Below are 110,012 nucleotides of genomic sequence, written 5' to 3'. Positions count from 1 at the left end.
AAATATGAATGAGAAATGACCGTAAAAATCCCCAAAATATGACCATAAACATTACTTTATTTTTCAAATTTTTGGCTTAATTTTTTGATATATTTTCTTGTAATGCCCATTTTTTATAAAGTCAACAAGTTCTGGAGTGATATAATGCATTCCCAATGAATTAAATCACCTGAGGCGAAAGTGAACGTAAATTTCTGAAAGTTTCTCACAGTGAATCATTGTGAGAAAACTGAATTTTTTGTCATTTTCTGTCGATTTGGTTGCCAAATCTTAGAATTTGGCTAAAAATGATAAAATGAACAAAAAAACCCCGAAATATGATCGGGAATATGAATATGTCCCAAAACCCGAAAATATGACCAATATGAGAAAATATGCTTTGACCTACGTGACCTACTAGTGACCATAAACATTCTCAGAAAGTTTGGCGACTGTAGGTCAATAAATGGAAAAAGTCATTTTTCATTCATATCCGACGTATGGTTATTTCACTGCGAAGTGAAGTGGAAATTAGTTAGATTCAGAGTTTCGTCCCTTCTGTGGAAGTGAAGTGGAAGTGAGTTCATGGATCCAGAATTTTGTCACTTCTGTGGAAGTGAAGTGGAAGTGAAGTGGAAGTGAGTTCATGGATCCAGAGTTTTGTCACTTCTGCGGAAGTGAAGTGGAAGTGAGTTCATGGATCCAGAATTTTGTCACTTCTGTGGAAGTGAAGTGGAAGTAAGTTCATGGATCCAGAATTTTGTCGCTTTTGTGGAAGTGGAGTGGAAGTGAGTTCATCTCTGCGACGCAGGGTTTTGTCACTTCTGTGGAAGTGAAGTGGAAGTGAGTTCATGGATCCAGAGTTTCGTCACTTCTGTGGAAGTGAAGTGGAAGTGAAGTGGAAGTGAGTTCATGGATCCAGAGTTTTGTCACTTCTGCGGAAGTGAAGTGGAAGTGAGTTCATGGATCCAGAATTTTGTCACTTCTGTGGAAGTGAAGTGGAATTGAAGTAGAAGTGAGTTCATGGATCCAGAATTTTGTCACTTCTGTGGAAGTGAAGTGGAAGTAAGTTCATGGATCCAGAATTTTGTCGCTTTTGTGGAAGTGGAGTGGAAGTGAGTTCATCTCTGCGACGCAGGGTTTTGTCACTTCTGTGGAAGTGAAGTGGAAGTGAAGTGGAAGTGAGTTCATGGATCCAGAGTTTCGTCACTTCTACAATCAGCAATTATGTACGAGTTTGTCACTCCACTGCGGAGTGGAGTGGGAGTCAGACAGGAGTACTCGGAATTTGTCACTCCACTTCGGAGTGGAGTGGAAATGGAGTGGGAGTCAGACATGAGTACACAAAAATTGTCACTGCACTGCGGAGTGGAGTGGAAGCGGAGTGGGAGTCAGACACGAGCACACAGAAATGTCACTCCACCACTTATCTTTTACTTCCGTTGCCGACAGATAAAGGGTGTTAATAAAGTCCGATCCCATTTTTCCTATAAAAAAGTGAAGGCTAGTATAAAAAAAACTACCCGTGATACTTACAAAAAATGTTCGACATATTTACCTTAGTATTTGGTCTTGTTACCATTTACTTTAACCATGCCCTCAACTCTTTGTTTAAGGCTCTGCTAATTTTTCCAATGTGTCTGTGGGAATCGAATTCCATACATCTTGAACTTTTTTTACTAGCTCTTCCCTCGTCCGGGGTTGTGGTTCTTTGTATACATTTTCCTTAAGTATGGACCACAGGTTCTCCAGGGGATTCAAATCTGGGCTGTTTCCGGGCCACACCCCCTTGCTCCAGACCGTTGAAACTTGCGTCTTGATGAGACTCAAACTCGCTTTTGCTGTATGGGCTGTAGCACCATCCTGCATGAAAACTATTTTTCTTTCATTCGGAAATATTTCCTTGTTCCCCATGCTATCGAAATAGATAGGTAATATTTTTTCCATATAATACTTTGCATTGACTGTTTGGCCTTTTGGTATGATATGTAGAGGAGTCACGCCACGTGCACAAAATCCACCCGCTACCATAACTTTAAGCCCGAATTTTGGGACTGCTCTTGATGGTACATCCGATTTGTTTTCTGTCCTGTAACGAACATTTTGTTGGTTCAATTTTGGATATAGCTCAATAATAGATTCGTCAGTCCAAAGGATGTGACTGCGCAATTCTTCACCAAGTCTTTTTTCACTCAAATGGCCACTTTTCTGAAGGAGTTCTCCAAATTTCAGACGGTCATCGATATTTTTTTGTGACATGAGAGGTTTTTTGGTTAGTTTGTAAGCTGTGTGACCCCACCTCGTAGATTTCACAAATTTTTGCACGGTCACATAGTTAATTTGCTTCTTCTTCTCTTTATAGCGTTTTGAGTCATTTAACTCCCTTGCACAATTACGTAATGAACTACCGGTTTTCTTGTAAAGTCTGTTTTTAATCATTCTCTTTGTGGTAGGTGACACCTTTCTGGGTCGCCCGGGTCGCTTTTTGTCGTGGACAAAATTTTTGTTCTTCCATTTCCAAACAGTTCTGCGGCTGCAGCCCAATTTTTGCACAATTTCTGCAGGTTTAAACCCCTGCTGATGCAATGTTTGTATCTTAACTCTAAGATGCTCATGACTTACACGTTTAGTTGTTCCTCCCATGGTAAAAATTTGAAATAAATAACTTCACTGGTTCAAAAGTTCCAGCTGAATTTGTAACAACCGCGCTCCAAAAAATTCATGGGATCGGACTTTATTAACACCCTTTATTTCCAGCTCTTATTTTCGCTCGCCCGGCGGGAGACGGGCTTATACGCTAGTAATAAATATTTAGCCAAAATTGTTGTCAACAATGCCTACTTATTTATTCATCTGAGGTCTTTATTTTTGCACAAAATTATGCATGCATGCGTGTAACTCGTCCCAAAATTATGTCAACCGCTGGGATTTCCTGTAATAAAGATATCACAAGTAATGTTAGATAATTGAAGCATGTGTTGATTTTAAAATTTTAAAATACCCCGAATCTTCGAAAAATCTCGTCCGCCACTAGACCCTGCATCCTACTGGCCAGTTCACCATTGTTATACAATGATTTGATTATTTGCTGCCCGATTAGTTCTGAAGTCGCTTTTCGAACGGATTCTGAAACTCCGGTGGAATCAAGAAGACCTGGAAAGGATGCGTCAAAACCGAATTGCTGCATTCTAAATCCGCTCATTAAGGTGGATCTCTGGACAAGGTAGCCATCTGCTAGTTCCATTCTTGGGTCGAAAAGGTATTGGAACACTGTAATATTTTGGATGGACCAAGGTCCCTCAGCTGCGAAGGGGGTTTCTCCGGCGAGTAAGCCTTCCAGGTTGTATCTCCCGGTTAATTCGGCGTCATAAATTTGCATGGAAACGTGGACGCTTGCGTAAGGTTCGGCAACTGGGGAGGATGAAACGTTCAGACGGAGGTCTCGAGCCAGGCCGGAGAATCCGATTGAACTGAAAGTTGGGAAATTTAAATTTTGCGAAGAAAAGTCAAAATTTTGAACATCGACTACACTCTTAAAAATAATGTAACATTTTTGGAAAGATAATGCATTGTTAATTCTATATTAATGAAACCTACGTACAAAATCTAGAATAAGCTTTTCTATTTATTTATCAAGACAATGCTACTCTGAATTTAGTATACATAGTTTACTTAATAGAGTGCATTTACTTTTCAAAAGGGTAACTTTATTTTTTAGAGTGTAATGTCGTTTAATTGACTAACGATAAGGTTCCATTCATTCGAAGCATCGGTGTAGCAATTGATAGCGAATGAGAGTACGGGTACATGTATGGATCTGGCGTTGTGCTTGCAAAATTGAGAATTACGTCTCTCGCAAATTGGTCCATTCGTGCCTGCATCTGTGTGATCGATGGTTGAATTGAAATTTGATCAGATAATTTAGAATTACTCCCGGTTTCTACACGTTTTCTTGGTGCCGCCCCCATCTGGTCGACAATATCGACAAGCTTGATTTTCTAATTTAATAGAACAAAGTACTTCAGTTCAATAGGTACAAACAAATTGAATCAGCTAATTGAACGTGCGTGATCAGCTGATTTACCAGCTGTTCATTACAATTGGTCAGCTGATACATAATTTAGTACGGAACATACATTAAATTCGTCCTGCAAGTAGGCAACGGCACTTTTAAGTACTGCCGCCACAACGGAGTAACCTATCCCGTTGCTATTTGCCCGATTTGCCAGGGTTCGGTAAATATCTTCTTCGAGGAAGGTATCGACCCTGGTGTCGTTCACGACACCGGAGAAATCTGCCACTGCTCCAGACAAACTCATGTATCCGGAACTCTCCGTACAGTTCCCAAGGGAGAGATATCCACCTTGCGTTGTCAACTTGAGTGGACAACCGACCCTTAAGGGGTACAAAGCGGACGGAACGATCGTCCAGTTTCCGGTCCCGCTTAACACAATACTATTCCCGATGTGACCGTTGAGACTGTAAACGCCTTGAATTACGGGACTCACGACGTCAATGTTTATCTTCATATTCGGCTCGGTAGGAGATCCGGGTGCGCGAAAGTCCGCAGTGACCGAAATATTTTGCACACTCGTCAGTCCGGAGACTTGCATTTGGCTGTTAAATAATCGATACTAATTTCATCATTTTTTTCGTAAGAAATTTTTCTTGATAAAAAAGAAAGTTAGACAAATTTAGCATAGTGGCAAATTTCAAGGGATTTGTTCAAAATTTAGGTAATCGATGAAGCCAAAATTTTGCAAAGCGCTCCATTTCACAAACTTAAAGATTTAAATAGCTTTTTTCAAATTTTCGAAAGTGTAACCCCGACTATTCGCTTGATTGAAGATACATAAATAGATCTAGTTGACACCTGCACCGTTGGTTTGTGTTACCTTAGACTTCCGGTCAGCGGCATTAAACCTCTGCCCGAATAGTACGAGATTGAACCGGGAAGTGGTTGTGGAGGAAATGGATCCGCAACTCCGACCAAGCTTTGTAACGCATTATGCGCAAATTCTGCCACCGCTGTGTTCAGCTGGTCCAACTCTGACATTGATAATGCATTTTGTTAAATATGTGCATATTTTGAATTAAAATTAAAATTAAATTTTTTAAATGTTTGACAACTTACCAGCAGAATTTACACAGGAGATTAATAATACTGCTGTCAAACAACGATACACAATTCTCGACATGATTATGTATTTGTAATGCAAAATAATATTTTAAAATGATGTTTTTAGTGTTACTGCACATAAGAATGTATGTATGTACAATTATCTGGCGTACTTAGTTTTCATCTGTGGAAAAGCTTCACTTTGCTTATGCATTTATTAAGGATGATTGGCACACGTCACATCCACGTCCAAGTGTTACGATAACGTAACGTTGCAAAATTGTTGATAAGGTTGAGTGACGGGATCCTGTTTGTGTGAAGGATGGTGTGATGGGTATTCCATTACTTAATTAGATACATAAATCTGTAAGTGTTAACACTTCCAATTATTAATATCCACATTATCAGTTGTTACATGGAATTGATTTTAACCAATTTGAACCATTATGGAAATATTACGGTAGCCACGTAAGGTTGGGCAGGCCACCCGACAAATTTACGGTGCATGGTTTTTATTTCCGTAAGATGAGACATGGTGAAGTGTTGTGAGGCCTTCGCGCTCACCTCACGTCACCCCACCATGTCTCATCTCACGGAAATACAAACCATGCACCCTAAATTTGTCGGGTGGCCTGCCCAACCTTACGTGGCTACCGTAATACTGTAAATCATGTAAACAACAAATTTCCTGTTCTATGACAGTTGTCAAAAATGTTCCATGAAAAATGCGTGAGAAATCCATGCAGTGGAATTAATAGTCACTTAAATAATTTACATATTTTGCCGCATTAACGAGAGATAGAAATTCTTCAACATGGAAGGTGGGCATAGTGTGATTTATGCAAATGAGGTGACACGCACAAACAATACTACTGTATGTATACATATGTGAGAATTCTTCCAGTTCTGTGGAAATCCATTCACCTACATATTATTTATTTTAAACTAAACTCATTTTCCAAATAGCCTCCTTACGATTTTTTAAATCGTAAAATTAGTCCAATATGTAAATTAGAACAAAGTCGAAATTTACAATTGACAATGTAATATTAGTCGTTTATTCGTTTTGTATCGGTGTGAGAAAAGCGTACCTCGCCCTACGATACTGTGTCGAATAATTGGCTCCGTAATATTTTGCCCCGATTTTCATAAGGTCATTAATAGCTTTCATGTTTGTCTGTGTTCTGAATGTTGCACTTTTCAAAAGATTTGGTAAAACGTTGTTTCTCAGATTGTTGTCATGAAATTTATCCTGGTCGGTGAACAGTGAGGCAAGAGAGGGTGCAGGGACATTGGCTAGCATGGTGGCGACGCGATACAGGTAAAGCTGAAGGGTCCAGGCTGGCGTGTTTATTCTGGTGCCCTTAAAGCGAGTCAATAAAATTTTATAATAAATATGTATATAAATATTTGTGTAAAGGGTGGTCAAAAAATTTAGTAGCAATAAGGGAACCCATTTTTACCCAAAATTCATTAAACTGCGAGCCAACAAATTACCATTTTTTTCCTAAATAAGTACAATTCTTTCAACAAATCGTCCAAAGAATAGGTTTTAAAAATGCAAATAATTAATAAACTATTATCTTGGTATCCTTAGTATCGTAAAATCGTGCACGAAGAAAGAGAAAGTGTCAAGCTTTGTAAAAATCGTAACATAAGTATCACTGTTTTTGGTGACAAAAATATACTACGCTAAGAATATTAAGGTTTTCGAAGGAATCATGAATACCCTCGATTTCATGATTTGTAAGCTAATCTTTGACTTATTTTTTTAATTTCTTCCCTTATTTTTTGACCACCTTGTACATACGGTAATAAGTTTGCAATGCAATGAGATTCATACCTCGAGAATATTTTCAATCGTAACCTTCGTCCGTTTATTAATCTTGAACAAACTTGGTAGGATCGTTCTGTTAAAAAACTTCCAATAATATTCCTTCAGTGATTCGAATTCTGGTTGTAACGCCAAGTTGAATTTATCGTCAAGCCCAAACGTATACCCGATTACGGCGGAAAGATGATTAAACGCCCAAAGGTCTTGGTCAGTAGCTTTAATACCGAACCGTTCCCCCATTATGATTGGATAAGCGAACGCGTTAAACTGAAAAAATGCGAGTGAATGCTGATTAAAGAATGGGATGGAATCGTTCCCTTCAAATAATATTGGCGGGATTGGTTCTCTTTGTTCTGCGGGAATATTCGAGGCTGTTAAATCCTGGTGAAATGCGGTCCAAACAACGTCATTAACTTTGACATCTTCATAATTTGAATCGTTAACGATATGATTATTTCCAGTTATGCGTTGTGTCGCGACAATGTCTCGGGCAACCTTGACGTGAATCCACCTGATGCGATTGACACTTTGAAGAAAGTCGGATTTTTCGGGGTTAACGGGTTGAGTGGATGGTTGCAAGTCGTCAAACCAAGTCTGTAAAAGTTGTTTAAAGTTTAGCAAATAATTATTTATGGACATTAACCCGTTCAATTAATGCTTCTTCAATTAAAATCCTTGCAGTTTAAAAATATTATTTATGAATTATTCATGAAAAATAAATATTCATTCAATATTCATTTCTTTAAGTCAAATTCGCCTTATTAAGTATAGATGGATTTATCAATGTAAATATGTAACGTTTGATTTTAAGCAGAAGGTGGAAAATGAGTAATAAATACAATTATTCATTCATTTTTCATGAATATGAAATGAATAAATATTTATCTAATACTTGTTCATTCAAAAATTTCGAAACAATTATTCACTCATTAGTCATGAATTTGATGAATAATAAATGAATAATTTGTCCATTCTATATAAAATAAAATAAATAGATGAATGTGCATTTAAAGAAATTATTACCATAGCTTTAGCCCCGAACGAAGCCAAAATATGGGCACAGCCTATCGGAGAATTGGACATAGTTTTCGTGAACATTGCGACATCCCTGATATCTGCATTATTCATGTTTGCCGCTCTTCCCAGGGCAGCCGCGAGTGAAAAGCTGAACCAATTGTTTTTCGCGAAACGTTGACCTTGTCGCATGAGGGGGAAATTAATCCAGGATGGGAACGATAAGTCCACCCGGGGCGTGTTACCGTCTTCCAAGCGGGCCGAGAGGAGGTCTTCGTATGGTACAGAACAGGTAGGAATAGTGCTAAAAATACGTATGTAAAGTGGAATTATTTGTGCTAGTCACCTCATTTGCAAATTTTGCCGCATTCGTGAGAGATATGGAATTTATTCAGCATGATCGCGTATCGTCAAAAATGAGCATAGTGAGATTTATGCAAATTAGGTGCCAAACCAAAGAGGATAATTTGCTTTGTGTATCCCATTAATTAATTAATGCGAGGCCTTTATATCTGCGAATATTCATTCTCCCTTCGAATGCTTAGTATTCTTCGTATCGAAAAATAAGTTACGAGACTTTGATTTTATTATCAAAAATCGCGTTACTAAGGTTACAATTTTTACGAAGTTTGACTCCTAATTTTTTCCTTCGTAAACTATTTTACGATACTGAGGATACCAAGACAATTGTAAATACCCTCAATAAATATGTATGTATAACCTGGGACAAGGAGACATTATCACGTGCTTGGAACAGTTCTTCGGTGACACCCCTGGACACGTTTGGGACCCCACAACCACTGTGACTATCGTTGCAGTAAGAAAAATAATTATTTTCAGAAAGACACGCGTCATTATGAAATTTAAGATGATTAAGAAGTTTTTCTAATCGTACATCAACGAATATTGAATTACTCAAACATTTAACACGATGTGTGATGAGATTGTGTGACAATCAAATTTATGATTTCGTACATACATACATATTACTTACTTGTTATATAAGCGGTATTGACAACTTATACAACCAAAAAGACGGAAGTGTGAATAAATATGTATTTATGAGTGACACAACTTACATAAATTGTATTGAGATGATTATTGACTGATATTACATAAATATTTAATGTAGATATCTATCTAATCACGTACATACTTACTCCACTTATTCAATTTTTAATAGATTTTACCGAGAAAACGCAGTGTTACACATGTTTAAGAATAAATCATGTACTTACATACATAATTGTCTCAATCCCAATGACTCCCTAGAATATGTCGATAAATACTGCTGTAAACACAGTAGAATAATAATTTTATCCATAATTTTTGCTTGTTGCATAAATGAAATTAGATATCACGTAAATAGTTTGGTCACGTAATCAGAATTAAAGATTCGTACAAAACGAGTGCTTTTCAAACAATTTGATCCAGTCTTTATAAGTATGTGCATAGATGACTGTAATAAAATGGGTTTAATTTGTGCCCCTGTATTTCTTTTAATAGCGCTTGCATGCGCTTTATCCAGCGCAATTCCAGATAATTGTCAGTCGCTCGTTTCACAATTTACCTGTACTACCAATCCAGATCTAATTACTAGGTTGAGACATATTTACGAAAGAAATGTACTCTAAATAATTCGGAGACAAATTGTCACCAGTGGGCGTACTATGTGGTTATCCATTTCTGGGTAATGATTAAGGAAATGTTTTATCACCAAGGGAAAATAAGTCAAAAACTCGTGTACCAAACACATGTCACGTCCTTATTAAAAATTGTAAAAAAATAGTATATTCAGATAATAAAAATGTACAATTTTTCAATAAAGGCGTCCCATATGTGTTGTACATACATATACGAGTTTTTGGAGTTTTTTCCCGTTGGCGATAGATTACTGGTACCTCCGCAGGTGATGATTTGTCTCCAAAATATGTATTTAGAGTGTGGGCAGATCATAACAGATTAAAAAAATATTAGCATAGAAGATTATAATAATATATTTTTTAAAATTTTGATTTCTTTCTTTCTCTCTTATTTTATAGCAAACTGCCAGCCTGCTGCGTGGCATATGAAGATTACATAAGTGGTCGGTATGTCGATGGAAATACACCTCGCGTCGATATCTCTTTCCCTACTTGGATAAATTACGATTTAATGGCGAGAGGACAACGTTTCGCGCGAGAAAATTGGTTCAGTATCGGTCTTGCCGTGGCCATTGGTCGAGCCGCCATAATAAATGACCCCGATGTCATTGATGCCGCCATGTTTACCGGACATATTAGTTTCACTCCACGTGGAAGTGCGCTTAACATGGCGGGATTTGCCGCCAAGGCGATGGTATGTGTGGTATCAAACTTACCTGTTCACATTCATTTTTCATTCATTGGTCGTCCATTACGAATTCATGGATAATGAGTGAGCTTTTCAAAATTTTTAAATGAGTACTGAATGTTTATTAATTTCACATTCATGAAGAATTCCTTATTCAATACTCATTTTTCACGCTAGGCTTAATACATGGGGTGCATTGAGAATTTCATATAATAAGGCAATAAATAAAGAATATATATTTATTTTCGAATTTTAAATAAAGGAATAATGAATGAATAATTTTTTTGGAATTTTTAAATTGAACGATTTTTCAATATTTATTTCCAAACTAGTAAACTGAATGAATTCTGAACACTTCTTGAACAGGTATGGTATCAAGATGTTCAAACTTCTAAACCATTATCGGCCGAAGGAAACGATTTCTTACAAAGTGTGAACCGCATACGATGGATTCATATCATGGTGGCGCGAGATATAGAGGCGAAGCGACGCCGTACCAAAGTAGCGGACGTAGTAGAACCTTCTTCTTACGCAAACATAACATTGAATGAGAGAGCTTGGCAGGCGTTCGGAAAAGACTTAAACTCTTCGAATATTCCTCCTGAACAAAGATCGCCCTACGTTTTAGGGAACGAGCCGAACATGTCGATTCCGTACTTTAATCAACACTCGCTCTCATACTTTATGCTGAACGCATTCGCATATCCGATCCTGATGGGAGACGTTTTTGGGATTGATGCCTGCGACGAGGATTTGTGGGCGTTTAACCATCTCGCGGGTGTTATCGGGTACACGTTCGGACTCGACGATAAGTTCAATGCAGCCTTACAAGAGGATTTGTTTTCCGCGAAGGAATTTTTCAGGAATGTGTGGAAAGGATATGTCGTCCCGGGATTTTTTAATATTAGTCTAAGGGCTAAAATTACGATTGAGAATTTTATGGCGGTGAGTACGATATTTATTCAGTTTTTTCCAGTTTTTGGAATCCATAAGTACCTACAAATATATGTTACAAATATTAACAACCTCCTGTAAAGTTTTAATTTAAAAAAATACTAGAAGTGGATTTTTATAGTAAAACTCTAACACTGAGCTATTACTGCATGGTTTTACTTATGTATAAATATCGCTTTTATAGATTCACGTATATATGTATAAATACTTTTTGGTATTATTTTACTACTGGATTTCTAAGAGTGTAATTGCATATATTTTTCTCCACAGGGAACTCGACTTCATCAACCCTCCTGGACTTTGGAGCTTTACCTGTACCGAATTCTGACCATGTTGATTAACGTCCCGGCTCCAAATATGTACAATCTGCTGACCAAACAAGACAGAATGAATGAAGATAACCTTAAAAGGGTTATTCTGCCGAAGTTAAGAACTAATAGTGTTTATAGAAGGGAGACAAATGCTAAATCCATACAGGATTTGATTACCGTTGGGAGAACGTACTACGGAGAAAATTATACCACCAATTGGGCTCGGGCTCGGAATACTTTTTACACACCGATTAAAAACATGTAATAAAAATATAACCAAATGTGTCAAAAAAGATAAAGGAGAATATTCGTAAGAATAAAACAAATTTAAATGATTTTTTTGAATTTTTGTTTCGACATCAAATATTTCTCGTTTATTCAGGTTAACTTAGGTGACGACATAATTACATGTAAATACATATCTGTAAAGTTAAAATTCTAAGGCCAATTGCGAGGACAATACAGATTATAATTAGACACAGATTAATGTATACGTAATGCAAGAGGTTTACATAGTTTATTTACTTCATAATTGCACTTTTGCATCATCTAATGAATACTTTTTTTGTGTTAGTATTTAAAACATATCGTCAAGGACAGTCTAATGTGAACCATATTTATGGGAAGACTGGTTAGTTTATGTATATTTATGTGGTCAAAAAATTATACTTTTGAAATCTAATTAAAATTTAATTTAATTAACTTCAATTTCTTTTAAATTTCTACTTATTATTACACTAATAATTCTAACAATTCTGCTAATAATTTTCTTCAAACTAATTTTAAGTATTAACAATTTAATGAATTACAAACTAATTTAAGTATTTATTGTGGATGAGCAATTTAAACGGTTAACTAACTAATTAAATATTTAACGAATTGAACAGCTTTATGTACATATTTTAACCAAATGATATTGTTGCGTGGTATATATTTAATCAAGTTTGAGTGTTTTGGAATTCTAAATCTCCTTAAACTTTTTGTTCCCTACATAAATTTCAAATTTATTATCATGTTTATTACTTTGAGTTCATGCACATGTAATTTTCTACACTGTAAATATTGTGGTTACAAATTTATTACTGTATTTATTCAGCTCCACTGAATTGATAGTACATAGCTTGTTACCAAATGGTAATATGTATCCTTTCTTCCTGAAATTTTTTTCATCGGTGTTGGACATTCATTTACATAAATTCTTAAAATTGTGCGTATTTTGTCACCACATTATTTACAGTGTGCTAAATATCTAAATAGCTACATAGTAAATATGTAGATGATGAGTATGTTTCAAGTAAATATGCAGGTAATACGACATGGATAAGGGCAAATTTGTCTTTTCTGATAACACAGCAATTGCTGATACGCTACGTTGAGTGATAAAGTATGTAATAGAGAGCTTGCGTGGGTACACTCTTAAAAATAATGTTACCCTTTTGAGAATTAAATAAATGCACTCAAAATTGTATGTTAAGTAAAGTATACTAAATCCAGGGTCAAGTTTACTCTGGATTTAATATAGTTAACTTAATTTAGAATTCAGAGTGCATTTGTTTTTCAAAAAGGGTATATTATTTTTAAGAGTGTTGATGTGTTTTTCGATTTTTTGCATAACTCGTTTCTTTGGTTGTAAATATTGCGTCACGTTGTTATTTTAACAACCATCATCAACTTTCAAGTTTATAAGTTCACGAGAAACACGAAGCAGCGCAAGTCCCAACGTTGATAATTAATTCTAAATGGTCCACACGCCCTCTTGATATTGGTAGAGGCAGAACAAGGCTCCCACAAAAGTGGAAAGTAGGCCGAGCACGACGACATAAAAGTTTCCCACGGTTCCAATCCCGTATCCAAAATGGGGCTCCAAGAAGAGTTCGTACTGCGATAAAATGGCAATGATTGATTAAATAATCGAAAATTTGATACCACAAAGTGTAGGTCTCTGATTAGTGTGACATTACATTTTTATTATTAAGTAATACACGTATAACTTTGTAATTTGGGAAAGTTTACAAATTGTGGTGTATTTAAATGTCTCAAATGTTATTCATACTCATGAAAATAATTTGTACAGAGCTTAGAAATCAAGTATGGTCAGGCAGGTATTGATTTCTCGGTATTAAAACTGCTACTGCGTGGTATTAAAATTATACCGGTTCTTAAAAAATTGCCACCTATATGGTAAAACTTTCATGCCAAGCATGTCTACACTGTATCATTTATTAATACCAATTTAGCAGAGTCATACATGAATACCAGTTGGTGTTATTTTAATACTGGATTTCTAAGAGTGTACGCAATTTCATAAAGTTTAAAAATGGTGGTGTATAAGAATTCTTAAAATTCTACAAATTTAATACACCTTAAAATAATTTGCCATGTTTTGTTTACAAATCGCGTCCATAATTTGACACAAATTGGAAACTTAGCGTAAAACTAAAAAACTAAAATCTTACTACAAAAATTCATACCACGGTAACCGACGCGGCCAAAATGACCCCCTTGACGTCCACAGTGTCTCGAATAGCGGGTGAAAAGTGAACCGTCGGGCTGTCATTTTTCCCTTCACCGCGTCTTATCCAGCCCAACTCGGTAACACCGCCTTCCTCGTCGAAAGCCTGGATGACGAACTCGTCCAAATAAAATGCATTGAAGAATGAGCAGCAACACAGTTTTGTACAGCAGCCGACCGCCTTAAGTTTCCATTTCCGTTCCACGTCCGCCGATTTCGGGAACATCGTGATGGAAAAGTTCCTCTGGAATGAGCACAAGTCTCCTGGAGCGCCGTTCAGGGTGCCCAGAGTTATAGTGCCCATTCGTAAAGTGGTTACCTGGAAAGTTTGGAGGTTTTACATGTAAAATTTCAACGGATAATTTTTAAAGATTTTCTTAGAAATTTTAGGTAGCCCAAGTTTCTGGGGTTGAAAAAGTGGAACATTTCATTTTGGTGGTTACATGTCTGTATAATTAAGGGGTGAAAGCCCTTTATAAGATCGTTATGTCCGTCTGTCTGTCCGTCCGTCCGTCCGTCCGTCTGTCTGTCCGTAGCTCCGATAACTTTTGAACGAAAAGACATAGACACTTGAAATTTTGAACGTAAACTCCTAATGTCAATGGACAGGACGAGTTCGAAGATGGACACTGTGACATCGTCACCTGTGACGATGACGTCGTCACAGTGACGAAAAGTGACGAAAAAGTGTCACTTGTCAGTTTTGACATGTGACACATCATTTTTAACTATTTTTCAATGAGGAATTCGAAAATTCATGTCATTTTGTGTTTGGACGTCACCTGTGACGATGACATCGTCACAGTGACGAAAAGTGACGAAAAAGTGTCACTTGTCAGTTTTGACATGTGACACGTCATTTTTAACTATTTTTCAATGTCAAAGTCAATGGTGACCTCCATTTTGACCTCAGAGGTCATGTAAAGGTCATAGGACATATCTATTTCAATTTCAACTGAAATTTAACCCCGAATTCAATGGTGATCTCCATTTTGACCTCAGAGGTCATATAAAGGTCACATAAGGGTTATCAACTGTTAAATTTGACACAAATAAGACACAAAAGTCGAAAACACGTCAGAAGTGTCAATCTTAACAAATTTTCGAACAATTTGATATTCACATTGACGTATGACAGTCCTTTCACCCCTTGGTTACATGCGTTGTAACGGTTTATTTATTTATGTTTTTAGACTAAATTAAATTTTCAGAAATTTTTCAGCGTAGATTTAAATTGGACACACGAAAATATATATCTTCCAATTAGTTTTAACCATTATTTGTCAGCTCACGAATTTTACAAGGTTTATAAATTTACATGCAACTTCTCAATAAAATGAGTAACATTGTAGCCAAAGCATCTTTATATTGGGGGAACTCACATCGATATTTTTCGCCAAGTTGAGTATATCAACGGATCCATATAACTTGCGAAGTTTGCAAGATTTTACAGAAAACTTTTGCATGAAATGTATGGATTTTTTCGTAAATCTATGTACATAGTAATAGACAATGTGTTTGTTCAATAAAATTTTCTCCAAAAATTTGCGAGAAATTCGTTTGAATAAATTCGAATAAAAGTAGGATAACCAGACTGTTTTTAATCATAAACTGCGGATCTCCTGATTTATTAAGGTTTACAACTTTAATAAGTGATTTGCTGTAATAAATAAGATTTTGAGGTGAGTACGCCCGATATAAACATTCCAAAATTAGCTCGCAATAAAAATATTTCAAGAAAATGTCCTCAGATGCCGATGAAATTGCTTCAATTCCAAAATTAGGTTACAAGTCCTCCTGTTTTAAAAAAATATCGCATGTGCTGCGCTCTTAAAAATAATCTCGCCCTTTGGGAAAGTAAATGTCGTATGAATTTTAAATTAAGTAAACTGTACTAAATCCATAGTAACGTTAACTATGGATAAAGAATAAAATTTACTCGGGATTTAGCATAGTTTTGCTAAATTCCGAATTCAAACTACATTTACTTTTCAAAATGGCAAAGTCGTTTTTAAGAGTGTATACCACCCCCTTCTTCCCCTTTCTAACCTTTCCATCCCGTCCCGACTTCAAAATAATGCGGTCACACGGGTCGATAAAAATCAGCGAGGAATCTCCCCCCATTCCTGAGATGCGTTGCACCGTCACAACCACGTTACTCGGGGAGGACTCATCCCCACTATAAATTTGCAAGTATGCCCCCTCACTGGCACAATTTAGGTACAACTTTTCGCAAATGGTGAGCAATTTGAGGAGGTCGCCTTCCCCATCGGGCGGCGTGGCGGGGGGAAGAACGACATTTTTCAGGCACCTTTTACACCGACATTTAAACCCGGGTTGCGCCGGGGGGGCCGGGTCGGGTTCGGAGGAAGAATTGGTCCGATTCCAGGATACGATGAGGGGCGCAGGGGGCACGATTTGGGGGGTAATGGTGCGCCCATTCGGTTTCGCAGATATCCCAGAATCACTGCCGCCGGATTCCGGATCGTTATACATTTTTTACTAACTTTAAATAGGATTTTCGATATGAAATTATTTAATAGTAGTTAATTAATCTTTTAATTAAAGAAGAAGGAAGCGAAAATTGCGAATTTATTTTAGCAAAGCAGCAGCAGCGAAAAAACTAGTTGTTGTTGGGAAGAAAATCAATGCCCGAGTGAGTAAGTGAGTGAAAGTGTGGGAGAAAGTTATCTTGCTTAGAGATGCAAAGGTGGGGGCTGTGCGGGTAGGATGTCACAACTTTATGACAGATTTGTGCCATTTTTTTTGCGATACTTAATGGACAATTGGTTACGTAGTGTGATAAGATGGCTTATCGTTAATGAGTGAATTTTTTGCTTTTTGCGACGTTCTTTGTGTTGGGCCCCCCGCGGGGAAAGTGAGGAGACTGCATTGCACCATTGCATCCTGACTGACACAGTAGCTGAGCGTGCCAAGTTTTGTGGAAAGTTTGCCCGAGAGAAAGTCCTGTCTAAGCGGAAACTATGTTGTACCCGGATGTGTGTCGAGATGGGTTTGAGTTTGATTGACGATGGATTTTTTGCTGGTTTTCGCACGGGTGTCGTTTATCTAGTCTGATACTGATCTATGTGTTTGGCTAGTCGATCAATATTTGATTTTAGTGGTTGCAGAGGAACGTGACGGTAATAATTTTGTCTGGGTAGAAAAATGTGTAAATCAAGGTTGTCATCTATTGGACATTTAAGTGCATATCCACTTACATACCTTTCACGTAAATACATGGCTTGTTTTCGCTAAATTCACACATAAATGTTTTCCAGTTTGCATGGATGGAACATGCACGCATGCAATTTAGAATGACTAAAGTGATGTGTTTACACTCTTAATCATAATAATGTTATCATGTTAAAAGTAAATGTGCTCTGGATTCCACTTGTACTAAATCTAGACTGAAGTTTATTCTTCAAATGGGCAACCTTATTTTTACACTGTGCGTTTATGGATAGCAATCTACATAAGTATTCAATAACAGTTTTATGTTTAACTTAATTCATGCAGTAAATACAAATGTATGTTCTTGGAAATTTTATTATTTACAAAAGGTTTAAATTGCTTACTAAATAATTTGCTATAATAAATTTCAAAGAATTGGTAGTAACCAATTCATAAATAAGTTTGTATTTACCAGGCTTACAGAGTGTTACAATGCCACTCTGCTTATAAAATATCAGTCACTAAATATATGTGCATATGTATAGCTAGCCATAATTCTCACCTTGATATGCATTTAGATTTATCATTGTGTTAAGCACATGCATACTGAATTAGCAACATGGAATATTCGTATTTGCGTAAATATGTACATGTTTGGATCTAGAATATTTTCGATACCCAAGCCAAAAACAATTTGCGGATATTTGCATTTTCAACATATATTTCAAACCCACAAAATAAATAGGGAGCCTGTAGTTAACACCAACGGATATAACCTTACCTTAATTATTTAGGCAAGAACAGGGTCAACCATTATGCAAATATGTTTGCATACGTATCGGAAACTCGTCACTGTATTTCTTACCAATTCAATTTAGCTAAATATACAGCCTCAGAAAGTGATACTTCACAATACATTATTTCACAATCCTAACTATGAGATCGCATGGTCACATTCTCACAGCAATTTTTTGGAAACTTTCGAATTTTTTGCCAAAGCGATATTCCTTCAAACAAACCAGATCGGACTGGTCACATCGTAATTTAGTTTTTTGAATCGTTTTGTTTTTCAGTTTTTATCAAATCGTGGAGGAGATTAGAAAGTCTGTCAACGCACAATTTTTCGAGACAATTTATACGAAGCTTTTTTTCACAACGACCGGACCTTGTTTTTGCAGATGTTTTAAAGAAACGTGAATAATTACCCTAGGTTTTTGCGTTTCAATGTTTACAAGTATTCTGTTCATCTTAAAAAAAACAAAAGAAATTCAGAAATTCATATTAGTTTTATGTAATTGGACAGTATTAAGTTATTTGTTAAAACTGCATCTTGATTTTTGAAATGATTTTCAAATTTGGCTTAAACTTGATAAACTATCATGTCCAGTATCAATCTCTATTAGGCACCAATCTCCTTAATTACGACGAGAAAAGAGGCAACTTCGCAAAATTATCTATCAACTCAAAACTTGGAATCGCTGTTGGAGCCGGATTTATAGTGGTTGTTACTGGATTTTACACTTTGGGTACCACAGCGGAAACCAGGGTTGATGCAATTACCATACTTTTCTTCACGGTCGCTATGGCAACCGCGTTGGTCGCGTTAATACCTTTTCTACGTGGGACGGAAAAATACGCTTCATTGCTTAACATGTTGATTCAATTTGAACAAAGTTCGGGAGACATTTTTCCAGGTGTGTTAATAAATAAGCATATTTATTTCGAATAAAATCAGGGATTTTATTAATTTATGAAACTTTAATAAGCGTCCTCACGGCAACGTCTCTTAAACATTTAGTTTACCTAAACTTTCCGATGTTCGAGTGCAATAATTCAGTGTCTCGTTGTTTAAAAAAAATATTTTGCAAAATCTCCCAAATTTCACAAAACCTGGTAAGCTATGCCGTCGTGATTAGTCCAGTATATGTACACACGCTGTTAGAAACCTGGTACGTAAGTATTGATTTCTCTGCATTAAGATTACCACCACTTCGTATTAAAATTATACCGATCCATAAAAGTTTATTACGTATATGGTGAACCTAAATATACTACATAGCTATTACTAAACAGAATTACTTATCAATACCGCTTTGGTACAAGTCATGTACACATCTGGCGCATGGCATTATTAAATCCTTTGGGCCGTCGATAAATTACGTAAGGCTAAAGGGGGAGCGGAAGGGTCTAGGCCTCCAGTGAAATCGAGCCTATGTTTCACATGTTAAAGAGGGAGGGTGAATCCAGAAAGGCGGGATTTTTACGTAATTTATGGGGGGCCCTTACATTTCTAAGACTCCATGAATTCTATTATATATTATTAATCTAATTATTCACAGATTCCTGCATGCGAAGGTCCATCCTCGGATTACGATTTTGCCACATTTCGACCCTAAGTTTCTCAATTATAGCTCCAAATTGTGTCAACCTTATCACAATATGTATTCCAACCATGCCACCATTTCTTGGCTCACTTATCAGCCAACACTTATCTGCCCAAGGATACCTTCGCAACATTGTTTTACACATGTTGGTCTGGTCGGTACAAACCTGGGGAATCATTGTACTATCATCATTGACAGTTTTCTTGCTCGGGAACATATTTCTGGGAACGATACTCTGCTTGACGGCATATTTGGACGGCCTGTTGAGGTGATTTGAATTCAATTATTTCAAAATTTATGGTGCGAATTAGAGGTGAGTCGGGTCACGGGTCAACCCGGTTAAACCCGACCGGCGCTAAACCCGATCGGGTTCGGGTTAGTCTATGAAGAAATTCGCCGGGTCTGGCTGATCAGGTTCAGAAATTAGACGTGTCGGGTCAAAATACTGACCCGACTCACCTCTTCCCGAATACATTATAACACCATTTTTACTGAAATTCCATTTTAGTGAACCTCCAGAAGTAGAAAAAATTCCCACTATAATCAAAGCGTTCCGAGCACTAGAAGTTTTGACGTCTCAAATAAATCTGTGTTTCGCCTCAATCGTTTTACCCGCCGTGTTGTATTTCCTCACGGGCGTAAACGTTTTCGGGGCCAGCTTGACGTTGTCTCCAACTCCTGACGGTGTCACGCATCTTCTGGACTTTCTCAGCATATTTATGACAATCGAGGCAACAATTGCCATCCTCGGCGTGGGAACGCTCGCCGGACTCGTGAATAAAAGATCGATCCAATGCATCAATAAAATGAAAAGGATGTCGCTGGAGTTCAAGGAGGAACAAATTTGGAGGAAAACAGCTATCGCGTTGGCCCCTTTGAAAATTAAGTTTGCCAGCAATTTCATCCAAATTTCAACGCCATTGGTGATAATTAGTTTTTGTGCGAAGACGACGATGCGATTATTGTGTATTAATTGAGTTCGTATTTAATGGTTTGGAGCATATGATCTACACTCTTATAAATGCAGGATCAAAATAATACCAAGCGGTAGTCATACACGATTGACTCAGATATTGAGAGTAAAACTGTATAGTATAGTAATACTTTGTTGTTAAAGTTTTGCCATATCGGTAACAGATTCTGTTGACCGGTATAATTTTAATATGTACCGAGGGGAAGCAACTTTAATACCGAGAAATCAATACCTGCCTGAATATTCCAGATTTCTAACAGTGTAAATATGCAAACCAACAAAACAGGAACCATGAACTTTAAACCTCCATGTGTAACCTTACCTTATTTACATAAAGTAGATAAATAGGCATAGTTACCGACAGTGCTGACTATTATTTGCTTAAATACCAAAATTCGCCTTAGCTATTCCCTTCAATTTAATTTTATACTTGGCAGAAAGTAATAGTCCATACGATTCTATTATCCTCCCTAGATCACAAGGTTGCATGGTCACGTCGCAAATTCTTTTTTTTGAATCGTTTATAAATTTTGCAAAATCGTGGAATAAATGGCAAAACAGCTTATATGAATTTTCTTCGACAACTTTTGCAACTTACAGACTTCGTTTTCCCAGAAATCCTTAAGACTCCACACAGAAATTTTACACACGAAATGAAAATTTCAAGCTGTTCAGTTACAATTATTGAGTTTGAATTTAATATTGGTTCTTAGATTTGAGACCAACAAGTTGCTAACTTTTTTTTGCCAAAATCAGCTTCTTAATTTTCAAAAAATGCTTTTCAAATTTGGCTTAAACTTGATAAATCTTCATCTCCAGTATCAATCACGATTGGGCATCAATCTGCTCAAGTACGACTCAAAACTTGGGAAATTCGCGAAATTATCTTACTCCAAATTTGCTACATATCCCTGTTGGAACTGGATTTTCAATAGTTGTCACTGGATTTTACACTTTGGCAACAAAACCAGTTACAAGGGTGGAGGCGATTAACATACTTTTCTTCACGGTCGCCATGGCAACCGCGTTGGTCGCAGTGACACCACTTCTACGTCGGACGGAAAAATATGCCTCCTTGCTAAACATGCTGATCCGATTTGAGCAAAGCCCTGGATATATTTTATCGGGTGGGGTAACAGATTTTATGAAATTCTAATTGGCGTACTCATATCAAAATATTTAGCAAAAGTTTTCGAAATAAAAACATTTTTTTAAACTGCTTTTACCACTTTGTTGCATGCTTTTTTAGAGTTAATTTATTATTTATTTAATTATTCACAGATTCATACATGCGAAGGTCGATCGTCGGATTAAGAGCTTGCCACGTTTCAACCATCATTTTCACAATTGTAGCACCAAATTGTGCCAACCTTGTCGCAATGTGTATTCCAAATATGCCGCCGTTTCTTGGATCACTTATCGACCGACACTTATCAACTAAAAGATACTTTAGCAACTTGGTGCTGCATACGTTAGTCTGGTCAATACAATCCTGGGGAATCATTGTATTGTCATCATTGACAGTTTTCTTGCTGGGGAACATATTTGTGGGAACGGTACTCTGTCTGACGGCATACCTGGACTGCTTGTTAAGGTGATTTGAATGGTTTCCATGTGGTGTTAACCATTGTCCAAAACAAATGTCTGTTTTAACCAGTTTAGAACACCGAATTTTGAACGACCAAAATGTGACAAGTTCTTAATTATTACGTAGATAGATAAATAGTCCTTTTGTGTATATATATCTATGTACGTAACCTCCTGTTAATTTTAAGCATTTCGTGGTGTAAAATGGCAAATTTAGACAATGTCTCAAAGAAAGCATAGTTTACTCAAAACGGTTACCAAATTGCGCGATATTGCACACCAAAATGTTTAAAATTAATAAAGTAGTTATAGCATTTTTCCTCGTTTCCTATATTACGCATTTTGGATATTTTTGGTTCGGTTTCGAGTAAAAAAAACATTTTAAACGTCCAAAACTAAACACTATTAATTTGATTTCAAACAGTAAAACATTTACGGTGCGAATAACTACATACTATTTTTGCAAATATTTCATAGGAACATGCCTTCTGGTGAGTCTCCACAAGTGAGAAAAATCCTGGATACCTTCAAAACTTTCCGAGAACTGGGAATATTGACATCTCAAACAAATCAATGTTTCCGATCGATCGTGCTACCTGCTGTGTTATGTTTTTTGGCGGCAGTAAATATTTTCGGCACAAGTTTAGCACTGTCTCCAAATCCTGAACGTGTCTCTTATCTTATGAACTTTCTGACTGAATTTATGACGCTCGAAGCAATAATTGCAATCCTCGGTTTGGGAACGCTTGCCGGACTCGTGAATAAAAGGTCGATCCAATGCATCAATAAAATTAAAAGGATGTCGTTACAGTCGTAGGAAAGAATTTGGAGGAAAATTGCGAAATCCTTGGCCCCTCTGAAAATTAAGTTTGCCAGCAATTTCATCCAAATTTCGACACCGTTAGTGATCTCGAGTTTTTGTGCAAAGACGACGATGCGATTGTTATGTATTCATTGAATATATGTATATATATATATTTATTTATTGGTTTGGTAGTAAATATTTCTGTACATACATATGCATATCTTGGAAAAATGAAAGAATGATATTGCACAAATTATGTACCCTTTTCTTTGTTTAATACGTATGTAAGAATTAAATTACTCAATTTATAGTTGCAGAATTAAGCCAATGGATTAAATAAAATTGTACCGATACACTTTATTTAATATTTAAATTTTTGTAACAGATTTTAATAGACTTCCCTAATCGCACTATCCAACGAGTAGGTTCACGTAAGCTTTCGTATGTTCACAACTGCGTAAAGTTACAAAACTTTAAGAATATAAAACCATGTTTTGGTTCGTAACCTGAATTTTGAAAGGCATCGATGTAAGTACATACATACTCGGACCATAAGTTCCCGTACAAGCGCTTTTGGTGTTAAATTACAAAGTATTAAAGCTATTTATTAGAAATTTTTGTGGATGGACACGGCACTAATATTGTTTAGAAATCATAACTCCTTTTTCAAGATTTCATCCACGGGCTTGTACGCAAGACATAACTCATGACGCCCAATGCTAGCTCGCGGCACGCGTCGTTTCCATGAAAGAAGTATTTCAGACTTTTCACCGTTGGGGAAAAATTTAATGGAACGAAATGGTCAGATATTTTCTCTACGGATGCCTGACATTCCATTAAGTATGCAGAACTTATCGCCCTGGATCTGACAGCAGCAAGTTGCCTGGAAAACGTAAATCTCTGTTGTTTGCTGCAAATGGTACAAGTTCGACCCAATACTTATTTTCAGAGTATCTACAAGCTAATAGTTAATTCCCTGGACCATGAACTCTTCGAAAACTAACATTGGACTTTCATCCATACAATAAGCGAGACGTGGTAACACTGAAATACACGGTTTGCGTTGGTGATAACGTGAAAAGTGTGCATCAAGACAATTTCTACAAGTTTTATAAAAAACCTAGCGCACTTCCAGATCAAACAATGTTGCTTCGTCCGTTGTGGTAAATGCGGTACAATTTCGATCTAAGTATTGTTGGAAATTGGAATTATGTAATCTGATTTTTTAAGGTCGACTTGGGCTCAATACAAAACGAGTGTGAATCAATCAATCGTGCTGGATTATGCGAATCAAATAATGAAACTCTGATGGTAAGCATGGTGCAAAAATTGTCCAAAAATGGCTTCATACGATTTTTTCTGACTTTATTTCATCCCAAGAATGGTCCTCAGCATCTGCAGACCTTAGTCCCCTAAATTATGACTGGTGGTAAAAATTTGTGATACAAGTATGTACTAAATCTCACACAAGTGTGGAAGGCCTGATGTCACACTTGCTGAAGATCTGGTCGCTTTTCCCATGAAAACGGCGCGTGCCGCGAGCGAGCGGTGATCGTCACGAGTTATGTCCTGCATACAAGCCCGTGGACGAGATCTTGCAAACCAAGTTATGATTTCTAAACAATATTAGTGTTTTGTTCATGCATAAAAATTCCTATCAAATAGCTCTAATATTTTGTGATTTATCACCAAAAACGCTTGTATGTGGACTTATGGTCCGAGTATTTACATACATTTTATTATTAAATTTGCATGCATACATGTATGTACGCAGCAAATAAAGTTTCCTCTCTATGCACTATGCGTCATATAATATTTCTCCTCATCAGAAAACTTAAGTCCTGATCTGCCTTCAATTACCTCAATCAAACTCTCATCAATAGATCCGTTTGCATTACACCAAGATTTACGGATAGGAATATAAACTTTATCCCAATATGGCAATTCCATGCTATCTGGTGAAAATGAGATTCCACGGACATAATTCTCTATACAATTAATAAATTTTTCTATATTTTCATCCGTAAAAAATATGTACGCAATTGGATCCAACAATATACATTTTTTCAAGTTGAAATCATTATTTGCATTTTTATCAAATATTTTGATCATATAATTAACCGAGACTAATCTTTCTCTACTTGGATTGAATTCATTGGAAAGATCTTTGCTGGTAATATCTATACTGGTAATATCTTCACTACTTGCATCGTAGTGAAACAACCATTTGATATCTCTAAATTCACCCTCAGTCTCTAACATTCTACGAAGAACTGAAAATATCGAAACAAATGGTTCCAAACCATGCGTGTAAAGTAGTGATACACGGAAATTAACTATTTTTAGTATGGGTTTTACATGCAGATCAGAAAGGGTTACAGTGCTTACCAGAAAATCGATCAAGTACGAAAAGCTGACACCCCCTAGTTTTCGCGGATCAGAAGCCCTCGCATCAAAAACAAGGAATTGCAGGTAATCTAACCGTCTCTCGTTATCTTTAAACTTTGGAAAATTAGTATAACTTAAGCCCTCTGCTAATCTCGCTTTTAACATGTCACTTAAAAACATAAATGGCATAACCTCGTAAATTTTATCTGAGTGCTTTAAAAATATATCCGTAACTAGTCTGGAATCTTCTTCAAAAGAATTATTTGCATGGGAAGAAAGACGATTTATTACATCGGCGAGGAATTTTGCTACGTAAAATTCGGCAAACGTGCGATGAATGAATTGAAGATTGTGTGCTTCCTTATCTTCGTATACAAGCCCTACTCGTATAATATCGTCGATATCGGACTGATCCGGACATAGTAATTTGTTCCCACAAGCTCGAATAATTAATGAGTCGTAATTTTCCCCAAAATTAATTACCTCACCAGCAATTTTATACATACGTTCGTCCAAATTCCTTGACACGTGTCTATCTATTATGGATGCATTTGATAGAAAATTTTTATGTAGGAGATAAATATTGTATTTCCGATCGATAAATTTTTGATAAATATAACTCAGAGATATTTTTCCCTTTAAGTCTTCAATCCCCCCTCTTTCTCCTGCACTGGCGACATATTCTGTTACGTTGGGGAGAAATATTTCGGACAAAATTCTCAACTGCAGGGGAACCCCGAGAAACCTTTCTCTGCCCTTAACAAGATGCGTGTGTGCTTGAAAGATTACCTGAGTCGCAAATTCTGTTAATAGTGTAAGGTCCGAGTATAAATTATCTTCGTTTCTACACCTTATCGCAGGGGACCACAGATTTACAAGAAACTGAATTTTGTCATTCTTTTCAATAGATTCGTCTTCTTCCAGTGGAACAAATGTGTGCGCCAGGACGCATAAAGTGCTCTGCAACATATTTGCGTCGTGTGGACGGGTCGTGATAATTATTCTAATTTTTGTCCGTAATCGAATCTGAAGGAGCACATTTTTCCAAAGTTCCTTATTTTCCTGCGTCATTTCGTCGAATCCATCCGCTATAATTGTAACTGCATTCCCCCCAGAAATGATATTACGCAAGAGAAATTTCGAAAATTCATTAAATTTTTGATTGGCAGAAATGCAATGGACAAAACTGGATATGAAGTTATCCCCATTTAGCTCTATGCAGCCTATATTTTGCAAAGTTTTGAGTTCGATAAGAATTAAGAAGTGGATATGGCTCGTGCCTATGTTTTGTTGTAAAATTTTGTTTGCCAGCTTGACCACCGTTGTTGACTTGCCCATCCCGGGTTCATCGGATAAAATTATGAATCGATTTTCCTCAAATGACAATTCGTCTTCAGGGATTTCAACGTTTGGAAAGAACAATTCGTCTGCGTCACTATAGTCGGAGAGAGCTACGTAACCATTTTCATGTGGTATGAAACGCAAGGATTTGCATTGGTACAGGTTCGAGTAGAGTGACTCGTAAGAGGAAATAGTCATATTGAGTCGGTCATTCTCGTCCATTTCTACCTTAAAGTCGTGCCCCACATAGCACTCGATGTGCATTTCAAATTTCGAATAATTACACTCTGCCTCTAAGTCAAAACCTGGCTTATTAATTTTCCTTATTGCGTAAAAATTTGGAACGTACTGCAAAAGCTGGGTGAATGGTTGCGAAATATTGGCGTCGTCACTGCAACGAATAAGGTCAACCAAACTGTCTTTTTCATTCGAGCAACTATTCTGAAATTCGACAACAGAGTCGATTACTGCCCTCGGTAGAATAAATATCCTTATTTGTGCTTGGGAAAGTGGCTCAATGACTCTTTGCTGAATTAAATAATCCTCCTTGTTGCACTCAAATACAACAATGGTTTCGTATTTTGCTACTTTTCTAGAGTAATATGCCAATAACTCGTCGCGATTCATGGTGCGAGCAATGTCAAAATATGTGCTTTTCAGGTCGAATACAGTTTTTGGAGTGTGACCCATTTCCTGGCTGCCTTCCAGAATGGATAAGATGGAGGATGGAGATGAGTCTAAGAATTCTTTGAGCTCTTGTATCTTCTCAGGTATGACATCTCTTAACAAGTGTTGTTGTCCTTGCAAAGTAATTTTTTTTGTCATAATGCATGACAACAACTCATCATCAATATCAAAATCATGGAGTACGAAAGAACGAGGGATTGCGCTTTTATTTTCATTTTGTGCAGGCTCGTCAGAATTGGGCATAAATGTCTGTTTGATGTCGGTGCAATGTTTTAGCCAGACGTACTTAATTGAAGGATTAAACGAGAATTTCGTAATTTGATCATCCGACACCTTCCCTTCAATGCAGTAAATTATGATTAAGGTAATTGCATTCAATTTTATGTCAAGTTCTCCTCGATATATGGAATTTTTCGGGTCATATTTCAAAATTATTGCCGTATTGAGTGATAAATTTGATCCATTACGTTTCAAAAATATGAACTTGAGCAATGTCAAAGTTAATATGTCTTTACTTGCTGATATCAAGATTGTGAGTGGATTTTTATTTGCGCCATAGATTTCAAGGGGGTCAGTTCCACTAAATTTTACGTTGGAGAACCTGGCAAGCATTTCATCACAGAATAACTCACTCTGAAGTAAGACAGAGGTAAAATTATAATCTGGCAGATTATCAATTTCTAACAATAATTCGTTATGGAGATTAAATGAGTACCAATTTTTAAGCAGGTAATACTTGTTCTTAGATTCAAAACTCATCCTCCCATTTTGAGTTGCAAATTTGAAGTCATTTTTCAAAAAATGTTTCAGTTCTGGACTACTAATATTAATTATGTTATCCATCTTATCATGTCAGATGTACTCCTTCCATAATCTAATTCGTTCAAATTGTTCAATAATTCTTTTCTCAATCTCACTAAAGCGAGTCATTGACAAGCTAAGTTGGCCATTTTGCAAGGGTACAGTTTTGCAATATTTTTCTGCACTTGAAACCCACTCGATGAGTTCTCTCCTAGCATTGGAATCGCGTAAAGAAGATAAACCTTTGATAAGAATTTTTCTTCGTCGTCCTAGTGCCTTATCTAGTTTAGTGTTCCATCCTGAAAAGACTACCATGGGCCAGTTTACTACTCGTAAATATGATACATCCGAATTTAGACTGCGGTCAAACTTCGCTACTGAGTCACCAATGAGTAAAGCAGACAACCAATTTTTAACTATGTGTACCGGTTGTTTTAGCAGAGATGTCACAGATCGGGGAAACTGGTTCCCTGGATTTAAAATCTGTATGAATACATCAATACTATGAAACCTTCTAGTGTGACCGATAGTGGAAAACGCTAAACTCTTGAGAGGTTTAAGTGATGCGCAAATTTGCTCCGAGCTAATTTGCACCATATCTCCAAACGGAGGATTGATTACGTTAACAAGGTTTGGATAAATGACGTAATTGCAAATGTCTAAGGAAATAGTGTGCAAATCGTGATTTTTTCGAATCTCGGGAAGTGAATTGATATAGTTTAGTATCAGCTGGGCACCAGGACTGTCGAATACGACACAGTGAGCATGGCATCGGTCGTCCTTGACCCTCTTAAATTGTGTGGCGCAGTGACTGAATTCTACATACTTTAGAGCGAAAGTTGCAATTTGGGCTAACCAACCACCAAGGGAGTGTCCAGTGAGGATGAGATGAACGGGATCCGTGTCAATTGACAGCGTGACAATTTTTTCGACAATTTCCCTGAAGTTTAGAGCGAACGTGCAGGCAGAGTTTATCTGTGGTGTTTTCTGGTTATTGACGATGCCCTGGAGGTCGGCTTCAACGTCTCCTTTTTCGAATTCTGTGCCTAAATTTGTATAAGAATTTTGAGTTGAACATCTAATTTGTGGAAATGTCACTCACATTTACCTCTAAATGCTATCATAAGCTGCCGATGTCTCAACTCGGAGAGACTACCTTCACGAAAGAAGATTGATGCGTGGAAAGATTCATTTTCTGCATGGCAGATAATCTCGTATTCCGATAGATTTACTGCAAGTGAGAAAACAAAACTATATATTACACGTTGATATATACATATACATATGTACATACTTATGTACATGCATCATGTATGATACATGCACACTAAATCATCTCAATTATACCGTGTCCCAGGGAAAGTTAGACAATGATCCATGACCTGTGTAGTTCGACCTGGTTAAAATATTTTTATAAGTCTTCGGTGCAGGGTAGGTGGTAATCATACCAACCAGTTTTGGTCACTGAGGATTTTTCTTATTCCATTCCTTACCACCAATACGAATTTTCGCAACAACCCACGAATTTGTGATTCTCACTAGTTTGCTAAATGTACTGGCTGATTTTTCGCCATTCGCGTTTGAATTCTTCCAGCTTTTTCTCATTGGCCTTAAGGTTAGAGTATCTTGTTTCGTAAAAGGTATAAATTTTTTTGATTCGTTGCAATTAAGGGGCATTTGAAGCGTTGTCTTTTTAGAGGACAAAATCGACTCGTTCAGCCCGAAAGTACGCGGTTAAAATTTTAGCGAAATGGAAGGTTGCGCGGTCCGGCCAAAATCAAATTTCGTGCAGATTATGAAGTTTCCTTATCCAGAGCTGTGACACTTTCAAAAATTCATTTTTATTAGCTTTTGTATTTCTGGTAAATTTTCAAATATAAGGTGGCGAAATGTTGCCAAAACCGTCCGGCCCCAGGCAAACGAGGAATTTAATAAGGAATTTGGTTTTCACTTTAAACTCACGTTGATATTCCACATCAGGGGAGTTGGGGGAGTGAAAAAATTTCAATTCCGGTGTCTCTGATAGATCAACTTTGCCGTAGTTTTCATCATAAATATCGATAATTTTTAATGACATTTATCGACGCTCTTTTTTATAAATTTTTTGCACTCTCCTTTTTTAGTCATTAACGTACTTTGGGAAACTTGATTTATGTTTTTTCGTAATCCTCAGTTTATGAACTTCAATGTTGTCGAACAAGTACTTTGAAATTGGCAGTACCCGAGTAGCGCCACGAATTTACGTGGAAGGAGTAGTGCTGAAAAGTGTTTTTACGTTTTTCGAGTTTCGATAGATGGCTATGAACAGAGGTGGCCTGGAAATTTCTAAAAAGTGCACTTTTTGGCATCCTCATACTTCGAAATATAAAGGTAGATTACCGTTTTGTGACACCTTTCCGCGTTGAAGTACTGCCACGTCATTTTCAAGTCACGTCAAGCGACAATTTTGTACTTGTGAAAAACTCGATTCGCGAGGTTTTCACTTTGACCCCGATTTCTATTGAATTTCATCATTTTAATAAAAAATGCGTTACACCTGCTGGAAGCCCTTGAAATTGCGTTTCAAAAAACTAAGATAGCTAAGCAACAATATCCACTAATTGCTCAGCAAACTATATAATACAACTGTCTAACAAAACCTGGGACATGCCTTATGTTAAAGAAGATTGACAAATTTCGATTTTTACTTAATAATTAATAGACAAAAACTGTACCGTATACGAAATAAATAGCACTCAAAGTGAATTAATGCATCGCAGAATTATTGCCGTAGCTTGATAATTTCCTGTTAGATAGTGCTTGGTTTAGTGGTTATAAAATGATATCATGAATAGGGACCGTGCAACATGAATGCGTTCGATTTGAAAAGAAAGAAGAACTTTATTCACACAGCTAAATTGTAACTTGTGGAATATTGATGCGAATTGATTGAGTTAAACTTGTACACCGAAAATGTTTGCCTTCGTCTTCATGTAAGGTCCCTTACAGTAGGGGACCTTACATGAATATTGGCCTTACTGTTTCTGTCCTGGTATGCAACTAACTTTGTTGATTCCATTTTGTACCATGCATGTACATATATGTACATATGCATGTATTTTGCTATAACTGCTACATATAAACATAATTTTGAAACATCTACACATGTACATGTTCTGAGAAAATTGAATTTTAATGTGAGGTAAAAAATCGCAGCATTAAATATGTAAATTACATATTGTAACTGAAGGTAAAGCTTACATTTCAACTCCTCCTTGGCATCCTCATAGCTGGAGTACGCGATTTTAGCCAATATTGATAGCTCCCCGATTGATGGATAAGGCTCCAATTGCAGTTTCTTGCTTAGCTCTAAGTCCTTCGTGGAGAAAGTTGGGTCAGGCGGATGCAAAAATTGGTCTAGAATGGTGTCCCAGTTGGGAGGATAGATTGCTAAGTTTTCATCGCGCTCGAATTTTACTTCCATTTCGATAAATTGAAGTATGCATGTAATTTGCTGGGCTGGATTAACCAGCTCGACGGCGGAGTGAAAATTCGTCGGAGTCATGAAATGACGACCATGCTATATTTATTTGTGTACTTATCAGCTTCATTTACACTTACAGGAAGTCAACTTCCTTAATATTACGTAGAACTTTATATGTAGGAATATGTAACTATGTATGATAACCATGCACATTATGCATATGTATGGTTCGTTTTGTGGTGACTAATTTTTTTGGTAAAAAACATGTGGTATTGGTTATTGCGTTTTGTGCTTATTTTGCACAAGAAAATATGCACAAGTGAGTGCAGGCTGTTTGGATAATGTTTTATTCATGCTTATGTAAATATCTAAATACGTATGTACATCTTCGTAAATCAATAATTACATGCATTATTTCAATGTGTTTTATATTTAGCAAAGTGATTTCACTAATGGATAACATATTTTTTTACATAAATTTTATAAACTTTATACATAAATTAAATTGATAAATAAATAAATGTTTCGTGTAATAAGCCTAAAATTTTGTAGGTATATTTTTATTATTTAAATTTCCGTTATACATATTTACCACCATAAGTTAAATAAGCGCAAAATTAACTGTGAAACATTTATTTTTTAACTGTCTTACGTAATTCATAAAAATTTGTCACATATGTACATATTTAGTCAAACATTAATAAACAAAGTGTCAAAAAGTAGTAAAAATAATAACTTAAACCCAAAGGAAGCCTTCAGGTTCACCTGAAATTTGTAGAATTGAGCGGAGCTGAATATCAATGTAATCCGGGTATTCTAATCCTATATTTTCCACCGATTTTTCGGTTTTTACGAGTCGTCCTTTCCGAATTTTGTGATTACAGCCATGGAATTGATCACCTATTTTGATTACATGCTGGAACATGGTAAGGTTAGGAAATGTCCGGGAGAATCTTGTTACTTGGACGGACCCACAATTCTCCGTGACAAGCGAAGTGCTCAAAATTTTGATTTGTGGGATTTCAAATGCACTCCCATTTTGGTCACAGTCCGGAATAAGGTAGACCCAAAAGTCGGGGTTCACCGAGTAGCTGACCACAATTTGAAGCTGTGTTAACCGTGGCATGGAAATTTTCAGCCCATTTTCCTGCATAAATGTTTGTATTTCAAATTCATTACTTGCCAAAGTTTAAAAACAATATAAGGTCTCAGGTTTCGTATAAATCGTAACGCAATTTTTGGTTAATTCGCTCGTAAGCGTAAAATATTTAAGATATGAGAAATACGAAGAAATAATGAATATCCTCATTCAGAAACGCTAGAGATTTCGAAACTGTTTTAATTTGTGTACTTATGTAACTTACCAAAAATAATGGCCGGAAATAAAATACATCCACCATGTCAAGAGCGAATCTTTCTATTTCCTCGGGTCCTGTGTGAATGGCAACTTTTAATCGTAAGGATTCAAGTTGAGGAAAATATCTTGGCAGGTCGATCTTTTGAGAGATAAAGTCTCGTTCTTTTTGGGTATGCCAAACCAGCTCGAATAATTTTAAAGATGTGGAATGACGACGCAGCATTTGCCCCACCTTGGTCACGGTTCTGACATCCCTTTGGTAAATGCGGACCACGAGGAAGTTCAAAAGTCTGGGGAACGATGTCATTGCATTGACCATGTCCTCCTTTATTAAGTAATCAGCTCGTAGACCGGTCAAATTTGGGCAAGGGTGTGGTCCCTCTGTTGATGCAAGGGCTGCCAAACATTTGGGTTCTTTGTTGACCTCTTGATCCGTTGTGAAAAGTGCGGGCCAGCCGTCAAAGTCGAGAAATTCGAGGGATGGAAACAACTCGATTAGATGAGTGTAGGACGCCTGCTGCAAGGACTTGGTTTCGCCAGCCTATTAAATATTTAGAAGGAAAATTCTATTACGCATTGTCTCTTAAGACCTGGTCAAGGTATTGGTCATTATGGAATAAATGATCGCAGGATATTTTCGCGCGAAAATCACGTGCCCACTTGATTACATTGGGAGCGGGGTGAAATTCAATTTCTTGGTATCCGTGGGATGTTTGGATTTCAATCTTGACCTCGGGGAAAATCCGTCCGGCTTCGTAGGCCCATTGGGAACATATGAGGCGACAGTTTTTCAAAGATTCCAGGTCGAGGAAGGAAAATATGCGTTCCAGCAACTAAGAAAAAAACAGATGAATGAGAGAATTAGTATGAAATTGAATCGGGGAGAAAGTCGTAAAAGTAAAAAAAATCGCATTTTTTTGGGCACAAGTTTTAATAATCTTCCCAAGTGTGCAAGACTGTATAATCTCAGTCGGATCAAGGTTTTTCAGAAATCCTATCCGGCCGGGCCGGTGTTATTAAGATTTAAATCAAAAAAATTCTATTTTGTCCGTTTTCTGGATTTAAAAATTATCACATCCGATCCGATTTATGGAGTAGAAACATCCATGCCCAGTCAATTTTTTTGATAAAAAAGAATTTCCGATCCGATTAGGTTTCGGATTACAGAAACATTCGATCCTACCCATTTTATGATATACAAAAATAATGATTTATTTAACCAACCTGGTGATTGCATAGGACTTTATGCTAGGCGAGAATATCTTCCATTCCATAGATTTGAGGAGTTGACATGAGATGAGATATGTAGTTGAAAATAAGTGGATTTTAACCCCTTAATATGATTATCATTTGAATATGATTTTGCTCAGAATTACCACTACAAAAATAATCAGAAGAATGTCTGCTTTAGTAAACATTATTTTTACATGCGAAACACTGCCAGGCAGCTAGATAGGATCGATACAACTTTTCCGGGCAACACGAGCAGAGGATGCGTTGTGCGTAAACGCATGATACACGGAAAACTCTTATTCTGTGAAAGAGTGTTTGTTAAAATCCATCGGGGTAGAATTCTGTCATTTTCTACTCGGCTAAAAATGTTGTGAAATCACAAACACACTCGGAACTGGTACACGTTAATTTGGTAATAACTAGCTACCCCATTGATGATAGTTTGTTGAGTTGTAAATTTTCATTATTGTAGGGTAATGGCCGTTATGAAATTATGTAACTGAATTTCAGGTACAAATATTCTTGAGATTGCATTTCACAAGTTGGATGATACATAAGTAAGTATCATCACTGATGATTCATCAGTAAGTAAGAATAAGTATGATTGGTTGAACAGATTATATGATTTGCCCGTGTATTTATGTAATTGTAGGAAAGAAACTAATAAAAGAAGTGGATTTTGTAAATGCTCAGTTTCTAATTAAAATCTGTATTTCTATATTTATCTTTCTCATCAATCTTCCCCCAAAACTTAATTTCTTAAGACCAAATCCAAATAGAGTGGACCAAACCTAATCAGCAGGGTAGAACCCGTCACCGTCGTAAGATTAGTACATAGTATTCCAATAGTTTTTAGTTAATTAGTATAGACAGATGTTTATTTACATGATGTGTTAACTTGTAAACCCGTCTGATCGACTGAATGTAAGTAACACTTGAATTAAGGTAAATTGAATTGTACATATTTTATATCATAATCACAATAGTAGTTTCAACCTACTATACTGATAGATTATCGTGTTACTATTAGGCTAGTTGGGTGTTGCTTCTATGTAATAGACTAATGCCCACTATATAACTTCCCGCAGTATATCCAAAGATTGGTTACCACAATAAATGTAAATTGGTCTGACAATAAATTCGTTAATTAAATATACATATTTATATATTTGAAGGTCACAACCATGATTGCAAAAGTCATAGTTATGGATCACTAGCTTTGCCCATTAACGCCTTTACATACCTTTAACAATCCACACTGCTGAGGTTTAAAAAATATTAGACAAGACAACATTGTTATTTTGGTTCAAGATAGTTTCGTCTCTTTGAGTGCCTTCTTCAGTAGCTGGACAATGTCTGTTATAGTTTCAGCATCGGATACGTCCACAAGTGCGTTATACCGTGTGATGATTTTGGTTCTCAATTCAATTCGCATCAACGAATCCATACCTATATCGCTCAAGTCCTTATCAATGAGTTTTGAGGGATCTTTGAATCTTAGCATTTTTGCTACTAAAATAGCAACGGACTGTTCCAAATTGTCAAGCCGGTTTTCGTTTTGTTCATTGCTGTCAGTTATAATCTCTTCATGATCATTCGAAGGAGTGATGATATGCGGGGTTATCCACGAAGTTGTCACGTCTCCGCTTAGTTCGGCTGCCATGACGTTGTTACCAATCAGGGTTACGTTTCGTAGGATGTGTTCCATCGTACAGATCCCGCGCGCAGTAGAAAATGGGTTGACTCCAAAAACCTTCCTCTCCAAGTCACGCACCATTCCAATGTCGCCCCATTGCCCCCAGGCGATACTTGTTGCGTTTAGCCCAAGGCGGTGCCTGTAATCAGCAAGAGACGCAAGTGCAGCATTCGCAGCGGAATAGTTTGCTTGCCCCGGGCTCCCAAGAATCCAAGTGGCTGACGAATACAGTACAAAATGCTCTAGATTAAGATGAGACGTTGCTGCATGAAGAGCCCATGCACCATCCACCTTCCCTCTCCATACGACATCCATCTTCTCCATTGTCATATTTGGAATAGTTCCATCCGACAAGATACCTGCCATGTGAAAAACACCCCTAAGTGGTGGCATCCCAAACGACGAAATTTTTCCAAGTATCTCATCCACCCCAGCACGTGTAGAAATGTCACCATATTCCACCACCACGCCGGCCAAGTCATGGTCAGTACAATTAAAATGATTTGAGAGCACGACTTCCTTCCCACCATGTTTTCTGCTCACTAATACTAGGTGTTTGGCTCCATTCGATAGCATAAGTTTAGCAAGTTCAATTCCAAGAGCGCCACAACCTCCTGTTAGCAAATATGTGCTTCGATAATTGAAGATATTCTTTGTCCACCTTATGACTACTTTTCCTATGTGGGCTGCACTTTGTAGGTATCAGAGGGCAGAAATTATGGCTGGTGGTTCAAACACTGAGTAAGCTATAGGTGCCAGTTTCCCATTGGCCAACCAAGTTTGCATTTCATGTGCTAGGTAAACTGTTCGGTCGTCGTCCCGACTACTGAGGTCTACAATGGAATATCTCACATCAGGACGAATTTGATCAACTTCTGCATGGCTCCAAACATTCAGTTTGCTCATCTCTATGAATCTTCCTCCTGTTCTCGTCACATAAATTGAAGCCTCTTTCCAGCCCTTTGAGGTGAGTGAGTTTAGGACAAGGTGGACCCCAGCGTTTCCGGTTGCGGACTTTACACCGGCTAAAAAACGGGAAATATCCCTGCTGCTGGTTACATTTTTTAAGCCTAGTACGTCTGTTAAGTAAGCCCTTTTCCTGCGGCTGCCAGCCGTACATACAATTTTGGCCCCAATTTCCCGCGCGACTTGAATTGCAACAAGGCCAACTCCCCCAGATGCTGTGTGGATCAAGACCCATTCTCCACGGCTCAAATTACCGACGGTGACAAGGGAGTGATAAACAGTATAAAATGCAGTTGGCAAGGTGGCCCCCTCGACATGGGTCAAGTTCTGTGGCAATAAGGCCACGTGTGATGCATTTATTTGAACAACGTTAGGTAGGGGGAGTGCTTCCAGGCTCATCGCCAGAACGTTCGCACCAACACATATGTTCCGAACGGCCGATCCCACTGCAATCACTTCTCCACAAATATCTGATCCTATAGCGGACGCTGGTGCAAATTCCAAAGTTGGTTTTCTGATGGACAAAATGTCCCTAAAGTTTAATCCGGACGCGTGGACCCGGATTTGAATCTAATTACGAAAGGTATCCATAAATTAAAATACATGAGTAAAGCAAAAATGGTGTATTTTCAATACCGCTCAGCACTCATACAGTCTTGAACTTTAACAGAAATTGACCATTCTGAGCAGCTATTCTCCCAGCCTCAATTTGCTTCATTATCATAATAAAAACTCTGTTAATAATTGTCAATGAAATTAGCCCGAAATAACCCTATTTGATAATGACAGGGGCATAGTATCTAAGAATTATCAATTTCTGTAAACACTTAGCACCGTGTGAGTGATGGCTATATTATTGTGTTTTGGATAGCTCACGTGGTCTTGCGGAAGGGAATGGGCGGGCCGAATTGAAGTAGAATAATCCCATTGTAAGTCCTCGAGGGCGCAGGATTTAGGAAGTCGTAATTTGACAGGGTTCTCTGTTTGGCGTAGTGGTATGGTAGCAAAGGGAGACACAAATGGGACAAACTTTCCTACATGGCGAACTCCCCCTCGATAAGCTACAAACGGCTCCTCGCTGCGACGTCGTAATTTTTGTTTATTTCTAATTTCCATTATTATTTCGTTGACCCGCTGCTCGGCGTCTTCATCGATATCAAGGTCTATCCACACCATGTCTAGTTCTAGCATTTCGTTTGCGAGAGATCTGGAAAATCCGCGTATTGCTCCAGCAACTAGATAGCAGGCCTCCTCATCTCGGACTGGCATAAGACCATGACTCACAAGAAAGATTTGTACCTTTCCAATCGATAATAAGGCCTGGGCAAATGCAAGGAAGTGTTTTAATTGTTCTCGCTCCTGATTCGACTCCCGAGTAGAATGCGTATTGGAATGTGGGAAGCAGTACACGATCTTATTGTTGGGTTTTACAGCAATTTGTTGATTATTAATATTCCACCATGTCGCAAGTCCATTACTTGAAGCTTTTAGTTGGTTCGCAAACTGATCGTCATCACTGGTCGCAATTATATGGAAAGGCGATGGCGGATTTTCATTTTTGGCGACAATTACTCCAACATCGAAATCAGTATTTTCTACAATTGATACCTTTCCATATCCAGCAGACTGAAGAACTAACTTCCATGCTTCCCCGTTAATTAGGCAATGACCTGATCGAATATCGTCCTGGAATAGCCAATAGCCCTTGCAGTGTCCGAATATGATATCTATAAATGCACATGGGCGCAGTTGTTCGGCAATGAATATGTTGCCTCCAGGGGCAAGCAATAGGCGCAGGTTGCCAAGCACCTTTCCTAGATCAGTAGTTGCATGCAAGACGTTCATCGCAATAATGACATCGAATGCAGCTATTTCAAAACCCTGTGCAAGGACATCTTTCTCGACGTCCAGGATACGGATGTCCACCTCTACTCCTGGAACAGGGGGTAAGGAATCTTCTGCTGTATTGAGGAAATTTGTTGAAATGTCGGTGAAGGTATAAGAGGACGAAGACCCGTGAAGAAGATGTAGAAGTTCTCGCGTAGCTGCACCAGTGCCGGCCCCAACTTCCAAAATGCGTAAACCCCTAAAGTTGTTTTTCGTGAAAGTGGCAAAAACGGAAATTAAGTTTTCAGTGAGTGTGGCACACATCACGGTAGTACGGTACAGTCGTTCTGCAGAGAAATCAGTACTTTCTTCTGTTTGGTTACTAATATCTCCGGTGTGTAGTTGCAATGTGGGAAGCGAGGGAGGTAAGAGGTGAGGAAGAATGGATTCCGTTCCACGAAGAAAGTCACCCAATTTCGAAATGTAAAACTCTGTAAAAGCCCAGTCATCTCGCAAAATTCTGTCCTGATGACGTAAGAGATTCTCGGTTATCCCAAAATCAGAATGCGGTAATACGATGCATTCGGTTGCGGACACTTGATTCAACAGACCTGCCTGACCTGCATAGTGAAGCAGCCTGGCCAAGAAAGCTGGTGCCAAATGAGATAAGCCAAGACGGGAAGCAATTTCCCCAAGTGTGAAACTCTCATTAGGTAAGAAACAGAATCCGAGCAACTTTAATGTCGCAGCAATTCGTGCCCCTATGTATGAAGTAATTCGCTTATACTCTTGAATTTCTGCGGCAGTCCTGGAGATTGGTTTAAAGGATGCAAACTGTTCGTGTATGCAAGTGTTGTTCATGGGAATCAGATTTACTTTGTTTTCTGCACTCCATTCCTCTACAAATAGGGGTAGCACTTTGTCCTCCTCGTCATGGTGATTGGTATTTGGGCTTGCGTTAGTCATTCTTTGAATCGCGTCTACTGTTGTGCTGACTGTGGTCAGGTTCGTAATATAAACCTGAGCACGCCATATTGAATCCTTTCCGCGGATAAACAGCGTGCTTGAATTCATGCCGGCTTGGACACGAAGATGCTTGTCACACATGGGCTTGAGGTCATCGCTAGGAACATGGCAAAGTACCTCTACTGTCGAAATTTTAATCGGGACCCTCAATGTTGTCAGTGGACCTGGTTGTGCAATTAGTGCGGCCTGAATTAAAGCATCCAATATGGTGGGATGAACCACAAAGCTACCAATTTCATTTGTATCTTGGTCAAATGTCGCTAACGTTACGTCTGCCGTTAGCGAACAACGTGAGGGGAGGAGGGATGATTTTAAATTCATTAGTGATCTGAATCGTGGGCCAAATTTATAACCCAAGTCTGACATTTCAATGTAGAGTGATTCCACTGATTCACCTGCAAAGTTATCCAAATATTCTTCATTATTTATTAAAGCAGTGCCAGGTTGAACTACTTAATTAAGTGTAGCGTGCAACTGCCAGCCACTGTCATCAGTCTCCCGCTGGCTGGATATGCAGATATTGAAAATTTCTCCATCATAAGTCACATTTGTTTGAATGACCGACTTCACATCTAATGATAGAACTGTTTTAATGTCGATGTTAGACAACTTGATACCACCCGGGGGCTCCTTCATTTTGAAAAGCACCGTCCCAACCGCAAAACCCATTTCTATATATCCTGCGGCAGGGAAGATATTGTGGGGCCCGATGTTATGATCTACTAGCCAGCTTCCCGCCCTATCAAGCAATCCTTCCGTAGACGTTTCAAAAATTGCTATATGATTTATTATCCCACATTGCGGGACTGGGAACATTGAGCCCAGTAAGGGGTGGACTATTTTAGATTTGCACTTAACACCAGCCTCACGTCTTGAAATCGTTGAAGGGTTGAACCAAAAAGGTCCTTCATTTTGGAATGGATACGTAGGTAGAAGGTGGGGTACTTTCTTATGCAATATATTGACGCCAATCAAACTGATCCAGACTTGTGTCCAGTCAAGCTGAACACGATGAAGGTACAAAGTAGCGATAGCTTCCGCTAAGGTGGTCCAATTTGGGACGTTCCTTCTTAGTGAGGGAATACAGACAAGATCATGCTCAGAGAAATTGTTCACAATTAAGGAACTTATCACCGGTTGAGGGCTAATTTCTAGAAATAGCCGACCACCAAGGTGAGCCGTAGCGGCGACAGAGGATCCAATAAATTTCACAGGTTGTTTGAAGCACGCTGACCAATATGAAGGGTCCAAGTGTTCTGAGTCCTCTAATTTCCGTCCAAACACTGAGGATATATACGCCGGCTTCCGATATCGGCTACCAAATTGTAATTTATCCAGTTCCATCTTAAAAGCAGTCGATCCTTGCTCAAACGACCGTGAGTGATAAGCATGATGAACGTGACTAATAATGGTGGCTTTTATAAGATAATTTTTGCGGACGAAGGTCGAAAATTTTTCCATGGTTTCCTTCGGACCTGACACTACTGTCTGATTCGATGAATTAAAGGCTGAAATGTCGATCCAACCTTCCTCAGATTTGTTATTTACAATGTTGATCTCTAAATATTCATGAATCATTTTTCTTGTCAATAACTCGTCCGCCATTAGAACGACCATACACCCTGGTTCAACCGCCTCCAAAAGATTTTTTCGTAGGGATGCCATCAGCTGTACCGCGGTAGGGAGATCCAGCTCACCAACAGCCGTTGCTGCGGCCACTTCCCCAGATGAGTGACCAACCACACACAAGTTGGGTTTTACACCCCAGTCTACCCACATATTTAGAAGTGAGTACTCCACAGCAAACGTGCAAAGTAAAGGACAGAGTGGTATATCACTTTCACCCCTTAGCCATTCAAGGAGGTTTATCCCTGTGAATTGGATGAAATAGGAGTTTACTTCATTAAAGTGGCGACGGTACGGAGGGCATGAATTATATAACTCTAATCCCATGCTGACATATTGACAGCCTTCACCAGGAAAGAGAAAAGAAATAGGAGTGTGTCCAGCTGTCGCGGTATTCTTAGTTTTCTTTTCACCCACTGATTCGAAATTGTTCAACTTTAGAGCCTCAAGTAACTCGGAACGGTTGGTACCCATGGAAACTGATCTATGTTCATCAAAATGATGTCTACATGTGGCTGCAGTGAAGCAGTAGGCTGCTAACAAGTCGTCGTCACCATCTACGATAAACACGGACAAATTGTAGTATTGATACATAGATATATATATGTGTAACTACTCGGAAAAATATGCATAAATCCTAGTGCATGAATTATAAAATTATTAGCTAGCACAGTTAAGAATTTTACGAAATTATAACTAAACGATAATTGACAGAATAAACTGTTACATAGAATGTAACCAAGGGGTGAAAGCAGTTTATCATACGTTAAAAGGGATACCATACGTATTTTGTCAATAATTATTTGTTTCGAAATTACCGTGTTCCACTAGCAATTCCAAGGCCTTGACATGCTCGGTTCTCAAATTTGTGAGTGCAGCGGCAGATTTTCCCGAGATGGGGAGTATGTATAGCGGTGTACGTTTGTTCATGAGTAGAGGTGTTCGTTTAGGCCTGGGACGCTCCAAAATAAGGTGAGTATTCGTACCCGTTATGCCGAATGAGGACACACCGGCAAGTCGTCCTTTCCAGTCAAGTGCCACCTTCGGTATTGTTAGTCCACCAAAGTTGATTTCAGGATTGAGGTCGGCAGTTAGAAGTTGGGCTGGAATGCAATTGTGCTCCATGGCTAAAAGAACTTTGAGCAGACCACCCGCTCCTGACACGCTTTCCATATGACCAATATTAGCTTTGATGGAGGTAATGATCAATGGTCGCGTTCTTTCGCCCGACGAAATTTTGTATGCTAGTCGAGTAGACGCTACCTCCACGGGGTCACCAACTCGAGTCCCCGTTCCGTGCATTTCCACCCAATCAACATCCTCCGGGTTCACCTCTGCATCTTTCAGAGCCAGCAGCATAGCGGCTGACTCGCCTTCAATGGTTGGGGTACCAACATTTCGGCTTAGAGTATCCTGCGAAGATCCGAAGCCCCTGATAACTCCAAGTATGCGATCGCCATCCCTGATAGCATCCGAAACTCGTTTAAGGACGTAGATAATTCCTCCATCCGCTCTTGCAAAACCATCTGCATCAACTTGAAAAACTTTACACCGACCAGCAGGGGACAACACGCCCTGTAACAAGAAGAGGCACACTCAATATAACTTAAATGAGTACGATATCGTTACTGTTATTGATATCGATTTCGTATAACCCTGTAAAAAAATCCTACGATAATTTATCGATCATAAGGCATCAATACACTTTCAAAGAAGAAATTGTGCTAAGTGGGCGGTCAGTAAATCATAAGTAGAATTTAACTTTTATTTAGTAACCATTTCGTGTTACCTGAAAATCATGGTACTTTCAAGATGAGATTTGCTCCGCCAGCAAGAGCCAAACTTGTCCTTCTGCTACGTAAATGACGCATAGCGACATCAATTGCGCATGAGGATGAAGAACATCCCGCCTCAATCCCTTCGGTCGGACCCGTCGTTCTAAAAAATTGAGCAATCCTTGCAGCAGCGTTCCCCGTTGAGCACCCCAGGTAACGGCGTAGCTCCTCCCCTCCTTCACTGGATCCAGAAGTCAAGATAAGATCCTTATATTCATCTCTCCACATGCCTACAAGTACAGAAGCCGCAGTACCACGTAGAGACATTGGTGGGATCCCTGCGTTCTCGAGAGCCTGGAAATGCACAGGTATTTAGTAACTCGATGCAATATTTACAGGAATTATTTACCAAGTTTTATTACATTTTCAAGAACCAGCACTTGGCTATAATTGTGATTATGGTGTGATTATTTAAGGAAGAAACTGCCAGCCATAAGCTTTGTATGTAAAAAAGTCTCCTATTTAAATGATCACACCATAGAATAGAGGAACTCAAACTAATATAATTATATTCTTAGTTTTTAAAATTTTTAATGATGTGCAAACGTGCAACATGCATTATCCCAAAATTATCCCCAAATTATGCCCAAATTCTTCTCCATGCTGAGACGGTTTCTAAAAGTAACCGGATCTATTCTAAACACATCTATGATCACCATAAACAAGAAATATATATTACTAGAAATATTAATTAACCCACCTCCCAACTTAGTTGGAGCAGAAGTCGTGCCTGCGGGTCAATGAAACCCAACTCAAGTGGTGACAATCCCCAAAAATTTGAGTCAAATTTGTCCACATCGCTATCAATGAAGCCAGCTTTAACAGATTTTTGCACTTGTTTGAGCTCACGACACCCTTTCCCCTTTGTCCACCTATTCGATGGGACTACGCCCACGGAGTCGGTTCCGGTCATGAGGTTTTTCCATAAAGTGGCCCCATCGTTTGCACCAGGTAAGCGAAATGCTACCCCAACAATTGCAATTGATTGATCTCTCATCTTCTCCTGTGCCTTTGAATGCTCGGACATGTTCCTTGAGTCAAGTTTCGAAAAACGAGTATAAGATGTGGTACTTGAAATATTTTTTTCAATATTGTTCGAAAAATTACTCTTTCTTCCTACGAGGAGACTCTTAGTTGCTTTGAATAACTCAGATTGCGGAATAATATGAGCTGTGGCCAAGCATTATACATTTATACGCATTTTTATTATCCTGAAAGCGATAACTTGCTCATCGTTTCAGACAATCATAGTAAAAAAAATTGCACATAAAAATGTAAAGGTTGACCACCATGATTATATTATGGTTTCCGGCCATAACGACGGCCATTAGTACATAAATAACATCACATTTTTAACTGAATTATAAAACCTGAAGTAAATTTAATACAGGTATACGTACAGCCTTGACTCAAACATACATATAAGGACCAACAGATCTAGTTGTATAATAATTTTTGAGGTACTAACTAATTAGTTACGCAACAGTGCATATGAATGTATGTATGTATAAAATTTCATACATACATGAATAAAGAGACAGAACACCTGGATTCTTTGTATTAATAAAGATTAAAACATAGTTTTCATCATGCCGGGTTGTAAGAGGCCGTTCATAAATTATGTAACGCAAAAATCGCGACTTTCTTCACCCTCCGCACTCTCCCTTTAGCACGTGTCACATAGCACTGGGGCTTTGGACCCCTTCTCCCCTCTCTCGCCACATAATTTATTAACAGCCCCTGATTTACATACCTACCCGGTGTGCACAGAGAATACGTATCGAACGCGATATCAATTCGACGGCCGAGTTCGATTCGCTTGCGTGTTTGTCGCCTCGGAACTTACGGTCCGCATGCAAGAAACGAATCTGAGTCGCATGCTAGGAACGGTGGCAGGTCGAATGCGAGACATCGAATTCGTTTAGTACATGGGAAAATGCATGCGTTTCTCATACTGTTTGTTGACTGTGTTGCTAATGCGGTTTTCATTCGGACATAAGTACTCAAATTTTATATTTATTCTTTTTATTTTATTGTATGCAAAAGTGGAATACAAACAACTTTGTCAGATAAATACATTCGAAAATATGTACATACAATATCGCTTGCATTAATAACAATTGTAAACTTATCAGAAAGCTTCTCTACCACAAAAATTCCTAACAAAGAACTATCCATAGGATACTCATCTAGTTTACTACGAATTATATATTTTTGTGCCTCAAATCTTACATTCTCATTTTTGCATTTAGTAAGCAAATTTGTTAAAACTAATATATCTCCTGATTTATGCAAGAAGCAATTGTCACCTATTTTACACGCGTGTTCAAACCATAGTGAATTATTTTTGTCAGGTTCTTTATCTTCCCTTTCCAAACTTTGCATTTCCAAAACTCTTTTTGCAACCTGTTGCAGTTTGAAATTATGCGAATGCAACATGTGTTTGATTTTCTGCATAAAGTTTTCAAAGGGGAAAGTACTTATGCTATCAAGATTCCCGTAATTTACTGCATCGATATTTATGTGTAAGAGATTGTGCACATTATATATTAGGAACTCGCGTCCATAAAGTGCACAACAATTTTCAACAAATTTACAAAGATAAGATTTTGCTAAACTGTTCCACTCAGGCTCAGAAGCATTAGAAGATAACAATATGAAAATGGCACAGTGAAATAACAAAAAACATTTATATTGCTTTCTATCTATTATCCCTTTTAAAGCAACAACTCCTGTATAAAGCAGAAAAGTTCTAAACTCCGTAGCTTTAAAGTGATCAATTTCAACAAGAGACCTTGGCTTTCTTTGAAAGCTTGAAGGAAAGAATGGTCTGAGACGAAGTAGACGTTTGGATATTAATAAAACGTCCCTACTTGGTAATCTATGTGGTAGCTTTCCTTTTACCCACATCCTTAGTAATTTTCGGGTTACGCCCAAGCACACCAGGTGCATGTAATCCAGAGGTACCTGACTAACTAAACCAATTGAAATACATTTTAGTATTGTTTCCCCATTATGATGATCCTCATCGATCATTTCTTCAAATGACAAATCAGATCGGGGATTGCAATTTGAATCATGGTAAATTACCCTACCACTCCACGTACCCTCTTCATTACACCGTTCACACCCATGATAAGCATTATGTGCTTTACAATTTTTCAGAAAACTGCGAGCTGGAGCATCAGCAAGAATGGCAGAAATTCGAAAAGAAAATGGCTTCCCAGCAACAATACAATTCTCTTCCAATTCTTTGCATTCTTGCACAAAGGGTTGAAGGAACTGTTGGTCGGTAGGTTTAGAATTTCCATAATACAAAGCAATAACAAATGGAGTTTGGCATTGGCTTTGATCAAGAACTCCTAAAACAGGCCAGAATTGTTTGTTATTGCTTTTGGAGACAGGTATCCCATCCACTCCAATCCTAACGCTAAGCAATGGATGAGGTACCTGGTTCTGAAGCTTAATATGTATTGGGGAGCTAAATTGTGACAATGGACGAAGACCAGCTAGAAAACGATCTGTTACGCCACTCATAATACCAAAATAGACAAAAGACCCACCACTAGCTTGTTGAACATTAACCAATCGAGTTGTTTCCATTAAAGTCCTTGGATCAAGAGGTAAATCGCAAGGAATGTTATGACCATGTATAATTTTTAGTAAATCTCTAAGACAACTGTGGTTTACATTATGCTTTAAAACCCAGCTCCTAATTTCCTGGCCAATAGGGACAATTGTTTCTTGTGACATATCGATATACAATTCGTTTTCGTCTTCTATATTAATATTAGTTTGTGATGAAGCTAGACCTGAATTTAAATGATTTACATTTTTATCTAAACAATCTGTATGAGAATAACAATTAATATTCCGTGTATTAGTATTTGTACTTTTAAAACTATTCGCGCTCGGGGCACCTCGCATTTTTTCTAACAACCTCTTCAGTTGTTCTCGTCGTTTTCGTTGTTGGGAACGGAGAGACTTCGCGACGCGCCCAGACATCTTGTTTCCGCCCTCGAGTCGCTTTTATTTTTGACCCATTTCTTAATTGCAGCTTCCGCCTTTGCAGTTGTAAATTGCTCACCACCACTAGTTGCCCGAACACTACCTAAATAGTTAATAAATTATTTCATTATTACTGACCGTAACATTATTTATATTATCCTCATTAGTTTTTTATAAAATAGAAGGTAACTGCCTGCTTACTATTGATCAAATCTATAAGCCCGGAATCACGAAAACCACGCAAGACCCCTTTTCCCACCCCCGTTAAAGTTACAATTTTGGCAATATTCTTAGCAAACAGATAATCCAAATCGCGTTTGCTTATCTCCTCGGAGTTTGCTCCGCCCAAAATCCTTAGTTTCGCAACCTAGTTAACCGTTCAAAAATATTAAATAAATTTTTCAGCCCGTATCACCAAATAATTTTCCGTGTGACATATCATGTGCCGCAAGTTCAAACAGCTTACCAACTTTATTTTGTTCTCTCGAGTTTTTATCCACTCTGACAACTTGTCAAAATTCTCAATAGTAGTCACAGGGAGAGTTGGGTGGTCGCATGCTATCTCCTCAACTATGCCACCTACGAGGTTCGACCGCCGCAGCAATTCCTCCAAATTCCCGTTAATTTTTACGAGGTTTTCCGCCACTGTCAATTGTAAATCTGTAAAAGGAGAAATTACAAATGGTATTTGCAAATTTGATGAGGCACAATTTTAACACTCATGTTTACTTTTAAGCTCTGTTTTTATGTTTTCAAGTTCTTGAAGGGGGACGACAACATAATTCGAAACATCATCAACTAATTCTATTTGTCGCTCACTCGATCCACCCTCCTGGCCATTAATCTCCACGTTGTCGTCGTCTGGTGCAGTATCTGTATTTGACGGAATCTCGGATTCTAATCGAAAGCAAAATTAACAGTGTGTTATTATATTACATGCATACTAATACTTGAAAAAATGCACTTAGAATTGATAAAATTATGGCATAATGCTCACCACCTAAATTTAAAAAGTTGGTCGTAGGGACGTTTTCTTCCTCGTTCGATGAGAGACTGTCCGATTCCTGGTCGGCAGAAAACGATGCTGGCTTTTTAACTTGAATCTTCTTACGACGGGGTTTTGTCTTGGAAAAGTGGGGGCTCTCGGGCGCTGACGAGTCGACCTCCGACTGAAATTGAGCCTTGTCACGGTAGCGGTTAGCTTCTTCTAAAGAGTCTATAAAAAACAAAGAATTTCTTAATTAAATTATTAAAATTTAATTACTTTGAATCGTTAAATGAATGTTTACAAAATTTCTACAAAAATTTTATTTAGTTTAAATTACCTGCAAATTTTATATGTTTACAAGGATACTTTGGCCAGGCTTTTTCAGGCGGTGCAAAAGTCTTTAATTTGTCGGCAGCACAGGGTCCAGAAGGCCAAGCGCAGTATTTCAAGCGTGCATCCAGCCAAGAAGTCAAAACCGTTGCTACTTTTTTCTCTTTATAAAAATTCACAACTGAAAATTTTGCACTTGCCATTGTGGATAAGATGGAGGCAGATGAGTGAATGAAAGAGCGAGCCGCATGGAGTGGATCAAGTTTCCCTCTAATTCTTTATAAAAATGCTATTCGTATTCGGAATGAATGAGAAAAAATGAGGTGCGATTTTGATGCGTTAATCAGTGTATGATATGAATTCGATCGTGAGGAGAAAGTCCACGGGATCCAAAACACTCCTATATCGTATTCTATCCGCATTCGATATGACGCCAACGAACGTATTCGTTTTCAGGTTCTTTATTTGCATGCTAAACGAATGCGCTTATAATACGATAAATCGAATCGAATCGAATCGAACGTATATCGAATTAACGCAATGCGAAGAGCATTCGATACGCAATCTTGTGCATACCGGGTAAGTTCTTATTCGTGTAGATGTGGTGCTCATAAAATGTTATCGCGAAACAAATTCTACATTTAGTTACATTCGTGAGTTCAGTCCGTTGTGGCATGAGATAAGTCAAATATAATTTGCAAACCGAGATTTTCGGCTGGTTATGTAATATGCTCATTAGTCACCTTGGAAAATACATGCATACATGGAATCTCTTGTTCTGGGTGAATGTTCACATTGAAAATGCCAAATGGGAATTATACCTTAAAACTGCAAAAAAATCAAGTGGAATAATTCCACTTACTTATCCGTCTGTCCTTCACCCATGACCATTTATATGTAGCAAAATTACCTATCTTTGATTACTATCTGGTAAAATTTTGGTTTAGAGTCATAGAAATATATATACCGTAAAAACTCAAATAATAGTCGTTGCTCAAATAGTAGCCATATCCAAATAGTAGCCTTATTCGAATTATGGCCGTGCGTATACGTCCAACACATACACAGCCACATATCTCTTAGCCAGGTCATTTAAAAAATTCAATTACAATTAAATTTCATCTCAGTTACACAAAATCTAAGTGAGCACGTAATTTTGCTCATCGAAGAAATTAGTTAAGGGCAGGTCGAACCAATGGAATTGTCATCAATTACGATTCCAAGAGTAAAATTGGTGCTGTTATTACGATATACTTCGAACTTGATTCTCGAAATAAAAATATAATCGCTGCGATCAAATAGTATTTAGCCGTGTCCATCTTCATATTTATATTAATAGTGACCTTGCCCAAATAGTAGTCTTGCTCAAATAGTAGCCGGGTCCCTGCCACCGATTTTGTAAATAGTAGCCCCCGGCTACTATTTGAGTTTTTACGGTATCCGCCGTTCGGGTAGTATTGCCAGTGAGGTGAGTTAAGGTAAGTTTAGGTGAGTTGAGGTGAGTTTTGAAATAACTGACCTCACCTCATATTTAATAAGTGATGTGAGTTGAATAAGCAGGAATCCCAAGTCACCTCAACCCACCTCACCCTCACATTTCGTGAGGTGAGGTGAGTTTCCGGTAACTAATACGCACATAAGTGAATAATAACCTCAATAATAACACATTTTAAAAATTCATGTCTAAACGTTTTTCATGGAAAGGGGCAAAATTTCATGTCCCCCGAGATAATTTTAAACCTCCCATTAAAACTGTTGTAATTAATAGACTAATTAATTAGGGCAGAATTTGTCTTAATATGGCCAACTAACAAGTCGTTTTAAACATATAATCAATAACATATTTGGCAAAACTCAGAAGTTCGACGTTTCTATATTTTTTATTCGAAGTTATGGATTCATTTTCTCATTGTATTTTCTCAATGAATATTTAAATTTAGAGTTTTGAAATAACTGCAACTTTCCATACTTTACTGTGTAGTTAATTTTTTGTATTACTTAGGAAATTGATCTTTAAAAATACAAAAATTGATAGAATGCAAAAATAAAATTTTCCATATGTATAGTAATGTAAAGCACTGGTTTATTTAAGTAGAATAAATATGACAGGATGGATAAAGTAGTTTAGGTAAGTAAATACTTAGTAATGGCTCAACGAAGGTCGTGTTATGGTTGAGTTATAACAAGAAACGGAACGCTTTGGCCTACTGGGTACAAAGTAATTAAATAAATACCTAGTGTTATACATATGTACATATTTAGATAAGCATACATAGCACCTGGATTCTGTGTATGAATTTAGATTAATGGTAGTTTTCGTCATGCCGTAGTCATGACGGGTTGTAAGGGGCCATTCATAAAGTATGTATCGCAAAAATCGCGACTTTCTTCACCCTCCGCACTCCCCCTTTAACATGTGTCACATAGCACTGGGGCTTTAAACACCCTCCCCTCCAGCATGAAATAATTTATGAACGGCCCCTGATGTAAGTACATACCTTAGCTTTTATGCATGTGCACAAGGTGCTCATAAAACTTTATCGGAAATAAAAGTTCTAAATTTATTTACATTCATAAATTGAGTACGTAATGGCATGTGAGAAGTCAAATATAATTTGTAAACCGAGATTTTTGGCAGATTATGCACCCATTGGTACCCATTAGTCGGCAATTACCCTTTAATGTGCTCTATTACTGAGTAATCTGGTCACCCCACAAAGTACATACCCATTAGTCACTTTGCAAAATATTTACGTGCATTCTTACGTACAATCTCTTGCTTTGGGTTAATGTTCGCATTGGAAATGCCAAATGGGCATTATACCCTAAAAATGCAAAAAAATAAAGTGGAAAGATTCAATAGACTAGTCTGACCTTCCCCCTTGCGAAGCCAAGGTAAGACCTTCAGATTTATGTGTCTACATACAGGGTGGTTTAAATGTCAGGTTACAATGGAAAATTTTTTAATGGAAAAAATTCGCAAATCTCCATTAATTATCTAAATTTTGCCTCTGAAATTTAATATTTTAAGAATTTAGTCATCAATGTTCCACAAGTTTTGATAAAAATTAATAAAAATCTCAATCCAAAATCCGTAACTGATGGAAATTTACGATTTTTTCTCATTGACAAATTTTGCATTGTAATCTGACATTTAAACCACACTCTCAATAATTTTTTGACGATATTGTTACCGACGGAGGTACTATGCAATTCTACCGCTCGGGTAATAATTTATCACCGAAGGGTAGCATATATACAGAGGCTAAATCCTGCCCGACCCCAAATGTCAACGCTTAAAAATATTACCGATACCGGAGGCAATTTCTTACCCTCAGAAGACAATTTGTTACTGTAGTGTTACCACGCGGTAGAATTGCATAGTATCTCCGCCGGTAACAATTTTGTCAAAAAATTATTGAGAGTGCACCCTGTATATATCCAAAATATCTTGATATCAAATAAACATTGAGATTTATGTAATATACATACACGCTGGTAAAAATCTGGTAGACTCACACAGATATACTCTCCGTACTGGTTTTAATTTGGTAATAACTCTCAACGGATCGGTAGTATTTTATTGCTGAGTGGTAAATTTGGCATCACCATGGCATATGTATGTATGTACTTCTATAAGAGTTTGTCACCATAATCTTTCCGGCTATTGACATTTTGTGACCATGAACACATAGTCGAGCAAATGTACATAAATATGTATGAACTTATTTGTGCTGATGAAATTTGCATAGTAAGAATGACCATAAAGTCAAAACTCGATAAAAACTAATACATAGTATGCAAATATTTATTTCGTATTGACATATATATTTATTAAAAATAATTCACCACAATTAATTTTAGTATACCAATTTTGGTTGTCGTAAACCCAAACAGGTAAACATTACAGGATTTTGACATCTTTTCTGGCCACAAATGGGCGATATTTCTGCTCCAGCTAAGGAAAATTCTATTTTGTGCTTATCATTATGTGTACCTTATCCCACTTACAAATTGGAGTTGAACATTAACCTCTATTCAATATCTTTAAATACAAACTTCTTACACATATGGGGTAAATTCTGAGTTTTGGAATAACTGAAACTTTCCATAGGGCGCCGTCCATAAATTACGTAACGCTGGCTGACATGAGCAGGATAGGGAAAAAACCCTATCTTGCCCATGCTAGCCAGCGTTACGTAATTTATGGACGGCGCCTAGTCTAATGTAAAGTTAATTATTCGTATTATATACAAAACTGATTTGAAAAAATACACGAATTAATTGAAAAAATTGAGGAAATTTATTATGTAAAAATTGGGGATATGAATTACTAATTTGTTTCAAATCGATAGTTTTTCACTATCAAAAATAGACATTAAACGAATAAAGGTTACATACATTTATATTTAAACTCATGAAATATTTAGATACCATTTTAGAAATTTTCACTTAAAACCATTGAACAGGGGTTGATTAAGATTTTGAAAATCTATGACTCCGTTATTCCATCTTAACTCCAACTAATTTCTCAGCACCAAATCGACATAGAGCGGATCAAACGCCACTAAAAGGGTGGACCCCATCTTATAATTCAACTGCGTATCGGGCCTCACCTCCACGCGAAACTCTTTCACCAAATTGCACAAAAACAGCTTCAAGCTCTCATACGCGAATCGTGTACCGATACAATTTCTCGGCCCATGTCCAAACGTCGTGAACGCGTAGGGATTCAAATTTTCCGCGCTTTCCCACCTCTCCGGCCAAAATTTGTCGGGATTTGGCCAGTATTTCGGGTTTCGGTTAGCCGCCCAGGCCGCAATCATGACAATGGTGCCCTTTTTGATACTAACACCACTTTCGGGATGGCGCCAATCCTGCGTGCAGATTCGCTCGGGTCGCAACAGGGGCGGAGCGAGACGCAATGACTCCTTAAGGACGCAGAGTGCGTACGGCATTTCGGTGTCGGAGATGGACTCGTGGCAAATTTTCCCGTCGAAACGGTCCAGCATTTTGTCCAGTTCGGACTTAAGGTTGTCCTGGACTTCGGGGTGGGTCGCGAGTTCCAGGAGGAGGTGGCTTAACGTCGTTCCGGACGTTTCGTACCCGCCGAGGAAGAAGTTTACGGCTTGGGAGAGAATTGTGCCCTCGGTGATGGACAGGTTTTGGAATTCGGGGGTGTCAACTTTCTCCATGAGGGAATTTAGCAGGTCGACGAAATCTTTGGAATTTGTGCTCCCACTTTTCTTCCGGTTTTCCATGACTTGTTTGAACGCGGATTCGATGAGTTTGGTCGGTTCGTGGTTGAACATGGGGGCGAAGCGGGTGAAGAAGGGGAACGTTACTGGAAAATTTGAAACGATTTTTTTTATATTAGAGAGATATTTAATTAAAGAGATATTTAGTATTTATACGAATTGCTTACGTGAAAGGGTATAAAGTAGATTGAATTGCGTATTTTCTCCCATCATTTCTCTAAATGCTTCGACAAACTCGTTGTTCGGATTTTTCGAATTTTCCATACGAACTCCAAGGACGGTTTGGGAAAACATGTCAATTAACCAGGCGGTGAGACGACTAGAAAAATTTGTACATACACACACATATTTATTAAATATCTTAAAATTTTCATAAATAATTAGTGAAGTGAATCTGTTTTGTAGGAAATGATAAATGTTGTTTAGTCAATTTTGTTTGAATTTTGTATTAATTTTTGGAACAAAATTAACAGAACACAAAGAGCAACACTGTGCTACAGAATAATAATATATATATAATATATATTCTGTATATATATATATATATATGTATACAGAATAATAATAATAATAATAATCCAAAATAATACCTTCAGTAACTCAACCATGGAAAAGAGGTTTTGTTGTTCACGACAGGTATATGTAAGCTTGGAATTTTTAATTTTACTTGAATTGATTTCAATCATTATCAAAAATGCATACAACAAACCCGGTATAAAACTATGTAATTTTCTTATCAAATGCTATAGTCGAGTGACCTTGTATCAAACATTTTACGCTTTATAGACTACACTCTTAGCAAAACGGTATTGAATCGTCACCAAACGGGGAGCCCACATGACTTAACCAAATTGTGATAATCTTTACCCCACATTGTGATAAATCTTCCCCACAATGTGTAAACGTAACACTGGATAGTGAGGATTTAACACATTGTGGGGAGGATTTATCACAATGTGGGGTAAATATTATCACAATTTGGTTAAGTCATGTGGGCTCCCCGTTTGGTGATGATTCAATACCGTTTTGCTAAGAGTGTACCATCTTTCGTGTATGCAATAATCGTGTACATAATGTTGGACTGAGGCGTCATTTGTTTCATTTTTCATGGCTTGGTTACTTTAAAAATCTATAATTTTGCATTACTTACTTTCTGCAATCAATTTTAACACGCCCGTTATTTTTCTCCGCTTCAGATTTCAAATCTTGAATAAATTCTTGCGCACTGGAAGCAATAACGTCGCTCATATTTTTCAATTTTGATGTGGTAAAGAGTGGGCTTAACAAGCTTCGAACAGTTTTCCATTTCTCGCCTAAAAATAGTTAAAATTTTAAAATTAAATTTTAAAGACTTAATGAATTTCTTAGGAATATTATTAATTTGCCTGGTAAATAATCCAGAATTTCGTTCATAACCGGAGTCCCGAAATCGATATCTTGCCGGTTACTAAAATATTGGAAATCTTTAACGAAAATGAGCCGAATCAGGTCCGGATCTGCGATATGAACTTGTGGAGATTTCCCGAGATAAGTCTAATTAGGAACAAATTTCATAAAAATTTTATGTTTTTCATAAATTTTATTTATATAAATTTTTGAAATTCTTACACCCCAAATTCCTCCATATTTCTTGAACCGTTTGACATCTTCCAAGTGTTGGACTTCCTTATGCAGTTTAGTTTCACTACCTAAAAATAGAGAGGGAGGTACGACCGGAATATTTCCAGACTCAATTATTCCATAATTTTCTCGACCACTTTTAATGATTGTGGCGATTAAGACGCACAAAATTGCAATTAGGATTAGCAAAATCCACATTTTTTGCAATTTTACGATGCAATTTTGCCTGATTAATTTATTTTCTTATATTTGCAGCTTTTTCGCGAAACCTTTGATACAACTTGGCCGAATGTAGGTAACCGTGTTATGTAAGTTAGTTGGGCGTATGTGTGTAAAAATGTGTATAAAACGGGTTTAGTTACTATGCGAAATGTAAAGTTAAGTAAATATTTGGTTGGTTTGCTCGACATGTGAGGAAAATTCCAGCCCAGCATGATAATAAAATCATCCATGTGTTGAATATAAGGTTTGTCTAGTGGTATGGAAAGGGTGTTGATGTATTTTACATATGCAATTTCACGTCCAATGCACATGATACACTCTTAAAAATAATTTTACTCTTTTACAAAGCAAATGCAATCTGTTACCAATCTGGTAGAGTCACGTATGCATGTACTCCGTACTGGTATTTATTTTGTAATATGTAACTTCTTACCGGTATGGTACTAATTTATTTCGAAGTGGTACATACATAAATTTGTCATTACCACTACATTCCTGTACCAATATGCTCGTTATTACCGTGGTGGTAGGGTCATATGTAAATTTGTAAATACTCCGGACAGTAGTAATGTAATACCAGTTTTGTAACAATGCACTCCGAAATCTGCTAATAAATCCAAAGTAACCTTACTTAACAAAGAGCAAAGTTTACGCTGGATTTAGTACAATTTTCTTATTTAATACAGAATTCATAACGCATTTATTATTTTTAAGAGTGTACATTTTGTATTCATACACATACTGCAGAACACGAGGATGTCTATGCATGCAGACAAAACAAACCTCATCAAGCTACCATAACTCTTTTCTGCTCATCGTTTCCTTACTTAAAAGTGTTGATAACTACGGAATGTCACGCAGCCATTAAATGAGACACATACAAGGTTGCATGCAACTACAGAAATACATACTTACATACCCACGTATGTAAATTCACACACCGTAATTGGTTCTGGACTTCCCAGTCGCAAATGTACATAGATTATGCAATAAAGCCATCATATATTTTTTAGAATAAAAAGACACAGTAAAGTGGCTGATTTCTCATTAAACACATTCTTTGTACAACATGGGCGATATGAAAAAAATGGCTGGATTTTATATAGATTTTACGCGATTTTTGATAAATGCAAAAGATAAAAAAAACTGCATACGTGTTTTAACCCACATTACATAACATAGGTACGTATTAAACTACAACTCTGAAGATTTTAAAGATTACGCTATTTTAAGGATAGACAGACTAAATCGTGTACATTTTTCATATTGTGGACCATGTTCGCATGGGTCAGGGTGAGTCAATGTCAAGGAATTTGATAAAAATAATTCAGAATCAACCTCCCAGCTAAATATGTGTCACTATATGTTGCATAAGACTTTTTGAAAATTGCAATGCAAAAGCAAAAAGTGTGGTAGGATTCATTCACGTTAATTATGAATTGCAGAAAATTTGGGAAAATGAGAAGGTCAAGTTGAATAAATAGTTATGTATGCGCACATGCTAAAGTAATATTTATGTACACTGACGCAACAATAAGAAATTTTATGTAATTTTTTTAATTTCCAGACGGTAGTCAAGTTTTATGTATTTTGGTATCAATTTAACAAATTGAGTATACTCACTTTAATGTCTTATTTAACACACTTGCTTATTAACTGATATTGCACAACATACGTACATATGAAACCGCAACTTTGAATATTTAACGATTAGTAATCGTTAAATTTAACAACGCTGGCCCTAGTAACCAATGTCCCGCTTCACAGCGTGCGTGTAGTGCTGAAAGTACCAACACGCACGGCACGAGGATACTATTGGTTTTGCACGCACGCACGCACGAAGTGTTTGAGTGAGGGTTACACGCACGGCACGACACGGCTCGCGTCGACGCACGCACGACACGATGTACGATCGTGTCGTGCGTGTTCGTGTTAACACGAAAAAGTCGTGCGCACGGCTCATCTCTGACGATTACCTATGTTATTTTTAGCATAGGCAGACAGGCAAATTTTTGATAGTGCAAACCATGTCAACATGATTCAGGATGAGGAAATGTCAAGGAATTTGATAAAAACAATTTATAATTGAACATCGATTACGGAGGACAATTTTGTATATTTAAGAACGTTTTAACCGTGTGTAATTTGAATTTTATCGTACAAAAGCTGTAGTAAATAGCAGATATGTGCCCAAATGCATATTTACGTATTACTCAACTACTTTCTGTGTAAATTGAAGGAAAATAAACTGGGAAAAATGAGAATGCACACTTGCTAAAATAGCATTTAAAGAAATGTAACACATCTATATACTTCAAATTTTAAATGATTGTTATTATTATCCGACGGTAGTCAGCCGGCTTTATGAATTTAGTAACAATTTAACATATTAATTGTATGTAGAAAACTAATGCATGTATTTAATACACATCTGCTTATGTATTACGGCCACAAAGCCGCCGTGACGTAATAGTTCATCATTATCATCCACGCACATCCGAGTAAATCCCGATGGCAACGATTTGGACCCTGTCGAATATAAATGGGTCGCAAGCTTCTCAAAACCCTGGAATAATACCGCCTTTCTGAAGGAAGTAGTTGATTAATGCGTAATCTTAACATGTGCAAAAATTCTTCCGATGCCACCCCAACGAACGAGATTCCTTTAAAGTTGAGGAACAATTGGCGAATCGCGGTCTGCAAAAAAGAATACATTTTTGCTACGTAAGAAATTAAAATTTAGCACTACTAATTTAATTTCAATGAGGAAATTCACGCAGTCCTTGGTAACATTGTGTAACCCCTAAATTTAGTAAACTTACAAACTTTGAGAACATTTCCCAAATATTCTGTGGAAAATAATCTTACAAATTTTTGTAAGCTGACTCAGATCAAGGGTGTCTCTTAATTTTGGAAAATTGTGTTACATTATTTTACGAAACTTACAGATTTCACAAAGTTACAAATGACTACATGAATTGTCTAAATATTCCATTTTATTCATTTCAAAATATTTAGAGCTCAGAAATTTAACTAATATCAGATAAAATCTTCTTGAAAGGCTTGCGCATCCTGTGTGCCATCACTTCCAAATTTGTCATCATATTTTGTATTTTTTGAATTTCCATACCCACATATCTGCCAACAAAAATGCAAAATCCGATAAGGCGATGCCCGGTGTTCGTAACATCCGAAACGCCGTGAACGCTTCCGCCGTCTGTTGTCCGAACAGCAGCCCATGAATGAAGATGAGTTTGAAGCTTTGAAAGTCATTAAGTCCGTCCGCGTAGAGGATTAATTCGCGATAATGTCCGACCGCGAAGTTCGGCGCGTAGGTTGAATCGTACCCAAAACTTTTTAAACTTGCCGCCATCCTGTCGCCCATTAGGCGAAGGGTCTCCTCCAAATAAATGCAGGACAGTGGAACCCCCGCCAACGCGCAGTCCCACAAAATCACGATGAGGAACATGCAGCTGATCTCGAACGCGTACATGGTCCAGAACAATGCATCATTTTCCCAGGGAAGCAGCACGTAAATGTTCGTAATGTACTTGGGGAAGGAGAAGAACTGAATCGTGATGGAGATTAGGCAGACGATGATGATTTCGCTAATGGAGTTGGGTGGGAAATATATTTTTAGTTTGAATTATTTCTGTGATAGAAGGAATTTTAAAAATTCGTGGAAATCTAGTGGTATGTAAATGTTTAGAAAGATTTAAAATAAGCAGCTTTGGGGGTAATTTTAATAAGTCGTACAAAAGTTTAAAAAAATTGCTGAGGCCAAAATCTATGAATTTTAAAGATCCTAAAATCGTGGATTTTGGTAAGGAATCAAAAATCATATTTGTGTCATTTGTGTGTGAAGTGATTCCAGCAATTTTGTGTAGTTGCTCTTGAAATGTTGACTTTTGAAATTTGGATGAATATTTTTATAACTGACATTTTTCGAACGAATAGAATAAGAATTCTCACAGATTTTATAAATTGGGAAGATATAATAAAAATCTGTCATTCGGTTTTTATAAAAGACCATATCGGTAATAATTTTGTAAATCTAATGTTTTTGTTGTTCGAAATTTTAACGACGAATTTTACTGTTCGCATTTTATGATTAAAGTCACTTTAAGCATAAAAATTAAGAAAGATTCCATAATTGGAAAACGAAGTATAAATGTATGTAGTTGTAATAAAAATCTATCACACCGTCTTGAATATTTCTATTTTTAAAGCTATTTTCAAGAGTTTTTAGATTTTCTTCTTTTATGTAATTTTAAATCTTGATGACGATTTCTAGCATTGCATTTTTTTGTGTTGATAAAATTTTGAAACTTTACATTTGTCTCGCCAACACCCATTTTCCGGCGGTGGTAACTTTCTTCTGAAAATCGATCCCATCCCCATCCTGTAATTGACAGAAGATTCGATCCTCTGCACGAAAACCTTCTTTGAGCACTTCGTAAAAGGGGTATCTTCCCACCAACCCCCAATACCCGACGGCACACCCGGTCAAGATCAAAAACCAGGTGAGGACGGCTATTTTATCGTAAAATTCCGAAATGTCAATGCCCGAAACGCCCACCAGAAGGCCAAAAAGATGGATCGTCTTAATCCAAAAGATGGCTTGGAAAAACACAAAAATTGCTAAGGGGAAGGTTGAGATGCGTTCTAATTTAAAATCCGCACCGTTACGGATAGGACTTAATTTTGTGAGGGAAACCCCCATCCAGGGGAGCGAGTTGTATATTTTAAGTGGTAAATTGCTCACTTTTTGAGCCTGGTTTTGTTCCGGGGGTGTAACCGGTTTTCCGTAAAAGTCCTCCATGGTCAGGGTTGGAATGACGCTTGACGTATGTTTAAGTCTAGAGAAAGGTGTGATTTCTTTATGTAAATTGGAAATAGTCCGGGAGTTAAATGGCCAATTAAATGGTTCTATTTTTGATCCAATAATGACCATTCACTCTTAGAAATCCGGTATTAAAAGATCTCAAATATCATGAATTGCATTCTCGGATTTCGTATTCTTGTTCGAATATAAATATGACTGTATGGAAATTTAAAATTTATATAATTTGGTGACAAGTTTGGATATGATAGCACAAACAATTATTAGCCCTAAATTCAAATTTCTCATGTTAGTACACTTTTGGATATCCAGTATCACCAAGCGGTATTGACTCTATCAAAGTGGTACTGCTAAGTAATACGGTGTAGTAACGATTCGGTATTAAAGTTTCACCGTATTGGTAACAAATTTTCCCGGGATGATATACATAATTTTAATACCAAGCGGTAGCATCTTTAATACCGAGAAATCAATACCTGCCTCACTATATCAGATTTCTAACGGTGTTTCCCCAGTTTGCATATAAAGAAAGTTAATTACGTTGCTTCGCTGTTTGTTCTGTGAAGAAGACGTCAATGAAAAACAAAAACAAAATTCAATTAAAGCAAGAGAATTGAATCTAGGAAAATGGATTGGGTCACGCAAGCAAGCACAATTATGAGCCGTGCAAAAAATAATTGGACGTTTTACGAGGTGCTAAATAGATTATGCAAAAAATAGGGAAACAGTCTTTTTCGTACATAAATATTGGACATATAAGTATGTATGCTTTGTGACCACTTGAAATTTTAAGTTGGGGAGAAATAAAGGATCAAATTTCTTTATGAAATGAAATGTAGTTTATGGAGTTATTAATTTATTCGCACGTGTGACACGTGACGTGCCCCTAAATTACTTCATGGTTCAATTGTATACAAGTACTAAATCATACACATTTTTGTTTATTGTTTCTTTCGTAAACTATGTATGAAATTCGCAATGAAAAAGAAGCATTGGGAGAATTGTGACATATTTACTGTGCATACATACTAAATTTGTACATAAATGATGAGGCGTTTTATGCATGTTAACTATTTTGCATGAGAGATAAAAGCGATGCGGAGCTCGCAAAAGATTAAAAAGTAAAACTAATTAATTAGTAATTTTTCCAGTTCAGACACTTTTTCAAAAATGTGTTCCCATTTTTGGTACTTTCTTATCATTCTAATTTCCAAAATATTAATAAATATGTTAATATTCATGAATTTACATGGACACGAGCATTTAGGCTCAATCTTTCTCCCAGGAGGGACGTACGCGATGGATGGAACCGATTTTCGTAGTATTGTGACAATTATCACTATTTGCATTGTTCATATTCTAATCGTAATAGGAAAAGGTACGATGCCTTAAACTATCTTATGTGCGTCATACTTAATGCATAGTCTCCATGAAATTCATGTGACTGACGATTCGTCAATTACATAAAACAAACAATACATACATGCATACAAACTTTATGTAAAAAAAACATGAAAACGTATACGTTTCTTTGGATAATCTTACAAATCGAGATTATAGTAAAAAAATTTATATGGTACATATTTAGGTGCATACAAGTTTCTCGGTTACGCAAATGTTGCATAAGAAGCTCTTTCGCCAACGATGAGACATGTTTTGGTACGAGTTTTATTCTGTTCTCCTTTCAAGTTTGTAAACATTTCACATGAAGTTGCAGGAGCTCCAGGCACTAGGTTGAAATTTAGTTGCTCCAATTTAATACAGTTATTACTACTTAGGTATTAAATTATTATCCGTTTAATCGCCAAATCTACAAATAGCAACGGTATTTACTCGTACAACTTTCTATATATTATTTTATTTGTTTTTGTTATTCATGGTTCTCATGCATATTCAATATTTCTACTAAATTGTGTCGGTTGAAATTATTACATATTATACAATGCATTAAGTATAACGCAATTTCTGCACTGATAAGTATACGTGCCATATTTTTTGGAATTATAAAATTTAAAAAATGATAATTTGTAATTCATGTTTTTTTTAAATTTCTGTTTCAGATCTAATATCCTCCATCGTCTCCATGAGCCATGTTCTGCCTTCTTTGTTTACGCGTTATCGATAAGGGAGAAATGTCCCCCCGAAAAATCATAGTCGAGACCCTTAGAAAACTGTTAGGTTATCCGAATCAAATCGACAAATCTTCTCATCCCCTCCAATTTGAAGATGATAACGAAATGTGTGAACTTTGTTCCGACTGTTATACTCTCATCGGAACAATGGAACAAATTAAGAGCCAAATTTCTCTCCTGGAGGAAGAAATCGAGTCGAAAATTAAACAAATTCACGCCACAATTTTACATACTTCGTCTCAACTTATAAATAATGGGGATTATCATCCCGAAACCGAGAAAATTATACAGATTCGTACCATGCTTCTCCGTGTGACAGGTTTTAAACAAATTTTAAACCTAATCAATTTGTAATTGCTTCTTTAAATACTTTAGTTTGAAATAGGAGGGAATCATCAAAATTTTGAGGAAGATGAAGCAGGTGTTAAAGTAGAACTTATCCAAGGCGATGTTGACCCGCTGAGGGTCGTGGGCGACCAATTTTTGTATGAAAACGACAATGATCCATGCTTTCCAACAAGTGTGGAAAACATAAAGAACGAAGAAGAGCCCGACGATAATTTCCATGATGAGAAAGACGGCGACGACGATACCGATTTTTGCATTATTCCTTTTCGCCAAAACATGAAAAGCCGCAGATCTAAGAAGATAGGACCGTCAATACGGTATGTATGGAGAAGGAGAACATAAATACTTTCATGCCAGGCTTTGAAATTATGGTAAATTAGGAGAATCTCTTTAAACTGAATTTATTATTCATTTAAGGAAACGGAAAATAGATTCTCCTTCAGCAACAGAGAACATACCACTTTCGAAAAGGATCAAATTCGGATCTTCTTCCCGAAGGACACGATCACGATCCTCCCCCCGCATCAAAACACAAACCACCCTGGTTAACAACAATCTGGTACTTTCGGTGAAAAATATTCGCCCAACGAGTAAAAAGAGGCTGAAAAAACCATCATCAACTAAAAAGTCTAGCCCAACATCAAACCAAAACTTGGGCGACCGGGTTCAAGAAAACGATGCTTCCCAGTTCCCACATAAAAACGACGCCCTCAGCGGCATTCCCTGTCCCGCGGAAGGTTGCACGGCCACCTTTTGTAGTACCAAGGCGCGCAACGCTCATCTAAGATATGCCCACGAGCACCCTTATCAATGCCACATTTGTACAAAAAAGTTTCTCAGTCAAGGCACCCTCGCCGCGCATAAGGTCATTCGTCATGAATCCGGCGACAAGAAGTTTTCCTGCGGCAAATGCGAGAAGAGTTTCTGCCTCGAGGAAAACTTTGAAAGGCACGTGACCCTTCATGAGGTTGAGGGGGTCAAACCGGAAGTTTGTGACGTGTGCGACACTCGATTTAGGACAAAAGAGCAGCTCGACCGACACATGGAGACACACAACAGGGGGCGGTTCCAATGTCAAAATTGCGGAAAGAAATGCAGAGATATTACAGACTTGGACAGGTAACTGGCGTCAATTTTACAGTTGGGCGTATTCACGTCATACATACGTACCTTTTGCGAAATTTGCAACATTTCGCAAAACTTCTACTTAGGAAGCATAGGATTTTTTTCACAATGTCACTCAGAAACAGGGCATGTGTCGCAGGACGACTACATAAATCTTGCAAAATTTGTGATTTTTCGCAATGCTTTTGCTGGAAAACAATAGATGTTTTTTTTTTTATTTATCCAGCAACTTGACCTCTGATTTTGTTCACAAATTCATCCCAAGAAGTAAAAATATCACACAAATACACAAATCTTACACAAATTTTTACACAAATCTATCAAAACCATATCAAAATTGGCATAAAATAACAGAAATGGTTTTATAGTTGTATGAAATTTGCGACGACGTTGTCCTGAGTACGCTCTTACTGACCGATTATGCAAATTAAAATCTATTTAGTAGTTAATTAACCATAACATTTTTTTTTCAGACACGAGCGTACCCATAAGAAAGCAAAGCCACAGAAATGTCCCCAATGTTCGGCCACCTTTACGGACGGGACCAGCATGAAGCGTCACATTGTTCGAGATCATTCTTCGTCCTCTGCTCCCCAGAATATTTGCTACCTTTGCGGAAAAGGGTTTTATCTTCCGGTCGACCTTAAAATGCACCTCGATCGCCATGACGGCACGCATCGGCAAGTCAAATGCGACACGTGTTCGGAAATTTTTGTGACCTCGAAATCATTACAAGCTCACCGTATCAGACTGCACGGGGAGGATCCGTTCGTTTGTGATGAATGGTAAATAACTTAATTATTTATGTAAAATATAAGTTTTTACTAATTAAAGCATTTTTTGCAAAAGCGGCCGTACTTTTACCACTATGGCAGGATTAGATCGACATAAGAAAGTTCATGCGGGAGACAAACAGCATAAATGTGATGTAAGGCTATTTGGAATTATTTTATAAGATTTCCTGAAAATAGTCAGGCAATTCATGCAGGCCTTGGTAACATTGTACTGAAATTCGGAAATTCTGTAAACTTTTACAAAATTTCTTTAATATTTCCAAGGAAAGTTACCTTGCAATTTTTGTAAACCTACTCAGCGCAAGAGCGTCCCTTTATTTTAGTTTACAAACTTATTTTACCAAATGAATCGATTTTAAAAGTTACCAATGACTAAGTGAATGACGTCAATATATTGCATTATATTATTTTCCAAATATTTAGAATCCAGAAATATACTTAATTTCCAAAAAAATATTTTCACAGACTTGTGGCTCCACTTTCATCAGCGCGTATCAACTCACGACGCACGTGCGATCCCACACCGGCGAGCGACCGTACCCCTGCCCCCACTGCGACAAAGCTTTCCGAACCAATAGTAATTTGATCATGCACGTGAAAGGAATCCACACTCCGGGTTACGTCACCCCCACCCCGCACAAATGCCCCCACTGCGGAAAAGCGTTCAATACTGCGTTTGTTCTTCGTGGCCACGTGCGCCGAGTGCACACGGGGGAGCGCCCCTTCATCTGCGACCAGTGTGCAAAAGCCTTTGCGGTCAAGGCAGACCTTACTCAGCATTTAAAAGCGGCACATGACATCGTGTTGGAGACGAGGAAAAATATGTTGCCGAGATCGAAACGGGATGCGTTTAAAGAAGATGTTTAACTAATATTGGGCGTACTCGGGACAATGTCTTAAAAACATTTAGCGTCGCAACTAACCTTCGGATTTTCATAGCGCTCAAAATCTGACTGTTGCCGTATTTTTATTTAGTTCTCGTGAATTTCTGTGATTTCTATGGATTGAGATGGAAGGGACGGGTGAGTTAATAAAGACGTGCCAATTTGCTGGACAAATTTATTTAAAAAATCATTGTCACCAAAATTTTTGTGAAATATAGCAAGTTTTAGTATGCTTATTTTTGTAATGTATGCTAAGGTTGATGTGAATAAGCCCATTGTTAAATTTTCATTTTTATCAATCCAAGTCAAGCCATGAAGTTAAAAACACTTACGATTAGACAATGAAATTTATTTATAGCGAGTTTCTGATTACAAACGAAATATGTAAATACATATAGGTCATAATTATTTAAAATCAGATAAATATTGAACTAAATAACAAATCCAAAGTATGGTGTATGTATGATAGGGTATTTGTTATCAAAAATGAGATTATTAAAAATCATGGATTATCTGTATCAATTATAATTTTTAACGGGATGTCATTAATGAATGTTCTAACCATTAATTACACAAGATTTCTCATAATCAAAATTAAAAGGGGGAACGGATAACGAGTATGACATCTAGTTTTCAATTTTTCTAATTCATATTGCTGTCAAATTATATGTAAAAATTTAGCAGCGAGCCCACAGAACAATTAATCATTCATTATACAAATACTAATCCGAACCCAGAATCCCACAATTTCACCAGGGAAACACCCCTACCCCAAAAATATTCAAAACTTCCCCACATAACTGCCATAATTCCCATCAAACCACCCCACAAAATCATAAAACTCCTCACCGGTTTAGCCCACGATTTCCACTCCACCATTTTCTCCTGTAAAACCCCCACCGCTTCGGAATTCTCTTTAACCTGTACATACACAAATACCGCCCCGAGCAATACCCCAAACCCAGCAGCCACCCAATTTTTCCATCTTCTCACAAATTCATCCAGCCTTTCCATACTTTCCCGTCCACTCCGCACATACACGAGGACAATCGCCATGGTAACGAGGGGATACCGGAACCCCAAAATGATACAGTTCAACGCCAAATTCATGTACAAAATGACCGCAGTCGCCGTGCTGACATGTTTTTCCCCGATAAAGATCATGACCCCCATGTAAATCTGGAACATCCACTCGGGCAGGACAATCCCCCGGGAAGACCCGGACCCGGACCCGAAAGACCCGGCCCACGCCCACCCCGTCCGGACCGACAAGATGAGTCTGTGAACCCCGAAGACGACCCCGATCGCCGCGTCGGCGCCGATGTAATGATGTTTAAACCACGCGTCGACATGGGAGACGAGGATAATCAGGGAGGACGCGATGCCGACGAAGACCGTGTCGAATTCGGCGGTGGAGTTGGGATTGGTGTACGTCGCGACGAGGTCAGAGGTCAGCCCGAGCAGGAGCATGAGCACGATGACGGCCCAGTCGTAAGTGGCGGTGGAGATCTTGGCGTACGTTTTGGCGTACAGGGCGCGGACGAGGTCGTCCTTTCCGGTGAGGATGGCGGAGGAGAGGGCGATTTGGGCGGGGGTGGCGGTAGGGTGGGAGACTTGGAGGGGGAAGGTGGGAATGTGCTTATCTTGGGGGGTGATAAGGTTGGGAGGAGGATCCATTTGTGGCGTCATTGTGTCCATATTAATCTATGGAAATGGGAAGAATTTTTAAATTAAGACTTACAGATTTGTAAGAAACACATAATTAGTCAATAACTAATTATAAATAATTTAAATAACTAAGAATTCTTTCAAAACTTACGGAATTACTCATTATTTCGGGCAGTCTTCTTGTTCTTGTAGTCGTGTTTTTTCGTTGTAAACTCGTAAAGATATAAGTTCTTTGTACGTGACGGTTTAATGGACTAAATCAAGCCTGAACATTTTGTTAGAGGTTAATACACAAGAAAATTTAGTCAGAAATAAATTGTGTATGTATGTACATGCAAATGTCTGTAAACATGTATTTATGTAGATGCCCTTAAACAAGAAAGGTCTGGGACTGATAATGAATTGTGGATTTAGTGACAAAGGCATTAAAGTCACGGGTTCCTCGGTCAACTTATATTTATGCATGTATGTATGTGCATATGCATACATATGCATATGCATGCGTACATGTATACATCTGTACATAAATAAATCTGAGACGTTCCTAAGTATTAATACAATACACATAAAGAGCATGCACACTGGATGTGAGCTATTTACAGGCTTGGATATGTCGCACAATTTTTGTTACCCATGCGATACATATAATTACTGGTTGCCTCATGATAAATATGCATGCATGCATGCACAAATGCATAATAATATGTATATAATACATACATAAATAGAATTAATTGATCTCTGAAGGATAATGATGTCTTCTGAAAATCTATAACATCCGCCACTGGCAACTTTAAGAATTCTACGAGACACACTAGCTCTTATATAGCGCTGGAATAAAGATGGTATGCATATACATACATACATACATATACATACATAATATGTATGTATATATTATGTATAATAGATATGCACATGTATATGTATTGACACACGTGAATATACACATATAATTTTTGGGTGTAGCGCATTTTTATTAACAAATTGTTACTAACAATACTTGGGCATGGGGGAGTTTGGGTTAAAGCGTTTAATCCTGAATATATACGTGTACATATGTATAAATTATACAGTGTGCGGTAAATATGTATTTAGGACTAGTATGTATCCCTACAGACATCCTTACATATGTACAAATACATACATACATATTTACACAGGGTAAACACAAATTTGACCCAAAATTCCAATCAGAACCTTAACGTCATTTCAGTGTTGTAGTAATTAATTACAAAAGTAATTAATTACGTAATTAATTACAAGAAAATCGAGAAGTAATTAAGTAATTGATTTTAATTACTTTGTGGCAATGTAATTGTAATTAATAATTAATTACTTGGCTTCAATTGGGTAACAAAGTAATTAATTACTTTGGGTAATTAATTACTCGGTTGCTTCGAATTAGGCAGTGTATTGTGTAAAATCTTGATTTCCGAGCTCGTTTTTGGAAGATGGTGAAGATTAATTTTGCGTTAATTACGCTCCCCCAATCAATTATTAATTTCCTTTTAATTTGAGAAGTTGGAATATACTTAGATTAATTAAGTCCTTGGATTAATTAACTGCTTAATCTTGAAATGTTAATTATAGTTCTTTGCATTTACATTACGTTCGTATATTTACGCTCTTAGCTTTTACCGCTTGGTATTAAAATAATACCAACCGGTATTCATATGTGACTCTACCAAAGTGGTAGTGGTAAGTGGTGCAATGTAGTAATAGCTCGGTATTAAAGTTTTACCATATCGGTAACAAATTGTTACGGAGCGGTAAAAATTTACCAGCCGACCGGTATAACTTTGAGATCAAGCGATAGTAACTTTGATACCGGGAAATTAGTACTTGCGTAACTGTATCATACTTCATGATTATATAAAAAATGTAATTAATTTGTAATTAAGTAATTAATTACTTTTCACGGAAGTAATTGTAACTGTAATTAATTACTCGACTGATGTAATTAGTAATTGAGTAATTAATTACTTTCTCTCGTCCGATGTAATTAAGTAATTAGTAATTAATTACAAACTCAAGTAATTAAGCAACACTGCGTCATTTACATACTTAGAGAACATTAACAAAGTAGGCCCCCCTCCCTCTTTCACATGTGCCACTTATCAACGATATAAGTGGAGCCTTAGACCCACATTGTGAACTATGACTATTCAACACAAGAAAAGATTCATGTTCGTATGATACCTAAATAATTTTTGGCTTGATTTTTTGACATGACTGGCTAATCAATTTCGGTGTAGTTTGAACATTAAAAATTGTCAAGAAAAAGGATCTGGTTGATTTTGAGGAATATCTTTTGAATGGTGTTCGTGGGGCTACGGATCATTTACTATAAATATGTATGTGTTGAGTTCTTGCAAGAAATTTCATATTGCATGATTTTATGTATTTAGTTCTCATTAATCAGAAGTTATTCCTTCTTTATAAGTAATTTATAAGAAAATGATTCTTTGTACCTCGTGAAAAAGATATGCTACCCACATACATATGTACATACATATATTATTTGTGGGTGTCACCTCATTTTCATATTTTGACGCATTAATGAAAGACATGGAAAGCTCGTACATATATGTAGGGGAAAATGGGCATATTTAAATTTATTAGCAAACGAGGCAAAGATAATTCCATTGTAAATATGTACATATGTACATTTACCATATTTCTCCCTTGTTTTCTTCATACAGTCTAGGAATTTTTACTCACGTCTCTGTTGGAAATTCCAAATTTTGCTATGCCTAAGCTATGCAAATTTACACTTGTATTAAAACATTTGAAAATTTAATACAAGATGTCATCAAAATTTAAATAGATTACCTCATAAATATATAAATACGTATATGTATATGTATACATATATTTAGTAATTAATACTTTATTGATACATTAGCTCTTCATCGTTCAATACGGCGGACATAATTATTTTCATGCATAATTTTGGAGACTAAATATTTATGTATGTATGTAGCTTGTTATTAATTACATAAATGTTGAAAGAAACATAAATATTTCATCTGTTTAATTAGCATTTTTGTTCATAATAAGTAATCTGTTTTTGTGTCAGATATTTATTTATTTATTACCAGCATTTTTATCACAATATCATTGTATCTTAATAATAATTACACATAATACCAAATTAATTAACATAATGCTCGAGCAACGAACATCCTCCATTTAAATAGTTTTTGAGATTGATAAACAGCACAGGTTTTTGCTAGTCTAAAAATCGATCTTGCGTTTCATTAGGCGGAGTAACTATACATAATTTGCAAGAACAATATTCATAAAGAAATATTAAAACCGTGTGGAACATGAGTAATTAATTCTTTAATAACACAACGCATGAATTTCCGATGTATATATCAATGACATGCTTTTTATTCAATAATAATACCAATAAATCCCAAACAAATTCATGCATGTGACCCTTAAGTACTTTAATGTTGAACATTTCAGTCGTTAAAATCAATGATAGAAAGCAATTTATAGAGTTGTTATTTATTAACAGCATGACCTCTGACCTGAGGTAAACATTTTTCAAATACACCTGAAACATGGTTTACGTCAGAGAGTTACTTAAGATACTTCAGAGAGATACTTAAGTTTCATTTAGATCAAATTGATACCCTACACGCGTTAATATACACGGTTTACTGGCCTTTGCTTAACATGGTTTAAAGTACTTCTGGTTAATTTGTCCAAAAACGGAAATTTAATGTTATCCGGAGTTTTCAATCTATAAAACTATAAATTAAACTTGTTTGGATTTTTCACCAAAATGCTTGGATTCGCTGATGGCAGAATTCATATATGTAATTGTCGAGCTATTAACGAGTTTTACCGAATCAAGCTCGCAAACAACCTTGGCATAAATTGATCGTTCAAATTACTTCTGATATTTGTGGGTTTTTTAAAAGTTTACTCAAAACAACTTGTTTGTTTTCCACAAAATTAAACTACGTGTAGCTACCTGATACATGAAGATATGCGTGCACACGTGCTCTTACAATGGCACCAAATTCTTATCGTGAATTACTCTTTTGGAACTAGAACTTCAACTTAACGTGATTGTATTATGTTCAAACCGATATCGTCAGCCGATACAATATGCGACGAGTTAAAGCAAATCAAATTCGGCGAATTGACCGTCGTCGTAGGGCATTTGGATCCTATTCGTCCAACTCGTTCCCACATTTCTGAGTAAAAACCCAACTTCGGAAACGCTAAGCACGGCGCGGCATAGTACGTGAATTACAAACGACTAAGATTAGTTTCGATAATCGTACGTAATAGTATATTGCGATTGTCGAACGCAATACGCAATACCTAACCAATTAACTTGTTTGAGTTGTAATCCCCACAAAGACATACAAACTACGAATTAACGGTAACGTGAACATCAACCAAGGCTAGTCGCACAATGGGAATCTCTGCTCCGTGAATGTTTGTAGAATAGTAATTGCGGAAAGCTTCACATTCGGAGGCGAATACCAAATCATCTGGCAAGTGTTTAGCGAGCCTGTTTTAAAATTTGCTAACCTATATATAATATTATATTAGAATTTACATACTTTCATGTATATGCACCTGATACCGTATCATGTATATGCACCTTTTATATCCATGCACCTGAGAATGAACGTATCTAGCTGGTCGACATGCGGTGGAGTAATTACCAAAAATAGATGAACTTCAAAGTCCACGGCGAAAATATATTATGTCAAAAAATATGTTGGCTCATATAACAGCTCTTACGACAAAAAAAGGTCTCAAAGTGTACAGAATAAGCTACACATTCGATAAAAGGCTGGCCTTAATCGGAAGTACAATTTTCCATCGTTAAGCATAAATTCTGCTGCCAACAATCGTATCGACATATTAATCATCCATGTTACAATTATTTAGCACTTTGGCGCAGGCAACAGCAACTGGATTGAACAAAAGTTTCAAAGATCTTTTCATGTATGTAGCAATGACTCATTTTGAGACTAATGTTACAAAGGTTTAAGACGTAATGGATGGCGTTCAAATTCATGTGTGCTCAACGGGATGGAAGCGTTTATCGATGTTCTTACAAAGGGTTTTGATGAGCATGAAGTTTTCGTTGGTTGCACTAAAATTCGTGCATTGTGATATAAATTCTGCTAGAAAGCATTAATTCATAACACCATAATCGTTACTCTTTAGTGATACTGATAGTCTGTGTTATGAAATTCGATGCCACGATTTGTGCACTGACCTGGATAAAAAGCTGTCTAACATAAAAACGCTTTTGACAGGTCTGTTGCTTGCCTCGGACTTGTACTTAGTACTAGCGATCGAACTCTAAAGATCCCTGATGACCGCGAAAGTTATGCAAAACAACTCAACGTATTTTACAATGAAACATGCAATAACTTCTCGACGAAGAGAAACACTAACTTATTTAGCAAAAGAGATTGGAATGAAGAGTTTTAGGTAGTTCACAAAAGTATTCCGGGTTAGATGGGTATAACTGCTTTCAATCCTTTTCAGGCAGTATCTGAATCGTTCGTCGCGTTGGCAATAAACAGTCGATTACCGTTATTGGAAGAAATGAAGCCAACACACAAGCTAGCAAGTAGAGCTTTTGTTTTTTTCTGAAAAGTCAGATCCTCATGATTATGTTCCTAATAAATTAACCCTAAATAATTACAGAACATTGACCCTTATGTATGTCAATTCGGTTTGACACCAATGCTCGGCGTAGTCAACCCTATAAAATTATTCCTTCGTCGAACACTCATTGAACAAATACAGATTGTTAATAGCGTCATCAAACTATATCTATTAAACGTATTTGACTACAGAAATTTCATTTGTTTTTGTAAAAGAACCTCCTCAGTACACAAGGTCTGGAAAGAAAAAAAAGGATAGAAACCCTGACATGGATTTACTCTAGTAGCTGTGCGTTCAATATGCAAACAAATATCTGAAAATACTACCAGATTAAACCGAAACTCTTGAACCAAATAGGGCAAGGAATTGTTATTTTTTAGTTGTAACATGAAGTCCTCCATTTCTCTAAGAAGTTAATGAAGTTTACCCAGTTTATCTGTCTTCATTAGCTGAGATTTATCGCTACATGTTAAATGAACCCTTAGACGATAGATCACATATTATTAGGGTCATTAGCTTATGTGTACCAATAACAATGTGAATATAATCTAGGTCAATATTTCCGATGGAAAATTTCCCAAGCTCATTCGCTTTCGTCATAACTCTAAATATGTTTGACCTTCTCGCCCGAGAAATCCAACTAATTGGTCTTGATACGCAAGATGGAAATCCTATATGTTCAATATCCGTTGATCATAGAGCTTCAAAAATTTTTCGAACAAGTCATCATGTTTGAGGATTGGGAGTCTCGGAAGTATACATATTAGTCGGAGAATTTCAGCTAATCTGGCAAGTGGTATGGCAACAACAGAGTATGTGGACTCTTACACAACTATGTTCAAAAGTTTGGCATCATATACTATGGAAAATATGTTTACGGTGGTACGAGGAACGATGAGCAGACATTTGCAATTGCGAATCCAGTGTATTAATTTATAGAAGAGACAAAATCCGTTACATTTTTTACGGGCTTAGATCCCCGCTATTTGCCTGGGCTGTAAAAATGGAATAAAATGGAATTTCCAAAATTGATAAGAATATTCGAGGTACTACTCATGCTTCCGGTTAAGAAAGAATTATTTGGAAGAAAGAAAATCTGGAGTCGTATTCATAAAATCCTTTGCTACATCAATGTTCTAACTATTATAGCCACGTTGTTGCAATTAATACCTTTATACATTGCAAACATTGCATGGATTTCGAGTGTGGATAAAGTAACGGACCAAGCGTCAGCGGTAATTTTCATCAGCTTGTTTTACGTACAAAAAAGTGACTATATTCTATAAGAGTGATAAAATCTTTTAAGGATCTGGAATCACTTAATACAAAATTCTCTCAGTTGGGGTTAGTAATTTCGATCGGATCAATATTATTAAGCGATAATTCAATAATTAATTTTAATTAAATTCATTTTTATCAATTAACCATAGTAAATGAATCTTGGAAGGAAGTCAATTCTTCAGTTTCAAGATTGTAAAAAAATTGTCGGATACCCAAGCCCAGATATTTTCATTGAAGGAAATTCCCGTACCATCATAAAAAACGATGTAAATGGGGCAGGACGTATAAACATGTCCTCTGTTGAGTCCTTTACCTTTAGGAAACAACAATCTCATCTACTTAAATGCAGTAAATGGTAGAACTATGGAAGTAGAGAATTTAAGTACTTCGTAAACTGTACTTCAATCTGCAGCGAGCTCAATGAGTGGCATATGGAAACATTTGAACGTGAGAGAATCATCGCTTGAATAAAATAAAATTATGGACAATGGGAAGAAAACATACCAAAATGTACATAGCCGGAGTATATATGATAAGTAAAAACTTGAATAATCATGTCGTGCTGAGGTTATACTGAATAAAAGATCTCATTCTGCCTAGCCATCTTTTCAATTCGGCATTTCTAACGAATCTTGGTGACTTTTACAGGACTCGTTTGCACGTCAAAATTAAAAATGAATAGTGTAGCAAAAATAGTTCTAGGTTATCTCCCTTTTAGATTTAATAGCTTGAACGGAAAGCAAGCCTAACCATAGAAATGTATCATCTCCGACCCTTTCGATAAAGTCGTTCCAACTGCATTTGTAAATTGCTAGTACACTTACAACTTGTAAGTTACAAGATTTATGAGAAAGTAGAAGGTGAGTTTAAGAAAAAGTAGAAGTTACGTAAAAATCTTGGAAATTATCAAGACGATGGGTCTCGATTTCTACATAAAACTCGTTGAGGCTGATTCGGCATTTCGTAAAGTTTTAGCTCGTTAAGGTCGTATAACTTTACCCATAGCAAATGAGTGAATATTCAATAGTTAAACTTGCTTTTTGTACAAAACTTATTGATAAATATGTTTGCAAATCCGTATAATTTAGTACGTATGTATTAACATAAATACGATAAGTCAACTTGAAAATTACTAAAATTTTAGAACAGTTAAAAAATAGATAATTGATGTATTGAATTATGTAACACCTTTTTGTTATGTTGAAAGATATGTAGCTAAATAGTATTGAGAGATATCGCCCTGTATGTTAAATTTATCTGTACTTAGCATGCACTTAACTTTTTCGAAGTAATATATATTTATCCAATATGTAAGGATAAATTATTTAAATAAACTGAAATTTACACTGTTAACTGGAAAATTTTAAACCTTCACTGAAATCGCTGCTTTGGTCTGTGTCTTCATTTGTCACCCTGACGCCGGAAAGATGAAAGTTGTCGATGGAGATTTCCATCTATAAATGTTAATCAAAATTATAAATACATCAAAATTATTATTGAAAATCAATTTTATCATGTCATTATTAATTTTTGCTTAGTTTGAAGACAATTAAAATTTTAAAACTCCCAATTTCAGGATTGGATTATGCAAATGTTACATTGCAGTTAATCAATTTTTAAAGAAAATTATTCTAATTTAAATAACTACGACATCTTCGTGACAAACCGTAGTTAAAATTTATGTAAAATAAAAAATTCACCATACAAATATGTACTTCCGAAATTAGAAAGATTTCGTACAAAATTAGGGTAGCTTCTTCCTATTTATGTATGAAAATTCACAAAATTCGATTCAAATTCGACCCGAATTGCAAACATTTCACGATTTTTATGACTTGATTACCGAGCTATTTTTTTAACATTACTTTGCCAAACAAATTAGACAAATGTATTTGCAAACCAAATTATTTATCTTATCTAGGTAATGGAAATTTAGTAAGTCGGAAGTAAAATCCGGGGAACGTAACATTTCCAAAAATACCTTAACAGCCCAAGGATATTATACATACATACAAATAGGTATGTGTAAATTACACAGTGTAGTGAGGAGACAGTAATATTTTTAAAAAATCGGTTGGTAATCAAATGATAAATAACCGTCAAGCAAATTCGTGTAATTGTGTAGATTATACGTTTCCTCACCTTTGAAGCCATTGATCTTGTTGGTGAAAGAATTAAAGAAATGGTGCTGAATTTACATAAATCTGAAAGAGGGAGACAATATTTAGTATACGGCGTCTAAATTAAGCACAAACCGACTTAAAATAACAGTTTGAATTTTAAATATTATTACCTGGTCAAGCCTGATTTAATTAAGAAAAAGCGTATCAAGTTCCAAATTTAGATTACAGTTGGTGGAAAATTTCACCCTAGAAAATTATACGTTTTAATGGGTCGCTCCTGAATTTGATTCATTTTATGTTAAAAATTCAATGCGAATTCTCATCCCCCATATTTTTCGGAATCGTTACAAGTGGGGAATATCTGTAATTATGTAATTATCAAGGATACTTAAACCAAATTAGCTTATCCTAACTTTTAAGTAAAGTTGTGCAAAAAATTTATTAAAATCTTTCACCTCAAATATTCCCACAAAATAGAATCAAATAAACAAACTTGTAACTTACCAAATTCCTAAAGATGAACATTCTGTACGACCGAGTTCTACGCGAAGATGTAGAACTCGGTGGTACATTAGCACACCTAAATTGCACACGAATTTGCAAAAGATTTCGTTATGACGACATGATGATAGGGAATGGGACGACGTGGCTCCAGTTCGCCTGGTAAAAAGCAAATAGTTACACAATAAAATGTACATGGGGCCCGTGCATAAAGGGTGTCACTTATTTGATTGGTTTGTACAAGGTTCATACGTACATAAGTTTTTATGCTAATTATAAGTATGAGAAATCCTGTGGGAACAAAGAGTTCAAAATTTTCCAAAGTTGGAAGCATCCTTTCCGCAAACTCCTTACCAATGTTCCCATGCTAAAGTTATGTATGTTGGGCTATGCATTACCTAACCCTTTTTCTATGTACGTATATAAGATTGGGTATAGCAAATCGGACCAACTCGCTTTAAGCCGATTGGTATGAACAATACCAAAACGCATACATGTACATATGTATTTCATATGTACTTAAATATGTATGTATATTTGCATGTATGTATGTATCTGATATGTTTAAAGGTATGTATGCATAAATATCTTTGTTCGTTTGTTGCATGTTTGAAGTGGATGGCATGGTTATGCATTGCTCGATAAATGGATTTATGTATGTATGCTTGTAGAATTTAACAACTTTTCCTTGTGGCTTGACTTATGTATGTATGAGGATTAAATGAGTTTTGTGCAGTGCTGCAATTTCCTAGGAATTCATGAAGGTATATATTTATTATTCCTTGGTATCCTTAGTTTTCTTCGTGTCGTAAAATTATTTGCCTATCATAGTTCCGACGGGTACGAGATTTTGCGAGCGTTGTAAAATTTTGTAATCAAAAATCTCGTTAGCAAAGCTACGATTTTTACATATGGAGCTTGACCCCCTTAATCTTTCTCTGTAAAGTATTTTATGATATTCGGGACAATGAAGGTGAATATGTTCGATATTTTAAGTGTACTTTCACAAAGTAAAGCTCGTATTTACGACAAATGCTATAAATATGCATGCATTTACATATTTTGTATATTTTCAATGGTTGACATATGTATGTCCAGAAATATTCATTGCCAATTAGTTATTAATTCTTGGGTTATGTATATACATAAGTTATATATACGCTTCTGCTAAATAGGACAATCCACTTAGATTAATCATGTTTTCTCAATACTTGTGGAAAGTTTTCCTAAAACACATTTACCGCACGGTACATACATACATATAATTTTTTGTAAATTAGTTTTCCTCAAATTTACACAAAGTCGTTAAACGGTAATAAATTTATACAGGCGTAAAGTCGTGCGGCCAACTTGGTGCCCTAACTTTAATAAAAAACAGACGTATGTACATACATACATAAAACTAAGATTACAAGAAATTAGGGATTTACATGATTCCTTCGTATTCTTGGTATTCTGCGTGTCGTAAAATAAGTTACGAGGTTTACGAGGTTTTGTAAGTGTGATAAATTTTGTCAGCAGAAACCGCGTTGCTAAGGTTACAATTTTGGCGTGGCTTGACACCTTTTTTTCATACGCTATTTTACAATCAAGTCAAGTGTGAATACCCTTAATATTTTTTAACAGTAAATTTTGAAATTTTTGATAAATAATTTTTTCCGTGAAAAATCATATGAAAAGTTAATTTTGAGATTTTATTACATTAATAACAACGACGCGGTCTGCTTTAAGCAAAAGTCTTGCGTTACCAGAGCAGTATCTCGATCTACAAAATTGCTCCCTATCCGGATTCTAATTGGTTGCAGAGAGGTTAATATTTTCCTCTCGACTTTCTTCAGTCCTCTCTCCTTGCCCCATTCCTTCCTCCGTTGATCCGATTTGACCCCGATTTGCGAGGCAAAAGTATCAAATGCCATGGACGCCAGGACGCAGAGGATGACCACAGTACAATAAGTAATGATACCGCCGACGGATTGCGTTTTATAGAATTTGATGAGGACAAAGGTGTAGAATATTTGGACCATGGGGCACACGATGAGAACGGCGGGGACAATTCTGGACGAGCCGAAATGGTTCAATTCCTTTCCAACGATTTCAAGGCAACGGTAAAGTTCGATTCGGGAAGAGAGTGAAATCCGTGTGGGACCAGTGGAAATGCTAGGAAATAAAATTTTTAGGAAATTCAACAACCTGAAGAAACAATTTTTTGCCATCAAATTTCCATATTGCATTTCCATATTTATGTGCATGTTGTGTTTCAAGATTTCCCAGTTTATACTTTGCATACTCACGATAAATTGATATACCTCGCAAATTGCAGATAACAACAAAACTGGCAATGTATTGTAAATTTATAAGGTTTTGCCAAACTTTGGGAAGCCATGGAGTTTTGTGCAAATTTACCAATTAACCTGTTAATTTTTTTGAAAATAGTTTAAAATTATTTTATAAGACGCTTCACATGAGATTAAAAAATCATGCATACGAACTAAAAATATGATTGTAGGACGATTTATGTAAATTTTGGAAATCATATTTTGCAAATGTCACAATTTTTTTAGCTTTGTAAACTTTCTAAATGCGTTACCACTATAAATAAGTGAGTATGCCCGTTAAAGTTTGGAAATTTAATTTGAAAATTATGTTTCAAATTTATTTAACCTTCCCAAAATGTCGAGATAATCCAGCATGCATCCCGTCCCCACAAGGGCGACGTTGAAGAGGAGGAACATGGATTTAAAAACTTCAACGGTAACGTTTAATCCATCGGGGACGATTACCCCAAGTTTGATCAATTTTAATGTTTCCACGCCATAATTTGACACCTGCTCTCCACACGGGGCGCAATATCCTATCGCATATCCCAAGAAGATTGGATTACAACTGTTGTTTGCTAATCGTCGCATCCTCAGTATTCCAACGGCTGGGCATAATCCGTTCGCAAAGGATAAGACGCGTCGGAGGAAGGTGTTTCGTCGCGTTCTGAAAATAAAGGAGGAAATTTACTCGGAAATTTTGTACGCGATTCGATAAGCGTGCATAAATATTTATAAATTTTGTAGGATTCTAATTTTTTACGAGTCCGAACGGAAAATGATGGTATTCGCAAAACATTTCGCGAAACCATAAAAACACATCTGTCGCGCAATTTTGTTAGTTTACATATTTTCCATGGTTTCTATGTACATAATTTAAATTTCTTATGACGACTAGGATTCCCTTAGGGAAATAAGACGAAGCCAAGTTATGTATTCGATAAATAAATTTGCAAACAAAAATTCCACTGTTTTCCAGCAAAATTTTTGCGAAATCTCGCAATACTTCTGTATACCTACATTTATTTGGCTATGCTCAATTTGCGAGATACGCGAAAGTTGACGTGAGTGCGCCCAAAAAGTAATGAAATAGTCTACGACGGCTCTTGAAGAAATTCGCACAGTCCTTGGTAACATTGTGCAATTCGTAACTTGCCAATTTTACAAATATTTGGTTATAAAATGTGCTAATGTGTAATAAAATGATTTCTAATTTTCGGCTTGAGTTTCTACATATTTATTTGAAAGTCTTTGTAAAATTATTTTTAAAATTAAATTTGAAAGTTGTAGTACGAATGAATTGCCTCTATTTTTGGTTAAAACTTCTAAATATATGTATAATGAAGTATAAAAAAATACTGGGTTAAAAATATCTGAGTTAAAAAAATTCATTGGCCGTAATGTTGTACACAAACCGTAATTATTACACATTAACGAAATCCCACCTTTCCATGTTACTAAAAATTCCTCCAAAATTGTGTTTCAGCCAGATTTCAAACGCGGAAATAGTGTTGAGTAAGGTCCCCCCAATTTTTGCAAGCTGCACCCCCATCCCCCACAGGTAGATCATTGTTAGCCCCAAGCCAACTTGGAGGCTGAAGAGGATTTGGACCCCACAATCGGCATGAACTTGAATTAATATGACGTACAAGATGAGGACGAAATAAAGAATCTGCACTATCTCAAAAAATCTTGTGAAAAATAGATTTTTCTTAAACTTGATTTTGTCCTTGTCCCAGATGATGGGAAAGCAGTGGAGACGTGCCATGAAGTTTAGGCTCCATTTTATAACCTTTATGTGGTCGTGTAACATTTCGGAAACTTTGAGGAACCAAGTTCTGGTCGACTTTAGGAAAAAGAGAGATGGAATAATTTTAAGAATTTCACGCATGTAATTGTTTGCAGCATGGATTTATACTGCGTAAATTTAGCCGATTTACAATTAGTCAATTAAATTGTGAGATATATGCATTTCTAACTAATTATAGGGAAGACATTTCCTATTGGGTACGAAGGTCGGGTACTTGTCTTGTTTCCTTATCCAGGAGTTATCTTTAGTGGAGGAGAGTTCATAAAATACGTGACGCAAAATTTGGGAATTTTTTACCCCTACTAACAGGTTACACCCGGTTTTTAACATGTGGTGCAAGTTGACCTGTTCCCCAGCCTTCTTTCCTTATCACCCCTTAACGTATTTCATGTACGTTCCCTAGCCTATGGAAAGTGCACGATATGCTTTTCCGTAGACTAAAATAATTTGTCTCAAATTTTAAAATTGCAGTGTTATTGGATTTCAGTCTCAATCAAATAACATTTACATACACCGATTACATTTGTATGTACCGTACATATTCGTATTTATTAAAAGGCAGCTTAAATAGTTTGTATGATACAATTACCGAAATTACATAATTGTTAAAGTAACATACTAAATAAATATGTACGTATGTATTTACTGTACATACATACATACATGGCCGTAATCATTTGTTTGGAATACCGATGGATGTATGTATTTATGTACGCCTCTGTAAATACTTGTATTGTCAAGCTATTAGCATACATAGTAACAAATTGAAACATTCCTCCAAAACTTTGGCGTCAGAATGCTTAAATTATGTTCTGCCAACAATTGGCAAGTTTATAGTTTTCGTACACACCCTACATGTGTGATATGATGTGAAAGTTAAAAGCAACCAATTTCAGTGTTGCGATGTGATCATAAGCCAAACTGATGCCCTGACGCATTCAAAACTGACATGCAAATTTATTACCACAAATACTGGACTCCTTAAAGTGACTCAACAGCCGGAAGTACCTTATCGACTTATATAACCATGCAGAAATGCATTATGTACATACATACATATGTATGTTTTTCAGATAATGTTACATAAATAAAGTATACACGCAAGCATGCTGCATAATAAGGCAAAAATCTATTTATAATCAGTGCCACAACTGTCGCAAAAATATATACGGATACATATACATAATATTGAGAGAGAAATTTTCGTGAGTGGTTCTGAGAAGGGTTTTGTTATTCGTCCAGATACATATGTATGCATTGACCGTTTGCACAATGACGCTTATCTTATACATATTTTGTCAATTGTCGTACTGATTATTTCGCAAATAATTAATATCCTGTACAGATGTCGAACTCGTATAAAAACGGCCCACATGAAGTCTATATGTACACACATGTTTATATACGTATGTAGAGCTGCTCAATACTGTTTTATAAAAAGAGGTATGTATAGTGAGTATTTTTTTGTGGAAATTTTGTGAGCATAATTTCATACGTCAGAATTTTGTATGAACAATACATATGTCCTAAGTACATAAGAATTCTTCGTACCGTAAAATAAGTCACGACGGTTACAAGATTTTGTAAGTGTTGTAAAATTTTGTCAGCAAAAATCGCGTCACGAAGGTAACGATTTTTATGAGGCTTGACCCCTTCTTTTTTCTTCGTAACCTATTTTACGATAAAAAGGATACTCAGAAAATATTTAATAACCCCAATTTTATTTCAAGTTAACCATCGTGATTTATTTTACAGAGACAATGTCGATCCTCGTCGAGCCACTAAATATGGATTTCTTCCTTCAAGTTCCACAATTTGAGGATGCATTGGAAACATTTCAGCGGTTGGATGCTGACAAGCAGATAAACCTTGTCGGAGAGTTATTTGTTAAGCACGGTTGCTACAAAGAATTCGGGCTGACGATTGTCCACCGACATTTCGACATGGCACGGGACGAAGTCTTGGTCGAGTCGATGGATGAAGGAGAAAGTATGAGCGTATCTATCCCGTGGAAATTGGAGAATGGTAAATATGTAAATACTTAAATTTTGTTTAGTATAAAATTTGGAAATTTTTAGACTGAAACCTTAAAAAATAGAAAAATAGAAACAAAGTTAATAGATTTACGCATTATACAAGAAGCTGAATATATGTAGTGATACTGACAATAATTACGTCTATCGTTAGGTTCGGATAACGCATCACCATCTGACCCAGCTTACTGGAATTCTTTCAACTTCTTACCAAAGGATTTCATCCTACCGAAAAGCTGGGCTTTTAATTCTTCCGGAGAATTAGTGGCTTTCGAGTATGTTTTGGCGGATGAAAAATTCACCCCGCCTAATCCCCAGTTTGCCACGGAATTATACGGTCTACTCCGTCAAATGGGACTTGACGGGATTATCGGGCTGAGAAAACTTCAAGGGATTGGAAATTCTTATGAAAGGACGCCAGAAGGGATTCGAGCCAACATTGTCAAATTTGAAGACGCTCCAAACGACATGAAAGGTGTCCTTGTCAGCGTCGTGTGGTCATTTAATGAGCACGGAAAAATGAAACCGGTTCAAGACTGCGCTCACTATTGTTCCCATAATTTCTGCTAATTTAAGAAGTGCATATATGAATTCTTCCGGACAGAGTGCTACATAAATTCATATATAAAGTAAATAATTTTGCGGGCACTGCATAATTCTGATGGTGTCAAAAAAATATTTTCTCATTCAATTTAAAAATTTGACGAAGTTATTAATGCCTTATTCATTTATTCAAAAATTGAAAATAAATTTTTATCCGTTATTCGTTTTGTAAAAAATTCGAGTGGTTAGATGGATTTCTTCATATACATACCTCATGTATTTATTAAGGGTAGAGTAGATAAACAAGGTCCCAAAAAATGGGAAATCTTAGTGAGGCAGTGCAATCTCAACTCAGAAATAAAATTAGATTGCAGAATTTTTGAATCACCGCTCTCAGAAATACACCCCATTAATAGTAGGATGTGTATTTCTAAAACATAATGGTCCATTATATTTGATCTCAGTTAATTTAGCACATTTCTTTTTCACTAGTAAAAAAGCATTAAATTCGCAAATTAAGATTGGAGAATTCATTCTTATAAGCAAAATTTAGTGCATCCAGTGAAAATGATGTTCAGAGCGGTGATGCAAAAATTCTGCAATCTAATTTTATTTCTGAGTTGAGATTGCACTGCCTCACTAAGATTTCCCATTTTTTGGGACCTTGTTTATTTAAAACTTGTAATTCGGTTGTCAACGACATTATTGCACCGCATTATACTTGCATCCACAGTAATTTTACTAAATTTTTAATTTTCAAAATTGAATAGTGTCGTGATTTCTTAAACGATTTCGGTCAGCTTGATCTTAAAATGATCAGAAGGAATCAGCGTAACTTTTTCCAATAATTTAGGACAATGTGATGCTCTGAAATGGAACAATGGATGGAAAGGTGACTCCGAGTGCAAATTTTTGCTCTATTTCGCCCATAACTCGGGTAAAAATCAAAAATTCGCCAAGTCAACTAGTACATCGTTTCTAAATCCAATAACAATGATCTGTGCAAAATTTCATCAAAATCGGTTGAGAAATGGCCGAGAAATCGACTTATGTCACTTTTTTTGGGTGGGGTAAATGCATACTTAGTAAATTTTTTCCGTTGTTAGGTATTTGCCTCACTAAGAAAAACGAATAATGCATAAAATTATTCATTCATTGTTCATGAAGATGAAATGAATATGTAAGTTTTTGTTCATAATCAAAAAATATTCCCTGGCAAAATTTTGAAAATTTTATTTACGCTTTAGTCTTACATACCTATGTACATACTTATATGCATATGTAGATTTGCTGGAAGAATGAAGGAATAAATAATTTATTCATTCTTTATGCAATAAATGAAATGTATGAGATCAGTTATCTTTGTATGATTACATATGTGCGATCACGACGTATTGTCGAAAGTTATCCTGAAACAGTTCATCTTTTGCGAAATTTGATCGACTTGTGGCCCCGTTATGGTAAGTTGTTCTTTTTCGCCAGTATTTGATATTCCGGAAACAATGATTTTCCCCGCAGTCTTATGGACGACTTGGACTGATTCCGGCATATGAATCTCGATATCAACGTGACACCGATCAAATGTCTTTTTCAACTTGATGTTTCCCAACTTACAAAAATCTTTGTTGATTGTTGCTTGTCCGTTGTATGAAATCAAGAATCGGATCAATTTGGAACCTGGCTGCCCGAAGTCGGACTCCTTTTCAATCCCTAAAGAATTTTCACCTCTAAAACTCATTAAATGTTTAAATCATGTATTTTTTATCGCTGTTGCTCAGCACCAAAATAAAATCCTTCGTAAAAAATTACACTCTAACTATGTGCTAAAAATTGTAAAATTGTTTCATGAAATATGCAAATTTACAAACTTTGACGAAATAAAAAGAAGCTCTTTATCTGAAGTTGAAAAATGTGTAAAGTGCATAAGTTACCTTAAAAAATATTCAATTTCTAAATTTTGTAAGAACTTGTAAGTTTACAGAATTTACAGATTTTACAATGGCCTACGTGAATTGCCTGATTTATGATTTGCCACTCGCGTCGTTGTAATTTGATATATGTATTCATATGATTTATAACGTCACGTTGGTCAACGATGTCGATGACAATTATAACCAATTTGGTGACACATTCCATACACATATCTGATTTTATTACCAAATTATCTACATACACCGTACATATAACATCTTATTCCAGGGCAATCTTATTCTTCACCTTGTAATGATGTGACTGTCGGCATTTTCAACGATAATTTGATGCCCGTCGCCAGAAATGGACAAATTTGTGTTATCCTTTGCAACCACATTGTTCCTATTCCCGGACAATTTTATGTCAGAATTCCTCTCAAGTACGGACTTACTCTGGTTACAGTCATGTTTCACGTTCCTATTTAAACTTCCCGAACAATTGTTTCCATCACCATGAAATTTCAAATGACTACTTGTTTTAAACACAATTTCGTTATCTGATCCAAAAATGAGAACGTTTGCACACTCGCAGAGCTCAATTTTGCTGGATTTCGCTTCAATTGTAATGTTAGTATTGTGGAACAAGTTAAAAATTGAGGCTGTACAAGTAACAACAATATTTTTATTGTGGGATATATTTCCAGAATTGTGGTCTCCAGAAAGTCGAAAATTTATGTTTTCAAGGTGTTCAATGTTCCCAAAAATTTTTGAAATCAGGGTTGCCATAGCGATAAAGTGTGATTTATGAAATTCTGCAGAATTGATTTGAAAAATGTAAGTCGAATTTGACTCGGTGGAACATATTTTGTGCAGTGTGTATTTTTCCGGGGCCACTATCGACATATGAATTGGCTTGATACACACAAATGCGGATATTTGGCTGTGCATATCATATTGATTATCTAACTACGGCTGTAAATTTATCGCAAAGTGTGTTTACTCTGATAATAAATACTTACTTATGTATGTACATATCTACATCATGTTAATGCACAATGTACACACCCTTAATATTCAAGTAAAGTCACGCAGATAAGGATTTCTCGGTAATAAGTATGGTAATAATGTTTTACCAGATAGTAAAAATTCGTTACCATGATGGTATAGTTTTATTACCAAGCCATTACCACACGGTACAACTTATCATTACCATTTTGGTAGAGTCATATACTTGTGCTTTTCGGTAATGTTTATTACCAAATTATTTACATTGCATATGTATATATTTATGTATAAGCGTGAAGTTTTATGTATGTAACTTAAAACAGATCTATTTTATACAAAATTATATAAATGTATGTATTTATAGATTTTGTAATTTTTCTATACAGAATTTCTATGCAAATATCTTCAACTCTCGTGCTGCAATATCACTCATTCTTACAGATTCCTCGTAACTTGGTGGAGGAAGATAATTGGTATTTTTGTAGTTATCAACTTCATTAACGTATTCAACGGAAGGGAAGTTGGCGACTGCTTGGGAATATGATGGCACAGGCATCTCTTCAACATTGTGAGAAACGGGTGCCGTTTTTTGCTCGTTTTCCATCGTCCAGATAGTGGTCATTTCTACGGGTGCTGTATGATTTTGAGGAGTATTAGGTGCTTCTAGAGTGGAGAACTGTACGAATTTAATTGAAAATAATTACACATTGTAAGGAGAATTTACAGATATATTTATTTAGCTCATTTAGACACTCTTAAAAATAATATTGCCCTCTTGAAAACTATGTAAACGCGGTATAAATTATAAATTAGGTACGCCATTCTAAATCCAGAGTTTGTAGCGTCACCTTCATAACGAATAAAACTTCGCCTGGATTTTGTACAATTTTTTATTGAAGAATTGAGAGTGCATTTACTTTTCAAAAGGGTAACATTATTTTTTAGAGTGCAAATACCACATCCAAAACGTCTTGAACTTACGAAAATCTTAACAAGCAGGAATATCGTGGCCGCAAACAGCCAGAAGCAAAAAATTAAGTACGCTTCCATTACAACGAATGATTTATAACGCCTGGTCCCCTATTTGTAGTGCGAATCAAGACTATCCAAATTTTCGCGTGTCCAATTATTATACTTTTTAATGGTCACGGGTAGTAAAGAATCAAGTCATCTAGTTTTTGTTCCGTCGTTGTAATTCCACCCGATTGGAGACACTTTAACGTACTGTCCTCCAAGAAATTATGGGAAAATGCAGTGATTACTTATTTAAAGTTTAAGTATGTATGTGCCCCAAATATTTTTTTCACAATATGCAAGTATATGTATATAAATAAGTATATGTATGTTTGTACATATGTATGTGTAAAACCCCGGATATTTTAAACTTTCTACGAAGAGTTATTTCCTCACTGTTGATCAGTTTGATATACTTGCATACTCTTTTTATAGAATTTTAACCCAGAATTGTTATCATTTTCCTTCAATTTCGCTTAATTTATTTGGTACACGTATCTAGGGTATGTGCATATATTACGTAATCCAAATGGTGCGTGGGTGCTACTTTCTAGGACGCCTGTCTTACTCGTGTTAAGCCTAAGGGTATGCCACTGGTGGGTGGGTAATCTAAAAATCGGTATATATGGACGTTCCCAGCTATGTATTTATGTTTGTGTATGCGCGTAATATGTATCCGATGAAGGATGAAACCACCTGGATTTTTGAATAAGATACACATGTGAATATTGTTATGCCAATTTTGTCATGTGGGTATATAATTTTCTCATGAACTCGTGGTACAAACATGACATCAACATAAAAGTGTCAAACAACATTGGAACCCAGGATCAACAAATCTGATCAACGTGGCTAAACATTTATATCTTTGCAAGTTATCTATCACGTACATAAATAATTATCTACATACATTGGAAGTACATCCATATATACATAGTCGAATTTGAACGGGTGTTTACTTAAATCAAATATTTCCATATTTATGAACCAGTCAGTTGTGGATATATAATTGTACAAAGAGTGTAGATGGAAATTATGAAGTTGTATGGACAAAGTGTTTAAAAAATAAATCGCTATTAAACGAAACAGTGTATGTATTTGACTGGTATAGAAATTCAATTTTTTATTTAAAAAATTCTAGATCCCCATACATACAAAATTGCAACTTATCCAACGACGAGGTTTACTATTCGTACATATTTTCACAATTTATATCTTAACCCGTCAAAAACATGTTATTACTTTCTCGCTATACACAAGCTTAAATTATTTATTAGCATGGATACGACCTAGATAATTAAATTTAGTTACGTACATATTTCCTTACCTACGAATTTTCGTCAGTTTCCCCCGAACCTGAGGAATCATCAACATTTGCGCACATTCCTAAAATATCGCGTCATTTCTTTCACCCAAAATGCGTAAAGAAGACATCATTCTTATCAAACGTAACTTACATCGTGCATCTTACTATCGATGCTTACCCGTGAAATGGGACAGTAAAACGGGAAATATAGTCTTACAAGACACCAAATCACGGAAAGTTGTCATCTTCACGCTACTTGTTAACCTGGCGATATGTTTTTGTCGCATTTTCACCACTTTTGCTCACTCCTCCAGTTTAATTGATAAGGCCGAGGCAGGCATTGGAGCTGTGATGTACTCGATCGGTTTCATACTAAGATTTGACCTTCCGATTGATCACGATATCGTGAAATTTGTCGTTTTTCTGATTCTTCATCCCAACGAGAAATTTGGTATGATTTAAAATACCTAAGTATTTTCGATAGCAATAGATTTTTAAAAATAGCTTTCTCTATTAGTTAAATCGGCTGTTTCATCTTGTTTTACATGCTGAATAGTAATATAACCCTTTTGCAAAGTAAATGAATTCTGAGTTATATATTTAGTAAACTATGTATACACTCTTTAAAAACAGGCGTTAATCGTCACCGAACGGTGTACATACATATGTGACTTCATCGTATAGTGGTAAACCAATTTGTCACCATGCGAGAAAGACTTATCACCATATTTACAGTGAAAAACGTTATCACCATTTAGGGAAGTCACATATATGTACACACCGATCGGACACGGTTAACACTAGGTTTTTAAGAGTGCATTTTTTAAATCTAGAGTAAGGTTAGCTTGATAAAGGGTAAAGTGTCCAATATTTATATTTAGCAAATGTTCATAAATAAAACCACAGGTTTCAAATTCGCCCTTTGAAATCGTGGAGGCACAAAAATATAAATTAACAAGGGATATTTAACCTTTCAGGTCTCACTAAAACCTCTAAAGTCCAACTGCTCATCCAATTCTTGTTTTACTGCGGAGAAATCACAAGTTTACTAATTGCCACGACCGTATCAATCCTCACCTTGCTAAGTCCCTGTCAACCAATCCTACTCTCTAGCTTGCTCTGCTCTGATGAAAACTTAATTTTTACTCTAAAAGATCAAACCATAACTTTACTATCTTTGGCGACCCTGGAATTCATCGCATTTCAACAACTAACCACCTGCATGATGTACTACATCGGAACCGTGGTGTTGCATGGGGTCGCCTTCATATGGCTGTCGAGTCAAGCGATCGTTAAGAAATTTAGGAAATCCACCTTTCTGAAATCCCTTCTGGAATACAGAGAGTTAAAAGTTTATGAAAAAGTGCTAAATTCTTGCGCAAAATCGCGAATCCTTCTCGTCACGGCGCTTGTTGTTCCGGGCTGGCAAATTTTACTGTGCTACACGGCCATGAAATTGTTGCATTCGGAACATGCAAATAAGTTCGAGGCGAACTTGTTTCTCTGGGCGTACATTTGAATGTAGGGCGAGATGCCGGAAAGGGTTGGAGAGAAGAATGCAAATGGCGTTGATGCCGTTGAGATTGGAATTTGGAAATAATTTTGTGGAAAAGTTGACCCCACTGGTGGTGCAGGAATTCTGTGTGAGACAGACGGTTTCAAGTCTTTTGTTGACGACGAGTTAGATTTTTTGGTAAATTTCGAATATAGTGGAAAACAAGTTATTTGGGGACGTGTATTCATTGAGGCATTTCATTTCAACTGTCGTAACTGCGTAACCACGTAAACTTAGGTTACGAAATAAAAACATGCCTTTTATCTTTGTAAGGTTTTGTAAGTTTGTAAGCAAAAATTACACTGGAAGGGTTCGGAAGTTTGATCAAAAACTCGTAAGTTTTGTAAGTTTACGCGATTACGCACAATGTATTATTATTCGGAAGGTGTTGCAAAATTCCTAGGGGGTGTAACCCCCTCAAGATATACATATTTCGGTCCAGGAGAATAAAGTAAATGCATCTAAAACAATTTTACCGACCACACCCCCTGTGGGGGGAGTTACACCCCCAGGGGGTGTGGTTCAGAACTTTTCATATTTTCGGAATCAGAAACTCATGCTCACTCTAAATTCAAAGTTTTTAGCATTATAAAAATTTTCCCATCGAGTTATACCCATTTACATGCCCCAAAACGTGCGTTTCCGGCCGACTTTTAATTGTCGAATTTCAATTCTTTTAATTTCGCCGCCGTCGCGATTTTAAACCCCAAAAACGTTTTTGGCGAAGAATTCCTGTGGGCGTCAAAAAAATCGTATAGGGCCGTATGATAGCTCATTTTCTTCGTAAGAATCGGCGACGAACGATTATTCTCCAATTAGTTTATACAACTGCCTGCAGAGTTTGGAAGCTAATTCACAAGTTACAAATATGCAAATAACCAATACTTTTGTATACCGGCTGTAGAAGACTTACATTTTGATTTCTCTCGCTGTGCTCGTTAAAAATCGAATCATTAGTTCTTGGACGATTTTAAAATATGATTACAACCTTTCACCCTCGGAAAAATTATTTGCATAAAATATGTATATAAACCATGTGAGATAAATCTGAGGAAAATATGAGGAAAATTAGAGAAAAATTAGGGGCGCTCAAATATATTTTGCCCGGGTAAACATTTGGGGTCGCACGGCCACTGGGTACCTGCCGTAACCAGAGTTACACCCCCTCAAACTTTCTCAAAAAAGTGCCATTTTGAAATTATTAAAAAACATAGATTTTGAATTTTCTGGAGTACATTCAAGACACAAAATTTATAAAACATTTGGGCGAGTTCGTTTGTTCCCGTAGGCACTCCACAAAATTCAAAATCTATGTTTTTTAATAATTTCAAAATGGCACTTTTTTGAGAAAGTTTGAGGGGGTGTAACTCTGGTTGCGGCAGGTACCCGACGGACCTTTCTTGCAAAGTTGTAGTACCCCCTTGTGGCAGTGAGAAACCGTAAATACCCTAGTCGGGTAGCTGCCGTGCGCAGAATTACACCCCCTCAAAGTCGGCCGGAAACGCACGTTTTGGGGCATGTAAATGGGTATAACTCGATGGGAAAATTTTTATAATGCTAAAAACTTTGAATTTAGAGTGAGCATGAGTTTCTGATTCCGAAAATATGAAAAGTTCTGAACCACACCCCCTGGGGGTGTAACTCCCCCCACAGGGGGTGTGGTCGGTAAAATTGTTTTAGATGCATTTACTTTATTCTCCTGGACCGAAATATGTATATCTTGAGGGGGTTACACCCCCTAGGAATTTTGCAACACCTTCCCGAATAATAATACATTGTGTTACGGAGTTACGAAGGTTGCCGTGATTTGTCGCATTATTGATGTGTGTATTCATATGTATCTTAGGATTAGTATTCTTCGTATGTTAAAATAAGTTACGATGGTTACGAGATTTTGTAGGCGTTGTAAGATTTTATCATTAAAAATCATGTTACTAAGGTTAAGGTTTTTACCAAGTTCAACCCCTCGTTTTTAGTTAGTCAAGTACTTTACGGTATAAATGAAGTACTTATGCATGGATAACCTCATTATAAATTAGATAAATGTAATTATGAGTCCAAATATATGCATGTATTTATGTATGTAGCTATGTACCTTACAATTAGTAATTTAATAAAACAGACACGCGTCAATTACTTTTAAGCCTTTGCTTGACCAAAATATTTATTCACAAAACTAAGCGGCTAATATCCATATCAATATATCCTTCGGATTGCAATACATATTTAGACGGATCTTAATAAATTTAATTACTATTCAATATTATTCCCCCTGATAGGAGCACAGCAATCGATGGAAACAATTGTTTATGTTCACCTCAAATTATTAAATTAGGTTATATGAATTCTTACCTCTGGAATCTCACAAGAACATTCATTTCAATAAATAATTTTGCCATCAACCATACGAATTAATGAATGTACGAATTAATGAATGTATTTACATATTAAATTTACATAATTTGTATGTAAATACAGCCAGCAAGAAAACTGACGGCGTCCTTACGTATTTTTAATTGCGATATGATCCCGTGCATGTAGAGCTACGACACTTTGCAGACAGTTGTATAAACTAATTGGTAGGGTTGCCGCGGGTAGGGAAAATGCTACCCGTTACCCGACCCGCTACCCGCAGCCAAACTACCCGTACCCGCACGGGTACCCGTGCGGGTACCCGTTACCCGCTACCCGTTATGAGAATTAAGTTAAAACCTGACAAACCTTCCGAATAAATTTGATTTAATCAATTATTTCCTCATCTGGGTTGTTAAGTAGTTTGAGATAATGCTGTTTAAATAACGAATGCCATAATTTGCTAGATGTCATCACATGTTTCTGAAACCAGACTTTTGGCTTACAATGGAACCTTTTTCAAGCTACACCAGAATTTCTTAGCGAACTATATAAAAAAATCTAGTCAAAAATTAGGAATTATCGCTTGCTGAATAGCCCGTTTAAAGAAAACTATTGGGGTGGGGGTAGAGTTCAAAATCCACCATGGTTTTTGTCCAGTGGAGGAAAAAGATGCAGAACATTTACTTAAAATTTAACTTTGCCTCGTATGTTTTTCTTCAAAGTGGACATTCAACGGGAAGTATCACGCGATTCCTAATTTTTTACTTCACTTTTGATATATTCGCTAGACAGTTTTGGTGTAACTTGAATCGAGATTCAATTTTTAGTTTGATTTTTTTAAATTTTGATTTAATTGAAGGTTTCAATAAAAAATTGTCTATAAATAAAATTTTTGCTTTCGATCGGATTAGTCTTTTTCACCTTCAAAGCCCAAATTAAAATCTCGTAAATTCATAAATACACACAAATACAAGTAAAAGTATGACTGATATTTTAGAGCAGGCAAATTATACTTGAGCAACAATAATTTCTCCGCATTTTCGGGACGTGACAAGCATTTGAGGCTGCCGTAAGCTTCTGTGGCTTCCGAAAAGACACGCTCGATATAAACGTTAGTTGATTTTGAATTTTATAAATAATATGTAAATTGACGCTTTTGTTGGTAAATGGACTAACTTGCTGCTAAGTTTCTTTGTGGTCGAAAATTAAATAAAAACTGAACTACCCGTTACCCGTGCGGGTAGATCTCACTACCCGCAGATAACGGGTACCCGCAAGAATCCTGCGGGTATGCGGGTAACGGGTACCCGACCCGTTACCCGCGGCAACCCTACTAATTGGCAAATTCATAATTCCTCGTTGCCGATTTTTAAGGTCCCTGTCCGGTCAAAGGTCAGAATTTTTTAGTACTTCAAAATAATAGGCCAAAACGAAAACTTGAATGAATATTTTTTTGGACTTTCTAATATTTTTTATTGGCTGCGGCAAAGCCATAGAAAAAATGAGCTTTCATACGACCATGTACGATTTTTTTGACGCCAACAGGAATTTTTCCCCAAAAACGGTTTTGAGGCTAAAATCGTGAACACGGCGAAATTCAAAGAATTTAAAGATACAAAACCATATAAATAGACATCGAATATATGGTTTTGAAAGATATTTCAATATTATAGATATGTACATAAGTATGTATGTATGTATGTATAAATCACATAACATTAATGATTTGTTACGAAAAAAATATTGGCAAATATTGCCTAAAAATATTACACAAAAAAAATCCTGTCGCCGATAGAAAAATCGTACACGTACGATCATTTTCTTCTAAAGACGTGTCGCACCCAATAGAAAATATTGCAAATTCCTAAAAATTATCTAAATAGGAAGTTTCTTTTCTTCGAGTCAAATTTTTTCAGAAAAACTGACCTTACCTGTCTCCGACATTAAAAATCGCCTACGAGAAAATTGTCGGTAGATACTTTTAACATTTTTGTACTGGGTTTTAAGTATTTAAAATGACGTGATGATGCCGATATATTTTTTTTCATTGTGGCATTGAATAACTTACATACTGTACACTCTTAAAAATATTGTTGCCTTTTTGAAGAGTAGATGCAGCCTCAATTCTATATTAAGTAAGCTATTCTAAAGAATATGTGCTCCATATCCAGCCTCTGAATTTAGTATATTTAGTTTACTAAAATTTTACAACTTAACGCTACCATGGATTTTTCATGGTTTACTTAATATCAAATTCAGCGTGTGTCTACTTATCACTAAGGTAGCATTATTTTTAAGAGAGTAAAATAAGAAACTTGGTTTCGTGCAGTGAGGAAGGTTAGGGTAGGTAAGTGCCTGTGTACAAATAAATTTAACAAAATAAAGTTGTGCATTGCTTGGCAAAGTTGACCTCCATGAACAATGGAACCATTGTTTCTTTACTGTCGTCATGCATACTTCAAATTTTTAAAATGACGTATTACGAGGCTATTTAAAAATTAAAAAACTGCGACGCTTACACCACTCGTCCTTCCAGTCGTCCTCCAGCCCTAGACCCAGCTCAACAAAATTGTAAAATGACGTTCCTCCGAATTTCTTCCCTTCTGCTGGTCACCCTGGTAAGCGCATTCCTTCTCCCAAAATTCTAACTGGACCAGCGTGGGGACAGGGGGACACTCACAAAAAATAAGGGAATGTTTTGACTTCAAAATTTCCAGAAGAAAAAACAATAATTTATCAGGGAAATTTTGAAGTAAGAAAATTACCTTAGTTTTATGTCCCCACGGTTATGTATATCTGCTCATATTATATAAACCCATCCCTCCCCTATTCTGCAATGTTAAGGTCATCCTCTGAATTTAATGTCAGAGTGGATTATTACACCCATTTTTTGCATAGGTGACTTGGGCTCGAGCCGATTTCAACTTTGGAATTGCCGAGTTGGAAAAGGAGATGGGCTACTTTGGTGAGTGTAAAGGCACGAAGATCAACCTCCCCATGGAAAGTATAAACAAGGGCTTCGGCACGGTTCCATACTGCACCCTGGCCGTCCCCGGAAAAGCGCAGCTTACTAAAGAGGTGAGTTACTTAATAAAATGGAATCCATCTCAAATTTTTTTAGTCAAAGCAAATATTAAAAAGTGGAGTTATACAATAAAATGTAAAATGACGAGATATCATGAAAAGTATGACCTTTGACCTCGTCCCTCGATCATGGTTTGATGATAGGTCGAAAATATTGACAGCGTTGATTTCGTTGTGAAATTTCCTTTAAAATGACACCCCATATGCAAATTTATTTTTTACCGCACCCCCTCGCCCCATGGGGGAGGGAGCGGTCTGGTTTTATTGACTACATTATCCAACAAGTAAAAGTTTGAAGCACAGTGAGGAAAAGGGCATTTGATTGCTTATGGACGGACGGACAAAACGGCACCATAAAGTGCCTGACCCCACTTAATAACTTATTCTACGCAGTGTGTCGCCCTCTGTGTCGCGGAGCAGATGGGATTCGTGGACCCGACCACTCGCCTCTACCAATTGGACGTGGTGACCAAGGAATTCTGGGACAGCGTCAACAGCACCGACCCCAACGTCCGTAATGACAAGTGGATCATCGAAATTCAGGTCGCAGCCATAAAAAAGTGTGGAGTAGATCCGAAACGTAAGTTTCATAAAGGAGCATTCATAAATTATGTTGCGGGGTCATAGGCTCCAATGACATCTAGAAAATCGCGAATTTTGGCCTTACATAATTGATGAATGTTCCATACATATGTTGCATAAAATTTAAAAGTCTAATCTTGTAAATTTCTGGACTAATTATGGAAACATTTTTTAATTTTAGAACGCTTCGAGCTCGTAGACGATTGCATAGAAGCGCAAAAATTCGACAAATGCATTAAAGAAGCGGCAAGCAAGGTATGCATATGTACAAATATGTAAAAAATGTGGGGCCACCTACTCCCACCCCCACCCACACACCGTGTAAAGGGTTTAAAAATATTTCTTAATGCAGGAGTGTGGAGCCAAGCCGGCGGAGTAATAATACAGAAGTAATGATCCACCAAAATCTTTGTGGGACTCAATAATTTCCAAGAAATTTTTGCACCAAAATTCATAAATATTTTGAAAAATAAATTTTTCCAAAATTGTATGTAATAATCATTCGAGGTTAACTTCCATTGTAATTTTTTTTAATGCTTATGTACTTATGCGCATATTAATTTGCATATAGGTGTATACATACATACGTATATGTTTGTATGCTTAGCGCATGGATGCCTATGTTAATAAATAGTGTCAAACGATCATAAACAAGTGACGTCATTCTGTAAAAATTTGACGCTTGCATTACATCAGCCGCCGTCAAATCGTGGTAAAATTAACACCAGCCAGTGACTCTTTGTCACCAAGAGGGCAAACTTTATCACCATGTGGTGAAAAAATTATCCCCAGTCACATATCTATGTACTAGGGTTGCCGCGGGTAACGGGTCGGGTACCCGTTACCCGCATACCCGCACGATTTTTGCGGGTACCCGTTATCTGCGGGTAGCGAGAACTACCCGCACGGGTAACGGGTAGTTCAGTTTTTATTTAATTTTCAACATAAATCAGTTCACAAAGAAAGTTAGCAGCAAGTTAGTCCATTTACCAACAAAAGCGTCAATTTATTATTTTTCCATTTCAAAATTTTTCATTTGCCAGCAAAAAACGTTTATAACGTGCGTGTCTTTACGGAAGGCACAGAGGCCTACGCCGGCCTCAAATATTTTTCTCGTCCAGAAAATGCGGAGCAATTACATATTGTTTCTCAAGCATGCTTTGCCCGCTCAAAATATCAGTAATAATTTTACTTGTATTTGTGTGTATTTATTTATGTAAGACTGCCGAGATTTTAATTTGTGCTTTGAAGATAAAAAATCTTAATCCGATTGAAGACAAAAAATTTATTTGTAGACAATTTTTTGAATGAAAACTTCATTTAAATCAAAATTTGAAAAAATAGAAACAAAAATTGAACCTTTTTAAAGCTAAACCAAGATTACCCAGCGAGCATATATCAAAAAGTCACGCCAAAAATTAGGAATCGCGTGATACTTATGTATCTTTCCTTTGAATGGCCCCTTCGACGAATAATATTGGCGGTAGAGTTTAATTTTTAAGTAAATGTTCTGTATCTTTTTCCTGGTTTCCCGCTGTCGTGGTTTTTCCGAAGTCCATGGTCGACTTTGAACTCTGCCCCCGCAATAGTTTCCTTTAAACTGTTCATTCAATGGGAAAATTAGTTCGATGTAATTCCTATTTTTTGGTTTAATTTTTTGATGAATCATAAATCTCTAAGAATACCCACATACATAGCTTGAAAAACGATCCAATTGTAAGCCAAAAAGCATGCCTTACTTGCATAGTATTATCTCAAAATACATATCAACCCAAATGAAAAAATAATTGATCAAATCAAACTTATTCTCATGCTTGGTTAGTTTTTAACCCAATTCTCATAACGGGTAGCGGGCAACGGGTACCCGCACGGGTACCCGTGCGGGTACGGGTAGTTGTGCTGCGGGTAGCGGGTCGGGTAACGGGTAGCATTTTCGCTACCCGCGGCAACCCTACTATGTACGCACACTTTTATAAGAGTGTATGTACATGTCGTATTAGGCATACTCATTTTACAATTTTGTATTTAATAATTTTATTATCATATTTTGTACGACAAAGTCCCATTTTAGGATTATGAATATCTCGTTTAAATAGAAAAATATACATTACAGAAGTATGTCCACAATTATAAATATAAATGTAAAATCAGTAATATTGCAGGATAAAATAAAATATTTTTGCTCACTACTTACAACCCTTGCAAATTACATATGTATGTACATATGTACATACATTTCTAAATAGGAAACTTTTGTAAAATGTGCGCCTCATGCAAGACTAAACTACTAATCCTAAGTAGTTACCCACTTTCTTACATACAGTATACAGTATATTAGCTTACTAGTCCATGAATAAGTTATGTCTCATTAATGTGGACTCGGACCCAAATTACTTAATGAAAGGAAAACTTGTAAGTACTTTTCCAACCCAAGTTTTCCCTTCGTTAAGAAGAATAGGTTTTGGGAAACGTTTAGTCAAAATTCGGTCCAGCATTTTCTTCACCACGGCGACCTGACCGCCTTGCTGGGTTGCTGAAAGAGACGAGTTGATTTAAAAATTAGAAAAGGATTTTTTTTGTAAAATTTTACACTCTTAGAAATAAGCCACCGTTTGAAAAGTAACTCCACTCTAAATTCTAAATTGACTAAACTTTACTAAATCCACAGTAAACTTTACTCGTATCAAGTTAACTTTGCGTAAAGCGTATAGGCAGGCAGTGGTGGCCGAGTGGTCATCACACTGTGCTTCAAGCCGAATGGAGGTTCTGGGTTCAATTCCCAGTACTGGCAGAGAGTTTTTTCCCTTGTGGTTTTCCTCTCTGACTTGTTGCACAGGTCTGTGCGGTGTCCGTTGCACTACGGGCACCATAGTTAGGAACCTGTGACCATCTATTTCTCACTTATGTGAGGTTTGGTTCACTTGTAATTCAAATGTAATGGCTAAAATTGGGAATCAATAAAGACGACCTTTTTTTTTAACTTCACTCCGAATTTAGCATAGTTAGCTTAATTTACAATTTAGAGTGCATTTAATTTTAAAAAGGGTAAGCTTGTTTTTAAAAGTATAGAAATTCAATTTTTTACTTAAATATCTACTTTATGTACAAGGCATAAAAATATTTACCGTAAAGTGGCCCCGTCACGCCAAAAGTGTCCCAACACCCGATATTATTTTCACGGCTGGAAATTGCTTGTGGAAAAACGACAATGATCCCGTTCGCTTCCGCAACTTCGAGAAATCCACTCCGTACGACGTGGCCAGGACCGACAAATTCCCTAAAAAATGTAAATATTTAAAGAACAAATAAATATTTTGGGGAAACTCACTCCTAGTTTTATAACCCAGAAAATTGGGTAAATTTCTCTTAAAAATAATTGTGCCCTTTTGAAGAGTAGAAGAGTGCATTCCAAATTCTAAATTAAGTAAACTAGACTAAATCCGGCGTAAACTTTACTTTTTATCAAGTTAGCGTGACTCTGTATTTGGCACAGTTTTCTTAATTTATCTAGAATTCAGAATGCATGTACTCTTCAAATGAGCAGAATTATTTTTTAGAGTGTGTCTCAAATTACCTCCCGGTAGAGCAGCCGTGAAAGTAGAAATGTAACAAGCACGGAATTTCGTTATGTTTGCACACTTTGGGAACATAAAGATATCCCACCGTGTCCATGTCGTGGCGTCCAACGTTTTCGAAAAATTCGGTTTGGTCGAACTGGATGAGTGGTTGTAATTTAGGATGACCTGAATTTTACAATTTCATAATGCATTAATTAACCAGAGATAAGTGCTTATCAAAAATAAATTTAGTGTACCTTTGCTCGATCTCACGGCGTCATGCCCCAACATAAATTGTAGTGATTCCAACGCTCCGGAAAATCCACAATTGCTTACACCAAACTTATCCGGTGGAGCAGAACAGGCCGGTAGTTCTTTGCCCTTGTTGGGCTGAAATTTTGAAACATTTTGATAATTCAGAAATTCATAATGATGGAAAAAATGATCCTCGCGTTTACTTACCAGCGTTAAATTTGCCTTAGCTATCCGCGTCTTAATCACACTCGAGTCGGCAATAAATGGTTTGAAAACTTCAAGAATCTTCAGGCTCTGATCTACATATTTATCGGACATGGATTTTAATAAATTTTACAGTTTCAATCTAATCTTGGATTTTAAATAGACATGTTCAATTGAGCCAATTCACACAGGCTTTGATAACATTGTAAAATTTGTAAGCTCTACAAAGATACTACACAATTTTACAAATATTTTTAAGGAAAATTTGCTAACAAATTTTTGTAAATTGGCACCGATCAAGTGAGCATTTTAATTTTTAAAACTTTGTAAAATTGCTTAACAAATTTTACCAATTTTACAAGTTACATACCAAGGACAGTGTGAATTGCGGAATTATTTTCTATGCAAATATGTGAATTTGTAAATATGCGACTAACCAACTGTAAAGAGATGGTTCTTCGTGCCGGCAAAAACGTATAAATGTTTGCCCCCCATGTAGTGCGGATCGTCGATGAGACCTTTCTTAAAGTAGGTGCGGATATCTTTTATCGCCTTTTTTGGACTGTACGTCTTGGACCAAAAATGCCGTCTTCCCGCCGTCGTACAAGCGGCGTCATAATCTCGGAGAATCCCATTTCCTGGGCCGCATCGGTAAAAGGCTAAAATTCGTTAAATCATTATTACACATCATTCTTGCAATTTGAACTAATTTGCAAATCTTTCATACTTACTATGAGAAAATACGGAAATTCCCGAAATCAGGGTGGAATGAGCGACAAACATTTGTTGTGCAAACGTCCCCCCACTCGAGACGCCAGACATCGTTATAAATTCACGGTTGACGTTAAACTCCCCTGAAAAATTTAGTATTTACAAAATCCTTGCAGTCATTGGTAACTTGTAAAATCTGTTACTTTTGCAAATAATTTTACAATCTTTTACAAAGTAAAGAGATTCCCTTGATCTGAGCAAGTTTTCAAAAATTCGGTAGCTTATTTACCTTAGAAATATTTGTAAAATTTCGTAAAAGTTTCTCAGTTTAGGATTTTACGGAATTTAAAACGTTACCATAGACTACGCACATGCAATCAAAATTTGTGTAAAATGTTGTGCAATCTTTTGTGAACTACATTACAAATTTTTTTTTGCATTTTCATGACATGAAATGTGTTCAGATAAAACAGTTTTTCCTGATTGGACAACCAATTGTTGAAAAATGTATACATTTTTAAAAATTCTTTAACACTTACCAAGCCGTTTTAAACTATAGTATCCAATTCCATTGGTCCAACTAATCATGAAGATGACGATTAAGACCCACACTGAACTAAACTTTGACATGATGCTTAACTAATATCTTTCACCATTCAATTAAAACATGAATCTCTCAAAGAAATTGGAATAGCTAACAGATTTCTGAAAAAATTGTAAAATCAAAATAAAATTTTCAGCACACACATTGCACCTTATTTGATAGACTGCAAAATAGTAAACTAAACGACTACATAATTATTTCCTGACTTCCGTAACAAGTCTGTTACCTCATCGAAAATTGGTACCGTATGTACGTACATCCATACTTATGCACTGATTAAGGATGGAAAGAGAAATTAGGCAGTGTGGTGATCATGCACTAATGCGACAGGATTTCACTTTCGAAGACGACGTATCTACCTGCATATGAAATAGTTTTCAAGAGCAAGAAATTAAACGGGGTAGGCACGTCAAATCTCATCGTTTTAAGAAATCGAAATTTATAAGTGTGAAATATTTAGAAGTACGACTTTTTTTAAATCCTGTTAGAAATTATGAGGACATTCATTATAACTACGCATGTTCCCAATCGCACCGTAATTTTGAAGAGAAGCAATATATTATGGAACTAAATATCCACTAGCCTTGGAAACGCACAAGTTGATGAATGCATTTTCAGGCAAAAATTTTTTGGCGAACTTGCGAACTTTATTTTTTGCGAACGTTGTTAATACTCGCAATTAACATGTCTATACGTATTTACATATCTACAAAAACAAAGAAGTAAAATATCCTTATAATTTAAATTGCCCGTAGTAAATATATAAAAATATTTATGTGCATGATTATTTATGTGTGGCTTCCAATTTGAGGTGAGCATGCCGAATAAAAAGATCTCGTAACACAGACCTTGATTGACGATGGGCATGGTCATGGGGTAAACACTTTACTATCAAAACCGGATTTCTTTCATCTCTCTTCGCCTTTTTTGCGTGATGTGTAGTAAAAAGATTATTGTATCGTGGTAATATTTTTTTAAATGTTAATCACTCAAAGTTTACGCACGATTGACATATTTTGTTAATTTGTACATACATATCATTGCCAGCCAAAAATTGCCTCATTATGATTAACTTGGTGTGATAACTGATTAATCAGTCCTACATACTTATTTACATATTTAGGTATGCTTCTCATATTAACTAAATAAATACAATGCAGTTTTCATATTTTTTTAATAATTGATGGCACTGCAAATTATACGATTTAAAATTCTGACACCCAGACACATTTTAACGTCACGGTAATAATGATGTCTAACAAGTTAATTTATATTTATTTAATTGAAAAACTCCTTCCTTCCGGCAAGTTTTCAAATTTTAGAGACTGCTTACTTACTTAATATTCTTACATATTAAAATGAAAAATTAGGAGATATGTACTTAACAGAGATTTGAAGATCATACATATTAAAAATTTACCTATATGTATGTATGTATTACAAGTTATGTATGTTATAAATATGTAAGTCACATTGCATGACTACCATACTAAAAACGAGATATTTATTTATTTGTTTATTTATTTTGTGTCTCGACTTGAATTGTTTCCAACATTTCCATAGACAACACTTCTGCCGGTGTTTAATAAACATGTACATATGTATGTATTTGCCGACCGAATTTAATTTAATTCTGACTTTATGCACAAAATTCGAGTAGGATACTTTAAACATTTACAAAGCAATAAGAAAATTACGCTTGACAAATTCTTCAAACATGACACACCCAGAAACATCAGGCAAAACATTCAAACAGAAATTTTGAAGTTTCCTTTCTAAACAATGATATTGAACGCTTGCACTTTCATATCCCGTTATGTTTTGGTCCCCATAATTACTCAGGCCGTTACCGATATGCAGGCCCCGATCTTGCCAAAAATCTTACCCGGGCAAAAAATCAAGGCGCCCCAAGCCGCTCGCGCCTTCGGCGCTCGCGGTCGGATTCTTTACTCAATCAAATATGTATGTACGTAGGCCTTATCAGAGGTCAACGCTGACTAATTTGGCGGCGGCGGCGCCAATTTTGGGGTTTTTTCGGCACGACCCGGCGTCTCAATGTTGAAGGAATAGGGTATTAGATTTGTCGGCCGCAGTGACGTATAAAATTCCATCGGCGTATGGCGTCGCGGCGGCGTGAGATCGGCAGCGTTGACATCTGGGTCTTATGCGTGCAATTGTGAATCTTCATTATCTCAACAAATACATAAATCAGGCTCACATACCAGGGTTAACTAATGATCGGTTCCTATACATTGAGTAGCAGAATAAATTGTTCGATAGAAAATCTGCTTGGAAATTTGCAGGGTGGTAGTCACAGAAGATTGTGGTTCTATGACGTTCTTGTTTTTGAAAATTATGAAACAGGTCAAGTCTAGGGTCACAGGATTTGACCTGAAAGCTTATTTTTAGGCTGTATGCCACGACTAGTAATTTAGGGGATTCAGAATCGGACACTTCGATGAAAACCCGGTTTATCCGCTTTCTCCGTTTTTCCAAAATTATATCTTGTGCCCTAAATATACTGAAAATGGATTATGGTGTCATACGTTTAAGACCCCTAACGTACCATCATGCATTAGAAATATTCACAAAAAGGTCAAGCTAGTTCAAAGACACTAATTCCTCTACATAATGTCTGGGGAAATAAGTATGTGCATCCATAATAAATGGATTAGCTAAATATTAGGAATGCACCGAGTCGTGTAAACTAAGGGTCTGCCGAGTACCGAGTAATTCATAACAGTCGAGAAAAATCTAATAATAATGGATATCTCCCAGTGTATTCTATCTAATTTTGACGGAATTAGTATCAATTGATCCCCTATATAGTTAATACACATGCAATTTGTTAAAGACCCTACAATTCTACAGGTCTGGTGGAAATATTTGCGTACAAAGAAATACGCGGTCTAATATGCACAAACTTTGCACTCCAAAAAGGATGGTTTGAGGTTAACCTAACCAAACCTAACCAAATTGACGTGGTTTGTTCTTAGGGAAGCAAATTTCTACATTCCACATACATATGCCACCCTGTGCCAACCGGTCTTTTGAAAATGTGATACCAACTAAATCTATGATCGATTGAAACTAATTTGGCCAAACTCGGAGAGCATTTTCTGTTCTGGTGAGATCCATTACAGTACAAGCCTTGTACTACAAGGAATTCGTGAATTTCGTTGTCGCTCATGAATTACCGCTTAGAATATGCTAAAATGTTTTGAGATCTGTTTTTCAAAGCTCAAGATGCAAGGAAATCAATTACACAGACCTTCCATAGATAATGTGGTACAAAATGAAAAAAAAAAAAAAATAGAAAATACTCGGCCGAGTGGGGCAACAATACTGGGCCGAGTCAGAGTAGTAAAAATGCTCGCCAAGTCGGCCGAGTACTCGGTGTATCTCTACTAAATATCAATATGATATGATTATGAAGACCTTAATTAATCTAATGTAACCGGAGCCTTCTGTTATTCTTAAAATTACACCAAAGTACTGTTTACTGGGCTGCTTTGAGATTTATCCCACGCAAACTTTTCAAATTCCTAGAACTTGGAAATGAGATCGAATAAAAAATAAATAAAGGCCAGCGTGTCATTCAATGCCTTGGCAATTTCTTGAATACCCAAATAGGATCGCATATCTGATCATAATATCATACTGGGAAATATGCATTCGTAATTTTCAACCAAACGTTATAAGAAAACTAGAACTTTTCTGATTTTTGCAATATTTCAAGCAATCTACATAAACATGTATCTGCGTGATTAGAATATTCGAGGCTTATTGAAAAATATAATTTACGTCGTTTTTTAGAGGCACTGTTTTTTGGATTTCGTTCGGCTTTTTGAATTATACAAAATCTCAAGACCCAACAATATCTATAATTATGGTTCCTGTTTACATGGACGAACAGAGGAGTAAATTAATCGTACGTTCTCTTACCGAATCAATTTAATTCCATTCAGTCCGACAAATTCGTAAATGAACCCCAAATAACTTATACTGCTAAACAAACGCAGGAATTAATTGTAAGCATGCGTGTTGTCTATTTTGTTTAAATGGCGTCAAAATTGGATATCCAATATCGTCTAAATAATTCAAACAATTTTGACAAAACTCCGGTTTTTTAGAGTTGTAAAAACCGATTTCGGGATTCTTCGGAAACCGTTTTTCTCTGGTTTTCAAAAATTGGCGTTGAATCCCCTACTCCGATGGTGTTACTTTTGCTTTGATATATACCACAAGTTATGCTTAACATTTAATGCAATTAGGGATAACAACGTCGTTTAGAAAAAGCGCCAATGCACTCTAATGAAATTACCAAACAGTACCCTCGGTTGATTAAAAACAGATTATAGTAATTAGGTAAATTTACTCAATCCTTGTGTAAATTTATTCACCCCCGTGAAAAATATATTTAACGGCTGTTATTTTTTTTACAACCGTTGGGTAAAGTTTAGCCAATTGTTTCGTCATACTTTATTTGCCTCAACCCTGTGTAAAGTTTACTTGCATTTATTTAGAATGGGGAGCAAAAATTTAAAACCTGTAATTAAAAAATGGCACTGGTCATCCGCCCATCGGAATATTCGCGATTAGTTGTTCGAACTTTATTAAAATAAACATTAAATCTAGGCAAAGATTTTCCAATCTTACTACTGGAAAATTCAATTATATCTAGTGTAAACCGGGGCGCCTAGCGGCGCCCCTCCAGGATTTGGCGCCCCGGGCAACCGCCCGTGTTGCCCGCCCCTAAATCGGGGCCTGCCGATATGAAATTCTGACGCAAAATGGTCAATACAAAAAAATACACTTATGTACATACATGGGTAAATAAAATTCAGTAACAAGATTTCCCTTTAAAGGTTTAATGTTCGTATTTAGTTTACAAGCGAAGTCAAGCCTTAAACATGTAACAAAAAAATGCATCATTCCGTTAAAGTTTCGTTTCTAACGCTGATTTTAAATCAGAAAATAGAAATAATTTACTCTTCCCTAAATCAGACCGGATTACGACCATATACAACGTCGTCTCATTTTCCGCATGCAGTAATTCCTCATCCGTTATGGAGATCAGGGACAAATTCTCCCACCAAAATTCACTTCGGCCTAAATCATAATTCCCACCCCGAATTTTCTAAATTTGCCCAAAATTTTCAACAGTCATACATTTACGTTATCAACGAAATAGGAAAAATTGAACCAGAAATGTATTTCCCATTGGATAAAATCCCTTCCGTTTTGATATCCGGCTTAATCAAGCGTCAATCCTGGTTTGGTGTCTACTTTAAAACGGCGCCGGTTAAAAGAATCTTTAACATCGTGTATTTCCTCATATTATCCCATAACTTCGCGCCACTGAGCGTAAAGGTGGGAAGATACTTCTCAGTGGACATTGGGGATCAAGCAGAGACATCTTTCCGCCAGATCTTCTACATTTTCCCGTCACCCAGTAAATTAGAAGACGTAGCGGCAAAATTCAGCCCGACCCTTAGTTTTGGCTTACTTCGTAACGAAGACGCCATCCCGTCCGACATTTTTATCATAATTTTAACAAAATCTTTGCAAATCGAAATACTTCTTTATCTCTGCAGACAGTGCGAATTTCTAACATTTCACCTCCACCAAGTCGATCCAAATTCGAATTTAGCCGATTTTGTCGAAAAAATACACGCCCGCGGTTTAAACTACGTCTGGAAGTTGGCCCATCACGAAGTCAGCGGAGGTTCCACGTTGCCCCCATTTTCTCAGAAAATTACCCTGCAACAAATCTGTGGAATTGGAAATTCCCGCCTAATCGAAGGCCTCCTACTTCAAATGCTCTTTAACAATCAGACAAACTCTAAATGGCTCAAGATTCGAACAATCCAAAACGCTCAGAGTCACCTTCCCATGATCATCACGAGGCTAAACTCGTACACGGATAATTTCTTCAACCACGTGATTTTGGACATGGACGATTACAACTTTATCACGTGTAACGGGGTTGAGACAGATGGTTTAGATTTTGGCGCGTATATAAATCCTTTCGATAAATGGGTGTGGCTCTGTGTAGGGTTGAGCGTAATGTGTGGAGCGTTACTCAACACGGCAGCATCTTTTACTACGTTACCCCAAATAGAAAGGCGGGATTTTAAGTCTGATATCATGATTTCCCTCCGTTTTGCTTACGATATGGCGTTCTCCTTAATTTGCCCCATTAAGGTCGACTTTAAAACGGAAAGCTGGCTCAAATTCGGAACGATTGGAGTATTCCTTTGGTCCGGCATTACGATAACGAACGAATATATAAGTGTCGGTATAAGTAATGTAATCGCGCCAAAATCTGAAAGTACGAAATGGCGGGAAATCGGGCAAATTGAGAATGCAACTCTTCTAATTGATGGAAAGACAACGGAGGGGAATTATTCCGAAGTATATTCAAGTTTACAAGTAGACTTACAACACGCCCTGAACGGATGTCCGTATTCTATCGAAATTTCAAACATTGACTCCGCGTCGAAGTACTTCTGTCGAAAAACTAAGAACATTTTTGACCAGTTGAACGGAACTCGAGACGCTTTGGTACAAATCGGGGAGCGAATGTCGGTAAATTCATGCGCCAGGAAAATATTTTATGTTGACCGTTCTAGTAAAATTATGGATGGGCTGATCCGTCTGAAACAATTTTTTCCGGGAAATTTCTTTTACGCGGGACAGGAAACCTTTCATGAGGAGAGGATAGGGTGGAAAGTATCTAAAATTGGGCGCGGAATGTTCGACAGATTGAATAGAATTGTGACTGCAGGAATTTACAAGGTGTTCCAGGAGTTAAGTAAATTTAATGGAAATTTGGAATTGTATCGGATCAAACAGAAACAAAATAATGCGTTCGAGTTTAAATCGCAAAATTTGGATTCGAACGGAGTAATTATCTTTTACTTGTATATGTTTTGCGTTTCTGGAGCAATGGTAGGGTTTTTAGTTGAACAATTTTGCAATCAGATTACTGCACGGTCTAATCTGGTCGAAATAACACCATTAAAGTGGCAGTAACTGACAGAAAGATACATTATATGTATCTCAATCCATATCGGTTACTAAAAATTTTGTTGACGACTAATTTTTTGTTAAATAAAATACAATTTGTCCAATCATTGACACAAATAAAAGTGTTAGAAACAAAAACTTATTTATTTGTCATTTTACTATTACATATGTGCATACATATTTACGTAGGCTCACTTCTCTAAAAATAAACCGTCGCAAACGCGCATACGGAAGTAGCTTCAGACGTACTTCACCCCAAACGGTCCCACCACAACTCGGGAACACTTAATTTCACTCTATTTCACCTATAGATTAATTTTTTGTAAAAATCCCATTTTGCCCCGACCACACCCCCTGGCGACGAGGGGGTGTGGAACAACTCGGGAACACTTAATTTCACTCTATTTCATCTATAGATTAATTTTTTATAAAAATCTCATTTTGCCCCAACCACACCCCTGGCGCCTAGGGGGTGTGGCACAACTCCGGAACACATAATTTTACTCTATTTCACCTATAGATTAAATTGCACTAAAAATCTCATTTTGCCCCAACCACACCCGCTGGCGCCGAAGGGGTGCGGCAAAATCGGGGAAACACTCAATTTCACTTAATTTCACTTAATTTCATTTAATTTCACTCAATTTCACTTAATTTTACCCATAGAATAAATTGCACTAAAAATCTCATTTTGCCCCAACCACACCCCCTGGCGCCGAGGGGGTGTGGCACAACTCCGGAACACATAATTTTACTCTATTTCACCTATAGATTAAATTGCACTAAAAATCTCATTTTGCCCCGACCACACCCCCTGTCGCCAAAGGGGGTGTGGTCCGGTTGCCCCCAAAAGTTGATAGGATCCTCCCCCTGGGGTCATATGTATGATGGCGAAAACCGATTTCGATTATCTCGATCCGTTCTCCTGATATCCTGCTGACAGACAGACGGACAGACAGACAGACAGACAGACAGACAAAGTCTTCACATAAAGTAGCTGAAGCTACTTAATAATTAGGGTGTTCAGTATTTTTCGTAACCTTAGCGTCGTAAAATACCTTATGTATGAAGAAGAGAAAGGAGTCAAGCTTCGTAAAAATCGTATGCAACTCATATCAGCTAGACGACATT

General features: G+C 36.7%; 20 protein-coding genes across 21 annotated transcripts; 4 read left to right on the top strand and 16 right to left on the bottom strand.

Moving 5' to 3' along the window:
• Positions 1-2,802: 2,802 nt before the first annotated feature.
• On the bottom strand, positions 2,803-5,287 carry LOC110860807. The gene is made up of 6 exons (XM_022109920.2): positions 5,114-5,287; positions 4,875-5,028; positions 4,116-4,596; positions 3,724-3,977; positions 2,981-3,449; positions 2,803-2,911 (listed from the first exon to the last, which is right to left on the bottom strand). Exons 1-6 carry the CDS (start codon positions 5,175-5,177, stop codon positions 2,858-2,860), a joined length of 1,476 nt encoding a protein of 491 aa, XP_021965612.1. The 5' UTR covers positions 5,178-5,287; the 3' UTR covers positions 2,803-2,857.
• An 836-nt stretch (positions 5,288-6,123) lies between these two features.
• On the bottom strand, positions 6,124-8,851 carry LOC118439351. The gene is made up of 4 exons (XM_035860601.1): positions 8,668-8,851; positions 7,956-8,250; positions 6,942-7,526; positions 6,124-6,461 (listed from the first exon to the last, which is right to left on the bottom strand). The coding sequence occupies exons 1-4, from the start codon at positions 8,799-8,801 to the stop codon at positions 6,156-6,158; spliced, it is 1,320 nt and encodes a 439-aa protein (XP_035716494.1). The 5' UTR covers positions 8,802-8,851; the 3' UTR covers positions 6,124-6,155.
• A 543-nt stretch (positions 8,852-9,394) lies between these two features.
• Positions 9,395-11,887, top strand: LOC110860788. Its single transcript, XM_022109897.2, has 4 exons — positions 9,395-9,546; positions 9,989-10,283; positions 10,644-11,222; positions 11,502-11,887. Exons 1-4 carry the CDS (start codon positions 9,416-9,418, stop codon positions 11,805-11,807), a joined length of 1,311 nt encoding a protein of 436 aa, XP_021965589.2. The 5' UTR covers positions 9,395-9,415; the 3' UTR covers positions 11,808-11,887.
• A 612-nt stretch (positions 11,888-12,499) lies between these two features.
• LOC118439347 lies at positions 12,500-16,696 on the bottom strand. The gene is made up of 3 exons (XM_035860595.1): positions 16,104-16,696; positions 14,014-14,373; positions 12,500-13,421 (listed from the first exon to the last, which is right to left on the bottom strand). Exons 1-3 carry the CDS (start codon positions 16,548-16,550, stop codon positions 13,278-13,280), a joined length of 951 nt encoding a protein of 316 aa, XP_035716488.1. The 5' UTR covers positions 16,551-16,696; the 3' UTR covers positions 12,500-13,277.
• Positions 16,697-28,245: 11,549 nt separating this feature from the next.
• LOC118439333 lies at positions 28,246-31,774 on the bottom strand. The gene is made up of 3 exons (XM_035860571.1): positions 31,435-31,774; positions 29,303-29,425; positions 28,246-29,240 (listed from the first exon to the last, which is right to left on the bottom strand). Exons 1-3 carry the CDS (start codon positions 31,736-31,738, stop codon positions 28,246-28,248), a joined length of 1,422 nt encoding a protein of 473 aa, XP_035716464.1. The 5' UTR covers positions 31,739-31,774.
• A 600-nt stretch (positions 31,775-32,374) lies between these two features.
• On the bottom strand, positions 32,375-34,495 carry LOC118439395. The gene is made up of 3 exons (XM_035860653.1): positions 34,239-34,495; positions 33,022-33,847; positions 32,375-32,804 (listed from the first exon to the last, which is right to left on the bottom strand). The coding sequence occupies exons 2-3, from the start codon at positions 33,331-33,333 to the stop codon at positions 32,394-32,396; spliced, it is 723 nt and encodes a 240-aa protein (XP_035716546.1). The 5' UTR covers positions 33,334-33,847; positions 34,239-34,495; the 3' UTR covers positions 32,375-32,393.
• A 446-nt stretch (positions 34,496-34,941) lies between these two features.
• On the bottom strand, positions 34,942-36,642 carry LOC110860761 (putative inactive phenolphthiocerol synthesis polyketide synthase type I Pks1; the record flags this gene model as incomplete). Its single annotated transcript, XM_035860569.1, has 1 exon — positions 34,942-36,642. A coding segment is annotated over one exon (1,089 nt), but the record flags the coding sequence as incomplete, so codon positions are not given.
• On the bottom strand, positions 36,624-40,372 carry LOC118439390 (highly reducing polyketide synthase gloL-like). The gene is made up of 2 exons (XM_035860648.1): positions 37,786-40,372; positions 36,624-37,479 (listed from the first exon to the last, which is right to left on the bottom strand). The coding sequence occupies exons 1-2, from the start codon at positions 40,126-40,128 to the stop codon at positions 36,646-36,648; spliced, it is 3,177 nt and encodes a 1,058-aa protein (XP_035716541.1). The 5' UTR covers positions 40,129-40,372; the 3' UTR covers positions 36,624-36,645.
• On the bottom strand, positions 40,216-44,357 carry LOC118432937 (6-deoxyerythronolide-B synthase EryA1, modules 1 and 2-like). The gene is made up of 4 exons (XM_035860568.1): positions 43,924-44,357; positions 43,194-43,517; positions 42,207-42,963; positions 40,216-41,945 (listed from the first exon to the last, which is right to left on the bottom strand). Exons 1-4 carry the CDS (start codon positions 44,248-44,250, stop codon positions 40,216-40,218), a joined length of 3,138 nt encoding a protein of 1,045 aa, XP_035716461.1. The 5' UTR covers positions 44,251-44,357.
• Positions 44,358-48,148: 3,791 nt separating this feature from the next.
• On the bottom strand, positions 48,149-49,317 carry LOC118439325. Its single transcript, XM_035860559.1, has 2 exons — positions 48,557-49,317; positions 48,149-48,447 (listed from the first exon to the last, which is right to left on the bottom strand). The coding sequence occupies exons 1-2, from the start codon at positions 48,750-48,752 to the stop codon at positions 48,164-48,166; spliced, it is 480 nt and encodes a 159-aa protein (XP_035716452.1). The 5' UTR covers positions 48,753-49,317; the 3' UTR covers positions 48,149-48,163.
• A 3,022-nt stretch (positions 49,318-52,339) lies between these two features.
• Positions 52,340-55,854, bottom strand: LOC110860773 (cytochrome P450 3A21). Its single transcript, XM_022109871.2, has 5 exons — positions 55,416-55,854; positions 55,193-55,340; positions 54,958-55,120; positions 53,975-54,126; positions 52,340-53,893 (listed from the first exon to the last, which is right to left on the bottom strand). Exons 1-5 carry the CDS (start codon positions 55,623-55,625, stop codon positions 53,073-53,075), a joined length of 1,494 nt encoding a protein of 497 aa, XP_021965563.1. The 5' UTR covers positions 55,626-55,854; the 3' UTR covers positions 52,340-53,072.
• A 2,103-nt stretch (positions 55,855-57,957) lies between these two features.
• Positions 57,958-60,865, bottom strand: LOC118439387. Its single transcript, XM_035860645.1, has 3 exons — positions 59,984-60,865; positions 58,780-59,257; positions 57,958-58,346 (listed from the first exon to the last, which is right to left on the bottom strand). Exons 1-3 carry the CDS (start codon positions 60,601-60,603, stop codon positions 58,092-58,094), a joined length of 1,353 nt encoding a protein of 450 aa, XP_035716538.1. The 5' UTR covers positions 60,604-60,865; the 3' UTR covers positions 57,958-58,091.
• A 1,292-nt stretch (positions 60,866-62,157) lies between these two features.
• LOC110860760 (zinc finger protein 678) lies at positions 62,158-66,293 on the top strand. Its single transcript, XM_022109857.2, has 7 exons — positions 62,158-62,317; positions 62,553-62,943; positions 63,010-63,289; positions 63,390-64,091; positions 64,571-64,882; positions 64,947-65,025; positions 65,357-66,293. Exons 2-7 carry the CDS (start codon positions 62,583-62,585, stop codon positions 65,756-65,758), a joined length of 2,136 nt encoding a protein of 711 aa, XP_021965549.1. The 5' UTR covers positions 62,158-62,317; positions 62,553-62,582; the 3' UTR covers positions 65,759-66,293.
• On the bottom strand, positions 66,104-68,329 carry LOC110860798. The gene is made up of 2 exons (XM_022109910.2): positions 67,595-68,329; positions 66,104-67,479 (listed from the first exon to the last, which is right to left on the bottom strand). The coding sequence occupies exons 1-2, from the start codon at positions 67,604-67,606 to the stop codon at positions 66,487-66,489; spliced, it is 1,005 nt and encodes a 334-aa protein (XP_021965602.1). The 5' UTR covers positions 67,607-68,329; the 3' UTR covers positions 66,104-66,486.
• A 9,529-nt stretch (positions 68,330-77,858) lies between these two features.
• Positions 77,859-80,891, bottom strand: LOC118439332. The gene is made up of 3 exons (XM_035860567.1): positions 80,767-80,891; positions 79,668-79,988; positions 77,859-79,163 (listed from the first exon to the last, which is right to left on the bottom strand). Exons 1-3 carry the CDS (start codon positions 80,889-80,891, stop codon positions 78,704-78,706), a joined length of 906 nt encoding a protein of 301 aa, XP_035716460.1. The 3' UTR covers positions 77,859-78,703.
• A 1,560-nt stretch (positions 80,892-82,451) lies between these two features.
• Positions 82,452-83,943, top strand: LOC110860782. 2 transcript variants are annotated; one of them, XM_022109888.2, is made up of 3 exons: positions 82,452-82,574; positions 82,887-83,156; positions 83,319-83,943. In XM_022109888.2, exons 1-3 carry the CDS (start codon positions 82,505-82,507, stop codon positions 83,732-83,734), a joined length of 756 nt encoding a protein of 251 aa, XP_021965580.1. In that variant the 5' UTR covers positions 82,452-82,504; the 3' UTR covers positions 83,735-83,943. The 2 variants fall into 2 exon arrangements, with proteins under 2 accessions (XP_021965580.1, XP_021965581.1); XM_022109889.2 differs by having other exon boundaries at positions 82,513-82,757.
• Positions 83,944-84,948: 1,005 nt separating this feature from the next.
• Positions 84,949-86,508, bottom strand: LOC118439353. Its single transcript, XM_035860606.1, has 2 exons — positions 85,925-86,508; positions 84,949-85,417 (listed from the first exon to the last, which is right to left on the bottom strand). Exons 1-2 carry the CDS (start codon positions 86,013-86,015, stop codon positions 85,092-85,094), a joined length of 417 nt encoding a protein of 138 aa, XP_035716499.1. The 5' UTR covers positions 86,016-86,508; the 3' UTR covers positions 84,949-85,091.
• Positions 86,509-86,921: 413 nt separating this feature from the next.
• Positions 86,922-88,012, bottom strand: LOC110860835. Its single transcript, XM_022109951.2, has 2 exons — positions 87,604-88,012; positions 86,922-87,298 (listed from the first exon to the last, which is right to left on the bottom strand). Exons 1-2 carry the CDS (start codon positions 87,670-87,672, stop codon positions 87,014-87,016), a joined length of 354 nt encoding a protein of 117 aa, XP_021965643.1. The 5' UTR covers positions 87,673-88,012; the 3' UTR covers positions 86,922-87,013.
• Positions 88,013-95,027: 7,015 nt separating this feature from the next.
• LOC110860837 lies at positions 95,028-97,283 on the top strand. The gene is made up of 5 exons (XM_022109953.2): positions 95,028-95,470; positions 95,751-95,930; positions 96,330-96,516; positions 96,700-96,773; positions 96,871-97,283. The coding sequence occupies exons 1-5, from the start codon at positions 95,429-95,431 to the stop codon at positions 96,895-96,897; spliced, it is 510 nt and encodes a 169-aa protein (XP_021965645.1). The 5' UTR covers positions 95,028-95,428; the 3' UTR covers positions 96,898-97,283.
• A 1,124-nt stretch (positions 97,284-98,407) lies between these two features.
• Positions 98,408-102,163, bottom strand: LOC110860759. The gene is made up of 8 exons (XM_035860631.1): positions 101,785-102,163; positions 101,266-101,388; positions 100,972-101,193; positions 100,538-100,629; positions 100,333-100,465; positions 100,093-100,261; positions 99,644-99,795; positions 98,408-99,051 (listed from the first exon to the last, which is right to left on the bottom strand). Exons 1-8 carry the CDS (start codon positions 101,873-101,875, stop codon positions 98,909-98,911), a joined length of 1,125 nt encoding a protein of 374 aa, XP_035716524.1. The 5' UTR covers positions 101,876-102,163; the 3' UTR covers positions 98,408-98,908.
• Between the last annotated feature and the right edge of the window lie 7,849 nt (positions 102,164-110,012).

Source organism: Folsomia candida, unplaced genomic scaffold (assembly GCF_002217175.1).
Source record: "Folsomia candida strain VU population unplaced genomic scaffold, ASM221717v1 Fcan01_Sc034, whole genome shotgun sequence".
In the NCBI taxonomy this organism is placed as follows: domain Eukaryota; kingdom Metazoa; phylum Arthropoda; class Collembola; order Entomobryomorpha; family Isotomidae; genus Folsomia; species Folsomia candida.
Note: the sequence above shows the minus strand (reverse complement) of the source record. Positions and strands in the feature narration are given on the sequence as shown.

Bases quoted from the DNA above. Each gene is read 5' to 3' on its own strand.
- LOC118439387 (XM_035860645.1), bottom strand. From the start codon at position 60,603: ATGGTCATTATTGGATCAAAAATAGAACCATTTAATTGGCCATTTAAC. The intron at 59,258-59,983 runs GTAAAGTTTCAA...CAACTCCATTAG, and splicing joins TGGGTGTTGGCGAGACAAAT to CGAAATCATCATCGTCTGCC. The intron at 58,347-58,779 runs GTATGGAAATTC...TCTTTTTTGCAG, and splicing joins TTTTGTTGGCAGATATGTGG to ACCGCGATTCGCCAATTGTT.
- LOC118439333 (XM_035860571.1), bottom strand. From the start codon at position 31,738: ATGACTCCGACGAATTTTCACTCCGCCGTCGAGCTGGTTAATCCAGCC. The intron at 29,426-31,434 runs GTAAGCTTTACC...TCTCACTTGCAG, and splicing joins TGCCAAGGAGGAGTTGAAAT to TAAATCTATCGGAATACGAG. The intron at 29,241-29,302 runs GTAAATGTGAGT...ATACAAATTTAG, and splicing joins GCTTATGATAGCATTTAGAG to GCACAGAATTCGAAAAAGGA.
- LOC118439395 (XM_035860653.1), bottom strand. From the start codon at position 33,333: ATGGTCAATGCAATGACATCGTTCCCCAGACTTTTGAACTTCCTCGTG. The intron at 32,805-33,021 runs GTAAGTTACATA...ACATTTATGCAG, and splicing joins ATTTCCGGCCATTATTTTTG to GAAAATGGGCTGAAAATTTC.
- LOC110860788 (XM_022109897.2), top strand. From the start codon at position 9,416: ATGGGTTTAATTTGTGCCCCTGTATTTCTTTTAATAGCGCTTGCATGC. The intron at 9,547-9,988 runs GTTGAGACATAT...CTTATTTTATAG, and splicing joins AATCCAGATCTAATTACTAG to CAAACTGCCAGCCTGCTGCG. The intron at 10,284-10,643 runs GTATGTGTGGTA...CTTCTTGAACAG, and splicing joins GATTTGCCGCCAAGGCGATG to GTATGGTATCAAGATGTTCA.
- LOC118439353 (XM_035860606.1), bottom strand. From the start codon at position 86,015: ATGTGGTTGCAAAGGATAACACAAATTTGTCCATTTCTGGCGACGGGC. The intron at 85,418-85,924 runs GTGAAGAATAAG...AAAATTCTTTAG, and splicing joins GACAGTCACATCATTACAAG to GGATTGAAAAGGAGTCCGAC.
- LOC110860837 (XM_022109953.2), top strand. From the start codon at position 95,429: ATGACGTTCCTCCGAATTTCTTCCCTTCTGCTGGTCACCCTG. The intron at 96,517-96,699 runs GTAAGTTTCATA...TTTTAATTTTAG, and splicing joins GTGTGGAGTAGATCCGAAAC to AACGCTTCGAGCTCGTAGAC. The intron at 96,774-96,870 runs GTATGCATATGT...TTCTTAATGCAG, and splicing joins TTAAAGAAGCGGCAAGCAAG to GAGTGTGGAGCCAAGCCGGC.
- LOC110860782 (XM_022109888.2), top strand. From the start codon at position 82,505: ATGAAGTCTATATGTACACACATGTTTATATACGTATGTAGAGCTGCT. The intron at 82,575-82,886 runs GTATGTATAGTG...TTTATTTTACAG, and splicing joins ATACTGTTTTATAAAAAGAG to AGACAATGTCGATCCTCGTC. The intron at 83,157-83,318 runs GTAAATATGTAA...GTCTATCGTTAG, and splicing joins CCCGTGGAAATTGGAGAATG to GTTCGGATAACGCATCACCA.
- LOC118439351 (XM_035860601.1), bottom strand. From the start codon at position 8,801: ATGACGCGTGTCTTTCTGAAAATAATTATTTTTCTTACTGCAACGATA. The intron at 8,251-8,667 runs GTTATACATACA...ACGTATTTTTAG, and splicing joins ATAATGTCTCCTTGTCCCAG to CACTATTCCTACCTGTTCTG. The intron at 6,462-6,941 runs GTATGAATCTCA...ACTCGCTTTAAG, and splicing joins CGATTGAAAATATTCTCGAG to GGCACCAGAATAAACACGCC.
- LOC110860835 (XM_022109951.2), bottom strand. From the start codon at position 87,672: ATGGAAGCGTACTTAATTTTTTGCTTCTGGCTGTTTGCGGCCACGATA. The intron at 87,299-87,603 runs GTAAGTTCAAGA...AAATTCGTACAG, and splicing joins TCCTGCTTGTTAAGATTTTC to TTCTCCACTCTAGAAGCACC.
- LOC118439347 (XM_035860595.1), bottom strand. From the start codon at position 16,550: ATGTATAACGATCCGGAATCCGGCGGCAGTGATTCTGGGATATCTGCG. The intron at 14,374-16,103 runs GTTAGAAAGGGG...CAAACTTTCCAG, and splicing joins AGTCGGGACGGGATGGAAAG to GTAACCACTTTACGAATGGG. The intron at 13,422-14,013 runs GTATGAATTTTT...ATTTTATCGCAG, and splicing joins TGGCCGCGTCGGTTACCGTG to TACGAACTCTTCTTGGAGCC.
- LOC110860759 (XM_035860631.1), bottom strand. From the start codon at position 101,875: ATGTCAAAGTTTAGTTCAGTGTGGGTCTTAATCGTCATCTTCATGATT. The intron at 99,796-100,092 runs GTAATTTGAGAC...TACATTTTTTAG, and splicing joins CACGGCTGCTCTACCGGGAG to GGAATTTGTCGGTCCTGGCC. The intron at 99,052-99,643 runs GTAAATATTTTT...CGTCTCTTTCAG, and splicing joins CGTGACGGGGCCACTTTACG to CAACCCAGCAAGGCGGTCAG.
- LOC110860773 (XM_022109871.2), bottom strand. From the start codon at position 55,625: ATGTGGATTTTGCTAATCCTAATTGCAATTTTGTGCGTCTTAATCGCC. The intron at 55,341-55,415 runs GTAAGAATTTCA...GTTCCTAATTAG, and splicing joins AATATGGAGGAATTTGGGGT to ACTTATCTCGGGAAATCTCC. The intron at 55,121-55,192 runs GCAAATTAATAA...AACTATTTTTAG, and splicing joins AATTCTGGATTATTTACCAG to GCGAGAAATGGAAAACTGTT.
- LOC118432937 (XM_035860568.1), bottom strand. From the start codon at position 44,250: ATGTCCGAGCATTCAAAGGCACAGGAGAAGATGAGAGATCAATCAATT. The intron at 42,964-43,193 runs GTACCATGATTT...TTCTTGTTACAG, and splicing joins GAGCAAATCTCATCTTGAAA to GGCGTGTTGTCCCCTGCTGG. The intron at 41,946-42,206 runs GTAATTTCGAAA...TGTTTATCGTAG, and splicing joins GGAATTGCTAGTGGAACACG to ATGGTGACGACGACTTGTTA.
- LOC118439390 (XM_035860648.1), bottom strand. From the start codon at position 40,128: ATGTCAGACTTGGGTTATAAATTTGGCCCACGATTCAGATCACTAATG. The intron at 37,480-37,785 runs GTGAGCTATCCA...TTTCGTAATTAG, and splicing joins ATTCCCTTCCGCAAGACCAC to ATTCAAATCCGGGTCCACGC.
- LOC110860760 (XM_022109857.2), top strand. From the start codon at position 62,583: ATGTTCTGCCTTCTTTGTTTACGCGTTATCGATAAGGGAGAAATGTCC. The intron at 64,092-64,570 runs GTAACTGGCGTC...TTTTTTTTTCAG, and splicing joins GATATTACAGACTTGGACAG to ACACGAGCGTACCCATAAGA. The intron at 65,026-65,356 runs GTAAGGCTATTT...ATATTTTCACAG, and splicing joins ACAAACAGCATAAATGTGAT to ACTTGTGGCTCCACTTTCAT.
- LOC110860807 (XM_022109920.2), bottom strand. From the start codon at position 5,177: ATGTCGAGAATTGTGTATCGTTGTTTGACAGCAGTATTATTAATCTCC. The intron at 4,597-4,874 runs GTAACACAAACC...ATTATTTAACAG, and splicing joins CCGCTGACCGGAAGTCTAAG to CCAAATGCAAGTCTCCGGAC. The intron at 3,450-3,723 runs GTTAGTCAATTA...CCCAACTTTCAG, and splicing joins CGAATGAATGGAACCTTATC to TTCAATCGGATTCTCCGGCC.
- LOC118439332 (XM_035860567.1), bottom strand. From the start codon at position 80,891: ATGATCTACCTGTGGGGGATGGGGGTGCAGCTTGCAAAAATTGGGGGG. The intron at 79,989-80,766 runs GTGGGATTTCGT...CTTTATTTTCAG, and splicing joins ATTTTTAGTAACATGGAAAG to AACGCGACGAAACACCTTCC. The intron at 79,164-79,667 runs GTTAAATAAATT...TTTATTTCCTAG, and splicing joins TATCTCGACATTTTGGGAAG to CATTTCCACTGGTCCCACAC.
- LOC118439325 (XM_035860559.1), bottom strand. From the start codon at position 48,752: ATGGCAAGTGCAAAATTTTCAGTTGTGAATTTTTATAAAGAGAAAAAA. The intron at 48,448-48,556 runs GTAATTTAAACT...TGTTTTTTATAG, and splicing joins TAAACATATAAAATTTGCAG to ACTCTTTAGAAGAAGCTAAC.